Here is a 144,179-nt window from a genome sequence, read left to right on the forward strand (position 1 = left end):
TGGGTATGTTTAGATTGTTGTTGTGTCCCCTATGATACAAGCACAATATATAGTACATTATGGCCATTTATATTAAATAATAGTGAATCCCAGACAACCATTTATTTTCTTGTCTATCACATTCCCATTGCAGTAACGATTGTTGAACACATTAAAAAGAGGTTGGCTACATGGTTTAAAAATTTATACAGCAAAAAAACTATACTCATACCAATCCCTTGCTGCTGATATCCTGCAGTAGTCATGTGGTAACCCTCCAGAAGAGGAGAGAAGAGACCAGCGGGGGACACAAGCAGCAGTATGGAGGAAAGGCAGGGAAACTGGTTGTAGAGTATAATTTTTTTTTTTATTTCAAGATTATGCTGGGTTCAGTTTGGAAGAAAAAATGACTGAATAGGTGGATCAAAATAATCTGTTATGAAAGTGGCTAAACTACAATAGAGCAAACAAGTCTATTGAAGGCTAAATCCACAGGAGTTTGCTTCACTGTCCTGGCAGACATTTATTGCCTATCCTGGGTTTTGAATAAGGCAGAATTCACACAGGGTGACAAGTCCTAGTACTGTCTTTTTTTTCTCAGACAGCACATGAACACTGTTTAATTGATCTATGGATACATCAGTTCTAAATACGAATCAGAGTCTCTAGTCCACGAGACTCAGAGCAGGTCTTATTCGCATCCATTTTGTGGACCAAACTTCGCCATTAAAGTCTTTGGGGATCCATATACACCACTGAAGACAGACTTCAGAGTTCCACTTGTGTTTGATATGTTTTTAATTGCTAAAAAATATTTTGACAAAAAAATTTGGTCCATTTCAGATAGTAACACATGTGTGAATGCAGCCAGCCTCTTTAAAAGAGGACCTGCATACTTCTCCTGATGTGTCTGAAGTTTTCCCATATTCCCCCCCCCGAATTCTTGGCCATCCTTTACTGGAAGTATGTATTAGGGCTGTTTCAGATGTCTGTGATAACTGGTCCAATGTCAGATCACAATGAAGAGCTGGCCACACATCTGACCAAAACGTGATAGCTTCATATATTACTATGAAGCTGTCATGCTCGGGGGTCAGGAGATGTGTGGCCAGCCCGTGCATTGCGATCCGACATCGGACAGATTATTACGGACAGAATGGGGAGAATGGTAACGCCCAGCTGTAAATTTAGGCAATATCTCTCAAGTTAATAACAGAAGACGGACAACAACACAAAGATCTAAAAAGATTCTCCAGAATGATTATATTACAGTAGACACATCAGGGGAGCAGACAGATCCTTTTTGTTAAACACATTTCTAGGACATTTTGATCATATAGAATTAGCTTATTTCAGAGTACACATTCGTTTTGATGCATTATGGACAAGTAGTTTAGCATGATGACATAAATCACAGAACAGATTCCAGTAAAAAAAAAATAAAGTAAATGACAGGCACAAAACACATGAGCGACTCTCAATCCTCATAAAATATACATACTATCCCTTATCAACATCAAAAGATTATATAACCCATAGCAAAAAATATATGGAATCACCACACTTTAAAAGGATTTTCTCTGTGTCACGTGCCCGATGCTGGAGGACTCTCACAGCGCGCAGTAGAGCGACTGCAGACTTGTACCCTATGACCAGACAACCACTTTAATAAACTTTTCAACTTTGCCAATTAAAAGAAAACATGGCCTGCACCACAGAGTTGTCAGTTGAAACAATGGGAGAGATTATAAGAATGTTTCCATAGGATATATACAGTGGAGTTGTAGTACTGTAACAGCATTGTGAATAAGATTTCATGATATCTTATTCCTACGCTAAAGAAAAGCCTTGCAGCATAAAGCAACCTGCACTGCAAAAACAAAATACAAAAAGGTTACGCTTTCAGCACATCTTGCTGCTACAGGTTGTCCAGTATAAGTTTAAAATCTTCCATGAAGAAAATTCAATGCTGAATGTGGCACATTGATGCTGGTTGCTCTACGTCAGTTGTGTGGAAAATTTGGTTCTATAAAATACATAATACGAAGTAGTAGAGAGGAGTGAATTGATTGACAGGAGCCTGGTATAGTAACCACTCTGTAGTCCATGTCCGAGCAAACTACCTTTTACCTGAGCCTCTTATGATTAACTAGAGCACTGCGCCGTAGCGGTGACATTACGTTCGACTTACAAATCAGAAAAAGTGCTGCGGAGTCCAGGAGGTACGAGGCAATTCACAGGGCTCCCTCAGTGCACTCTGAACTAATTCACTCATCTCTAGTATTAAAACTTTAATTCAGGAAAGACATTAACTTATTGACGTGTCCATCAAATACCCTAGATCTCACTTAAAATGAAACATTTTGGTAAAAATTAAGTAAGTCTCATCAAAATTTTTATTTTGTAATCCGTCCTTATTATGTATGCAGGGGTGTGTAAGTATTAAAATACTTACTGACTGCCATCTTCTCCGGTGTCCAGTGCCGCTTCAATCCTCTTCTGAACCCCATGACTGCCCTTCAGTTTCGCCAGCTCACACAGCGTCTATTGTTTGGAGCGGCAGCTGTTTTTCCCATAAATGACTGAGAAATTTCTCATTATGACTAAGAAATCGACTTCCGGGCTAAACATAAACTGGCTAGTCAGATTTCACATGGGCCAGAAGAGAACTGAAGTGATGCTGGAAACTGGGAAGCTGGCAATTGGTAAGTATTTTAGTACACTTACACACCATTACATACACAACTAGGGCAGATTATGGATTAAAAATTGCTGAGATGATTTAAAAAATAAAATACAAAATTACAAAGCGCCATACTGCAAAGTTGATTGGTCACACAGCATGTGAGAAAGTCAAAGCAGCTTGATGTAGAATATTGTTTATCATTAGTGAGCTCTGTCTCAAAGAAGTCAGGCCACCCTAAAGACCTAAAGAGGAAAAAGTGTGATGTTTATATATTTATCATTTTTATTAGTTCTCTAATTTTTTTTTCTCTACTCCGTCTGGAAAATCAAATTCCATTATCTAAATTGTATAACTCATTTGTGTGAGAGGTGCATGCACAAGTAAAAATCCGATAAGTGTGGCAATCCTATATATTTTTTTCAACCCTGTATCACTGCCATATCCAGGTGTTGGCTCATCCCTGGGATTCACAGAAAACATTACATTCCCCTTCAAAGGATTCATGGTTATACCCCTTATGGCCTAATGAATGGTTTTACATCGGTTCTCAAACAGTTGATTTATGACTGTTGTGTCTGCAAGAGTTGAAGTGTCTCCCAATTCTCGATCATTTTTGGCAATTTTCCTTAACACCCGTCTCATTATTTTACCTGTAAAAAAAAAAAATGCAAAGATACATTATCACTATTTAGCAACAAAGTGCAGAGCATGCAAAGGGTTTACAGGCTTCAGCAAATAAAACTTTTGTGGGACAGTTTTCTAACTATGTTTTGTATCACTTTCTAAAAGATTTTCAACATGTGCTTGAAGTTACTAAATAAGAATCTTTACTTTGACCTCCAGTTATATTGGATGGGAGTCTTCATTGGGACTTTAGATGTTATTTGATAGGAAACTCCATTGGGACACCTCCTGTGAATTACCACCATGTCATAGAAACTTTGTAAGATTGTAATACCTTTTAAAGGGCTCCATAAACTTTATTTCAAAAGTGAAGACATATCTTAATATGCCATCACTGTATTAGATATGTATTACCAGATTTGTGGGATTAAAATATAACCTTTAATAAATTAATATAAAAATACAACATCCTTGCCAGAGACACAAAATCAGAGTGTGTTTATGTACAAAAAAACAACCCACTGTTTTTTTTAGCACCCCAAAAGTCATAGGACATGCATTGGCATTATTTCCTAGGCTGACAAAATAGGGGATATACTTTGTTCCTTTTATGTACACTCATTAATAAGATATTATTATTAGGTATCCTCTTCAACAATCTCACCAGAGTACATTCTGGTTTGTTCATTAGGGATCCCTCATGTACATCTGGAAAGGGGAGGTGGTGAATCCAATCCCAACCCAAAATTCCCTTTTAAACAGAGGGACAACTGCAGACTTCCAACGCGTTTCCTCACTATTGATTTATCAGGGGAATATTAATAGTACTGCTGGGTCCTCAGCTTGTACAGTATCCGCCCGTCACAGCAGCTAGTGAAAGTGCCTCTTCACTTAGCTGATTATATTTTAATCCCAAACTCTGCCAATGCACAATTGCATTTAACTAGTGGGCCTCCCTTTTAAATCAGATTTACTAGATTTGCCATTACTGTATTAGATGTGAAACCCCCTTCCTCACTGTGCCAGCTTTAGTTTTTGCACTTTTATTTTTTTCTGTCAACAAAGCCATATCAGGGTATGTTTGTTTGCAGGACGAGTTGTATTTTTGAATTAAACCCTCCACTTTACCTTATAATGTACTCAAACACGTGAAATACACTTAAGGGGGGGCGATATGGTGTAAAAAAAAAAAAAAAAAAATTCTGCCATTGTTTTTGCTCTTATGGTATTTATTATGCAGCAAAAATTTCCTGATAACTTGATTCTCTTGGTCAATATGATTACAGAGATATTAATTTTTTTTTCTTAAACATTACGACTTTTCAGCTAATTCAGAACTTTGGAGCACAAGATTATTTGTTACAATTTTCTAAGACACATAACTATGTTTTTGGGATGAGTCATTTTTTGTTGATACAACTATAGGATACACCTGGATTTTTGGTACTGTAGTGAGTGTATAGTATCAAACATTTACAGGTTAACCCCTGTGAGGGACGAAGTAAAAGTCTCTCCCCCTCCTGAAATGTGCCCCCACCCTTGGGATTCCACAGGATCATTGTTTTTTTTAATTAAAAGAGCTAGGAAGAAACTCTTTGAAGCTCTTAACACAAGGGTGCAAACTTTTTTTTGCAGATGTAGCCAGCTGGCTGTTTTGTCTGACTGAACCACATGGCGACCCCGTGGTATAAGTCACAGTAGGCTCTGAGGTATTGAATCTGGAAAATGACCTATAATAACTGAATGCAATATCTCTGAGACTAGCCAAGCACATAATCGGAATCTGCATTCCTTTCCCCACACCCCATATTATTTAGCCACCTCCAGGACCCTGCATTATGGAGTAATAAAGTATAGCTAAGGCTAGTTTCACATTAGCGTTTACGGCCGCGTCGGGCTGCGCACGGACGCCGCTAAGCCCTACCCCCTGCCGCCGGTAGCTCCGCCTACGGACGCATAATTCTGCATGCGTCCTGCGTCCCCTATCTTTAGCACTGGGGACGCAGGCCATGCGCAGTATGCGTTTGGCGGCGCATGCGTCCTTTTGACGCTGTGCCGACCAGCGCCAAACGCAACAGGTTGCAATTTCGTGCGCTCGGCGCAACGTCAAAAGGACGCATGCGCCACCAAACGCATACTGCGCATGGCCTGCGTTCCCAGTGCTAAAGATAGGGGACGCAGGACGCATGCAGCGCCATGCGTCCGTAGGCGGAGCTACCGGCGGCCGTAAACGCTAATGTGAAACTAGCTTAATACAGTAGGAATTACATATTTGGTCTCTATGCGCAGATAAAATCCAGAGGAACATAGTGACGGCACATCAAACCCATTCAGAGCTTTGGACGCAAAGTTATGGGCCATCCACGATTCCGGACAGAAAATCTTATTCTCAGACATGGGTGGAAGAAGGCAGCCCAGCACAGGGGTGGCAACAAAGTGTGGAAGGGAACAGCCTAGGAAATATAAGGCAGTCCCTCAATTTGGACTGTGTTTTCTAATGGCAGAAGGATATGTTAGCTGACGCAGCCAGGAAACCCTGTAACTAAGATTTGGACTTGTGATCCATCAGCGCCTCCCTGTGGTCACATGCTACAAAACATGGTATTTGCAACCTATCTATACCCTATCCTTGTACTACACTTGTGATTGTATACCTGTATATTGTTCTTGTAAATATATACCTGTATATTTCTAGTGCACCTTTTCGGCAATTAAATATAAAATTAATCTTGGGCTGCTCTTTTATCTCGATTCACGAATCCGCACACTCAGTTGGTCAATTCTACACTACCGGGTTGGTTTCTGACCTGATATAAGCCTGTTGTCGGGTGGGGCTTATGTCGAACGAGGAACTGGTGGCAGAATACCGTATTGTTTTAGTGAGGAACTCTGGCAGTGAAGGAAGGGAGGTTTAAATATATATCCTCAGCCTGGACTGGTGATATATATCCCCCCTCACTGGGAGCACCTCACTAACTCGTACCTATAAAGGAAGCCTTTCCGGCGACTATTTGCCCTTGGAGCAGTTCCCTGACTGACCTGGAGCAAGTGGTGGTGCCAGAGAGCCGATCCCTGCAGGTCCTTCTCTCCCCTCCGCTGAGGTGAGCTAAGTCGATGCGACCCCTTCCTCTGTGAGATCCCTCATAATCCCTTTCTGTTTTGAACAGCTGACATGTGCCTCTAACAGCTACGGGTGGAATTGTGATCCACCCGCAGCTGTTAACCCGTTAAATGCCGCTGTCAATCTCTGACAGCGGCATTTAACACGCGCTTCCAGCAAGCGTGCCACAAATCCCGCCGATCGGTCACCATTGAGTGGGCATGACAACCAGAGGACACCAGCAGACCTCTATGGTGGTCACTGCTGGATTGCTATGAGCGCTGCCCGGTGGTCAGCACTCATAGCAAGTGAGCAATTCTGCTAAATACAGGCGATCTGAAAAAAATAGGGATTTTTGTGTACTCACCGTAAAATCCTTTTCTCCGAGCCATTCATTGGGGGACACAGAGACCGTGGGTGTTATGCTGCTTGCCACTAGGAGGACACTAAGGAAACCAGAAAAAAAGTTAACTCCACCCCTGCAGTATACACCCTCTCACTGGATGAGACTTCTCCAGTTCAGTGAAAAAAGCAGTAGGCGCTTAAACAGTCAACAATAACGATAAATATGCCACAACCTAAGAATGCTACAATGAGCCTGTAGGCTAAACAGGGTGGGTGCTGTATCCCCCAATGAATGGCTCGGAGAAAAGGATTTTACGGTGAGTACACAAAAATCCCTATTTCTCCTACGCCTCATTGGGGGACACAGAGACCGTGGAACTTCATAAAGCAGTCCCTGGGTGGGGAGCATACATCTGCTAATACCCCATGTACCACTGAGTCAATGCTGAGGTACTGCCGATTGCAGGATGCGTCTGCCAAGTGCTGCATCTGCAGAGGCCTGAGAATGAATTTGGAAATGTTTGGTAAAAGTATGCAGACTGGACCAAGTCGCAGCCTTGCAGACCTGTTCTGCCGAGGCCTGGTGCCGAATGGCCCAAGAGGCGCCCACTGACCGGGGAGAGTGCGCCTTAATCCCTGCTGGGACAGGCGCATTCCTGACACGGTAGGATTCCTGAATTGCCAAGCGAATCCACCTGGCTAGCGTTGCTTTTGAAGCGGCCAGACCCTTCCTATGCCCCTCAGGAAGTATGAACAGGACATCTGACTTGCGGAAGGGAGCTGTCCGCGAGATGTACCATCTCAGAGCCCTAATCACATCCAGAGTGTGGAGGGGCTTTTCAATGCAATGGACTGGCGCCAGACAAAAGGAAGACAAAACGATTTCCTCGAAGAGATGGAAAGAGGAGACGACCTTGGGCAGGAAGGACGGGGACGTCCTGAGAACTGCCATGTCCTGATGAAAATTCAAGAACGGAGAACAGCAGGACAGGGCCGCCAATTCCGAAACTCATCTAATTGACGTAATTGCCACAAGAAAAGACCACCTTCCAGGAGAGGATAGTCAGTGACACGTCCTGCACCGGTTAGAAAGGAGCCTCTTGTAAGGCCCTGAGAATCAGATTAAGGTCCCATGATTCCAATGGCCTTCTATAAGGAGGCGCTACATGGGAGACTCCCTGAATGAACGTCTTGATCTGAAATTTGGTGGCAATTTTGTGTTGGAAAAGCACTGACAAGGCTGAAATTTAGCCCCTGAGCGAGCTAAGCGCGAGTCCTGACTTTAATCCGGATTGAAGGAATCCCAATATGGCCGGAATGGAGGACACCAGAGGGGATCGACCGCGATCCTTGCATCACGAAAAGAAGGCTTTCCAGGTGCGGTGATAGATGCGCATGGACACAGGTTTCCTAGTACTAATCATGTGGTGGAAATCACGTCGTGAGAGAACCCAGCCTGTGCTAAAATCCAGGATTCAACGGCCACGCCGTTAAAGACAGGGCCCCGGAGTTCTAGTGGTAAATCGGGCCCTGTGAGAATAGATCCATGAGATCTGGAAGTCGCCAGTGGACATAGGCAACTAGTTGTATTAGTTCTGCATACCATGCTCGGCGTGGCCAATCTGGTGCGACTAGGATCACTGGTACTCCCTCCGCTCTGATCTTCTTGATGACCCTCGGAAGCAAGGGAAGAGGGGGGGAGGAGATGTATGGGAGCCGGAACCGGAGCCATGGCAGAACTAGGGTGTCCGCTCCGATGGCGCATGGATCACGCGATCGGGCAATGAACTGAGGAACCTTGTTGTTTAGTCTTGAGGCCATGAGATCCACATCTGAAGTCCCCCAACGATGACAAATCTGTTGAAAGACTTCCGGATGAAGAGACCATTTCCCCAAGGCAATGCCTTGGCGACTGAAAATCTGCCGCCCAGGTTTCCACGCCGGGGATGTGAATTGCTGATATGGAGGAATGGTTGGTCTCGGCCCAATGGAGGCTGTGACTCACTTTGTGCATGACCATCCTGCTCCAGGTACCTCCCTGGCAGTTGATATACGCTACAGCCGTGGCGTTGTCGGATTGGAGCCTGATGGGGTGACCCGCGAGGAGATGGTGGAAACTCCGTAGAGCTAATTTGATTGCTCGTATCTCCAAAATGTTGATGGGGAGACGCGATTCTCGGGTTGACCAACGACCCTGTGCCGTGTGGTGACGAAAGACCGCACCCCAGCCGAGAAGGCTTGCGTTGGTGGTCACTATCAACCACCTTACCGGGAGAAAAGACCTCCCTTGATTCAGGGAGGACCTCAGTGTCCACCACCTGAGGGCTTGCCTGACCCGCAGGGACAGAAGGATCCGACGGTCCAGGGAGCGTGGGTTCTTGTCCCAAGCTAACAGCAACGCATGTTGTAAGGGACAGAGATGGAACTGTGCATATGGAACTGCTTCCACCGCAGCCACCATCTTTCCGAGAACTCTCATGCTGAAACAAATGGAGTGAGAAACTGGTCGGGAAAGAGACCGCGCTGCCTGTTGTAAGGCTTGGGTCTTTTCTGGAGGGAGAATGACCAACCCGCGGGAAGTGTCCAAGATCATTCCTAAAAAGGAAATCCGGTGAGCCGGTGTTGGGGAAGACTTTTCAAAGTTCATCTTCCACCCCAGGCGAGAAAGTGTATCTATTGTTATATCCACGGATTCCTCGCAGGCTGGAGGGACGGACCCTTGATGAGCAGGTAGTCCAGATACGAAAACACCACTACTCCCCGAGAGTGGAGAATGGCCATGACAGCCGCCATGACCTTGGTAAAGACCCTGGGGGCAGTGGCAAGTCCGAAGGGCGCAACGAACTGGAAGCGTTCCTTGTGAATTGCAAAACGGAGGACCTGCTGGTGAGAAGGGCAGATCGGAATGTGAAGGTAAGCATCCTTGATGCAGATGGATGCTAGGAACTCTCCTTTTTCCATGGAAGCGACAATTGATCGGAGAGATTCCATTCGGAATCGCCGTACCTTGACAAACTGATTTAACAGTTTGAGATCCAGAATGGGTCACATCGTCCCGTCCTTTTTTGGGACCACAAAAAGGTTGGAATAAAATCCCGTGAACTTTTCGTGATGAGGGACTGGAATGATGACTCCGTCTGTTAGCAGAGCCTGAACAGCCCGAAGGAAGGCTCTTGTCTTTCCCTTGGGGGAGAGGAAAGGAAAAAGTGAGTTGGAGGGTGAGAGGAAAACTCTATCTTGTATCTGGAGGACACCAGGCTCCCTGACCCACTTGTCGTGGGCGAACGCGAGCCAGGCGTGGCTGAAGGAAAGTAGGCGACCGCCTACTCTGTTGGCGTCCGCCGGATACCGCAACAAGTCATTGGGAAGATCTATGAGATCTGGCTCCCCTAGATCCAGAAGCCCTAGGCCTGGGTTTCCAAGAGCGGTTAGGTCTGTATGAGACCTGGGAGCCTTTGTCTCCGCGTGGGGACGGACCCGATCCGGAAGAGATGGTAGAGGAGGACCAACCGGAATTGTTGCGAAAAGATCGAAAGCGCGTCGGCTGTTGGTTGCGAAACGGCCGAACAGCCTTTTGTTGAGAAAGGAATTTACTTTTTCCCCCGGTAGCATCAGAAATGAGCTGATCCAGTTTCTCTCTAAAAAGACGACCCCCATTTGAAAGGGGAGAGAAGTCAACGATCTTTTAGATGTGGCATCCGCCCGTCAGTCGCGGAGTCATAGGGCTCTTCTAATGGAGATCGCATTAGCGGCAGTTTGAGCAGCGCAATTGGCGGCATCAAAAGAGGCGTCCATTACAAAGTCCGCTGCGTGAATTATCTGCCTGGCGAACGTGGTTGCCTCCGTAGGAAGATTGGTGCCCTGGAAGGAAGTAACCAAGACTTCTGCCCAAGCGGCCATTGCCTTAGTGACCCAAATTGCCGCGAAAGATGGAAAAAGTGCTGCTCCTGAAGCTTCAAAAACTGAATGGGCAAGGTAGTCAATCTGACGGTCGGAGGAGTTTCTGATTGAGGAACCCCCAGAAACGGATAAGAGCGTTTTCGAAGCCAGATGCGATACAGGAGGGTCCACCGGAGGGGACTGTAAATAATCCTTCATTAGGTCTGGATCCAAAGGGTATTTAGCCTGAGTAGACTTTTGCCCTGTGAACCGCTTATGCGGACGATCCCTATGTTTCTGGCCAATTTCCTTAAAGTACGGATAGCTGGTAAATAACCTGCGGACACGCTTGGTTTTCTTAAGTGAGATAGGATGTGCTGGAGCGGGAACATTATCCTCATCCAACTTCAGAATCCTGTTGACTGATTCTATAAGAGAATCAAGCGACTCTTGATCAGTTGGGGTATTCTGAGGGGCTGACGTGTCAGATTCGAATTCAGAGTCGTGCTCCCTGAGAACTCCAGGGGAGGGAGAGCGAGAGACAGGAGTCACAGATGCTGAGGCGCGACCGAGACTAGGGGACGCGTCATGGGTCCGCTTTCTAGAGACCTGACCATCCCTTGAACGAATATGGCCCCTGCTGGTGCACGGTTCCGGGCCGACGCCAGAGCCTTCCTCGGGGGGTAAGGAAGCTTTCTGGCTTAAAGAGTCCTCCCGGAGGGAGAATATAGCCTGGGTCAGAGACTCCATCGATCGGGACGCAGCCCACTCAGGGGTACTAAACCCAGGAGGCCCGTCAGCAGCTGCGGTGAGGGGCGATTGAGCGCAGGTCGGGTCGCAGTCCGGGTCGCAGTCCGTGCATAACAGATTAGTCTGTGCACTGGGTAAGGCAGCCTTGCAAGTGGTACACATGGTAAAAAACGCAGTGTGCTTTTTAGCAGCCCGTTTAGCCTCCTTAGATTGAAACATAGCGCTCCTGAAAGGGTTAATGGCAGAATCTGTCTGCAGCTGCAGGGAATGTGCCGGGAAGGGGTTAAGCTTTAATCTGAGGGCAGATGCAGCTTACCCGGTCCTATGCTGTGTCCCCCGGGAGGAATAGCGGTGGCCGTGCGGTGTCACCCGGAATCCGGCAGAATGCTCGCCTCACAGCTCATGTCCAGCGAAGGCTGAGGTAAAAAGACATGGCCCCCGAGATTAGAATTGCGTATCTTGTAAGCAATGAGAGGCGCCAAGACGAGGGGGCGGAGATAATAGCGCGGGCGGCGCTATTCAAATTGCGGCCTAGTAGGGGGCTAAATTTCTGGGCCTACCCGCGGTAGGTGTCGGGGGCTGGGCGGCGCTATTGAAATTGTGGCCTAGCAGGCCGGAAAAAGCCGGGGACTAAATTTTCTGGGCTACCCGCAGTAGCGCCGAGGGGGGGCCGGTGCACTGCCGCTGACGCTAAGTCAGCGCTTCTCCCGGGGGCCAGAACCTGACCCCATACTTCAACTCCAGTGCTCATCCATGCAGGCTCTCATCCTCCTGGGCCGATGTAGCAGAGCTGGAGAAGTTCTTAAAGGGGCATGCTCAATCGATCCTCCCTATGGTAGGGGGATGGAGAGCTATGGGGCTGATTCAGAGCCTTCGGAAGCGCTGTCCAGTCATCTGTATTTCGTGCGCCTGCCCTCATATCCGTGGATTACCGGAAACCGGTCGTAAGGATCATCGCCATTATTGACAGAGGAATCAGCTCCAAACGTCGCAGGAAAGTGTACGGGGAGGTATACTCCACGTGCTTGCCTGTTATTGGTTCGGGGGAGAGGGGCCGTAGAAAGGAACCGTTACCCCCTTCACTCCGTTAATTAAAAAATAAAAATTTACAGAAAATTCAAAATGGTGGAGTCTGAAGCCAGACCCAAGTGCCTCCTACAGACACTAAGCATGAACTGGAGAAGTGTCATCCAGCGAGAGGGTGTATACTAGGGTGACCACAAAAAATCGATGTCGGAATTTTGTCCGTCTGGACCCCACAAAACGATTCCCCTTTCCAGATATTGAGATAGCCAAAATTTGAGCTCGATCAAACGACGTTAACCCGGCGCTCGTCGCTCAAAGTTTGAAAAAATCCAAATTGAGGTTTTTTAAGATTTAGGTATTTTGCATAGTCTGTTAGACTATAAAGAATGTGACAACAACATTGCAGAAATAGCCCTGACCAAATTTTCGAACCATTTGTGGTATTTGAATGCAGAGTTGGTGGGATTATCGTTTTTTGATCCCACCATTACAGAAAATGAAAAGTTGTTAATGGCTAATAAATTGCGCAGTAGCACAGATGAACCATCAGAGCACGCTAACCTACATGAGTTGATAATTTTACATAGTTATCTAATCTATTCTAGAGCTTTTGTTAAAGTAGTTTTTGAAACGTCAGAATATAATGCTCGGCATTTGCTTACAACTTGCAGGACATATTGCTTTTGTTCTTCATCTTTTGTCAGAAGGTCGTTAAAGTCGGTTACTTCCTACCTCTTAATTTTTCTTTCCTAACTTTTGGCTTTACAACCCTAGCATGAACCATCAGAGCTACTGAGAATCTGTGCTACTAAGCAATTTATTAGCCATTAACAACTTTTCATTGTCTGTAATGGTGGGATCAAAAAACGATAATCCCACCAACTCTGCATTCAAATACCACAAATGGTTCGAAAATTTGGTCAGGGCTATTTCTGCAATGTTGTTGTCACATTCTTTATAGTCTAACAGTCTATGCAAAATACCTAAATCTTAAAAAACCTCAATTTGGATTTTTTCAAACTTTGAGCGACGAGCGGCACGGGTTAACGTCGTTTGATCGAGCTCAAATTTTGGCTATCTCAATATCTGGAAAGGGGAATCGTTTTGTGGGTTCCAGACGGACAAGATTCCAACATTTTTTTCCCCCCCATATGAGATCCGGTCACCCTAGTGTATACTGCAGGGGAGGAGTTAACTTTTTTTCTGGTTTACTTAGTGTCCTCCTAGTGGCAAGCAGCATAACACCCACGGTCTCTGTGTCCCCCAATGAGGCGTAGGAGAAAAAAGTTTTTAAAAATATTACAAATAAAGAAAAATATAAAAGTTCAAATCACCCACCTTTCACCCCATTCAAAATAAAACAAATAAATGCCATGATTAAGACCTATGTCGAAACGCGTTGGTAAACGCTATCTTTGTGTATTATGTTGTAATAGCTAGTATCTATATTTTTCTGTGGTGCACCATTTTTTCATATTTTTAATTGTGGAATAATAAATGTGTAATTTTTAAGAATTTTTGGTTTCCTGCTGGAATTCATCTGCTTCTTGAATAAAAAAAAAAAAAAAAAAAACACACATATTTGGTATTGCCGCATTCAGAATCGCCTGATCTATCAATATAAAAAAAGAACCCGATCGCTAAACGACGTAACAAGAAAAAAAGTCAAAATGACAGAATTAAGTTTCTTTGGTCGCCGCAACATGGTATCATTAAAAACGTCAGCTCGGCAAGCCAAAAATAAGCCTTCACCCAACCAAAGATCGGAAAATGGCGCATTTATCTTTTAACCCTTTAATGACCGGAACTTTTTTGGTTTTACGTTTTCGTTTTTCGCTCCCCTTCTTCCCAGAGCCATAACTTTTTTATTTTTCTGTCAATATGGCCATGTGAGGGCTTATTTTTTGCGGGAAGCGTTGTACTTTTGAACGACATCATTGGTTTTAGGATATTGCAAAAAAAAGTGCAATCCCACACTGCCATTATGCTTCTCCAGGTCATTAGGAGTTCATAGACACCAAACACGTCTAGGTTCTTTTTTGATCTAATTGGTGAAAAAAAATTTGCACCATATTCAGATATCCGTAGCGTCTCCATTTTTAGTGATCTGGGGTTGGGTGGGGGCTGATTTTTTGCTCGCCGAGCTGACGTTTTTAAGGATACCATTTATGTACAGATACAATCTTTTGACCGCCCGTTATTGCATTTTAATGCAATGTTGCGGCGACCAAAAAAAGGAATTCTGGCGTTTCGATTTTTTTCCTGCTACGCCGTTTAGCGATCAGGTTAATCTTTTTTTATTGATAGATTGGGCGATTCTGAAAGCGGCAATACCCAATATCTGTATGTGTGATTTTTTTTTTTTTTTTTTTATTTTGAATGGGGCGAAAGGGGGGTAATTTAAACTTTATTTTTTTCATATTTTTTAAAACTTTTTTTTTTTTATTTTGGCATGCTTCAATAGCCTCCATGGGAGGCTAGAAGCATCCACTACTTGATCGGCTCTGCTACATATAGGCCAGGGGTGCGGCCCGAGTCAGTACCGGTAGCTGGTTTTTCCAGAGCCCATGACGGCACACATGAGAGGGGATCCGCCCAGCCAGGACAGGCTCCCTCGCTTCAGTTGGTTTACAGAGCATGAGAGGCCCCCGGAGTTAGTACACATGGTAAAACTATCACCACATTATATTTAACTAAAAAAGCACCCAAACTATAGTGCATACCAAAGGAGTGATAAGGGTGTGCACTAGATATGCTTCAGGAACCCATCTGCTTTTTTTTATCAAGCGGGTCTTTCAGCACGCCAGAGTCCTCTAATGGTAAATATACCTTTTTAGAAGATTTAGCTGCGGCACCATCAATTTTTGGGACTTTTTCCCAGATTTCTGTCTTTTTGTTCAAATGGGTACCTCCTTTTCGATGTAGAAAGTAAGGCACCCGACCTCTCAGGTTTTTTCCATTCCCTGTCAATTAAGACCTTTACCTTATCATTTAAAGGGAAGGTGCGTTTTTTCCAGTCCTCCAAACATAACATCCACCAATGATTTAGGAGTCTTTTCCTCCTTAAGGCCCATTGTAGACCTGACAGCTTTGACCAGTTTTTCTATATCCTCTGTTGGGAAACACGGACGGCCCCCTATATCGCTGTTCGAGGAGGATTCTGAGGACTGAGTCGAGGAAGAGAAGGTGGAGGGGGACAGGGATCTTTCCCGACCTTTCTTCCCTAGCGAGGCCTCTGAATCAGAATTCCTTTTGCGGCTTCTTTTACCCGTCTTTTTAAGGGCTGTCTTTAGGGAGCCTTTCACCTCCTCTTGTATTACAGCCCTAAGGCTAGTCACCAAATCAGGAGTTTCCTCCCGTATGGTTTTATTTATACAGTCAGCGCAGAGGTCTTTCTGCCACTGATCTGCCAGCGGGTCTCTGCATAGGGCGCATTCTATTCTTTGTTTTGCCGCTACCATAAGGGTGACATTCACGTAGGTTACTCACCACCGCTGTCAATCAAGGGAACCGATCTCGGAGGCTCCTCAGATGCAATCGTGACGTTTTTTCTGGACGTCTCAGAGTCATGCCGGTCGCGTTTATGACTGCCGCTCCCACCACTCGAGCGGCTGCTCCTGATATGCTGGCGGCTCGGCACAGCATCTGGCGAGAGCTCTTGCTGCTGCTGCTGTCGCTGCTGCTCTTCTTGCCCCACTTCCATTGTGAAATTCTGGGCATGAGTGCGTCTTCTGTGGTCATCCCTCTTTATGAGAGGGATCCACTGCATTCTCCGCCTCCTCCGGTGCCCATTCACAGCCCCTCCCCCCCTGCCACGCCGCCGGGATGATCTTTTACCGGCCGGCGTTTTTTCATGGGCACCGCCATCTTGGATCCGACGCCGCCCCTGATGTCAGGCGGGCACACCCATTCCCAGCGTGCCTTGTGTGTGACGTGAGGGGCGCGACCCGCGGCAGCCACGGAAGAGCCCCTGGACCCCTGACCGTGCTGCCCTAACGCCCGCTCGGACGCGGAGCCCCGGGGGACCCGCGCTTCCACCCCCGACGCCCAGCTCTTCCATGCTGGCACGGGGGTGGGCAGGTATGCAATCTTTGGACCGCGTTCTTCAGCACACGGGTCCCTGTCAGGACAGGAAACCCAACAGAAGCGAGGGAGAGGTACCGCCCTTTTATCTTCAGTAGGGTTCCTGTCCTGGCTGGGCGGATCCCCTCTCTCATGTGTGCCGTCATGGGAGACAGGAAAATATACATTAGCAGAGGTTTTAAAAAAAAAAAAATGCTGAGTTTGGTATCACTAATTGCTCGGGACATCCACTAGGACATTGAAGCTGATGGGAGGGGGCTGGTACGCTATTTGAAGACCGGAGGCAAAGTCTTCTTCCAAGCACCGCACGCCCCAAAGTCTGGGAATAAAGAAATGAAGATGATTTCTGCACAAGACCACTAATATGAGGCGGCATTCAGGTATGACCATATTAAAAGGTTAGATATGTCCAAGGGGGTGACAGATTCCCTTTAAGAAAAATCAGTGGAGGTCTCAAGTCTAGGATTTACGGATATGTAATTATAATAACATTTTTTTTTTAATTCTTTACCCTTTAAACCCTTTATCCCCAAGGTTAGTTTGCATATTAATTGACGGGGCCAATTTTTATAATTCTGACCACTGTCCCTTTATGAGGTAATAACTCTGGAATGCTTCCATGGATCCCGGTAATTCTGACATTGTTTTCTCGTGACATATTGTACTTCATGATAGTGGTAAAATTTCTTTGATATGACTTGCGTTTATTTGTGAAAAAAAGTTGTAATGTTTTTTTCTTTTTTTAGAGACCACCGCATTTAAGTCACTTTGAGGAGTCAATATGACAGAAAATACCCAAAAGTGACACCATTCTAAAAACTGCACCCCCTCAAGGTGCTCAAAACCACATTCAAGAAGTATATTAACCCTTCAGGTGCTTCACAGGAATTTTTGGAATGTTTAAAAAAAAAAAAATGAACATTTAACTTTTTTTTCACAAAAAATTTACTTCAGATCCAATTTGTTTTATTTTACCAAGGGTAACAGGAGAAATTTGACCCCAAAGGTTATTGTACAATTTGTTCTGAGTACGCTGATACCCCATATATGCAGGTAAACCAATGTTTGGGTGCATGGCAGAGCTCGGAAGGGAAGGAGTACCGTTTGACTTTTCATCGCAAAATTGGCTGGGATTGAGATTGGACGCCTTGAAATGTTTGGAGAGCCCCTGATGTGCCTAAACAGTGGAAACCCCCCACAAGTGACACCATTTTGGAAAGAAGACCCCCCTAAGGAACTTATTTAGATGTGTGGTGAGCACTTTGAACCCTCAAGTGCTTCACAGAATTTTATACTGTAGAGCCGTAAAAATAAAAAATAAATTTTTTCACAAAAATGATCTTTTTGCGCCCAACTTTTTATTTACTCAAGGGTAACAGGTGAAATTGGACCCTAAAAGTTGTTGTGCAAATTGTCCAGAGTATGCCGATACCCCATATGTGGGGGTAAACCACTGTTTGGGCGCATGGTAGAGCTTGGGGGTGATAAAGGGGGGTTTGATTTACTATTTATAGCGGGTTTTTATGTTTGGCAGCTGTCACACACTAAAAGACGCATTTTATTGCAAAAAGAAGTTTTTGCATCACCGATTTTGAGAGCTATAATTTTTCCATATTTTGGCCCACAGAGTCATGTGAGGTCTTGTTTTTTGCGAGAGGAGTTGATGTTTTTATTGGTACCATTTTCGGGCACATGACATTTTTTGGTCGCTTTTTATTCCGATTTTTGTGAGACAGAACGAACAAAAACCAGCAATTCATTAATTTCTTTTTGGGTGGTGGGGCATTCATACAGTTCCACGTGTGGTAAAATTGATAAAGCAGTTTTATTCTTCAGGTCAGTACGATTGCAGCGATATCTCATTTATATCTTTTTTTATGTTTTGGCGTTTTTATACAATAAAAACTATTTTATATAAAAAATAATTTTAGCATTGCTTTATTTTGCGAACTATAACGTTTTTATTTTTCCACTGATGACACTGTATGGGGGCTTGTTTTTTTGCGGGACATGATGACGTTTTCAGCGGTACCACGTTTAAAAAAAAGACGGATAAAAAAGACGGATAAATATATCCGTCTTTTTGATCGCGTGTCATTCCACTTTTTGCTCGGCGGTATGATAATAAAGAATTTTTGTTTGCCTTTTTTTATGGTGTTCACTAAAGGGGTTAACTAGTGGGATAGTTTTATAGGGTGGGTCGGTACGGACACGGCGATACTAAATATGTGTACTTTTATTGTGTAGATTTTTTTAATTTATTGATTAAATATTGATTTTTTTTATTATTTTTTAAAAAATATTTTTACAATTATTTTAAAAAATTTTTTTTATCTAATTCTTACTTTTACACTGTGTCCCACTATGAGACACTCATTTTGTGCAGGCTGATCGCTTCTATAGCATGCAGATCTGCATGCTATAGAAGCTGTCAGCGCTGCACAAAGTTGCACACTGACCTGAGAAACTTCCTGGTCATCACTGTGCATGACAGGAAGTCTCTCAGCAGTGGAGACCCGGATGGCATCGTAATAACATCGGGTCTCCATGGCAGCAATCGGGACCCCGTGTCATGTCGTGGGGTCTCCGATCCAAAGGCAGAGGGGCTGTCACAGCTGACAGCCCTTCTGCCTGATCCCCGAATGCTGTGATCATGTTTGAGCGCAGTGTGCCGGGGGTTAAAGTGCCATCCGTGACCGCTCCTGGCACTTAGTGCCGGTTGTCAGCTGTGATAATGAGCTGACACCTGGCCGCGATCAGCTGCACTCTTCCCCCACGAGCGCGGCTGATCGCATATGACTTACTATTCCGTCCATGGGAATTAAGTCCCAGGGCACATGGACGGAATAGTACGTCATATGGCAGAAAGGGGTTAAGAGATTACATGACGGCTGCCTGTAGCTACAGGAGAGAGGGAATAATTTTTATTTATTATGTTCTTCTTTATTGGATTTTCTCTTCCCAGTTTTTCAGTACATTACATAAAGTATAGTAAAGTAAATTCCGTCATTCAAAACTACAACTAGTCTGGCAACAGAACAAGCCCTCATACAGCCATGTTAATGCAAAAATAAAAATAGTTATGGGTCTTGGAAGAAGGGAAGGAAAAAACAACAAAAATGGAAATGGTCATGTCGGGAAAGGGGTAAAGACACAGTATCGATCATATATTAAAAATCTAATGCAGCATTAGTTACCTGAGCGTGTTTTAGGCAGTCCAGGGGCATTCTGAATATAATCTGGAGTTGCAATTGGTCCAATCTTTTCTCTTACTATAAAAGAACAGCAAGTAAGCTTACAGACCACAAATCAATATTTGATCATGTAAATGGTATAAACACTGATACAATAAGGTACCAAATATGCCCATTATATAAAAATAACAGTCATTACCTAGTTTTTTGAGTTGATCAGTTAGCGAGCTAGTAAACTCATGTCCATCACGCAGTGTGACAAAGCAATACAGACATTCACCCTTCACTGGGTGTGGATGGCTTACGGCAGCAGCCTCGGCTACAGAAGAGTGTTCAACAAGTGCGGACTCCACCTCTGCTGTGCTAAGCAAGTGACCTGAGGGTGGAGTGAAAGCAGAGCATCCAACAGATTCAGCAACTAGTAGAGAACCATGATGATAGAAGCTAGTGAGTTTACATTCATGGTCAAAGTGCAGACCACACTGTGGTGTTACACTGTTGACGATCTTCTCAAATGGACATGGAACTCCATACTCTGACTGTGTATAGCAGATGAAATAACTCACCAGATACATTGAGCATGTCATCAATCCTGCCAGTAATCCAATAATAACCATCTTTGTCTCTTCTACAGCCTAAAAAAACACAAGTTATTTTAACGAGCAATCATTTTTACCAAGCCAATGTATTCAGGTTTTCAAACAAGCAACTGGACAATATCCTTGCTATATAAAGGGAACGTTTGATGGACAGTCTGGATTCCTTTATAAATTAGAAGTAATATGATTTGTGGCAACAATAAATATTACAAACAACATGGATCTTTATTCTGGACTCAACCCAGGTTTCAAAATGTGAAAGCTAGAAAAACAGGTTTGTTAAGTCATTTCCTGTTCCTTATGTTTCTCTAGACACTTATATAGGAACTGTACTTTCAACAATAGTACAGGAGACAAGAAACTTTGTAATACATATCAAAAATTTCTGCTTCTTCCCCTACACCCTGCCTTTTGAAGTCACCATCCACCGGGGGGAAAAAAAAACAAAAAAAACAGCTCAACCATCTTGTCAAGTTCTGTGTTAAAAGCCCAGTTGCTTGAAGGAAAAATTTGCATCTTTATTACCGGGAGCATTATATTGGAACGGAGGAACACAGAAGAAAAAGAAAACCAGTTCGGGAATCAGGAGGCACACTGTTTTAATAAAGAAAAAAAAAAAACAGTGAAAGATCCTCTTTCCAAAAATATTCCAGTTATTCTTTGCGTAAAGATTTTAAAGAATGTTCCAAATATACACTTTGTACCAACTTAGTTACCCATAATGTATGGAACAGATTAGCCGTTTATCCTTCATTCTAGGAGCGATTTTTATCAACTAGAAGGAAACAAAGTGACTGCAAACAGACATCTTATAGATGATGACTGGACTATACAGAATGTAAACTGAAAAATTGTATAGGTAAGAATATAACATACCATCTCCTGTCACATAATATCCAGGAAACTTCTTAAAATAGGTTGTCTCAAACCGTTCATGGTTTCCATAGACTGTGCGCATGACCGCAGGCCAGGGTTGTTTAAATACCTTATGAATAAAAGAGTCATCATGGGGTTAGGTGAAAATCATTCAATAATCATCTTCTACAGAAACAAAACCAGATTTACTGTAAATTTCTGTTGTATAAAGTAATTTTGTAGATTTTACAGTTCTCTAGTTTTAGGTTAAAGTAGATTCAACAGAAGAAAACATGTTAACCCCCACATTATCCCCCTTTATGTGTCCATTTTACTTGTAGTATTGTCAGTACACTACTTAAAGGGGTTAAACCACAAATAGGTTGTAGACATAAACATATGGCACTTAAATACAGGCTTAGGTGAACCAAATTTGGTGGTACCAAATAAGATTATGGACATTCTAATCGGTTTAGTACAGAACAATATAATCCGATAAGAAAAAAGTACTCAAAAACCAAATATGCACTTGAAGACATATAAACTTTATTAAAAACACACATGCCCCGGAAGAAGGCGTTTTTGCCGAAACGTGCGTTGGGGCTGACACCATCACCCACAGGAGGTAATACTTCTCTGCACTTGCTTTATTTATCTATGTACTTACGCTATGCTGTCAATGTGTGGATACCATGTTGTTATGGGGTATTAGACATTAGTATTGACAAGGCATTGCTGGATATCCATAGTGTGTGCAGCCTCCTTATGGTTTTTATGTGGGTAAATGGTGCCACTTTTGTAGTTTCCCACTTTTTAAGATTTTGTCTTTTTAACCTTATTCTATATGTGTTTTTAATAAAGTTTATATGTCTTCAAGTGCATATTTGGTTTTTGAGTACTTTTTTCTTATCGGATTATACTTAAAGGGGTTGTACGGCCTTAGGGTACAAGTCTGCAGTTATTATATGATTGCAGCCTTGTAAATCCTCACAGCGTACGTCACTGCTGGAAAGCATATATATAGTCACGTGACCGCAATTAGGTGATTTGCATACTTCCAGCCACATTATGACTAGATGTGTCCATCCTCTGCAAGTCTAGATGGCACGTGACTGCATGTATGCAAATTCTATACTTATGGCCACACGTCCGCTGTCAGAGAATCTTCACAGCACGCACAGTGAGGATTCACAAGTCTGCAATCATTTAGAGTGACTGCAAACTTGTACACTTAGGCCGGACAATCCTTTAAATATGGATATGCAAAAGAGGGATTTTTGGTAAAATCTTTCTTGGAGCCTTCATTGGGGGACACAGCACACACGGTTACCTGTGTCCCCCAATGAAGCGATAACAAAAGAGGGATTTTTGGTACTCACCGTAAAATCTCTTTCTTGGAGCCTTCATTGGGGACACAGGTAACCGTGTGTGCTGTGTCCCTCAATGAATAGTTAAAGAAAGATTTTTTCAGTTTTGTCCTTTTTGGAATGGCTTGGCAATATTAATTCACAAGTCAGAAAGCATACAATCAACCATATCCATACTCGTGTAACTAGCAGCAAGAAAAGTGAAGACTAAAGAGCGCAATCCATACAAATTTAATGTTGGTATGATAGTGTTAACTTTTGTGTGCTCCAATACGTGTGGTTTCACTAGTACAAAATAATTTACTGCTTGTAATAATTTTATATTTGGCTGTGTGTTATCAAGTAGAATGATAAGCTTTCAGAATACAGCTAATTGTGCAGGAAGTACACAGAAATCAATGCTTCCCATAACAAAACCTAGAATCGCCCCTCACTTCAGGACTAGAATATATAATGCTCTACTTTTTTCTTTTATTCACAAAATCACTTTAGGGGTATGTGCACACATTAAGTGTTTGCAGCAGACATTTCTGTATCAAAAACAAACATGTCTCGGCATGAAATATTCTGCATAAAAACACATGTTTTGGGGTGTGCTTTTTCCCAGTTATTAGAATGGGTGAAAAATACTGCAAAAATGCTGAAAGATTTGAAACAGCTTTAAATCTGTTAGAAAATAGGGATTTTTGCGTACTTACCATAAAATCCTTTTCTCCGAGAAGCTCATTAGGGGACACAGACCATGGGTGTCATGCTGCTGCCACTAGGAGGCTGCCACTAACTTGAGACAAGAAAGAGTTAGCTCCTGCTCCGCAGTATACACCCTCCTGCTGGCTCCAAGTGAACCAGTTTGGTGCAAAAGCAGTAGGAGATAATTAACATCATATCAGAGTATGATCATTCACATAGTATTAGCGAGCACCACATCGAGTGAGAGACAAGCAGAAGTCGATAGACCAACAGGGTGGGTGCTGTGTCCCCCAATGAGCGTCTCGGAGAAGAGGATTTTACGGTGAGTACACAAAAATCCCTATTTCTCCTTCGCCTCATTGAGGAACACAGACCATGGGACGTCCCAAAGCAGTCCATGGGTCAGAAACAATATAACAGATTGTGTAAAGATGTACTACCGTCTCTTGCTGAGTACATCTGAGAAGACCCGTGCTCGCGGAGTCAGAGTGTGACTATTGCTTTGAAGATGCGTACAGGCAGAACTAAATCACAGCCTTGCAGCCCTGCAAACATGTTCTGTCTGCATCCAAACCGGATGACTCAGAGGGCAGACATCAACTACGTAGAATATGCCCCATTCCCTGCTGGGATGGGCAAGCTTTTGATGTGGTATATCTTCAGAATAGCCTAGCAAATTTCCCTGGTTATTGTGGACCTGAAGTGGCCTTCAGGAGACAGTCGACCTTAGGACATACGTTCTGAGAGCCCTTAGTGCAGGCAGAGCGGGTCTCATAGACCATGCTCTGATATGCTGTAAACCCTACTGGGATGGACACGCTTCTTGCGAGAATTACTCCTGGTTAGCCGAGTGGATTTCCCTAGCTATTGTGGCCTACAGGAGAGAGCCGACTATAGGACATACGTCTTGAGAGCCCTTAGTGCATGCAGGGCGTGCAAAGGTTTATGCACCCAATGTACGAATGTCGAGCCCAAAAGAGGGAAAGAAAGATTCATCGTCAAAATAGGAGGATGAGACGGCGGTCTGGGGACCATCGTGTTCTGGCGGAAAGGCAGAAAAGGAACAGCCAAAAGATCTCACCATCATAGAGCTGTCAGCTCCAACAAGAATGGCGACCTTCTAAGACAGAACTCCCCAACTAGGCATCCTGTGATAGCTCGAAAGTCGTCTGTTAAAGCGCACCTAGGCTCGATTTCACATTCCGGGGCTTCTAACGGCCTTCTGTTGGGGGGGTACCCCTGCGAAGACCTATAAACTAGAGTCCTAACTTACATCTTAGGAGCAAGTTTTCGCTGGAATAGAGACAAATAGAGTCAAACTCTGTCCTTTGAAGGAGCTGAGCGCCAAAACTTAAATTCCAAAACAGTGTGGGGACAACTTAAAATGAGAAAAAAAAAAGTGACGGGAAAGACACAAAGAAGATGTCCACGGTCCCTGCACCGTGCGCAAGAAAGAGTTCAGGTGCGGTGATGGGTGCGACCTAAGGCCTCGGAGCACCATCATGGTGGAAGAGACACCGGAGAAGAGCGAAGATAGAGCTCAGGTTACCAGAGATGAACCAGATAAACTCCAGACCCTTGTGTTCCGGTGACAAATCGGAGAACAGTAACGCATATCTGACAGACGCCTGAAGATGGCGGCGATGACCAGTAGAAAACTTTGCAAAGAGGGAATGCTGTCCCGAGGTCTACAGGACAGAGACACAGAAACTCCATCTGACGATCCGATGGCTTTTAATCGAAGAGCCATCCGGCCAGGAAAAATGGATTCTAGATGCCAGTCGAAGTGCTGGCGGGCTACGACAGGAGGTTCAGCTCAAGGGGGAGGCCTCACTTTTAGAGGCTTTTTACTGTGAGTCATGTGACCCATCATTTCCTGAGCCATTTGACTATAACAAAAATCTCTGGATGAATGATAAACGCTCTTTCAGAGCATAATGTCCACTGTAGGACGCTGAGTGATCTGGTACAGGACCGGAATCCTTGTCAACCACCAGTCTCTGGTTGACTTCCTTAGGAAACAAATTTGGTATTTTCCGGACCTCTGATCCAGAGAAGCATCTGATTTATACCCAACATAAGCAGCAAACCTGTGGAGCGAGAGACTAAACTCACTGGAGCAAAAAAACACTTGAATGATCGGGTAACGTACAACGAATCCGATATCTAGCCGCCTGTACGTTTCTAGTTTGCTTGCGGCCCCTGCTAGCCGACAGCTCCTGTGTAGGAAAGAAGCCATCTTTGCCGGTCTTGCGAACGCTAGGATCCACAGAGGCGTCACAGGTGTGTTAAATCTCTTTGGCCAGAGAAGCCATGGATTGCGACAGTGACGAAGCCCACTTAGGGGGGCTAGGTATGCTGGGCTCAGTGGTGGCTGAATCACAGGGCTCATGTGAGACTTGAAGCAAGGGCTTTAACTGAAGTATTCTTTTCCATAAACCAATAGCTTAACCACTCAGCCAACAGCTCTACTGGCTAGTGGATAGCTGCATGCCATCTCTGTGCAGTGTATTATACCATTTTTAGTGTATGTGATGCCGAGGCAAGCACTCTATCCCTGAGGCCACTATCCATTTTGAATGCCTTAGGGATAGGCATGTATGGGCCAGTAGCGGCGGAGGATAGTATGTAGCAGAGCCTATGTAGGGAAGGAGTAATATATATTTATATATAAGGCGCCGTCCAGATCTTACCGCATTGCAGAAGCTCCGTGAAAGGTGTTCTCCGCCGAGTCAGTTTAGTGCGAAGGGCCCTGGACTGCGTTGGGGATTGTGCGGAATAATTCTGCGCACGATGGTAACACAGACTAGCCGGTCATATTAGCCTGCGATCTGGTGCGGCTCCACTCTGACTGGTCAGCGGAACAGTCACTGGATACGGGAAGGACAGGAAGGAAGTGTGGAAGGACAGCCATCCTTGCCATGGGAAAAAACAGATACTGCAGAGAAAAACTCCTTTACCCAAGTCCTCTGCGCTGAAATGGATCAGCTGTTGCAGTTTTATGACCGCAGCCGCGGCGGAGGGTGAGGACTGCAGTCAGGATGGCGGCAGCGGAGGCTGGAGACGGTCGCGGCCAGCAGTGAGCACGGTGGCAGCGGCTAGAGACAGCCGCGGCCAGGCTCAGAGGCGGGGGGAACTTCAGAGGTAGGTGCGCAGTAATGAAGCATTGCAGAGTGGGCCGGGTGCCTATCTCCCCGGGGCATGGTTTCCTGGCCAGAAGCTGCATCCGGAGTCCCCCAAGTCCAGAGGCGGCTAGAGTCTCCAGAAATATGGCCGCCAAGAGCTTGATGAGCACTTCTCGTTCCAAACTTCTCGTTCCAAATGAGAAGCGCTGTATACGAGGTGTGGACTGAAGACGCATGGGGGCGGATCCTGTGTGGATGCGGCCTATAGAAGAAAATGGCCGCCAAGAGCTTGCTGAGCGCTTCTTGTTCCAAACGAGAGGCACCTACGTGGACGGAGTCACAGGGGAGACAACGAAGGGGGGGACGGAGCTTTCCGGGATGCGGCCTCCGCAAGGTTGAAAAGCCGGGAGCTAAATTTTCAGCTTAGGCCGGCGCGCACCCGGGGAGGTCTGAGGAGAAAAATGCCGCGGAGCCTCTACAATCCTCTCCAGTCCCGCTGCTAGCGCAACTTTCTAGGCGCCGCTACCGGGCCCTCCTACCACAAAATAACCCCAGATTCTTACCGGATCCTTGCAGCTGTTACCGGATCCGGGGTACTGGGTCTATGGTATTCCAGAGCCCAGAACTGTCGGCGGAGGGGGGAGGTATGAGTTTTGGACTCATTACACAGTCGCCAGTTGCTTCTCTGTTGAGGTAAGCTGCGGCATTGCTTGGACGGTGGAGGGCACTCTCTATCCACGATCCCCTTGACAGGGAAGTGGAGAGAAACCGTCCGCCTCCTTGCATCATCCGCTTTAACAGTGGTGCTGCAGTGGGGGCTGCTCGGTCGCCATAGAGGGGGCCTCTGCATCCTATGGGTTCAGTCTTTTAGGAAGGGGACAGGCTGGTTGTCCGGCATAGGCCTGGCTGCGGCAGGGGATACATTAAGGCGACACTCCATGTGCTCGTCCGTATGTCGGTGCGGGGAGATCGGTGCCCTTTGAAGGACCCGTCACCCATAAGTCAGCTCAGGCATGGCATCCCACGTTGCAGGAGAGGATACGTGGAGGGACTCTTGCACGTGCTCGTCTGTTGTTGGTTTTGGGGAAATCGGAGCCTTGAAAGGTTCCGTTGCCCCTGTCATCCATGTGAAAAAATGAAAAATGAAAAAAATAAAATAATAAATGGTCTGAAGACCAGACCAGTGTGCCTCCTATGGACACTAAGAAAGAACTGGTTCACTTGGAGCCAGCAGGAGGGTGTATACTGTGGAGGAGCTAACTCTTTCTTGTCTCATCTTAGTGTCAGCCTCCTAGTGGCAGCAGCCCATGGTCTGTGTCCCCCAATGAGGCGAAGGAGAAAAATAAGCAACATGTGCGTGAGATTTCAGAAATCTCATTCACTTTACTGGCACTAGGAAATGCTTCAGTATTTGTGACACAACCGAGCTAAAAAAAAAATGAGACAAAAACACGTTAAATACTTAACGTGCACATATCCTAGAATTACATCTATATAGGTATTGGAGCTTTGTTTTTTGGTGTAAAAAAAAAATAAGGCTTTAGACATTTGATTTGTGAAAATCTTACCAGATAACCTTCAGCTTCTCCTTCAAGCTCCTCCCCAGACTCATTTAAGATGGCAGGAACTACTCCAAAAAATGGAAAGGTCTTAATAAGAAGGGAGAAAATTAAAATTAATATATAAAGTACACAACAGATTATCTCCTCATTTACTAATACTACAGTCACTCAATTAGTACATGGTAGCTATAGTGTTCAAGGATATATGCAAGATTGTAGTGTTTCCTTTTATTGATGGTAAATTATTTTACCCAAGATAATCACAAAAATAGGATTCTACATGAAAATATTCAAAAGAATGCTGGAAAAAAACAAAAGAAAAATCTATATTTTGCCTTCACTTACTGCTGAGCCAGGCTTGGTGGCTGTTGCCCCTGGAAGTGGAGTTAAGACATGACCCCCCTGCAAATAAAATAAGCATTTTACATTATATTGCCACAGTTCAAAATGGACTACCGTATATACTCGTGTATAAGCCGAGATTTTCAGCCCATTTTTTCGGGCTGAAAGTCCCCCTCTCGGCTTATGCATGAGTCATATACCAGGGGGTCGGCGTGGGAGGGGGAGTGGGGGGGTGTCAGATCATGCTCACCCACCCGGCTCGGTCTCTGCAGCTTCCCCCCCGCTTCTCCACGGTCTCCCTTCCCTTCCTTCAGCAGTCACGTGGTACCGCTCATTAAAGTCATGAATATGCGCATATTCATGAGTTTAATGAGCGGTACCACGTGACCGCTGAAGGAAGGAAGGGAGACCGTGGAGAAGCGGGGGGAGGCTGCAGAGACCGCGCCAGGAGGGGGTAAGTATATTCGATATTCACCTGTCCCCGGTCCATTGCTGCTTGCTGCTGCCTCCTGTCAGTGACATTTAGCCAGCAGAGGGCGCGGTGACGTGGTTAGTACGCGCCGTGCCCTCTGCTGTCTGAACGTCACTGACACAGGACGCAGCAGACAGCGGTGAGCAGCGATGGACCCAGGACAGGTGAATATTGCTGGTGCCGGGTCCTGAGCCAGCGGCAACACCAGCAACTGTCCCCCATAGTGCGCCGGTGTCCCCGCCTGCTCAGGACCCAGCACCTGGCCCCCAGGGACAAGAGGTGAGTATGTCTTTTTTTGTTTGCGGCAGCAGCAGCAATATATGGGGCATAATCTATGGAGCATCTTATGGGGCAGCATATGGGGGCATAATCTATGGAGCATCTTATGGGGGCAGCATATGGGGGCATAATCTATGGAGCTTCTTATGGCGGCAGCATATGGGGGGCATAATCTAGGGAGCATAATCTATGGAGCATCTTATGGGGGCATAATTTAGGGTGCAGCATTTTATGGGGGCATAATCTATGGTGCAGCATTTTATGGGGGCATAATCTATGGAGCATTTTATGGGGGCATAATCTATGGTGCAGCATTTTATGGGGACAGCATATGGGGGCATAATCTATGGAGCATTTTATGGGGGCATAATGTATGGAGCATCAAATGGGGGCATAATGTATGGAGCAGCATATGGGGCATAATCTATGGGGCATTTCATGGGGGCATAATCTATGGAGCATTTTAGGGGGGCATAATCTATGGAGCATTTTATGGTGGAATAATCTATGGAGCATCTTATGGGGGCATAATCTATGGAGCATTTTATGGGGGCATAATCTATGGAGCAGCATACGGGGGCATAATCTATGGAGCAGCATACGGGGGCATAATCTATGGAGCAGCATACGGGGGCATAATCTATGGAGCATTTTATGGGGGCATAATCTATGGAGCAGCATACGGGGGCATAATCTATGGAGCAGCATACGGGGGCATAATCTATGGAGCAGCATACGGGGGCATAATCTATGGAGCAGCATACGGGGGCATAATCTATGGAGCAGCATACGGGGGCATAATCTATGGAGCAGCATACGGGGGCATAATCTATGGAGCAGCATACGGGGGCATAATCTATGGAGCAGCATACGGGGGCATAATCTATGGAGCAGCATACGGGGGCATAATCTATGGAGCAGCATACGGGGGCATAATCTATGCAGCAGCATACGGGGGCATAATCTATGGAGCAGCATACGGGGGCATAATCTATGGAGCAGCATACGGGGGCATAATCTATGGAGCAGCATATGGGGGCATAATCTATGGAGCAGCATATGGGGGCATAATCTATGGAGCAGCATATGGGGGCATAATCTATGGAGCAGCATATGGGGGCATAACCTATAGGGCATTTTATGGGGGCATAATCTACGGAGCAGCATATGGGGGCATAATCTATGGAGCATCTTATGGGGGCATAGTCTATGGAGCATTTTATGGGGCAGCATATGGGGCATAATCTATGGAACATCTTATGGGGCCATAACCTTTATGGAGCAGCATAAGGGGCATATTATTCTATGGAGCATTTTATGGGGCATAATCTATGGAATATCTTATGGGGCCATAACCTTTATTGAGCAGCATATGGGGCATATTATTTTATGGAGCATCTTATGGGGCCATTATTAACCTTTGTGCAGCATTATATGGGGTGTAGTTTGTATGGAGCATCTTATGGGGCCATCATGAACTGTATGTAGCATTATATGGGGCTCCTGATTCAATATGGATATTCAAAAACATTTAACCTACTGATGTCTCAATTAATTTTACTTTTATTGGTATCTTTTTATTTTTGAAATTTACTAGTAGCTGCTGCATTTTCCACCCTAGGCTTATATGTGAGTCAATATGTTTTCCCAGCTTTTTGTGGCAAAATTACAGGGGTCGACTTATACATGAGTATATACGGTATATTTATGAGGTGTATTTATATAGAGACCCTTTTGTAAGACACTAAAGTTCTATTTCTCACCGTTTCTGTCTGCCAAAAAGTATCAACAATTGGACATCTCTTCTCTCCTACCACATTGTAATACCAAAGCCAAGCTTCGGGATTAATAGGTTCTCCAACTGTTCCCAAAATCTTCAGGGATTTCCTACTATACCTGCCGGGAAAGACGTATACCTGTTAAATGCCCACATTTATACGTATGAACTAGTAACACAGATCACACTACTGATAATGAGTGATGATCAAAGCTCACCATTTCCCCTTTCTTGCACAGATTACAAGGCATGCTTTGGAGTCAAGGAACATTTCTCGTCTCACCTGTTTCCTATGTCCATTTCATGTGTGACAGCAACAGAAAAACAACTCCAGCAAGAAATAGATACATACTATGATGGACAAAAAATACACCATAGGTATACCATTGAAGGGAATGTAGCAGTAGGATCAACCTTACCTAAGCCATCTAATATGGGCATGTAGGCCACAGGAAGCGGAATAAAATGATACCTTGACATCTGCGATCCAATGTCTTATTCCAGAGACATCCGCATTTTTTTTATATGTAAATGACCTCTTCCAGGCTCTGGGTGGATGGTGCCTGGTAGATAACTCTGCCTCCAAAGCTTATTTTACATGGACGGAGCATTACCAGTGTGAGGCAAGCATCCAACAAAGAACAGGAGAACAGAAATTGCTTTTCTTGCATACACATTTTTTGCTTCTCTCTAATCTCTTCTGTATTTCAACAATACTACAGCCCTGTCTGAAGTTGAGAGGAACCTGAAGATGTGTCCGGTATAATCACACACAGCTCTGCAGTGAGATCAGGAGAGCAGAGAGCGGCTATTACACATCATGCTGGTAACTTCCCCTTCGTGTAAAATATGCACTGGAGGCAGCATCCTCCCCAGAGCTAAAACCCTGCTGTGTGTAGCACAGGCAATCGTAATATCGTAGCTTCTAATCTCCCAATTTTTTTGGTCGCCACAACACTGCAATAAAATGTAATAACAGGCGATCAAAAGATCATATCTACCCCAAAATGATATTAATAAAAACATCAGCTCTCACTCAGCCCAATATCACGAAAAAAGGAGATTTTTGTGTACTCACCGTAAAATCTCTTTCTCTTAGCCTTTAATTGGGGGACACAGAACCTTGGGTGTTATGCTGCTGTCCACTAGGAGGCGACACTATGCATAATCTGAAAAAGATTAACTTTGGCTCCTCCTCTGCAGTATACACCCCTGGACGGCGTCAGCCTTCTCCAGTTTTGTGCCAAAGCATAAGGAGGAACGTAACCAAATAACATAACCATGCCTGTAAGAAGGCTACTATGTACGAGCTCAAGAACAATATGAGAACTCAACAGGAAACAACGGCCCGTAAGGGCAACAGGGTGGGAGCTGTTTCCCCCAATTAAAGGCTAAGAGAAAGATTTTACGGTGAGTACACAAAAATCTCCTTTACTCTGTCGCCTAATTGGGGGACACAGAACCTTGGGACGTCCCAAAGCAGTCCCTGGGTGGGAAGCAGTGGACGAATATTGTGCTGACAGTCCCCTAGACTTGGGGTACTGCCGCCTGCAGAACCAGTCTACCCAGGCTCGCATCCGCTGAGGACTGGGTATGAACACTGTAGTGTTTCGTAAACGTGTGTAGGCTAGTCCAAGTGGCCGCCTTGCACACTTGTTGTGCCGAAGCCTGATGCCGAATGGCCCAGGAGGCCCCTACTGCCCGTGTAGAGAGTGCCGTGATACCGGCCGGAAGAGGGGAACTGTTAAGTCGGTAGGCCTCATGTATGGTGGACTTGATCCACCTGGCAAGGGTAGCCTTGGAAGCCGGCAACCCCTTGCGACTACCTTCCGGAAGAATGAAGAGGGAATTGGATTTCCGGAAAGGTGCAGTCCTGGACACGTAAATCCGCAATGCTCTGACTAGGTCAAGCGTATGCAGAGCCTTCTCCACTCTATGGACCGGAACCGGGCAAAGGGAAGGCAGTGAAATCTCTTCGTTAAGGTGAAAGTTGGACACAACCTTTGGAAGGAAGGATGGTACCGTGCGGAGAACCACCTTGTCCTGGTGAAAGGCTAGGAAAGGTCGTCTGCAGGAAAGTGCTGACAATTCCGACACTCTGCGTAACGAGGTGATAGCCACTAGAAAAACCACTTTCTGAGACAGAATGGAGAGTGGAACTCCTCTAAGAGGTTCGAAGGGTGGAGCTTGCAATGCTGTCAGGACCAGATTGAGGTCCCACGTATCCATCGGACGTTTGTAGGGAGGAACCAAACGGGAAACTCCCTGGATGAAAGTCCTTACTTGCGGTTTAATAGCAATGCGCTTTTGAAAAAGGACTGAAAGCGCCGACACCTGACTCTTAAGCGAACTTAAGGATAGCTTGGCATCTAGGCCCGATTGAAGAAAACCTAGTACCTTCGGGAGGGAATAAGGGAGTGGGACTTGTCCATGAGATTCGCACCAAGAAAAGGAGGCTCTCCAGGTACGATAATAGAGCTTGGCGGAGGCAGGCTTCCTTGCCCTGATCATAGTTGCAATGACTGCCGGTGAAAAACCTGCCTGGGTTAGAATCCAGGTTTCAAGGGCCATGCCGTCAAATTGAGGGCCCCTGAATTCTGGTGGAAGAACGGACCTTGAGACAGAAGGTCGTGGCAGTCGGGTAGACGCCAGGGGGCGTCTGCCGTAAGTTGGACGATGTCGGCGTACCAAGTACGTCTGGGCCAGTCTGGCGCGATGAGGATGGTCGGAACTCCCTCTTGCTTGATCTTCCTCACGACCCTGGCGATTAGGGGGAGGGGTGGAAAAATGTACAGGAGTCGGAACTGGGACCAGTCCTGGACCAGGGCATCCGCTCCGAGCGACCGCGGGTCGTGTGTCCTGGCCATGAAATTGGGAACCTTGGTATTGAGATGGGATGCCATTAGGTCCACATCCGGGGTTCCCCAGAGTTGACAGATCTGGTAAAAAATCTCGGGATGGAGAGACCACTCCCCCGAGTCCATTCCTTGCCTGCTGAGGAAGTCGGCTTCCCAGTTTTCTACACCCGGAATGTGTACCGCAGAAAGTACCGACCTTGTGTCTTCCGCCCGGCGGAGGATATGAGCCACTTCTCTCATCGCCTGGGCGCTGCGGGTCCCGCCTTGGTGATTCACGTATGCCACAGCCGTGGCATTGTCCGACTGTATCCGTATGTGCGAGGCTGCAAGCAAGTGATGAAAGGCTCTCAGTGCCAAGAGAATGGCCCTGATTTCCAGAACATTGATGGGCAATGTCACTTCCCTCGGTGACCACTTGCCCTGTGCCCTGTGATGTAGGTGCACCGCCCCCCAGCCTGTCAGGCTTGCATCGGTAGTCAGGATCTTCCATTGTCCTGAGAGGAATGGCTTCCCTCATGTAAGCGAGGTTGGTTTGAGCCACCAATGCAGGGACCTCCTGGTTGATGACGTCAACCTGAACTCCCTGTCGAGGGACAAAGGGTTCCTGTCCCAAGATCTGAGTATGGCTAGTTGAAGGACCCTGAGGTGAAACTGGGCAAATGGCACTGCCTCTATTGCTGCTGCCATCCTGCCGAGGATTCTCATGGCAAACCGGAGATCGAGGAGGACTGCGAAGGAGTGTGCGAACTCCCAGACGGATGGCCAGTGTCTTGTCCTTGGGAAGGAGCACCAGGCCCCTGGTGGTGTCGAATACCATTCCCAGGAATGTTAGCGTCCGAGTTGGGATGGTCGACGATTTCTGTAGGTTGACTAGCCATCCCAGGCGACTCAGAGTGTCTAGAGTGATTGAGACACTGACCTCGCAGTCTTTGAAAGTGGGAGACTTGACGAGGAGGTCGTCCAGGTACGGGACGACTAGAATGCCTCTTGAGTGCAGGACGTCCATGGTGGCCGCCATGACTTTGGTGAACGTTCTTGGAGCCGTGGCGAGTCCGAACGGAAGGGCGACAAACTGGTAGTGGTTTTGGTTGACCGTGAACCTGAGAAACCTTTGGTGGGCGGGAGCAATTGGTATGTGGAGATACGCATCCTGTATGTCTATGGAGGCGAGGTATTCTCCCTGTTCCATGGATGCAATGATGGACCGGAGGGACTCCATGCGGAAATGACGGACCCGTACGTAATTGTTGAGCTGTTTTAGGTCCAGTATGGGTCGGACGCCGCCTCCTTTCTTGGGGACTACAAACAAATTTGAGTAGAATCCTCGGAATCTCTCGTTCGCGGGAACCGGCACCACAACTCCTGATTGAAGGAGAGAGGAAACCGCTTGGTGGAAAACACGAGCCTTTTCTGGTGGTGTTGGAGGAACAGAAAGGAAGAACCGGTTCGGTGGAACGGAAGTGAACTCTATCTTGTATCCGGAAGACACTATTTCCCTGACCCACCTGTCTTCTGTAATAGGCAGCCAGACTTGCTGAAAGAGTAAAAGTCGGCCGCCTACTGGTGGGGTGTCTTCCGGAGGTCTCGAGTCATGATGAAGTGAAGTTCTGAGGTTTTCCTCCCTTGGGTTTCGCTTGGCCTGCTTTCGACTGCCAAGCCCTGTCCGGTCGCTGCTGCGTCCGTGGGTTGTCTCTGCGTGGAGAACGGTTGCGGTTTTGCACTGGGCGCGAAACGGACCAGCCCGAGGAATTCCGAAAGGATCGGAATCGCGTCTGGTTTCTTCGTTTAAACGTGCGTTTCGGTTTTTGTTGAGGGAGAGAGGTACTCTTACCCCCGGTGGCATTGGCTATCATGGTGTCCAACTTTTCGCCGAAAAGTCTACCAGTAGAATACGGAAGTCGCGTGAGGGACTTCTTTGAGGCCGCATCCGCTTTCCATTCTTGCAGCCAGAGGATGCGTCGGATCGTGATGGCGTTTGATGCTATTCCCGCTACACCTCTGGCGGAATCCAGGGCTGCATGAATCATGTAGTCTGCTACCACTGCCATCTGGACCGCTTGGTCCGAGAGTTCAGGATTGGAAGCCTGAAGACCCTCCTGTAGTCTTTTGGCCCAAGCTAGGATGGCCTTAGCTGCCCAAACTGAAGCAAACGCAGGGCCCAGAGAGGCGCCTGCCGCTTCGAAAATAGAACGAGCCATGCGTTCTACTTGCCGGTCTGCTGTGTCCCTGAGGGTTGAGCTATCCGGCAGAGAGAGTAAAGTCTGCGCTGCTAGCCTAGAAACCGGAGGGTCCACTTCAGGTGGATCTGCCCATTGTTTGGTGTCTTCCTGTGGGAAGGGGTACTTCGCTTCCAGATATTTGCAATTAGCGAATTTTTTGTCAGGCTGCGCAAACTGTTTGGTAAGTATTTTCTCAAACTCATCGTGATTAGGGAAGACCTTAGGTGGTTTTTGAACACTTTCGAAGCAAATCCTATGTTTTGGGACTTCCGGGGGCGACTCTGGAATTTTTAGCACCCGATGAATAGAAGAAATTATGTCCTCAACTAGCGCTGTATTGCTAGGGGGAGAAGGTACCACGGACCTGACCGTTTCATTATCTGAGTCGGAGTCACAGATGCCCTCCGAATCCTGTGCCTCGCTAAGGTGATCCCTGGAGGGCGACCTGGGGCGGGGGTCTTCTGTGGTGGGGGATCCCTGTGGTAAATTGCACTGTCTGTCTGTGGCAGGGGACTGCCCAGGAGACCTGGAATGACGCTGTCTCTCCCTAGAGGGGGACAACCTTGTGCTATAGTGCGACTCAGGTGATCGAGACCTGTGAGTCCGCTTACGTCTGTGAGAGTCGGAAGCAGCATGTTCCTGAGACAAGCTGTCCGTTTGCTGTGTACCGTCCATAGCCGGGGCCCGACTCTGCAGAGCTTGCAGCAATGTAGCAGTTAGGTTGTCTATGGACTGTGACATAGACTGAGACATCTGAGTTGCCCATTCCGGCGTGGCCTGTGACACTGAAGCGTCAGTAGGGACTCCCTGTGGTTCTGACCCAGAGTTCTGGATGCAGTCCCCGCAGTGCGGATACGTGCTGCCACTAGGGAGCGTGGCTTTGCAGGCTGTACAGAATGCATAGAAACATTCCTGCCTGGTTCTTTTCCTTGAGCCCGGCATAGTGCACAGAGGCTGGCTATAAGGGATTGTACAGGGGTGGCTACGCAGAGGGAACCCACAGAAAGCCTTATAGGAAGTATAGATTCACAGCTGAGTAATGAGCACCCAGCTGTGAGCTTACCCCACCGGTGTGCCCCTAGGTCCAGCGCCGACAGATCCAAGTTCTGTGTCCCCCGGAGACCGCTGTGATGCTTCTCTCCTGGATCTCATCCAGAAAAAATGGCCACCGGGGCTCTGAGGAGAGGGAGGAGGGGGCGGAGAGCTGAAAAGGGCGCGCTGGGCTGTGTAAAAATGCCCCCTTTCTGCCTCAATCCGCCCCTTCTATGACACTCCAGTGTGTCATTTTGGTCATCCGGGGGGCGGGGAAAAGGCGGCGGCTTCAGCTAGGCCGAAGCCGCGGTCTAAATTTAAAGCCTGATGCCCAGGAGGGCTCCAGAGCGGCGCGGTAGTCCGGGGGGGGGGCGGATTTGTACCAGACCCCCCCAGAACGGTCGACTGGATAGCGGTGGGGGTAGCAGGGGTAGCGGTTTTTGTATGGGGGGCCCCTGAGGGGCTATGGAGCCGCTGCTGCTGCAGAGACAGGGACGCAGCAAAAGCCCTGTTTCTGCTGTGCCATCCAGTCCGCACCCTCCCCCGGCCCCCACAGGATCCCTCAGCCGGCCTGGGGTCCCTGGAAGCTGCGGAATGCTGCCTGATCTCCGACCCTACCTGAGGCGTCTCAACCTAATACCCCCTGTGGGGGGATTAGGGAGGGTGCGTCTGTCACCGTCAGGGGGTTTTCATCCTCACCTCAACCTCAACCCAGACCCCTTAAAGGGGTTGGGGAAGGAGGGGGGTCTCGACCTCGAACCAGGACCCGAGGGACTGGGGAGGGAGCGACATGGGGAAAAAAACCACCTCGACCTCAACCGGGTACCCCTAATAGGGGACCGAGGAGGGAGCCATGCCGGGAGTCTCGCTGGAGACCCACTTTTCTTCATCTGTATTTCCGTGAAAAAAAGGAAAAAAACGGAAGAAAAAAGGTGTGCCTCCTTGCGACACTAAGCAAAAACTGGAGAAGGCTGACGCCGTCCAGGGGTGTATACTGCAGAGGAGGAGCCAAAGTTAATCTTTTTCAGATTATGCATAGTGTCGCCTCCTAGTGGACAGCAGCATAACACCCAAGGTTCTGTGTCCCCCAATTAGGCGACAGAGTAACGGAGATGCTACGGGCCTCAGTATTTCCTTTTTTTGCAAACGTCTGATTTTTTTTCATTACTTAAATAAAAAAAGAATCTTTACATGTTTGGTATCTGCATCCTCATAAGGACCCAGAGAATCATAATGGTTGGTCAGTTTTAGGATTTAGTGAACATGATAAAATCACAAAAACAAAAAACAATTGTGGAATTGCACTTTTTTGCAATTTCACGAACTTTGAATTTTTTCCCCTCGCTTTCCAGTACACCATATGGTAAAATCAATGGTGGCGTTCAAAAGTACAACTCGTCCTGCAAAAAACAAGCCATCACATGGTCATATTAACCGAAAAATAATAAATTAAAAAAAAAAAAAAAGTTATGGCTCTGGGAAGAAGGGGAGCAAAAAACGGAAACGCAAAACTGAAAATCCCAAGGTAGTGAAGGAGTTAACTATAATAGAGTTTATCTGATTTCCATGAGGGTGCACATCATTTAGAGAATGTGGTGTTTTTTTCTGGTTATACAGACAGAACTTGTGGAAACCAACGGAAGATTTAATGGACGTGCGAAACTACCCACAGCAAAAATTATTTGTAGTTATCTGGTTCCACAGTGCTGTGATTTTACTAGTTGACCTTAAATGAACACACACTAATCTGTGCATAATGATTATATTAACTAATGTGGGTTATCTAAAAGGCAAAAATTCCAATTTAGGAAAGGCTGATGTGGTACCTTTTCACTGGCTCCTCTCCATACTTCATCAGCAGGCGAATTGCTGTTGGGGCCGTGTAGAATTTGCTTACACTGTACTTATCAATAATCTGCCACATGCGGCTAATATCTGGGTATATGGGTAGTCCTTCAAACTGAAAACAGAATTATACTTAATAAATAATGGTAAAAGGAAATCAACAGACACTAAAAGGCTTGAATACATTTGCAATTTTCAAAAGGGGTTACATCTTGTCTGAAGAATTTACTTACCAACACACTGCTTGCCCCATTAGCTAAAGGCCCATAGGCGAGGTAGGAGTGCCCAGTAATCCAACCGATGTCAGCAGTGCACCAGTATATATCATCATGATGGTAATCGAACACATACTTGAATGTGGTGGCAGTGAAGATCATGTAACCTCCTACAGTATGAACAACTCCCTGTAGAGTAGAAAAATCACTAAATAACTGATTCTTTTACTACGGTCCGTTTTTGACCATGAGTGTATGCATTTACTTTGGGCTTGCCGGTAGACCCACTGGTGTAAAGAATAAATAGCTCATCTTCAGCATCACACCACTCTGGCTCACACTCCGTGCTGGCATTCTTCACAAGTTCATGCCACCACAAGTCGACAGATGGATTCCATGTGGTCTGAAATTAAAAAGCCATATTTATTGTAAAGTATCTGAGTAAATAACAGATAAACGACTATTGCGACTACAACAGTTCAACTTAGATTATTGACACTGCTCATGGGGAGAGGAAAATTTTAATGCACTGAGGCTGTGTGCCCACGATGCGTTTTTTACGCGTTTCCACGGCGTTTTCTAACGCGCGATTCTGCCGCGGAAACGCTTAAAAAATGCATCCAATGCATTTGTAATACAAAACGCACATGTTGTGCCAATGGTGCGTTTTTTACCGCTGCGGAAACGCTTAGCGGTAAAAAACGCAGCATGTTCATTAATTTTGCGGAATCGCCCGCGATTCCGCATACCATCCATTCTGTGGGCAAAAACGCATGGAAAAACGCTTGACAATCGCGTCAAAAACGCGTGTCAAAAATCGCATGCGTTTTTCATTTCAAGGGCATGCGTTTCTGCTCAGGAAAAAAACGCTGCAAAAACGCAACGTGGGCACATAGCCTGAAGGTGGCAATTAATGTGCTGAGACTATGAAGTGGTTGCAAGGTAAGGTGTTCATAAGGGGTCCCCCCCCCTTCAAGAATCTTTCCAAAGAGGTCAATAATTAAAAGGGGCATGAAAATATGTTGCAACCCCCTTTTGACCTAAATATTGTGGAAGAAAAAAATAAACGTGTTATGAGAAGGCGAGATTGTGCCTTACAGCAAATATCTTTAACCCCTTCATGAACCAGCCTATTTTGACCTTAATGACCTGGCCATTTTTTGCAATTCTGACCAGTGTCCCCCTTTATGAGGTAATAACTCAGGAACGCTTCAACGCATCCTAGCGATTCTGAGACTGTTCTTTCGTGATATATTGGGCTTCATGTTAGTGGTAAATTTAGGTCGATAATTTTTGCATTTATTTGTAAAAAAAAAACCCGGAAATTTGGCGAAAATTTTGAAAATTTTGCAATTTTAAAATTTTGAATTTTTATTCTGTTAAATAAACCAGAGAGAAGATATGTGACACAAAATAGTTGTTAAATAACATTTCCCACATGTCTACTTTACATCAGCACAATTTTGGAAACATTTTTTTTTGTTAGGAAGTTATAAGGGTTAAAATTTGACCAGCGATTTCTCATTTTTACAACAAAATATACAAAACTTTTTTTTTTTTTTTTTTAGGGACCACCTCACATTTGAAGTCACTTTGAGGGGTCTATATGGCAGAAAATACCGAAAAGTGACACCATTCTAAAAACTGCACCCCTCAAGCTACTCAAAACTACATTCAAGAAGATTATTAACCCTTCAGGTGCTTCACAGGAACTAAAGCAACGTGGAAGGAAAAAATGGACATTTTAATTTTTCCAACAAAAATTTTCTTTTAGCATTAATCTTTTCATTTTCACATGGGTAACAGGATAAAACGGATCCTAAAATTTGTTGGGCAATTTCTCCTGAGTACACCGATACCTCATATGTGGTCATAAACCACTGTTTGGGCGCACGGCAGGGCTCAGAAGAGAAGGAGCGCCAATTAACTTTTTGAATGGAAAATACGCTGGAATATTTAGCGGTTACCATGTCGCGTTTGGAGAGTCCCTGTGTGCCTAAACATTGGAGCTCCCCCACAAGTGACCCCATTTTGGAAACTAGATCCTCCAAGGAACTTATCTAGATGCATAGTGAGCACTTTGAACCCCCAGGTGCTTCACAAATTGATCCGTAAAAAAAAAAAAAAAAAAGGACTTTTTTTTTTTCACAAACAGCCTCAGTTTTTTTCATTTTCACATGGGCAACAGGATAAAATAGATTATAAAATTTGTTGGGCAATTTCTCCTGACTACACCGATATCTCATATGTGGTCATAAACCACTGTTTGGGCGCACGGCAGGGCCCGGAAGGGAAGGAGCACCATTTGACTTTTTGAATGGAAAATTAGCTCGAATCGTTAGCGGACACCATGTCGCGTTTGGAGAGCCCCTGTGTACCTAAACATTGGACCTCCCCCACAAGTGAGCCCATTTTGGAATCTAGACCCCCCAAGGAACTTATCTAGATGTGTGGTGAGCACTTTGAATCCCCAAGTGCTTCACAGAAGTTTATAACGCAGAGCAGTAAAAATAAAAAATCATTTTTTTTCCCTCAAAAATAATTTTTTAGCCGGCTATTTTTTATTTTCACAAGGATAACAGGAGAAATTGGACCACAAAAGTTGTTGTGCAATTTGTCCTAAGTACACTGATACCCCATATGTGGTGGGGGACCACTGTCTGGGCGCATGGGAGAGCTCAGAAGGGAAGGAGCGCTATTTTGGAATGCAGACTTTGATAGAATGTTCTGCGGGCATCATGTTGCGTTTGCAGAGCCCCTGATGTGCCTGAACAGTAGAAACCCCCCACAAGTGACCCCATTTTGGAAACTAGACCCCCCAAGGAGCTTATCTAGATGTGTAGTGAGTACTTTGAACCCCCAAGTGCTTCACAGAAGTTTACAAACGCAGAGCCATGAAAATAAAAAAAAAATCATTTCCCTCAAAAATGATTTTTTAGCCCGCTATTTTTTATTTTCCCAAGGTTAACAGAATAATTTGGTTCCCTAAAGTTGTTGTCCAGTTTGTCCTGAGTACGTTGCAACCCCATATGTGGGGGGAACCACTGTTTGGGCACACGGCAGTGCTCAGAAGGGAAGGAGCGCCATTTGACTTTTTGAATGGAAAATTAGCTCCAATCGTTAGCAGCATGAGCCCCCCTGGTAGCAGCACAGACCCCTGGTAGCAGCACGAGCCCCCCTGGCAGCGCGATGCACATCGGGGCACCCTCTCATCCCTTCCTGCGGCCTGCAGTATCACCCCACTCCTGCCTCCTCCAGCAGCGACCCTGGGACCCCGCTTCACCGCAGCCACCACCCCCGGTAAGCAATAAGACGCCTGGATTATAAGAGGCACCACCATTTTATTAAAAAAAGTTTTTCCTATTTTTCTCCTCAAAATTTGGGGTGCGTCTTATAATCCGGAGTGTCTTATAAAGCGAAAAATACGGTAAGTACATCAGGGGTCCCCAACCACGGGTCCGCGGCCCAGCACCGGGCCGTTGCAGTGCTCTTGCCGGTCCGCGGACAGAAGGGGAGCCGGCGGCTGTGTAGCAGCTGATACCCTGCATAGAGGTACCTGTCGGCGCGGCGGCTTCATCCAGAGCTGAGCGGTCAAGTGTACCGCTCATTTAAGGTCATGAATAGGGACGCCACTCCTCTCCCATAGGTGTGGCGTCCATATTCATGGACCTTAATGAGCGGTAGCACGTGACCGATCCGCACAGGAAGAAGCTGAAGCGCCGCGAGATGCAGGGAGGGAAGATCAGCGAGGGGAGGGAAGTTCAGTGGCGTGAGGGTGAGTATGATGGGGGAGCCCAGCCATACATACACGGGTGGAAGTGGAGTCATATATACAAGGGAGGGAGAGTGTGCGGAGCCATATATACAAGGAAGGGAGAGGGAGCTGAGCCATATGTACAAAGGAGGGAGGGTGGAAGCAGAGCCATATATATAAGGGAGGGAGAGTGGGAGCGGAGCCATATATACAAGGGAGGGAGGGTTGGAGCGGAGCCATGCATACAGGATAGGACAGGGGAGCCATGTATACAGGATGGGAGAGTGGGAGCAGAGCAATGTATACAGGATGGGAGAGTGGGAGCAGAGCCATGTATACAGGATGAGAGAGTGGGAAAAGAGCCATGTATACAGGATGGGAGGGTGGGAGCGGAGCCATCTATGCAGGATGGGAGAGTGGGAGCAGAGCCATATATACAGGATGGGAGAGTGGGAAAAGAGCCATATATACAGGATGGGAGGGTGGGAGAGGAGCCATGTATACAGGATGGGAGAGTGGGAGCGGAGCCATGTATACAGGATGGGAGGGTGGGAGCGGAGCCATGCGTACAAGGATGGGAGCATGTGAGCAGAGCCATGTATACAAGGATGGGACAGGGGAGCCATGCATACAACAGGGGGTGCCACACAGAGCTGGACAGGACGGGGGGGAGCCACACATACACTTTCTGATGATTAGAAAATAATCAGCATGTACAGTAGTCCAGTATAATTTTTTCTAAGTGCTCAATGCTCCATTTCCTTGTAGGTTCCAATCATCATTAGCAGTGACATTCATCAGTAGAAGTAGCCCAGTGCTCCCACTGAAACAGAGAAACAAGCCAGGTGCTCCCACTCATTCAAAACCTATGGTGAGTTGAGTCACATTATAAATGTTATAATTAAGTGATAAGTATGCACTGCTAAACTACAACCGTGTCCATAGCCCCACCCCCTTATGACCAAAGCCCTGCCCCTGCCACACCACCATCCCCGCCCTGCCGGGCCATGGAAGAATGGTCTTGCTTGAAACCGGTCCCTGGTGCAAAAAAGGTTGGGGACCACTGAAGTACATTACTGCGGCGCTCCGGAGGGTGCTGTGGGTGGCCAATGCTGTCTTGGGGGCCCGCCGGCCCGGTGTGTGTAGTGTAGGGGATCCGGGGCCCTGGCGGGAAAAAATGTACACTATGATTTCGCAGCACTGGATTATCAATGCTTAACTAATTTGATTGTATTGACTGAGTTACAGGATTAGGAATAATTGTGTTACATTATTTCTAATTCTGTTACTTAATGTGACTCTAGAATGCATTATCGGTAAGAGGGTGCGTCTTGAAGGGGGTGCGTCTTGAAGGGGGTGTGTCTTTGAAGGGGCCCCGTTTAAAAGTTTGCTATGGGGCCCAATCAGTTCTATTTACACCCCTGACGTGTGGTGAGCACTTTGAACCCCCAAGTGCTTCACAGAAGTTTAAAACGCAGAGCTGTGAAAATAAAAAATCATTTTTTTTCTCAAAAAATGATTTTTAGCCCACAATTTTTTTATTTTCACAAGGGTAACAGGATAAATTAGACCCCAAAAGTTGTCTTCCAGTTTGTCCTGAGTACGCTGGTACCCCATATGTGGGGGTACCCCACTGTTTGGGCATACGTCGGGGCTCGGAATGGAGGGAGCACTGTGACTTTTTGAACGCTAAATTGGCTGGAATAAATGGTGGCGCCATGTCGCGTTTGGAGACCCTGTGATGTGCCTAAACAGTGGAAACCCCTCAATTCTATCTCTAACTAACCCCAACACACCCCTAACCCTAATCCCAACCCTAATCATAACTCTAACCACAACCCTAAGCCCAACACACCCCTAACCCTAATCCCAACTGTAACCCTAACCACAAGCCTAATCCTAATCCCAACCCCAACCCACCCCTAATCTTAACCCTAATTACAACCCTAACCCTAATTCCACCCCTAACCCTATCTCTAATTCCAACCCTAATGGAAAAATAAATTTTTTTTTTTATTTTATTACTTGTACCTACCTATGGGATTGATAAAGGGGGGTGTATTTACTTTTTTTTTTATTTTCATCACTGAGTTTATCACAGTGATCAAAATGAAAAAATTAATCTGCAGCCAACCATTTTCCAAGATGATGGCACCTATCATCCAGGACGGCGGGACACCAGGACGGCCAAAGGGACTTTGTAGGTACCGTGGGGGATGATGGGGGGGAATCGGAAGGTGGGGGGGCGGAGGGAAGGGAGAGGGGAGCTGAAATTAATGGTGGCGGCAGATAGCCGATGTCCGTCGGTGGTGGGGGCCGATCGCCCCCGCCAGTCAGTGTGGGGGGGGGGGTCGGGTCTCGGTCTCCAGCCATGGCAGATGCTATTGTAGCATCGGCCATGGCTGGATTGTAATATTTCACCAAATTTCATTGGTGAAATATTACAAATCGCTCTGATAAAAGTGAAACAGCCTAACAGCCAATCAGAGCGATCGTAGGCACATGGGGGCTAAGCCACGCCCCCTGGTGTTAACTATAAAGGGTCCTCTGTGTGCGGGTCGGGTGACCTTTCAGAGACCCCGGTCACCCGACCTGCAGTGGGGCAATCAATTCGTGACGCCACATAGGCGTCATGGGTCGTATTGGCAGGACTTTTCATGACGCTTATGTGGCGTCAAAGGTCGAGAAGGGGTTAGTGCCTCATTCAGACATCCATGATTTTTCCTATACATAAAAACAGACTGTTATTCAGTGCATAGGATCAGATTTTCTTAAGCATTTGGTCAGTATTTCAGTTTTTATCAATATTTCATCAGTAATTTTCACTGATGAAAAAATAGGGATTTTTGTGTACACACCGTAAAATCCTTTTCTCCGAGCCATTCATTGGGGGACACAGAGACAGTGGGTGTTATGCTGCTGCCACTAGGATGACACTAAGCAATTAGAAAGAAAAAAAGTTAACTCCTCCCCTGCAGTATACACCCCGCAGCTGGATGAGCTCCAGTTCAGTGAAAAAAGCAGTAGGAGCTTAAACAGTCAACAGTAACGAACTATGTCAAAACCTAAGAATGCAACAAATGAGCCAGTAGGCTAAACAGGGCGGGTGCTGTGTCCTCCAATGAATGGCTCGGAGAAAAGGATTTTACGGTGAGTACACAAAAATCCCTATTTCTCCTACGCCTCATTGGAGGACACAGACAGTGGGACGTCCTAAAGCAGTCCCTGGGTGGGGAGCTTACATCTGCTAATACCCCATCATGTACCTCTGAGTTAAGACTGAGTTAGTGCCGATTGCAGGATGCGTCTGCCGAGAGCTGCATCTGCAGAGGCCTGAGAATGAATTTGGTAATGTTTTGAAAAGGTATGCAGACTGGACCAAGTCGCAGCCTTGCAGACCTGTTCTGTCGTGGCCTGGTGCCGAATGGCCCACGAGGCGCCCACTGACTGGGTAGAGTGCGCCTTAATCCCCACAGGGACGGGCGCGTTCCTGACACAGTATGATTCCTGAATCGCAGAGCGAATCCACCTGGCTAGCGTTGCTTTGGACGCGGCTAGGCCTTTCCTATGTCCCTGAGTAAGTATGAACAGGGCATCTGACCTGCGGAAGGGAGCCGTCGGCGAGATGTACCGTCTCAGCGCCCTAACCACATCCAGGGTGTGGAGGGCCTTCTCAATGCGATGGACTGGTGCCGGACAAAAGGAAGGCAAAACAATTTCCTCGTTGAGATGGAAAGAGGAAACGACCTTGAGCATGAAGGACGGGGACGTTCTGAGAACCACCTTGTCCTGATGAAAATTTAGGAACGGAGAACGGCAGGACAGAGCTACCAATTCCGAAACTCGTCTGATTGACGTGATGGCTACTAGAAAGACCACTTTCCAAGAGAGGATGGTCAATGACACGTCCTGCAGCGGTTCAAAAGGATCCTCTTGTAAGGCCCCGAGAACCAGGTTAAGGTCCCATGGTTCTAATGGATTCCTATAAAGAGGCGCTACATGGGAGACTCCTTGAATAAACGTCCTGACCTGAGGTTTGGTGGCAATTCTTTGTTGGAAAAGCACTGACAAGGTCGAAATTTGGCCCTTGAGCGAGCTAAGCGCGAGACCTGATCTTAGTCCGGATAGAAGAAACTCCAATATTCTTGGAATGGAGAATACCAAAGGGGAACGACCATGATCTTTGCACCATGAAAAGAATATTTTCCAGGTGCGGTGATAGATACGTCTGGATACGGGCTTCCTAGCACTAATCATGGTGGAGATGACGTCGGGAGAGAATCCAGCCTGTGCTAAAATCCAGGATTCAACAGCCATGCCGTCAAAGACAGGACCCTGGAGTTCTGGTGGTAAATTGGGCCCTGAGAAAGCAGATCCGAGCGATCTGGAAGTCGCCAGGGAACATCGGCGACTAGCTGTATTAGTTCTGTATACCATGCTCGGCGCGGTCAAACTGGCGCGACTAGGATCACAGGCACTCCCTCTGCTCTGATCTTCTTGACGACCCTCGGAAGCAAGGGAAAAGGGGCAAAGATGTACGGAAGTATGGATCGCGCGATCGGGCAATGAACCGAGACACCTTGTTTAGCCTGGAGGCCATGAGGTCCACATCCGGAGTCCCCCAACGAAGACAGATCTGGTGAAAGACTTCTGGATGAAGAGACCACTCTCCTGAGGCAATGCCTTGGCGACTGAGAAAATCTGCCACCCAATTTTCCACGCCGGGGATGTGAATTGCTGAGATGGAGGAATGGTTGGTCTCTGCCCAATGGAGGATGTGACTCACTTCGTGCATGGCCATCTTGCTCCGGGTACCTCCCTGGCGGTTGATATACGCTACAGCCATGGCATTGTCTGATTGGATCCTGATGGGGTGACCTGCGAGATGGTGGAAACTCCGTGGAGCCAATCTGATCGCTCGAACCTCTAAGATGTTGATGGGGAGACGTGATTCTTGGGTTGACCAACGACCCTATGCAGTGTGGTGACGAAAGACCGCACCCCAGCCGAGAAGACTTGCGTCTTACTGGGAGAAAAGACCTTCCTTGATTCAGGGAGGACTTCAGAGTCCACCACTTGAGGGCTTGCTTGACCCGCAGGGACAGAAGAATCCGACGGTCCAGGGAGAACGGGTTCTTGTCTCAAGCTGACAGCAACTGGTGTTGTAAGGGACGCAGATGGAACTGTGCAAACGGAACTGCTTCCATGGCAGCTACCATTTTTCCAAGAACTCTCATGCTGAAACGAATGGAGTGAGAAGCTGGACGGGAAAGAGTTCGCACTGCCTGTTGTAAAGCTTGCGTCTTTTCTGGAGGGAGAATGAACAACCTACGGGAAGTGTCCAAGATCATTCCTAAAAAGGAGATTTGCTGAGCCGGTTTCGGGGAAGACTTTTCAAAGTTTATCTTCCACCCCAGGCGTGAAAGTGTATTTACTGTTATCTCCACAGATTCTTCGCAGGCTGAAAGGGACGGACCCTTGATGAGCAGGTCGTCGAGATACGGTAACACTACTACTCCGAGAGTGGAGAATGGCCATGACAGCCACCATGACCTTGGTAAAGACCCTGGGGGCAGTGGCGAGTCCGAAGGGCAAGGCCACAATCTGGAAGTGTTCCTCGTGAATTGCAAAGCGCAGGGACTGCTGGTGAGACGGGTAGATCGGGATGTGAAGCTAAGCGTCCTTGATGTCGATGGATGCTAGGAACTTTCCTTTCTCCATGGAAGCGACCACTGACCGGAGAGATTCCATTCGGAATCGCCGAACCGTGACAATCTTTCTTTGGAACCACAAAAAGGTTTGAATAAAATCCTCTGAACTTCTGGCGATGAGGGACCGGAATGATGACGCCGTCCCATAAGAGAGCTTGAACAGCCCGAGGAAGGCTGTTGTCTTTCCTTTGGTTGGAGAGGAAAGGAAAAAACGAGTTGGAGGGGGAGAGGAAAACTCTATCTTGTATCCAGAGGACACTAGCTCCCTGACCCACTTGTCATGGACGACCGCGAGCCAGGTGTGGCTGAAGGAAAGTAGAAGGCCGCCTACTTCATCGGTGTTCGCCGGATACCTTAACAAGTCATTGGGTTTATCTCTGAGACCTGGCTCCTTTGGAACCAGAAGCCCTAGGTCTGGGTTTCCAAGGACGGTTAGGTCTGTACGAGACCTGGGAGCCTCTGTCCCCACGCGAAGATGGACCTGATCCGGAAGAAAAGGTAGAGGAAGACCAACCGGAGTTGTTGCGACAGGAACGAAAGCGCGCCAGCTGTTGGTTGCGAAACGGCCGAGCAGCTTTCTGTTGAGGGAGAAATTTACTCTTCCCCCGGTAGCATCAGAAATGAGTTGATCTAGTTTCTCTCCAAAAAGGCGACCTGTTTGAAATGGGAAAGTAGTCAAGGATCTTTTGGATGCGGCATCCGCCCACCAGTCACGGAGCCATAGTGCTCTTCTAATGGATACCGCATTAACGGCAGTTTGAGCTGCGCAGTTGGCGGCGTCAAAAGAGGCGTCCTCCACGAAGTCCGCTGCGTGAATTATCTGCCTGGCGACCGCGGTTGCTTCCGGAGGAAGACTGGAGTCCTGGAAGGAGGTATTCAAGACCTCTGCCCAAGTGGCCATTGCTTTTGTGACCCAAATTGCCGCGAAAGATGGAAAATGCGCTGCTCCTGAAGCTTCAAAAACTGAACGGGCAAGGTAGTCAATCTGACGATCGGAGGGGTTTTCGATCGAGGACCCCTCGGACACAGACAGAAGTGTCTTTGAAGCCAGGCTCGATACAGGCGGGTCCACCAGAGGGGACTGTAACCAATCTTTCATTAGATCTGGGTCAAAGGGGTATTTAGCCTGAATAGACTTGTGCCCTGTGAATCGCTTATGCGGACAATCCCTATGTTGCTGAACCACTTCCTTAGGCTATGTGCATACGTTGCGGATTCTGCTGCGTTTCCGCAGCGGTTTTGGCCCTGCGGAAACGCAGCAGTTCTGCTGACCATGTACAGTACAATGAAACCCTATGGGGTTTCAAAAACGCTGTGCTGACGGTGCAGATTTTTCCGCGCGGTTTTGCTGCGGTTTACAAACCGCAGCATGTCAATTGTTTGTGCGGATTCCGCAGCGGTTTCATACCTTTACCATAATAGAGGTGTGAAACCGCAGGGCAAAAACGCAGACCAAACCGCAGGTCACTTTACCTGCGGTTTTACCTGCGCTTCCGCGTGGAAAAACCCGCAGCGGAATCCGCAACATGTGCACATAGCCTTAAAATCCGAATGGCTGGTAAATAACCTACGCATGCGCTTGGTTTTCTTAAGAGAAATAGGATGTGTTGGAGCGGGAACATTATCCTCATCCAACTTCAGGATCTTGTTAACTGATTCTATAGGAGAATCAAGTGACTCTTGATCAGATGGAGGATTCTGAGGGGCAGACGTGTCAGAATCAAAAAAGCTTGTGTCCAGCTGAGGAAAAAGGATATGGCCCCCGAGATTAGGAGCGCGCTTCTCGTGCAGGCTGAGAGGCACCAAAGCGAGGGGGTGGCGCCAATAGCGCAGGTGGCGCTATTCAAATTGCGGCCTAGTAAGCCGGAAAAGCCGGGGCCTGGATTTTGAGCCTACCCGAGGAAGGCGCCGGTGGGCGGGCCAGGGCGGCGCCATTTAAATTGCGGCCTAGCAGACCAGGAAGCTGGGGACTAAATTTTTCGCGCTACCCGCGGTAGCGCCGAGGGGGGCGCGACGGTGAGGGCCAAGATGGGCGCTGAGAAGGTGCACCGTTGCGAGCATATATCATGATCTACTACACTCCTATCTGGGGGATAATCACCTCACTGCAAAGAGTAAATGGGAGAGGGAGGTGGGTACCCTCACAACAGAACAATGGGAGGCTATTCTTGAATATGTCCCGAAGATCTCTCTAAGCTAGCAGGCACGGCTCTCCCAATTATATGTAATACATAGAACATACAAAACACCGCTGGTCCTATTCAAGGTGGGCTTGAGGGGAGACTCTAGCTGCCCTAGATGTGGCACAGACCAGGCCGGACTGTTACACATGCTATGGTCGTGTCCGCGGCTGGTGGCATACTGGCTGGTCGTTATCAACAAAATTGAGAGAGCTTATGCATGTACACTCGACAGGAATCCAGTGCTGTGTGTTTTGGGGGAGGTGGATGGGATACCTGTCTCAGAACATTACAAAGTGGCAATAGCGAGGTTGCTGTATGTGGCACGCAAACTAATAGCACGAAAATGGAAGGATTCGGAACCCCCCACTAGTAGGGAATTTATTGCTCAGACACGTATGGTAATGCATTTAGAGGAAAGCATTTACAGGCGAAGGCATGGTGAAAGAACTTTCGAAAAAATATGGTCCGCCTGGATGGCGGTGATATGATTGCTAAGACTCTCAAGTATACCCGGCATAAGGAGTATTGGGGGAGGGGGGAGGTGGGGATGGCTTTGATTGTATTACTACAAGATATGTGAATTGTTACATGTATAGTGATATCCACTGTTTATTGTTTAAAATCTTTTGAAACCTAAATAAAAATAACTGGTTTAAAAAAAAAAAGAGAAGGTGCACCGTCGCTGACTACATCAGCGCTACCCCCGGGGGACAGGACCCGACCCCATACCTCCACTCCATCGTTCAGCGCGGTTCGTTCCTCTATGCAGGCTCTCATCCTCCAGGATGAAGCAGAGCTGGAGGAGTTCTTAAAGGGGCCACGCTCAATCGACCCTCCCTATGATAAGGGGATGGAGAGCTATGGGGCTGATTCAGGGCGTATGTAAGCGCTGTCCTGCCCCGGACGGGAACTTCCATCATCGCCAAAGGTAGAGGAATCAGCCCCAAAAACGTTGCAGGAAAGGTGCTTGAAGGGTTACTCCACGTGCTTGCCTGTTGTTGGTTTGGGGGAGAGCGGGCCGTAGAAAGGAACTGTCGCCCCCTTCACTCCGTTAATTAAAAAATAAAAATTTACAGAAAAATTCAAAATTAAAATAAAAACGGTGGGGTCTGAAACCAGACCCAAGTGCCTCCTACGGACACTAAGCAAGAACTGGAGATATCTCATCCAGCTGCGGGGTGTATACTGCAGGGGAGGAGTTAACTTTTTCTTTCTGATTGCTTAGTGTCCTCCTAGTGGCAGCAGCATAACACCCACTGTCTCACTGTCTCTGTGTCCCCCAATGAGGCGTAGGACAAAATAAAATATCTGCAAGCTTCTCATAGCCATTACATTGATAACCACAGACAGCACATGGAAGCCAACAGCATGCTTGTATGGACAATTTGATCCATGACTCAGATGAAAAGCAGACATGTCCCAGAGAGTTTTTTCAGACTTCTTGGTCTGCAAAAAGTACACGGATGTGTGAACAGTTCTATAAACTAACAGCATTCATGAGCGTCTGAATAAGGCTAAAGTAGCAGAGCTTCAATTTAAAAAGAGAAACACGTGGGAAAAATGAGATCAAAGTGGAATAAACAGTAAAATGAGAATTAGGGGCAAACAGACCAAATATGACCATTACACAAATACGAGCTCAGAATTTAATAAAAAGCCATGAGCTAATATTATCTTGCTCTTATACTCTAGGCAAATTGGTCCATGCATCAAACTGTTTATTACCTTAGATCACATCACAAGGCCCATACACAAAGACTGGGCTATGAAGAACAAAGCAAAAAATCAGTCATGCAAACCAGACATGTGACAGGAGCAGTCAGTGCTCGATGGCTTTGCTAGAAAAACGCATCAGTAATTGACAACCTTACAGAAAAATGGATTGTTCTAAGAAAATCAAGTAGATTTACATTTTATTTTAACCAGCTACTCAACTTATCGTAACAAAATATTATGAACAAAAAAGAAACAACTAAACTTTAAAGTTTATATTAAAAGGCAAAAACAACAAGTAGATTATTGAATTAAAGGGAATTTGTAAACAGGATTTACCCCTATAATTAACCCCATAGCGACCGCCGATACGCCTTTTAACGGTGGTCACTAAGGGTACTTAAACCACAGCGCCTTTAATTAAAGGCTCTGTGGAGAAAGGAAACAGCGCCCCCCACAGTCGGATTTTCTCCACTCTCCTGGCCCCCCTCCTTCCTCCTTCTTCCTCAGCAGAAAGAAAATGGCGGGCGCATGCGCAGGGCGCCCGCCAAGATCTGCCTGCCAACACCCAGTGAGAATTTTCTCATTGGTTGCTGGGTTTTGATCACTGTGATAGACCCTATCACAGTGATCAAACCACCCAATATTAGTAAATATGGCAGCACTTGGGCTGTGCTGTCTCTCTTCTCTCCTTGTAGTTGTTCTGGGAGAGGAGATAAACTACAGCTCAAGTGCTGCCCTGTCAGCAAAGTGAAATCTGATTTTGCTGCGTCCTCAGCGTCATAAAAATCAGATTACCCCTCCAAATCCCCATCCCCATTGTCAGGGGATGATAAAAAAATATATATATTTTTTTTTTTTTAATTTTTTTAGGGCTAGGGTTATATGTGCTAGGGTTAGGGTTATACGTGCTAGAGTTATACGTGCTACCAGGGTTAGGGTTATACGTGCTACTAGGGTTAGGGTATACGTGCTACTAGGGTTAGGGTATACGTGCTACTAGGGTTAGGGTAACACATATTAGGGTTAGGAGGGAAAAAAAGGGTTAGATTAGGGTTAGTATTCATTAGGCAGGGAAATAAAATGGCGCTGAAAACGTACAGCGCGGAGCTAGCTTACAGCCTGCTTTGCTCCGGCAGCGAAACAGAATCTGCCTCTGAAGTACGACGGGATCCCTCAGTCCGATGGTAGCGGAGTCGGTCGTCACTGCTGAAGCTTCAGAGGCAGGGCCAAGTACCACAGTCTCCCCATCGCTGTGGTATGACGACACCTCATTTTCCCCTCAAATTCCCCCTTTTTCTGATGTCCCTGGAATAAGAGTAGATGTCACTAATTTAACCCAATTGATTATTTCCAAATTTTCATTAGCCCCCGAAGTCCTAGAATTGATTGTCCACCAGACAAACCTATATGCCTGACAATATATTTCCCAAAAACCCACTGCCTTTCATTCCCGTTCCTGGATGCCCACCAATATCCCTGAAATAAAAAATTTTTTAGGCCTTACCCTGAATATGGGTTTAGTAAAAAAAAAAACCCCACACTCGGCTCTTACTGGGCAACAAAAGCGGTCCACAGCACCCCTATATTTGCAGCCATCATGTCCCGAGTCCGTTATGAAGCCCTGATGAGATTCCTCCACTTCAGTGACAATTCCCAAGCCCCCCCAAGAACTGACCCCAATTATGATCGGCTAAATAAATTGAGACCCCTAATTTACCTCCTGCAAAATTCATTTCTAAATTCCTATACCCCGGAGAAAAATGTGGCAGTCGACGAGTCCTTGATGAGCTACAAGGGCCGTCTGTCATTCCGCCAATTTATCCCCTCCAAGCATGCCAAATACGGCATAAAATTATACAAAACTTGTGAGAGCTCATCAGGGTACACTTCCACCTTCCTAATTTATGAAGGTAAGGACTGCAAAATTGTCTGGGAGCTAATGACACCCTTTCTTCATCAAGGGTACCATGTGTATATGGACAATTATTATACAAGCGTCCCCCTATATGAATCCCTCCACGCTGCAAATACAGGGGCCTGTGGGACAATCAGAAAAAATAGAGTGGGGTTTCCGTCACAGTTGGTGTCCAGACGTTTGGAGCAGGGGGCGTCTTTCTCACTTGCCAATGACCAACTCCTTGCAGTGAAGTGGAAGGACAGGAAGGACGTTTACATGCTAACCACACTGCATGAGGACACGACTGTAACGGTCAGAGAGAGGGGTGCCACCAGGGACAAGGAAAAACCAGTCTGCGTCACAGAATATAATAAGTTTATGGGTGACGTTGACTTATCAGACAAGGTTCTGCAACCATAACTGCTCAAGCGGAAGACCAGGGCCCGGTACAAAAAGGTGGCCATCTAAATTTTTCAAACTGCCACATACAACAGTTTCGTACTATATAAAAAATCCCAAGGACCCCTTACATTTCTCCAGTTTCAGGAAAAAATTGAGGGCCTCCTGTTTCAGTCAATGGCACCGGGGGAAGCCTTTGAGTCTGAGGATTCTCGGAGACTTGCAGAGCGCTATTTTCCTCACTCTGTCCCTGTCACTCCCACCCAAAGGTATCCTCAAAAACGATGCCGGGTTTGCAGGAAGCATGGCAAACGGAGTGATTCCCGGTACTATTGCCCCACATGCCCATCCCAACCAGGCCTTTGTATCTACCCCTGCTTTGAGACCTCCCACACCACCTACAATTAGTTTTTTTTATATAAGTTTTATTTTCTGCTTATTGGCCCCAGTAGAGTAATTTGGAATAAGTAACAGAGAAATTTTCATTAGTAGATCCCATTTTACCCCATTCCACAATTCCAACACTTGAACTGAGATTCTAGGGCTTGATAAATCCCATACCAAACTACTATTCCAACAAATTCTCATCCACGTACCCACGTCTGTACAACCCAGAGTGTGGACCCCACAAATGTTCTTGAAAAGTCAGGTCATCTGAAAATTCTAGGGCTTGATCAATCCCATACCAAACTACTATTCCAACAAATTCTCGTCCATGTACCCATGTCTGTACGCTCGAGTGTGGACCCCACAAATGTTCCTGAAAAGTCAAGTCATTTGAAAATTCTAGGACCTGATTAATCACAAACATTTGTTACCATTTACCTAACTGACTGTTTTTATGACTGTCTTGCTACACAAAACTTTAGCTTCCATTTAAATTACTTACATTTATGTTGGTGATATGGGCATAATCATTTTATTGGAGGATTTCTAAAAATGAGGAAGTTCCGTACTTATACACTATGGACTTTACCGTAAGGTTCTTGCCGAACCTCTGGTACCAGACAATACAGATTCTGTAGGGGATTGGTTGTTTTGTGCATATAGCGGTTCTAACCTTGGCGGGTGGGAGCTTGCTATGGTGCACCACGTCTATTGGCACATTCGTCTCTCATATAGGGATTGATGGAGCTAAAAGGACGCTGTACGACCGGTCCCTGAAAGTCTGTGCAATTCTAGTTCAGCTGGTGTTCTTTCATCTTTGGAACAAACTCAGCTTTGCCACATAGTTGGCTGCAATTTTCTCCACATTTTGCCCTTCATTCCATACAGTTTATTCTTCCTGCTACAATAAACGCAAATGTGGGACAATTGTTTTGTTAGCAAGACCAAGTTTTATAATCAGCCAATGTATTTTTAGGAGCATGCCTCCCTCTGTGAGTAATAATTCCTGAAAGGATTTTCAAATAAAGTCACATTGTGCCCCTTCCTGTCCGAGCCCTGCAGTTTTTTTGACTACATATGGGATATCACCACGCTCATAAGAAAGTGGGTAACAAATTGTGGGGTCCACTTTTTGGTGTAATCTCTGACAAAAGTGATACAGGAAAGATGTATATCTTTGTACCGTGTTAGCCAGTAGATAGAAAAATATTCAGAATTGAGAGTCCTCAGTGGTTGATACCTTTTAATGGCTAACTGAAAAGATGGTGACACATTGCAAGCTTTCGAGACTACTCAGGTCTCTTCATCAGGCATGAGCTCACCCAGAAGTCTTGTGTTTATTTTTTTCTCGTTATGGCGTACAGTATACCCATCCAGTTTGATTACATATTTTAATAGATTAGATTTTTACAAACATGGTAATACAAAATATCCATCTATTTTCCCTATTCTTAAACTGTGGAAAAGTGTATTTTTTTACATTGTTTGTAGATTTTTAATTTTCGTGCATTGTTTTTTAGACTCTTTATTGGACTTAAAACTGCAATCATTTGTTTGCTCATACAGGTGCTTCTCAAAAATTAGAATATCATCAAAAAGTTAATTTATTTCAGTTCTTCAATACAAAAAGTGAAACTCATATGGAGTCATTACACACAGTGATCTATTTCAAGTGTTTATTTCTGTTAATGTTGATGATTATGACTTACAGCCAATGAAAACCCAAAAGTCATTATCTCAGTAAATTAGAACATATGGAAAGAAGACAGAGCGCAAAGTATAGTGCACACAAGGCAAATAATGAATAAATAAAGGCTTTATTGGACACAAAAGGCCAGACAGACAATGTACTTTATTAAAAACAGTTAAAATCGTGATGGAGCAACATGCAAAATAATGAGAAAGGCAGGCGAGTGAAAAAACTATGTACCAAATACAAAAAAAGCAGTAAAATAAAATTACAGACAATTCCAATAATAAATGAATAAATGATGAATGGAATAACAAAAGAGAGCAATATTAAACATGTGATAACACATAATGGAGGGCTCACAAGAAAATGTGCCAAAAAAATCATGCTAATAATGAATAATCTCCCTAGTCACTAATATAGGTGCCAGAAAAATATTAAAAATATATTTTGAACAAAAGGTGGAAGCAAAACACCAGTAGCCAGAACAAGTATGCAAATAAATAAATTATACCAAAGATATAGAGCAATAAATGTCCAATAAAAGTTTGCACACATGAATACTTTATAACACCAGCTTAAAGAAATGATTTTAAAATCCGAAATGTTGGCCTACTGAAATGTATGTTCAGTAAATGCACTCAATACTTGGTCGGGGCTCCTTTTGCATCCATAACTGCATCAATGCAGCGTGGCATGGAGGCGATCAGCCTGTGGCACTGCTGAGGTGTTATGGAAGCCCAGGTTGCTTTGATAGCAGCTTTCAGCTTATCTGCATTGTTGGGTCTGGTGTCTCAGAAGGGTTAAGGTCAGGTGAGTTTGCGGGCCAATCAAGCACAGTGATACTGTTGTTTTTAAACCAGGTATTGCTTTTGGCAGTGTGGACAGGTGCAAAGTCCTGCTGGAGAATGAAATTTCCATTTCCTAAAAGCTTGTCGGCAGAGCGAAGCAAGAAGTGCTCTAAAATTTCCTGGTAGACGGCTGCACTGACTTTGGTCTTGATAAAACACAGTGGATCTACAGCAGCAGATGACATGCTCCCCAAACCATCACTGATTGTGGAAACTTCATACTAGACCTTGGAAATCAAGGTCCCAGAGTCTAGATGAAGAGTGGAGAGGCACACAGTCCAAGCTTGCTTGAGGTCTAGTGTGAAATTTCCACAATCAATGATGTTTTTGGGAGCAAAACACCTCAGCAGTGACATAGACTGATCGACTCCATGCCACATCACATGGATGCAGAAATTGATGCCAAAGGAGCCCCGACCAAGTACTGAGTGCATTTACTGAACATACATTTCAGTAGGAGAACATTTCAGATTTTAAAATCATTTTTTCAAGCTTGTGTTATAAAGTACTCTAATTTACTGAGAGAATGACTTTTGAGTTTTCATTGGCTGTAAGCCATAATCAACATTAACAGAATTAAACACTTGAAATACATCACTGTGTTTGTAATGACTCTATATAATATATGAATTTCACTTTTTGTATTGAACTGAAATAAATTAACTTTCTGATTATATTCTAATTTTGTGAGATGCATTTGTACTATATACTGCAATACCACAGTAGCAGGTGGGCTGATGGGAGCCAGTGTATGCAGGCACCAGCAATTGTTCAACTTACATGCCAGTGTCAGAGTTACACACTGGCATTTAAATGGTTTAATAACTGCAGCAGTAACAGGAGGACACTCGAGCATGCTCAGGAAAACTCGAGCAACAAGTATACTCGCTCATCACTTTCCAGGATATCTCTGTACTTGGCCGTATTCATGTTTTCTTCAATGGCAACCAGTCGTCCTGTCCCTGCAGCTGAAAAACACCCCCATAGCATGATGCTGCCATCACCATGTTTCACTGTTGGGATTGTATTGGACAGGTGATGAGCAGTGCCTGGTTTTCTCCACACATACCGCTTAGAATTATCACCAAAAAGTTCTAACTTCGTCTCATCAGACCAGAGAATCTTATTTCTCATAGTCTGGGAGTCCTTCATGCGTTTTTTTAGCAAACTCTATGCTGGCTTTCATATGTCACTTAGGAGAAGCTTCCGTCGGGCAACTCTGCCATAAAAGCCTAACTGGTGGAGGGCTGCAGTGATAGTTGACTTTGTGGAACTTTCTCCCATCTCCCTACTGCATCTGTGGAGCTCAGCCACAGTGATCTTGGGGTTCTTTTTTATCTCTCTCACCAAGGCTCCTCTCCCACGATTGCTCAGTTTGGCTGGACGGCCAGGTCTAGGAAGACTTCTGTTGGTCCCAAATTTCTTCCATTTAAGGATTATGGAGACCATTGTGCTCTTATGAACCTTGCGAACTGCAGAAATTCTTTTGTAACCTTGGCCAGATCTGTTCTTTGTCACAAATCTGTTTCTGAGCTCCTTGGCCAGTTCCTTTGACCTCATGATTCTCATTTGGTCTGACATGCACTGTCAGCTGTGAGGTCTTATATAGACAGGTGTGTGCCTTTACAAATCAAGTCCTATCAGTTTAATTAAACACAGCTGGACTCCAATGAAGGAGAAGAACCATCTCAAGGAGGATCACAAGGAAATGCACAGCATGTAACTTGAATATGAGTGTCTGAGCAAAGGGTCTGAATACTTATGACCATGTGATATTTCAGTTTTTCTTTTTAAATACATTTGCAAAAATTTCTACATTTCTGTTTTTTCTTTCAGTCAAGACTGGGTGCAGAGTACATTAATGAGAAAAAAAAAAACTTTTATGAATTTACCACATGGCTGCAATAAAACAGAGTGAAAAACTTAAAGGGGTCTGAATACTTTCCGTACCCACTGTAAGCTTCTGCACGATTTCTAGCTGGTTTAATAACATGTGAATGAGATTAGAGGAAGCCTGACATCAGAATGTAACCCAGAAGCTATTTATTGGCAACCTAAAACCAAATTTAAAGGGAGTTTATTGTCAGAAAATGCTAAATAAACTAATAAACTACTTACATGGTTACATAGGAGACTTGGCCCCTAAAAAAATTATGCCAGCAATATAAATTTTAAAGTTTTAGTGTCCAAGGACTGCATTTATAGCCCCCAATATGCATTTTTCAGCATCTTGACTGACAAGTGAATAACACTTGAACTCAATCTACAACCCTGTGCATTGACGGAATATTTGTAGCTCTCATCCTATGGCACTGTTAGTGGGGGTGGAAGTAGAGCAGAGCTGACAGCACTGAGAGAGGAGAGCTGCATGTGTGTTTGTTATGACACACATCTCACCCCTACTCTTCTCCCTTGCTTGTAATCACAGTAGATGCCAGCAGTGACAGCAGTCAGGAGAGCAGGGCTGTGTGTCATTACATGTCTCACATGAAAAAAGCTGGATCTGAAATTCTATTGGAGCGTATTTTTTTTTTTCCCCCGGCATGATGCCTCCTGCCTAGGGAAGCCAATTCCACGAAAAAAGAATATCTGTCAACACCCCCTTAATCTTTGCTTGTAAAGTATTGATTCTAATTTTCAGCAATAACTCAGCAACGGAGATGAGACATTAAAAAATAAAACATTGTTTTATTCAGCTCTGCAGACATTACTCCATGATGTGACAAGTTTAACATGGAATGTCTTGCGACCTGCTGGACCCTGCAGAAGTGTCCAGGGGCAACTTATCAAGAATGGCCACTAGGGACTGAGACACTCTGGTGAGGTCTGCCACAGATTGTGAAAGAGATGAGGCCCAGACAGGGATGGGGGGGTTCGCTTTCACGTGGCACAATAGATGGCTCCTGAACGGGGTCATGCTGAATGGGATTGCTGCAGTCCAGGCAGAGGGGAGTAGGCTGACCTGAGGGAAGTTTGCGATTGCAAGAGGAGCATGCAAAGAACTGGACAAGAGTGCCCATGGGGGCCGGCGTACGGCTACGCTCAGACTTAGACATAAAGAAGAAGGAACAGAAGGACCCTGAAGAAAAGCCGGAAGGTTGGGGGACAGAAAGGCAGAGGAGGGCGTCAGTCTGCAGTTGCAGAACTACTCACGGTCCGGTGTCCCCCAAAGCGATGTACCAGGCTCGTGAAAATTGCAGGGCCCCAGCAGGGGATAGCTGACATCCGTCTATCGTCTCCGGCTGACAGGCTGCAAAGATGGCGGCAGCCTGAGGTGGAGGAAAAAACGCGGTTCAGGAGGGACAAGAAGAAGGGCGGAGTTAGCCGCCTGAAGAAAAGGAAACTGCCCCCCCTACCCAGCCACAGGCCAAGAGAGGTGGTGGGAAGGCCTAGGAACAGGCGGGAGCGCAGCCGGCCTATGAGAGTGAGCGGGGGCATGGCCGCGACGGGCACAAAGGCCTAAAATGAAGCCGGGGACTAAATTTGAGACGGTGGCCGCCTGTCAGCACTGCCGCGGCCACCCAGAAGGAAGACGCCGCCAGAACCGCGCTGTAAGATGAAGCCCCCCGATGAATACAGGTGGGGGGGGAAACAAGGCCCGCACCGCAGTCAGGGCCTAGATGAAATGCGGCGACCGTCGGAAGGCGCGGGCCGCGTATAATAGCCTGCTGCGCTGCCTTGGCGCCGCTCCAAGGTATCTTTGCGATGATTTGCTCCGTGTGCCGCTCCTCTGCTCCAATACAGGTGCCTTCTTTATCCAACGCTGTCTGTTAATATTTCCCGTGTCCGCCTCTTCCTACCGACAGGCTCTGGTGGGCGGCGTTTGTCAAGGACCATCCATCGCTGGCACGCACCTGTGCTGAGCTTCTGGTCCGCACGGAGAGCTATGAGGATACGGAGTGGCAGTACACGCCATACTCAGTCTCTTTGTGGGAGTACAGTTGTGACTCTTCACACTGTATCCCTCCGGAAACCTGAAAAGAAACGACGCACATCGAGGTAGATATGGGTCTAATGAAAGACCCGTGTCCACCTCCTACTGACACTAAGCTAAACTGAGGAATTTCCTGCTGGTCGGTGGGGTGTACACTGCGGAGGAGGAGCTAACTTTTTTTGTGCATAGTGTCAGCCTCCTAGTGGCAGCAGCATACACCCATGGTCTCTGTGTCCCCCAATGAAGCGATAGAGAAATGAACATTAACACGATTGTGTGGTGTTATCGGCAGCACATTTCTTGTTTACACAGGATGATGTGCCGTCAAGAACGATACTTTTAATATTGAACAATTCAATAACCATATGAACAAGCATTTTGCGTGCTTGCAGGGTGATTGCTAGCATATTTAGGCTGTGTTTATAGTCTGTCTTTTTGTAGCAAAAACACAGCTTTTGAGCCAATTTTGAAAAACTATTGCAAAAATGTTGCTGTTTCAACAGGATCAAGGCATACTCGCAACATGTGAACACAACCATAAACTGATAATTGACGAACAAGTGTTCTAATGAAAGGTTGTTCCAGATTATAAACTCCTCTACATTGGCCTTTACTCATGAGAAACTCAGGCTATGTGCCCACGTTGCGTGTTAAAACGCACACTAAAAACCGGACTCCTTCCCAGAAATCGTGCGTTTTTTTCGCGCGATTTCACCGCGATTCTGTTCGCGATTTTGCCGTGATTTTCTCAAGCACTTTCCAAGCGATTTGAAGCATCGCTTGGAAAGTGATTGACAGGTTGGTCACACTCGTCAAACATAGTGTTTGACAAGTGTGAGCAGCTTTTTACTTTTGAGGCCGCCTATGCGGCCTCAATAGTAAAAGATAAAATGTTAAAAATGATAAAAAATTAAAAAATCGGGGTATATTTACCTTCCGACGTCCCACGCTGCCATCCCGGGCCACAGCGTTCTCAGCGATGCCTTGCGAGACCTGTGATGACGTTGGTCTCGCGTTACTATAGCGATCTCGCGAGACCACTAGAGTCACGCGAGACTATGTCATCACAGGACCTTGCCGCAAGGCATTACTGGGAACGCTTAGGCCGGGAATGCAGCGCGGGACGTCGGAAGGTAAATATACCCCGATTTTTTATTTTTTTATTCTTTTTTTCACAGGGGTATGGTACCCAGGGCCTGGAGGACAGGCTACTCTCCTCCACACCGTGGGTACCAACCGCACATGAGACGCTTAACTTCCCGCATGGTGGGCATAGCCACATGCGGGAAGTAAGCGATTCTCATGCATTCCTATGGGTGCAGAATCGCGGCAATTCTTTGCGATTCTGCACAAAAGAATGACCATGCTGCGATTTTTTCCGCGATGCGATTCCGCCGCGGAAAAAAGCGCAGCATTAGCACAGCATGTGCGGAATGCCATAGGAATGCATGGGGTGCGTTCTGTACGCGATTTTTAAACGTTTTCGCAGCGCTTTCGCGCCGAAAATCGCGGCAAAAACGCTTAAAAATCGCATCGTGGGCACACAGCCTCAAGGCTACTTTTCTCTTGTAATTTACTCTGCACCAGTTTACTTAACTGCACACAGTTTATCGGTATATCCTGTTGATATTTAATCCTTTACTAAACAATGTTCAGAAAATGTAGCCCTTGTCCAAGTTAAACAAAGTGTTGGAGAAGACTATACTTAAGACAGTGCATGTTAATGAGACACCCTGGGACAGACATATGCAAAGACAGAAAGCCACAGAGCCGTTAGTGACACACTAGAAATGATTAACACACAGCTGCCTGTGGACACAGGTGAAATACCTGGGGTACAGCTCGCTTTGCTTTGTCCTGCTTGTTTCCCTGTCAAAAACCCAGACATACAAGTATATTCAGTAGCCTTAAAACCAAGAGCAGCAAACACTGACAAGGTGGGAAAAAATAAGGTTTATACTTGCATTCCTGCAAACAAGCATACACACATTCACTCAATTATATTTTCCTCCTCAGTCCAATCCTATTGCAACCTTTTTTTATTACTAAAAACTGTCACTGGGAAACCTGTGCGATAATTAATGTAGCCAATATTACATAGTGTTTAATCCATACAGAAATCGTAATGGCAGCAATATTAGTGGACATCTAGCTTTCTCAGAACCACACAAAATATAAATGAGAAGATTTTTCATTAATTGGAGAAGGTCAATTTAATTCCAAGGCAGTAAGCAAAAGCAATGGCATGGAAACACCAAGGTTACTTACCGGTAGCCGGTTTTTCCGGAGCCCATGACGGCACACATGAGAGAGGGGATCCGCCCAGTCAGGACAGGAACCCTACTGAAGATAAAAGGGCGGTACCTCTCCCTCGCTTCAGTTGGTTTACAGAGCATGAGAGGCCCCCCGGGGTTAGTACACATGGTAAAACTATCACCACATTATGTCTAACTAAAAAACACCCAAACTAAAGTGCACACCAAAGGAGTGAAAGGGGGGGGAATATACAGGTGCCGTCATGGGCTCCGGAAAAAACGGCTACCGGTAAGTAACCTTGGTGTTTTCCCGTCTCCCATGACGGCACACATGAGAGACTTTTGTAGAATAAGACACCTTAGGGAGGGACCACCGCTTGCAGCACCCTTCTACCAAAGGTTAGGTCAGTAGAGGAAGACAGATCAAGTCGGTAGTGTTTAAAAAAGGTGGAAGGTGAGGACCAAGTAGCGGCTTTACAAATTTGCTCAAATCGATACCTCAGCCTTCTCTGCCCAGGAGGTAGCCACAGCTCTGGTGGAGTGAGCCTTGATGCCTTCTGGAACCGAAGCGCCACTTGCGGAGTAGGATAACATAATGGCCTCCCTGATCCATCTGGCAATGGTACTTTTAGCTACCCCGTGCCCCTTTCTACTCCCCTGAAAGGCTACAAAAAGGGACTGATCTTTCCTCCACTGACTAGTTATTGACATATATTGTATTATGGCTCTTCTTACATCTAACGTATGGAACTTTTGCTCCCCCGGGTTTCTGGGATTGTTACAGAACGACGGCAAGGAGATCTCCTGAGTCCTATGAAACTTTTGGACTACCTTGGGGAGATAGGCCGGGTCTGGTCTTAGAACCACTCGGTCATCCAAGATCTGTGTATAAGGAGGACATATAGACAGAGCTTGTAGGTCGCTGACTCTTCGGGCTGACGTTAAGGCTACCAGTAAGACCGTTTTAAGTGTAAGTAGCTTTGGTGACAGCTCTAGTAGTGGTTCGAAGGGATCTTTGGTTAAAGCCTCCAAAACTAGGTTCAGGTCCCAGGGTGGTATCTTTGGGATAATGACCGGCCTTGACCTGCCACAGGACTTAATGAACCGGGACACCCACCTATTGGCTGCTAAATTGCAGTTATATAGGGCCCCCAAAGCTGAGACTTGAACTTTGAGTGTGTTAGTGGCTAACCCTAGTTGCAGCCCCGACTGTAAGAACTCTAGGATAGGTCCCACTGGAGCTACATCCCCTAAAGGTTCCCCCAGGAAGTCTAGGAACTTTTTCCACGTTCTACCGTAGATTTGGGATGTTATTGGTTTCCTACTTTTCAACAGGGTGGAGACTAACCCTGGAGAGAAACCCTGGCGACTCAGTAGCGCCCTCTCAAATTCCAGGCTGCTAGATGGAAGCCCTTCACCTGAGAGTGGACCACTGGTCCCTGGGAAAGCAGGTCTGGAATCTCTGGTAGTATCCATGGATCTGTCACTGACATGAGCCTGAGAAGGGAGAACCAAGGCCTTCTCGGCCAAAAAGGAGCTATAAGAATTATTCTTGCCCGATCCTCCCCGATTTTCCTGACTACTACTGGGATCATTGTTATCGGGGGGAATGCATAGGCCAGGATGAACTTCCAGGGTATTTGCAGGGCATCTACTGCGAAGGGGTTTTCCCTTGGATTTAGCGAGCAGAACTTCCTGACCTTCCGGTTGTGTGCGGTAGCGAACAGGTCTATTTCTGGTCTGCCCCAGGCCTGAACTATTTTGTTGGAAGACTCGGGAGTTTAGGGACCATTCCCCTTGTCTTAGATGCCTGCGGCTCAGGAAGTCTGCTTGTATATTTTCTGCCCCCTTTATGTGCAATGCTGTGATGGATAACAGATGTTGTTCTGCTAGCTGGAAGAGTAGATCTGATATTTGCATGAGGCCCCGAGATCTCGTTCCCCCCTGATGATTGATGTAGGCTACTACTGCCTGATTGTCCATCATGACCCGGGTGTGGCGGCCCTGAAGTGAGGGAAGGAAATGTTTCACAAATTTTTCCACTGCCCATAGTTCTTTTACATTTGAATTCTGATCGCTTTCTAGTGAGGACCAGGTCCCCTGTATTGTATGGGATCTCAGGTGTGCTCCCCACCCTGTGGCACTCGCGTCTGTCGTAATGATGTCCTCGACTGGTTTTTGCCACGGGACACCAGCTGTTAGATTCTTTTCTACAGTCCACCAGAGCAGGGAATCTCTTACAGCCACTGAGAGACATAGTTTGCCTTCTAAATGCCCTTTTAATTGTTTCTGCGCTGACAGGACTTCCCACTGTAGTTGTCTTAAGTGGTACTGCGCCCATGTTACTGCGGGTATACATGATGTCAGTGAGCCTAAAAGGGACATTGCGTTCCTCAGTGTCATATTTGGCCTTTGTATTGCTGTGCGAGCTAGGCCTCTTATCTTGGTCACTTTCCTCTCTGGTAGGAGGCAGCGTTGTTGCTCTGAGTTCAATATCAACCCTAGGAAGGATTGCTCTTTTACTGGGGTTATCCTTGACTTGGGGATGTTTACTATCCATCCTAGTCCTACTAGAGTTGCTATTACTTCCTTCACTTGAAGTGTGCAGTGGGATTCCGACCTCCCTATTACCAGAAAGTCGTCTAAGTATGGGACGATCACTATGTCCCTGGATCGCAGAAAAGACATTACTTCGGCCATCACTTTGGTGAATACCCTGGGGGCTGTAGACAGGCCAAACGGAAGGGCTGCGTATTGGTAGTGTCTCACCTGCCCCTGGATATAGAGCGCTACTCTCAAATATCTCTGATACTCCCGATGGATTGGGATGTGATAGTAGGCATCTTTTAAGTCTATCACTGCCATGAGGCAATGCTGGAACAGGATCTTTGTGGCCGTGTTGATTGACTCCATTTTGAAGGAGCAATTGTCTACCCACTGATTGAGTGTCCTCAGGTTGACAATGGTTCTCCAAGAGCCGTCTGGTTTTTGTATTAAGAAGAGGGGGGAGTAGAACCCCCTTCCTTCTTCTTGCGCTGGGACTTCCTGTAGGACTTGTTTTTTCACTAGTCCCAAGACTTCCGTCTCCAGGGCCAGCTGTTGCTCTTGGGCTTTCCTTCTGGGTGTTATTATGAAGGTATGCCTGGGCGGACGGATGAATTTTATTTTTAAGCCGTCCTTGATTATATTTAGGACCCATGTACTGGGGGAAATATTTGCCCAGGAGGAAAGGAAGAGAGAAAGCCTTCCCCCTACCTCCGGCCCAATGTCATTGGGGAGATTTTTTGGAGGAAGTGGAGGGCCCTTTAAACATATAGCCCGATCCTCTTTTTTCTTTAAAGTCCCAGCTTTTTCTATCTCCCGGGGGGACGACCCCTGTTAAATCTCCTCCTCCGAAAGGGCTGCTTCTTAGGTTCTCCCGGAAATCGGGGAAAGCTTTTCTTCCTATCCCCTGCATGCTCCAAAATCTCTTCTAGTTTTTTCCCGAAGAGGAATTGGCCATCGCATGGAATGGAACATAACTTGTGCTTAGAGGGTAAATCTCCGGGACACCCTTTAAGCCACAGGGCTCGTCTTGCCGCATTTGACAGGCTTGCTGCTCTAGCTGTCATTCTTGCGGAGTCTGCAGAGGAATCGGCCAGGAAAGCCGCTGCTCCGTGTACCAATGTTAGATTAGCTACAATTTCGTCTCTAGGAACTCTATCCTTGATCTGGTCCTCTATTTGTTGCAGCCAGACCATGAGGGCACGAGCGGTACAGGTACCGGCTATTGCTGGCTTCAATCCCCCTGCTGAAGCTTCCCAGATGTGCTTCAGAAACCCATCTGCTTTCTTATCAAGCGGGTCTTTCAACACGCCAGAATCTTCTAATGGTAGGGATACCTTTTTTGAGGATCTGGCTACAGCCCCATCAATTTTTGGGACTTTTTCCCAGGTTTCTGAGTCCTTCTGGTCAAAGGGGTACCTCCTCTTTGATGTGGAAGGTAAGCCCCCTGACCGCTCTGTCTTTTTCCATTCCCTGTCAATTAGCGCTTTTATTTTATCATTTACAGGGAAGGTACGCTTTCGCTTTTCCTCCAGTCCTCCAAACATTACATCCTCTAATGATTTGGGAGTTTTTTCTTCAAGGCCCATTGTAGCTCTAATGGCCTTGACCAGTTTTTCTACGTCCTCCGTTGGGAAACATGGACGGCCGCCTATATCGCTGTCCGAGGAGGATTCTGAGGACTGCGTAGAGGAAGAGGAGGTGGAGGGGGACAAAGATCTATCCCGCCCCTTCTGCTTTGGCGAGGCCTCTGAATCGGAGCTCCTTCTACGGTTTTTTTTCTTTTTAAGGGCTGCCTTTAGGGAACCTTTCACCTCCTGATGTATTAACTCCTTCAGACTAGTCACCAAATCAGGGGTCTCCTCCTGTATAGTCCTGTTAATACAGTCAGCGCAGAGATCTTTCTGCCACTGATCTGCCAGCGGGTTTTTACATAGGGCGCATTCTCTATTTTTGGTTTTGCTGCTGGCCTTCCTCGCCCCCTAGTGATCAAACAGAGAAAATGGAACCCCATTACCATAAGGGTGACATTCACGTAGATCACTCACCACCGCTGTCAATCAGGGGTACCGATCTCGGAGGCTCCTCAGATGCACTCGTGACGTTTCTCCTGGACGTCCCATAGTCATGCCAATTGCGCTTATGACTGCCGCTCCTACCACTTGAGCGACTGCTCCTGGTATGTTGGTGGCTCGGCCTGGCATCTGGCGAGAAGTCTTGCTGCTGACGCTGCTGCTGACGCTGCTCGTCTTGACCCACTTCCATTCTGAAGCCTTGGGCATGAGTGCGTCTTCTGTGGTCATCCCCCTTATGTAAGGGGGATCCACTGCACTCTCCGCCTCCTCCGGTTAACCCCACAGCCCCTCCCCCCCTGCCATACCGCCGGGATCTCTCTCCACCGATCGGCATTCTTCACCATGGGCGCCGCCATCTTGAATTGTCGGCGCCGCCTCCGACATCACGCGGGCACGCCCCTTTCCCAGCGTGCCCTGCGCGTGACGTCAGAGGAGCGCGACCCGGAAGCGGCCGCTCCCTCAACGCTCCAGAGTAGGGAATCACCGGCAGAGGGGGAGAGGGCGGCGCGGCAGCCACGGCAGAGCCCCAGGACCCCCGCCGTGCTGTTCCTGCGCCCGCTCGGACGCTGAGCCCCGGAGGACCCGCGGACGGCGCTTCCTCCATCCCGACGCCCAGCGCTCAGGAGCCCAGCCTGATCTTCTACGCCGGCACGGGAGAGGGGCAGGTAAGTGTGACCTGCGGTCTTCAGCACGGGTCCCTGTCAGGACAGGAAACCCAACTGAAGCGAGGGAGAGGTACCGCCCTTTTATCTTCAGTAGGGTTCCTGTCCTGACTGGGCGGATCCCCTCTCTCATGTGTGCCGTCATGGGAGACGGGAAAAGTGGGTTACTGAAAGCAGAATCTCCTGTTAACAACAAGGTAAAAATTGGGTCAAGAAAATAGTGTCACAAGCTATTAGTACCCCTGGAGAAAACAAACTGGATTATTCAGTAAGTGCGGCCCAGTATAACTAATGTGATCATTGACCCACTAGAGCCTCACCACAGGGAACTTTCTCCTCTGGGCAATACTTGCATTGATCCTTGCATTGTGTGCTGCTCTGATCATTTACCGTATATACTTGTGTATAAGCCGAGTTTTTCAGCACATTTTTTTGTGCGGAAAACGTTCCCCTCGGCTTATACACGAGTCCCAGTCAGCTGGCAAGGGAGGGGGAGCAGCGGGTAAGAGACAGGAGCTGACATGGGAGTGGGAGCAGCAGAGCTGCGGGTCACAGAGCCAGGAGCCGGTGGCTGTGGCTAAAGGCTGTGCAGCTGCGGTAATAGTGTACAGTGCCAGCCGCAGCCGTCTGCTTCCACCACACATACTTACCTGCCTGCGCGCCCTCGGTGAGTCGGTGACACTGCATCTCGTTACGGGCGCCGACAGCTCTCTTCCAGCCGATCGGTCACGTGGTACCGCTCATTAAGGTAATGAATATGCACGTCTCTCCATTTCCATAGGTGTGGAGCTCCTATTCATTACCTTAATGAGCGGTACCACGTGACCGCTCGGCTGGAAGAGAGCTGCTGGAAGCCGGGAACAAGATGCAGTGCCTCCGAGGTCAGCGCAAAATGTTTTGTTTTTTTTTTAACCGGAATCATACATCGGGATAAGGGGATAAAGAGCCATGCATACCAGGAGAGGGACCGGGGGAGCCATGCATACAGGATAGGGACCGGGGGAGCCATGCATACAGGATAGGGACCGGGGGAGCCATGCATACAGGATAGGGACCGGGGGAGCCATGCATACAGGATAGGGACCGGGGGAGCCATGCATACAGGATAGGGACCGGGGGAGCCATGCATACAGGATAGGGACCGGGGGAGCCATGCATACAGGATAGGGACCGGGGGAGCCATGCATACAGGATAGGGACCGGGGGAGCCATGCATACAGGATAGGGACCGGGGGAGCCATGCATACAGGATAGGGACCGGGGGAGCCATGCATACAGGATAGGGACCGGGGGAGCCATGCATACAGGATAGGGACCGGGGGAGCCATGCATACAGGATAGGGACCGGGGGAGCCATGCATACAGGATAGGGACTGGAGAGCCATGCATACCAGGAGAGGGACTGGAGAGCCATGCATCCATACACACAGTGACAGGGACAGGGGAGCCATGCATACAATGACAGGGGAGCCATGCATACCACTTAGGGATGAGGGGACAATGCATACCCGGCTTATACTCGAGTCAATAAGCGGACCCAGTTTTTCGTGGCAAAAGTAGGTGCCTCGGCTTATATTTGGGTCGGCTTATACTGGAGTATATACGGTACAATAAGTTGGGATTTGTATATCGTATAACTAATTTTTAACACTATTGGGGCGGCAAGGTGGCTCAGTGGTTAGCACTGCAGCCTTGCAGCGCTGGGGTCCTGAGTTACAATCCCACCAAGGACAACATCTGCAAGGAGTTTGTATGTTCTCCCCATGTATAGGGAATTTAGATTGTGAGCCCCATCGGGGACAATGCCAATAATGTCTGGAAAGCGCTGTGGAATTAATGGCGCTATGTAAATGAGTCAAATAAATAAAATATAAAACAAAATATTATTCTGAATGCATTTAGGACTGAACAATGTAATAGACTTGCTCTGCATTCATTCTCTTAATTTCTTAAGTGACGACTATGAATAAATCATTACATTTTAATTATCTTTACATAAAGAAGGGCTGCAAACTGAAGGTATCCCACGGTCTTAACTAGTTGTGGTATAGCTAGTATCACTTAGGGCCCCCTTGAATTAGCCAGCCACTAATAAAGAACCACCTCTGGTGGGCATGGACAAGTCATGTATTTACTGGAAGCAATTAACTGGAATGGCAGTATGTAATATTACATTTTAAAAAGGGGTTATCCGGGATTTTTAAAGTGATGTTTCAACCTCAAAAGACCAAGAAAGCAGAGCTCTACTGCAGTGGGCAGACCTGTACAAATTCTCCAAATTTAGTAAGTCAATTTACCCAGCAGGGAAATAAATATAAAACATAACTTTTAATCATAAGCATAAGGTAAAATTCATACACATATGGACCATTAGAATAAACATACTGTATAAACTGCAAGTGCTCAAAACAACCAGTGCTCATATGATTCAGGTTAATCATGCAATTCTGGTGAGACGTAACCTTTTTTATGAGCACTGGTTGATTTGAGCACTTGCACTTTATATGTTTATTCTGGTGGTCCATATGTATACGAATTTTACCTAGACATTTTAAACTTATGATTTAAAGTTATGTTGTATATATTTCTCTCCCTGCTGGTTAAATGAAATAAAAAAAAAAAATCATCCTCAAAAGGTATCATACGGATAGGAATCTTGACTTTATGTACAGCCATCGATGAACTGTTTGAACAAGCAAGTGCTGGTGCCAATATTCTACTGCTTTTTGTAACGTCTGAGCTCAATATGGTCTCATTTACCTTTATGAAATGATGCGACACTATGAAGCAGTAAGTAACTGTGCAGTAAGGTCCAATGAAAACTATAAAGGGAAAATAGCACCCCCAAACCACTACTACCCTAAAATCAGCTGAGCAGCAAGTCTGAAGCCATTGATGTCATATTGATAGTCTACCTGAAGGAGAGGCCTTCGCATTTATAACAAAATCAGCATTCTAAAGTTCCAATTTCTGGGACGGCTGAAATGTGAAGATGATTTTTATTCATGAGAGATCTTCTCTAAGGGCCCCATCACACACAGCGAGATCACTGATTTTGTGACGCACCAGCGATCTCTCCAGCGAAATCGCTGTGTGTGACGGGGATTAGCAACCGGCCCCCGTGCCGAGTATCGCTGATTGTGCAGGATCGTCCTGGGCCATTTTTTGATAGTTGGTATCCCGCTGGCCTGCACGCATCGCTGCATGTGGCAGCGAGAGACCAGAGATCAGCAACGCTGGGCGCTGGTTTCCAACGTAAACATCGGGTAACTAAGAGCCGCGCGGCTCTTGGATACCCGCTGTTTACCTAGATACCAGCGCACGCTGGTATCTAGGGTAAACAGTGGGTATCCAAGAGTCGCGCGGCTCTTAGTTATCTGATTTTTACGCTGGTATCTAGGGTAAACAGGGGGTATCCAAGAGCTGTTTACATTGGAAACCAGCTTGCTCGCTGGTCCTGATCGATGGAGGGGCTATGTGACAGCTCACTAGTGATCAGCCTAAAGATGTTCCAGCGATCTCATCCATGTCGGATCGTTGGTGGGATCGCTGGGACATCGTTATGTGTAACGAGGCCTTAAGATTCTACTACAGGATTGCCTCATTCTGGTCACGCTTATTATCTCAAGTGATTTGGTTTAATTCCTGCATAAGCCAGTTATCTTAAAAGGAACGCTGTCAACACTGGGTGACTGTTCAAACTAACTACAAGCACTTGGTATATTATGGCATGTATTTATTCCCAACATCTCCACATCACCACCCTCTTCTTTGATTGACAACTCTGGCTTGCTAGGGCCAGAGAAGGGATGAAATAGATGGTAACCAAGCAAGTGGGTAGGCCACTAAATGATGCACAGAGTATCCGTACTTGGTTTGAACAGTCATTCTGTGATGTCCCTTTAAAGACAATCGCCATGGCACATGCTTTACACAGAGCCGATCAAAATGCATACTTGGATATTGTCTACATGGGTTTACCTGTACATTTTGGCATGGTCTTTTGCATGGAGGAGAGGATGTGCTTGTTCCATCACAGATAACATCATCTCTCCCTAAGTGTTTCAGTACGATGCACTTTCTCAGAGGGTAGTTCCTGCAAAAAAGAACTAGTTATACATAAGTATTTGGGATGACAGTAATGTTATTTTATCCAAAACTGTACTTTTGCCTATTAGCACGGTAAGGTTTAAAGTTGAAAGAATCTTTTAATCTACTGAATTCCAGCATATACACATTCACATGCCCTAAAAACATTTACAAAAGCAATTTTTTGTAAGACAATCCCTTTAAACGATATTTAAATGGCAAAGAGAATTTGATTTATTTCTTTTCAATCGAAAGGCAGGTAGTCATCCATATCTGCTTGCCTAATTTTGTTCTGCTTACTTCTCTGCACACTTCTTTAGCGCCTCATCTGCAATCTGCTTCAAGTTAATCAACTTATCCCCACGAAAAAAGCCATCTGAAAAAAAGCCCGAATATGTGAAGAAATTCAAAAATCTTTTATAAAATCATTTCCCAATGCAAGCACCAACAATTAAAGAACCATGTCTACCTGCAGTGATAAGAAGGGAACAGTGAGAGTCCAAGATCCGCTCACACAAAGACTCGGCCGAAAATCCTGCAAACTAGACACAAAAAAAGGTCAAACATTTACTAACAAATATAATTCCTTACCTATTAAAGAGCAAGTTAGAAGTTTCTGTACAAGACGTTTTTCTTTTTGTCATGCTCATCTGATGACAATTTGAGGTGTACAGGTGATGCCAAAACCTACCAATTGTTCATTCTTGTGCAGAAATTAAGAACCAGCCAGATTGTGCTTTTTTTTTTAAACTAATCTCCATATTTGTATCTCAGATGAGCAAAGTTGGAAGTCTGTAGCAGTTTACTTTAAAGCACCACTTCAGCAGTTTGTTTACTTTTCAGTGCTGGAGTGGCCCTTTAAATGTAAGCTCCATGCCTTTGTTCTTACACTTACCTTCCGGTGGCTTCACCTTTTACCGATACCGCTCTGGTCCCATGGCACTATCATGTGCCCGTCACGTCTGATTGGCCGGAAATCAGAAATAACATCACGAGTGCTCAATTCAAGTCTATGAGAGCCAGAAGAAGGCTCCAAGAGATTTATTGAATAGAAAATCAATTGAGCTGCCGGCAGGTTACTTTTCGCCAGAGACAGACGCTGGAAAAGGATGGAGGCGGACGAATTGTCGAGATATCACAGCATGTCTCTTAATCTGTGTGGTTCACTATTGTAAAATAAATCCATTCAGTTCACTATAAAACTAGTGCAAAAAGTATAATTTAAACCTGCTGTATATCTCGTGCCAATTATGAAATTAGATAATATGATCTTCATAAAAATATATTTTCCAAACAAAAAAACTCACCACTATGGAGTGAATGGCTCCAATTCGAGCACATGCCAGCATTGCCACAACAAGCTCTATCACCATGGGCATATATATGGACACACGGTCTCCTTTTCTAACATCTGCGGAAACAAATGTTTGTTTTAATGTTTTATGGATACATAAAAAATGACCATGGTAAGAGTCCATATTTTATTACAGTAGCAAATACTAGCATTACACAGGCATGGCTAAATGACAAGTATACCTTGACTACGTAGAACATTGGCAAACTGGCACACCTTCTTCAGGAGCTCTGCGTAAGTGATGGAGGTAGCATCTCCTGGTTCATTCCCTTCCCTTAAAAAAATAAATACATAAATCAAAAGACGAAAGACAGAAATGTTCAATTTAAAGTAACAGTAATGGACCAAACCCCAAAAGATAAAAAAGAAAGAACAAATACAAAAAAAAAAAAAAATCAACCAATACATTAGGCCCATAACAACTCAATCATAATATTTAACATAGGCTTTAGTCAGTTCACCTAGTACTGCTATAATACACACATGAAATTGCACTAAAAATTAAGTTATTGAGTGCTCCGGTCCCAAGTGTTGGCGGCAGTGCCGGGTATTGAGATGCGAGACTCGTGCGAGTTTCTCCCTAGTGTGACCCCGGCTATAGCAGCGTCTCCATCCTGGTCACCTTCATGTAGCAATGTCCCCATCCTGGTCACTTTCATGTAGCAAATATCCCCATCCTGGTCACCTTCATGTAGCAAATGTCCCCATCCTGGTCACTTTGTTGTATCAAATGTCTCCAATGCTACCACGCTTCGTACACACACAAAAAAAAAAAAACCCTTCTCACTGGACCACTTCTTCCAGCACAGCCGAGGCACAGAATGGCAATAACTTGGCTGGTGGCTGGTATTGGTATTGCGGTGCAGAGAGATGCGCAGAAATTAATTTCAATTGAAAGCCCAAAATATCCCCCCTACCTTGCCTTTTGACATCAGCACCGTTCTTATCAGAGGGATTCAAAAAGTGCATTTCTTAAAGGCAACTTTTTAGGGTGTGTATAATGCATATAAAAAAGAAATTGTGACTGGATATAAAAAAAAAAATAACACTATTCTACATGTTTCTTGGGTTCCATTTTCACGACAATATACCGTAAGTGAAATGTTAAACAGGTTGTCTTGTCAGATTATTTTCATTACCAACCTAAGGGCTTATTTACATGTCGGTATTTTGTCAGTATTAAGCATCAGGTTTTGTATGCCAAAACTTGGAGTGGAACTTACAGAGTAAAACTATAATTGAAAGATTGACACCTGTTCTGTGTTTTGGGTACCCTCCTGATACTGGTGAAATTTTGATCAAGAATACTAATGTGTGAATAAAGTCTAAGGTAGGTCATCATTAACAGATTATTGGTGTGGTCCACATCCAGTTTTGGAATAGAAGGGGTTATGCAGCACCAGACATTGTCAATTTCACATTTAATATAGTTTCATAGTGTAGCTCTGTACAAAGGATTTACATCTGGGTAGCACGGTGGCTCAGTGGTTAGCGCTGTAACATTGCAGAGCAGGAATCCTGGCAAGGAGTTTGTATTTTCTCCCCATGCTTACGTGGGTTTCCTCCCACACTCTAAAGACATACTGATAGGAAATTTAGATTGAGAGACCCAATGGGGACAGAGATGATTGTGCTAGATAAGTAAGCTTAATAAATGTGACCACTGCCACAGCTTGTAGGAGCCGATTGGTAGGAGGTGCCAGTTTTCTACCAGTTAAATATTGATAACTGAACATAAGTATATTCTGCAGTTAAGGCGATACAAAAGGTTTGCATTTGTTCTCCCAAGATGGGCTTTAGATTTATTGGTAGTGATTAGTGTTGAGCTTTCCGATACCGCAAGTATCGGGTATCAGCCGATATTTGCCGTATCGGAATTCCGATACTGATTCCGATATTTTTTTTATATCAGATACCGGAATCGGAAGTCCCAAATTGAACAGAGCCACTTTTGTGGCTCTGATTGGCTGCCGAAATGACGTCATCATGATGCGCGGTTTGTGCGCATCATGATGCGCCGTCACTTCGGGCCTTCCGGGTGGTCTGTACCGGCCTGCCGGGGGGCTGTGCAGGCTCCGGGGGGTCGGTGCCGGCATCGTCCGATGGGACTACAAGTCCCATCGGGCGATGCCTGCTACCATGACGGTGATTGACACATTTGCCAATGATGGGACAGTAGTAGTCCCATCATCCGGCTAATGTGTTGAATGTAAAAAAAAAAATTACATACATACATGCTACATACATGCTACATACTACATACATGCTACATACATACTACATGCATGCAACATACATATGTACTACATACAATACATTCATACAATACATACATATAGACATACAGTACATATAACAGAGTACATACTTACCATCACTTGTCACATTGTTCCCCGAAGCCATTGTCGTCTGAGGATTAAAAATTAAAATAACAAACCACAAATATACTCACCCTTGATCCGCAGAATTCCACGTATGTCCCACGACGATTTTGTGTGGAGAACAGCAGCATCAGCTGATGCTACCGTTCTCTACGAGCGCCAGGAATCCAATGACGGAAGGTAGATATCCTTCCGCACTGTATTCCTCCGCCACTGTAAAAAAAAAGTCCCTAGTCTCACTTTATGGCACTTTGCCATAAAGTGAGACTCGGGCCTTTTTTTACAGTGGATTCCTGGCGCTCGTAGAGAACGGCAGCATCAGCTGATGCTGCTGTTCTCCACACAAAATCGTCGTGGGACATACGTGGAATTCTGCGGATCAAGGGTGAGTATATTTGTGGTTTGTTATTTTAATTTTTAATCCTCAGAAGACAATGGCTTCGGGGAACAATGTGACAAGTGATGGTATGTATTCTATGTTATATGTACTGTATGTCTATATGTATGTATTGTATGAATGTATTGTATGAATGTATTGTATGTAGTATGTATGTAGCATGTATGTAGCATGTAGCATGTATGTAGCATGTAGCATGTATGTAGCATGTAGCATGTATGTAGCATGTAGCATGTATGTAGCATGTATGTAGCATGTATGTAGCATGTATGTAGCATGTATGTAGCATGTATGTAGCATGTATGTAGCATGTATGTAGCATGTATGTAGCATGTATGTAGCAGGTATGTAGCATGTATGTAGCAGGTATGTAGCATGTAGCAGGTATGTAGCATGTAGCATGTATGTAGCATGTATGTATGTAGCATGTAGCATGTATGTAGCATGTATGTAGCATGTATGTAGCATGTATGTAGCATGTATGTAGCATGTATGTAGCATGTATGTAGCATGTATGTAGCATGTATGTAGCATGTATGTAGCATGTATGTAATTTTTTTTTTTTTTACATTCAACACATTAGCCGGATGATGGGACTACTACTGTCCCATCATTGGCAAATGTGTCAATCACCGTCATGGTAGCAGGCATCGCCCGATGGGACTTGTAGTCCCATCGGATGATGCCTGCACAGACCCCCGGAGCCTGCACAGCCCCCCGGCAGGCCGGCACCGACCCCCGGAGCCTGCACAGACCCCCGGGGAGTCGGCACAGCCCCCCGGCAGGCCGGCACCGACCCCCGGCAGGCCGGCACAGCCCCTCGAGAGGCTGTACGTGGGAAAAAAAGGGTATTTCTAATTCCGATACCGGAAGTCCCATAGACTTGAATGGGACTTCCGGTATCGGAATCGGCGATACCGATACTTTTTTTTTAGATCGGCCGATCCATTCCGATCCGATATTTTCAAGTATCAGCTGGTATCGCTCAACTCTAGTAGTGATAAGAAAACAGCTCAATAATAAAACACCAAGAAGGAAAAGTTGTGAAATTATGTAAATCACAGGATAGATAGAAATGTTTAATGGTATGCAAATTCTAAAAAAATGGAACAGAAATTTTCAAAACATCTCAGCGCCATATGCTGACAATGAGACTATTAAATATTGGGCACACAAATCTTCAAGATCCGCTGATGCACCTCTCCCTTTTTTATTGTTAACCAATGCTGTTCCAGATGTGCTTGATAGGAGACAAGTCCGTACACGATGCAGGCTTCTCACAGTAGAATAAGCAGCAAGGAATACTAGACCGAAGACTAGAATGGCCCAGATATTGCATGTTATACCAACCTGCGTCATAATCATGGGAATAGAACAGGTGTGGAATTCGTTCTAGACAGCCTCTTCATAATGTTTTCCACATGATCTGAGTGCAGACCAATCTCTGGTTATAATTGTGTCCCAAACAAAAACAGGCCTCATGTCTGAAGAGGCTAGACCTTCATACTAGCCTATATTGCAGTCTTCCTCAGCACCAAGATAGGTGTTAAAAGCGGTGTTGTAAGGTCAAAGGAACACCTGTAGCTGGATGTGTAGCTCACAGCCCAATTTCGTACAAACACCTTCTGATGGACACTAACACCTTAGGCTTAGGATGCAACGTCCAATTTAATTTGCAGTACTGAATTAATGACCTTGCTCCATTGTTTTAATCGGATTACCTGTTGATGTATAGGTTTGCTTCTGTGCACCGCTTGCTATTATTCCAGCATGTCATTCTCCCAATCACAGGACATGCAACGTTGAACTGTGAGCCAACACCAACAAGCATTGTGATTTGCTGGAGTGATAGACTGTGATAAGTGATAACTAGCACATTATCAGAAGGCATTGCACAGTCTTCCCACCAAAGTTGATTTGATTTTTGAGGTTTAATGTGGCTTAAAAAAAAATGCTTTCAATCTGGCTTTTATTCTCCTCCCACATCCCAGAGATTGAGGCAAAGTGCTTGAAAAGTTGATCTGCAGCTCTTAGCGAAAACTACTACTTCCTTGATTAGCATAACCTTACAACTTGTCCTTCTTGTGGTTAAAATTTCTAAATCGAGGTGCGTATTTTGCTATGCATAAGAATTTTTGATCACAATCAAGTTACATTTTTGAAAGCATGGTGACAAAGACCCAAACATTCTGGAAAGTTTTTTTCCAATGACATTTTCTTTTAAATTAATCATTGTATCGTGGTAAAATATTTTGTATGTTTTTTTTTTTTTTCATTTTAACCATTTTTTAACTTTTTTTCAGGTTTTTATTTTTTTGTCCCATGAGGGTAGCGGTTCCCAACCTTTCTTACCCCTAGAGATCCACATTCAGCTTTGATATATGGTCACGTGTGACCATCAATGTGTATACATTATAGAGGCCATATTGCAACCAAAAACAAATACGGTAACTAGTTGTTCAAGAATTATCCTGCTTCCAATGACTTCTGTATTGGTAGACAAGCAGTGTCTATGACTTTACATCTACAGCTACCTCCAGGAAAATGTGCATGCTCAATATTGCAGGTATTGTGATAATGTCATTCTACGTATAATGAGTAGGAGAGGACCATGATGCCTACTGAGGGGCGAGTTTCTAGACGTGACATCACCAATACCTCTTACCTCCAATATGGGCATGAGAAGAGCAGGATAATTCTTTAAGGCTGTTGAAATGCCACAGAACTTACAAGAAAGGCAGAGTAACATTTAAAAGATTATTCTGGCTCCTCTAACTTACATATCGAGAGGTGAGCAGCACGAGTTACTTTGCATCGACAGATACCAGTCATGACAAATACACCATCAAGAAGTGTTGCTCACCTGCCCTAATAAATAGGACAGGTGCACAATACCTGCCAATCACATGCGTCCCAGCAGATATTTGTAGATGTAAAGCACCATTAACCTTCCGGTACGAAAACTAGGGAATCCAGAATATGTGTAACATTGAACCATTGTTACGTGAAATGCCCATTCTTAGGAAGTGGCTTCCTCATACTAAATGAAAAAGGGCAGTTTTGGGGAGCAATGGGAAGAAAAGTGTGTGCACTATGGATACTCATACATAACAGTAGTAACAAAGGCAACCATGAAGTGGGCATTGGCCTAGCTGTCTTGATAAAGATGAAGCAGGAACAAGCCAAAAGGAGGAAGCACAGAGAAAGCTACACACAGCGGGGGAAAGGATGACGCTATCAACAATGAGAAGGAGTAGGCAGTTGCCTAGCCGATATTCTGCAGGGGTGGGCAATTCATTTTCAAGAGGGGCCACATGAGAAACCATGACTGTTGTGGAGGGCCAAACCAATAGCTTGAAATTAATTCTACTCAATATTAATTTATTAATACTAATTGTATCACTTAATGATGAGCAGAATTAAGTATGCCGACACCCCCCCTATATATCTTTAAACCCCCACACAGCCTCCCTATATATGGCATGAGCCCCAGTTTCCCCATATACTGCATTAGGCCCCACACAGCCTTCTTATATACTGCATGAGCCCTACAGCCTCTCATATACTGCATGACCGTATATAGCCTCTCCATGTGCTGTACGTCACCCCCATAGAATCCCCATGTTCACCCCCACATTCATACACATGAAAGAAAAAATCCACACCACACCACATACACACCTCGGTCCCGTTCCCAGGCGCACTGCTTCTGCCTCCAGAGTGCTGACGCGATGAAATGTCAGCTGTTTCACATGCTGATTGGTGGAAGTAGTGGCCCCTCTACCAATGCCGACTGCGGGAGACAGAGAGCAGGTGGGCACGGTGCGGCCCACAGACCTCAGGTTTCCAACCCCACTGCTGTCTCGGTCCGCGGGTCGGACTGAGACACAGTCAGAGGGTCGGATATGGCCCGCGGGCCGCACTTTGCCCGGGTCTGTTCTAGAGCGTTTTCATGGCTAGTTCTCCACCATGATTGTTACACAGCGCTATTGCCTCGAGACAGCAGCAGCCAAAAGACATGTAGCATAAGCTTGCAAGTTGGGGACCTTTGCACTAGGATACAGGTCACAAGATATTTAACTGTTCATATATTATCAATGTATTACAGTTTAATCTAACTGTACATTAATTATAAAGCTGAAAGAAATCCTATCAAGCACTGATAAGTCTAGAAAGATGGCACAATTGAAGGCCTTACAAGGAATCTGTCACCAGGTTTTCACCTGCGAGCAGCATGAGGCAGTGGCAAGAAACCCTCAACTTCAGGGATGTATCAATTAATGGGCTACTTGTTTTGATTAAAAAGTCACTTTTATGTGCTGCAGACCTATCAGTTCTCATAATACTGAACTTTTTATAACATCGCCCACACCACTAATTGACAGCTTTCTGCCACGCACAGTGTATGTACCTGTCAGTGTTGGGGGCGGGGTTATGCAAAAATCATGAATGTGGAGAACTACCTGACAGCAGGTGTCCTAATTCTCTTATAAACCCAAGTTTAGGTTTTTGTCCTGATGAAGGTCGTGTAGGACCTTGAAACGCGTTGACCTGTAAGCCTATAAAATTTTCTTTGAATTTATCCTGCCATCGAGCTCTCATCAGCAGAGCATTGAATGACACCTCCTTCCTGCTCTTTATCTCTGTCTCTACATCATGCATCTTTTAGATTAGGTGGAAAAAAGCCAGTGACAGACTCCCTTTAAATTAGGTCTTCTGCTGACATGACAACCCATCAACACCATGAAGGGGCAAGGTGACTGGGTGACAAAAGAAGCCCTCACGTTTCACATCTAATCATTTAAGGTACTGTCACACTTAGCGATGTACCAGCGATCCCGACCAGCGATATGACGCGGTCAGGATCGCTGGTACATTGCTAAGTGGTCGCTAGTGATCTGCCACACAGGCAGATCTCACCAGCGACATCGCTGGGGACGGGGGTCGCTACTTACCTGTCACACTAGGTGATCCTGCGTCCTCCCGCCCAGCTCCACGCTCGTCTCTCCACAGGAAGCGCCGCAGGAAGCTGACGACGAGAAACAGTCCTGGACGTTCTCGCGCGATCAGCGATAACCAGCGGGGGAGCGGGTCGTAGGTAAGTATCACACACAGCGATATCGCTAGCAATATCGTTATAACGTCACAAGTTATAACGACATTGCTAGCGATATCGCTTAGTGTGACAGTACCTTTACATGTAGCAATCACTATAGACCATGTCATTTAAGTAAATAAACAGCAAAAATTGGGAGTTCACACTAAAGTGCCAGGGGATCAGTTACTGTGCCCTTTTGAGTACATGTGCATATGGCAAGTACACCCCGCAGCTGACCTATATATCAATTTGAGTTCAGAATGATGTGATCAGCTCACATAGGGCTCACAGGCATGGGAAGATAAGGTAATCAGGCTGAGGGAGCGATTATCAGTTGAGTCATATTTGAGGTGCTGGGCATTATGCTAGTTGAGCCCAGTTTAAACAAATCTCTGCTTAGACTGAACTTTCTGGTGTATAATGCTGCGGTGGGCCTTTGAACTCCAGGTCACCCCCGTCACACTAAAGGCCCCTGTACATTTAGCGATACACCAGCGATCCCGACCACAATATGACCCGGTCAGGATTGCTGGTGCATCGCTAAATGGTCGCTAGTGAGCTGCCAAACAGGCAGATCTCACTAGCGATGCAGCTGCGGTCGGCGGTTGTACTCACCTTTCAGACGCGGTGAGTGTGTTCATCTTCCGCCTGCGTCCATGGCTTGCTCGTCGGCACCAGCAGGAAGCAGAAGACGAGAAATGGACCAGGCTGATCTCGCGCGATCAGCGATAGCCAGCGGGGGACCAGTCGGAGGTAAGTATCACATGTAGCGATATCGCTAGCAATATCGCTGCTGCGTCACAAAATTGGTGACGCTTTAGCGACATTGCTATGTGTAAAGCCCCCTTAAGCGAGATCGCTGCTGAGTCACAAGTTTTGTGACGCAACAGCGATCTCTGTGTGTGACATGTATCAGCGACAGGCCCCCCCACCGGGTATCGCTGATCGTGCTCTAATGTCCTGGACATTTTTTTGATCGTTGGTCTCCCGCTGGCCAGCACGCATCGCGTGCTCGCACTGGGAGCTGGTATCCATGGTGCACAGCGGGTAACTAAGCGACGCGCGTGCTTATTACCCGCGTAGTGGCTGGTCCTGATCGCTGGTGAGATCCGCCTGTTTGACAGCTCACCAGCGATCATGTAGCGACACACCAGCGATCCTGACCAGGACATATCGTTGTCGGGATCGCTGGTGCGTCGCTTAGTGTGACGGGGGCACTAATCTCTTAAAATACTACTACAGGTTCAGAAACAAGAAACAGTCAGAAACAAGTTTAACAATCCAGTGTTCTGTATATTATATCTTTTTACAGTATGACACTGTAATGTGCATATAGCACACCTTTATACTACAGTGACATAAAACAATAGCTGCTAATGCACTAAAACAAACCACAAGGCACATTAAAAAAATAAAAATATTTTTGCGGTGATGCCATTTCATAACCTTACTCTTCTGGCATTTAAGGAAACTGGATGGCAAATCCTTGTGGGAGCTTTAATGGCAGACATATCAACAAGCCGATAAAAGATTTAAAGGTGTATTCCTTCCACAGCATAAGTATTTTCACAAAGCAGATTTTTTTGCAGAAATTTGTGTAACCATCGGATTCATCTGAAAAACGTTTGCAGAAATCCAGTAACAAATCAGCAACAAATTTTGTGCGTAGAAAAGATAAAGTCCCCAAAAATAAGCTAATCATGTCCTAGCAATCTAAAATAAAATGCTACAACTAGGAAACACAACAAACTAAATTCACAACACTGTTAGGGTGCTTCAACATAGCATTTTTGACTGCATCTGAGTGGCTGCCTCCAGTAGGCGTTTACGCCTAAAAATGATGCACTTCAATGCACTCTCTTGAATATTAGATAAAGACTTACTTCACATACTTAAAATGGTCACGGTTAGTTCAAAAACATTTTGGACATGACAATTTCAGATAAGTGGGACCCCATCGATCACTAGTTTCATGGGCAAAGAGGTGACCAGAGCTGTGAATGTTCGAAAAAGACTGCTTATTAGTATCTTTGCTTCTTCCATGGTTAGCAGGAAAAAATTATCAGATCTGAAAGCCAAAAAGTCCCCTTCATTGCATAAAATTGGTGGGGGTCTTAACTCATATGTCTATCAAAATCAACGTCTATCCTGTGACACGTCACAAATTTTAAAATATCAGTAACACATGAAGCCCTGGGCTACATGTCTGAATGCTGTACCACAATACTATACCATGAGCAAAACAAAAAATTAAATATCATTTTACTGTAAGCTGCCTTATTACAGTTCCCTATACTTCAAAATCAGTGTTTTGTACTTTCCTACCACCATCCCATAATGTATAGTACACGATGTTCCACAAAACCATGGTATCCAAAATCACAGAATTCCAATACCATGTGACTGTAGAAACTTCTCTTTGCAAGCAGTGATGTAAGCACAAGAATTCCACCTCATTAGCTTGGTCTGTTACATCCAAGAAAACATCTTTACTACATCTGATAAACAGAAGTTAGGAAGAAATTAACTCAATTAGTCATTTATAATACCTATAATCGAATCTGCCTTTTAAAACAGAGACCAATATTGGATACCCACGTTCATTCAATCTATCCTAATATACCATCTACAATGACATATGGAGAACATGCATGTTCAAAGAGCCATTACATTTAGGTGCTTGTAGACCGTACTGATTAAATCAGCTCAGTGTCAGAGTCTAATGGAATTTGATAAAATGATAGATTGGCAAAACAGAAGATCCTATTAGGATGACTGATGTACAGTACCTGATAATCAAATTCAATCCAGGAGCTAGAGGGCCTATAAAAAAAGGATGCAGCTGCTTAGATTTATTTTCCATGATTTATTGTGTAAAACTAAATAACAGGATTTAAATCTGTCTTTTCTGACAATGCAAAGGATAGCATTAGTGAAGGAAGGCAGTGAGACCAATATCAAGGACTTACAAGCTTTTATATGTAAGGATATGTGTACGTCAAAGGATTCTGCCTGAAACAGCACCACAAAAATTGACACATGTAAATGACATTGCTGTACAGATGTTCCATCTTATGTTACTTCATTTAACAACTTCAGGGTTTGGAAACTATAAAGTGGTTAACCCCTTCGCTCTCCAGCCTAAATTTTACAATGCTGACTAATGTAACTTTAAGGCTGTGTGCACACATTGCGTTTTTGGTGCGTTTTCACAGCAGTTTTTCGTCACAGAAATGGGCTAAAAACGCTAAGGAATCCTGAAGTACTGTGCACATGATCAGTAATTTTCCTTTGAGTATTTGCAGTGTATTTTTTTTCCTCCAGCACGTCAATTCTTTGTGTGGATTTTTGACGTTTTTCACTCATTGACTTCAACGGACTCAGTCAAATCCACAGCAAAAAAGCAGGTATAGAAATGTTTGCGGATTTGCTGCTTACTTTTTTTTTTTTACGGACATCCTATGGAGTTTCCCAAGCTGTCATCTGTGTGACAGCGTGGGAATAGGCGCTGCGGTTCTGATTGGTGGGAACGTTACCGTCGGTCAGAGCGCTGCCCCCAGCACTGTGACTCACAGTAAAAAGCTTACCGCATGTCACCAGGGTCAGCCGATGGAAGACTACTACTCCCATCAGGCTACATCTGCTGTCCCTGATAACAGTGATAGCAGGTGCCGCTGATGGTAGAAGTTGTGTCTCGTTAGCGCCTGTGCTCAAACTTAAAAAAAAATAAAAAAATATAAAAATTTAAAATAATTAAATACATATTTAAATAAAAAAAAACTCTCATGCAGCGGTGGTGTCGTAAGCGAGATCACCAGGGCTCATCAGCTGATGAACTCCGTTGAACTTTATCACCGCAGCTCAACGCTACACACTGCAGGAGCGATTACCTCCAGTGTCAGTGTATAGCCTGCTGTCCTTGACAGCAGTCACGTTAGTGACTGCTCTCAAAGTCATCAGGATCGTCATGAGACATTACGGATCATCATCTCTGCGCTGGGTTTTTCCTGAAGCAGTTTCACCTAGAAAAACCTCAGCAAGAAGACACCATGTGTACATCCCCTAAAACAGAAAATAATTTATAAGTGCAGCAAATTTTTCAGACCATGAGTCATGTACATATGAATGAAGTCTTATAATAAGGCAAGTACTTAAGTGCCAATAACATGACCCTGGCAGAATTTTATCTCCTATAAGTAAATAAAAAAAGTGTTTGTAAATATTGATAAAACTGGAATGCCCATAAAATGCAAGTTGATAAAATGTTAAAATTTCTGAAACACTTAAGTCTAACATTAGTTTGGTTCTTAATCTAATATGGTACGAGTAAACAACACAAGCAGCAGTTGTTTCAGTGTGCATGTCTAAAATCGCTGCTGCACTATATTAAAGCAGTTAGAGATCTATTTTGAATAGCAAGGTCTCTATTGCGCATGTTAACAGGTAGTCGCATTTGCGTTCCGGATCCCGGAAGTATGAGGAAGATCTTTCAGTGCGCATGTCTGAGATTGCGCCTGCACTCGAAATACGTGGGTTTATCATCAGTGCTGGGATCTTTAGTGCGCATGACATTAGCGTTGAACCCGCATCAGCGTCACTGATCCCGGAAATGGGATGAAACCTTAGGTGTGGCTGATGTATCTGAATAAACTCGAGGCATGGGACTGAGGCCTGGCGTGCGTTCCACAGAGCGGAACCTAAACCGTATTCTTCCTAATATAGGAGCCTTCATGCATTTATTTCAATTATGACGGTCTAACTGGGCTTAAAGGTGCTACTATAATCATTATGGCAGTCTTCCTATAAAGAGTCGTTCTATTTGGCTTTTTACACCCATACTTAAAGGGAATCTGTCACCCCTTTTTTGAGATATCATATAATATCATTCAATTGTGTGTTACATAAGGATTCTCATAGTACTTTTGCTTCCCCCTGACCCCGCACCTTTCATGCATAAATACCATTTTTATATCGGTTCAGATTTATGTAAACTGCCACGGTCCGGTGGGCGGGGCTTATTCACCTGCTCCCCCCTCCCTGTCTTGCTATACGCAAGAAGAAATGCATAGAGCAAGACAGGGAGGGGGAGGGAGCAGGTGAGTAAGCCCCGCCTATCGGACTGGACAGCGGCAGTTTACATACATCTGAACCGATATAAAAAAGGTATTTATGCATGAAAGGTGCGGGGTCAGGGGGAAGCAAAAGTACTAAGAGAATCCTTATGTGACACACAATTGAATGATATCATTATATGACATCTCAAAAAAGGGGTGACAGATTCACTTTAACAACCATGCCATTATGGATTGCTCCTATTCTATGGTCCCCTGATGAGCCCTTACATTAGGAGGGGGCGAAACACGTAGGGACGATGTTACTGGGACAAGATTCAGCAACTTAGTATACCCATCTGTTAGTTAATAATTTAGGTGTTCTAATAGGTTGCATGTTGGTCAGTGAGAACTTCCTTGTACTTAGCAATCTGCTTTGTTCTTGAACATGGAGGAGTCAGTAACAAGACAGGATCTTTTTGCCAGACTTACAAGTGCTTCTCACTAAATTAGAGTATGATCAAAAAGTTAATTTCAGTTCTTCAATACAAAAAGTGAAACTCATTATACAGTCATTACAGAGTGATCTATTTCAAGTGTTTATTTATATTAATGTTGATGATTATGGCTTACAGTCAATGAAAACCCAAAAGTCATTATCTCAGGAAATTAGAATACTTTATAACACAAGCTTGAAAAATAGAAATTAGACCTACCGGTAATTGTATTTCTTGGGAGTTCATCATGACAGCACGACAGGAGGTAGTCCTATTTAGCCCCCCCCCTTCCGCCTCACCCCCCGTGTCTTTTACCAATCAGTACACCAGGATGGATGCATCTCTATTATATTGAATTCTTTCATACAAATGTTAATGTCACATACGTTTCAGAATTCAGGGGAAGGAATGTAATGGTGCTATCATGATGGACTTCTGGAAATACAATTACTGGTAGGTCTAATTTCTATTTTCCACAGGACATGCCTCATCACAGCACGACAGGAGAAATACCAAATAAATGGCATTCTAGGGTGGGACCACTGCTTGAAAAACCTTTCAACCTTAAGCCAATTGCTGACCCGACATCACATCTAACTTGTAGTGTTTACAAAAGGTCATTATAGTAGAAAAAGTTGCAGAACTGCAAATCTGGTATACTGAAGCCCCCCGTTCTTTTGGCCCAGGATACAGAAATCACCCTTGAGGAGTGGGATTTAATTTTAAGCTCTGGGATCTTTTTTCTCCGACTCGTATGCTGCTAGTGCTATGGTTCACGTAATCCACCTAGACAAAAGTTAATTTGGAGGCTTTTTTTTAACCCTTATTCTTTCCTGCATATTGTATGAATAGATTTTAGTCCTGCCTCCAAGTAGCTGTGACCTCTACATAGCGCATCACTGCCCGTCTCATGTCTATTGTGTGAAACGGGCTCTCTCATTTTTGGGGAGATGACAAAAAGATGGAAGAACGATCTCTTGGTTCAAATTTGTTTCTGACACTACCTTAAACAATGTTTTTATGAAAGGTTTTTTAGTAACAAACATACATATGTATCCATACATGTGGGAGACATTGCCATATGTCTCCATGAATAATGCATGTCAAGGACTATATTCACATCTGTCACAACATGTGGTGTGTGATATAGGTAAGGGAACGGTAATAAAAGAACAACAGTGTATCATGTAAATAGTACAGGTATACCATAAAGAAGTACATATGAATCATGAGAAATAGTGAGGAAAAATTATAAGATGCTTAAGTTATAAATATATGCAAAAAGGACAGGTCAAGCCTCTTCCATATCTTGGAATAGATCGCTGACGTCACTGGATTCCTACTTGTCTGCATGGTAGTTATCACCTTGTCTGATAACCCCCTGGAGCTTAGGATTTTCCGCTCAGGATCCAGGCCATCCAGTGCAGAAAATGAGGGTCTTGGTGCCAGAGGGGACCCCGGGACAGCAGGTCGCATCTGTGTGGAAGGGGAACCGGATCTTCCAAAGCCAAGTGGTATAATACTGGAAACTAACTCCTCTCAGGCCAGAAGGGGGCTGCCAATGTCACTGTGGCCTGTTCTTCTCCGATTTTCCTCAGGACCCTCGGTATGAAGGGAAAGGGGGGGGGAATGCATACTGAAGACTTTATTCCCAACTCTGAGATAGGGCATCTATGCCCCCTAGGTTGTCCCCTGGATTCACGTAGAGGAATCTTACCACCATTGCGTTCTTCTGGGTCCCAAACAGGTCTATACGTGGTGTTCCCCATCTCCGTATATCTAATGGAGATCGTCTTCTTCCAATGCCTGGATACAGATTCTCATTTCTTCCCATTTTACGCGGGGCAGGGAAGACATCCTGCCATGGGAATTGAGGAGGACTCCTAAAAACACCTTCTGGGTACCTGGATGTAGGTCGGATTTCTCCCAGTTCACTTGCCAATCCAGATCCTCTAGAATGTTGATAGTCTGGAACAGTGGCTGATCGAGGCGGATAGCAGAGTCTCCTACCAGCAGGAGGTCGTCCAGGTAGGGGACCACGATGATCCCTAGCCCTCCTCAAAAAAGATGCCACCGCCACGTCATTATCTTGATAAGGATGCGAGGGGCTGAGGTTAGGCCAAATGGAAGGCACAAACTGGAGATGGTGGCCAGAACACTGATGGTGTAAAGCAAACCTCAGATATTGGTGGTGGTCTGGGTGAATTGGCATGTGATAGTATGCTTCCCTCAAATCTAAATTGCACATGACGTTGTCTCTGCCTATTAGTTGGATGCTTGATTTTATCGCCTCCACTTTGCATCTCCTGTACCTGACCCACTGATTCAGGGGCTTTAGATTTAGGATGGACCGATATTTGCCTGAAGGTTTTTTTTATGAAGAACAGGAAGTAGTGACCCTGACCTCTGTCTAAACCAGGTACCGGCTCGTCTGCCCCCAACTCTAAGAGGCTCATGACATCTGTCCAGAACCTGTTTTGTGTGGAGAGGGACTGGGGTTTAGTGACGCAAAACCGTTGAAGTGTGAGATGGGAGAAGTCTATCCTGTAACCTTCCCCTATGGTCCGCAGGATCCACTGGTTGTCTGTTAAGGTTCCCCATTCTCCCAGGAAAAACTGCAGTCTGCCCCCTACCTTCCTGATGTCGAGACCTTCTATGTGAGCTGGAGGAGAACTGGGTTGATCTACCCTTACATCCCTTAGGGTAACTCCACATGCCTGATTTTCCCTTCCCATTATTGTCCTGCCTAGGGCACTGACGGGGCCTACGAAAAGAACAGAATCTCCTGGCTTTTTCCTCCGGGAACCCCTTCATGTCAGCGGCCCTCTCTAAAATGTTGCCTAGTACTGGACCGAAGACGTGTACCTGAGAAAGGGATGGAGCAGAGCTGGATTTTAGACTGGCTGTCCCCTGACCATGTTTTAAGCCAGATGGCCTGCCACACCGAGTTAGAGACCACATTACTCCTAGCGCAAACCTTACAGACTCCGCTGAAGCATCCGCCATAAACTGCGTCGCCATTTTTAACATGGTGGGGGGGGGGGACTGATATAACCTCTCTAAGGATGTTAGGTTTTATCTATGTTGACAGCTCATCAATCCAGATACACATGGACTTAGCTACAGAGGTGGTTGATGTATTGGTATTAATAACTATCGAAGACTCCCAACTCCTCTTCAACATCCCTTGTTCTTTCCTATCCATGGCGTCCTGCAGGCAGGAAGAGTCCTCAAATGGTATAGAGTTTTCTTTGCTACTTTGTGTCATGATCTGAGTTTAATCTGACAGATTTAATGTACCGGTATATAGTGAACTTTTTTCCCTTTGGCTTGGTGCCAAAGTGGGTTGATTGCCCCCGGTGGCCATTAGGGTCATTACACGTGGTGTCGCTTGGTCTAAGTTACCCTGGTGGTGGTTAGTGGTATTACACTTTAGTTAAAGTGCACATTTATCATGCAGGTGTGATTGCTGGCTTTGCTATAAAAGAGTCACAGGTGTTGCAATCAGAGTTGGTGATAGTTGTTCATTTGCAACCAACCTTGGTGGAGGAAGGAGCTGGAGAGAGCTCCTTGCAGCACGGTCTGAGCCCTGCTGTGGAAGTAGAGGGGATTTCCTTGCAGCTCTGACAGAGCTTGGTAGCAGCATTTCAGGAGGAGAGCTGCATTCTGGTGGTGGACTCTGTGCTGGAGCATTAGCACAGAGAGAGTTAAGTGTTTCTTTATCCGTTTGTGACTTTCCTTATGTGTGTTCTAGTACAGTGGTGGGATTAATTTCCGCACCGACCAATTCCCTATTGAGGGACTAGGTGCAGGGTGAGTCAGGATTTCTAGGTTCCCGATCGGCGCCCGATGCGGAACCGGCATAGGGACTGTTGAGGAGTGCAGGGTCACTGGCTCAGGGGAGTGCAGGAGGTCTCCACGGCCCCATTCCCTAGTGCAGGGCCCACCACTGTAACTGTTCCCTGTGTTTACCCTTATTATTTAAATTCGCCTAGCTGGAGGCGGTGTATCCAGAGTCATGTGTACCATAAATTCGCCCTGCTGGAGGTGCTGTGTCCAGTCACACGTTGATCGTTACACTTTGGCAATAGAAATGTCCACTTTGGATTTCCTCCACTCCTTGATCTCCAATGGGTCAAAGGGAAGACGGGCCTTAACCCCTTTACCCCCCAAGGGTGGTTTGTATGTTAATGATGGGCCAATTTTTACAATTCTGACCACTGTCCCTTTATGAGGTAATAACTCTGGAACGCTTCCATAGATCCCAGTGATTCTGACTTTGTTTTCTCGTGACATATTGTACTTCATGTTAGTGGTAAAATTTCATTGAAATAACTTGCGTTTATTTGTGGCAAAAAATGGAAATTTGGCGAAAATTTTTAAAATTTCGCAATTTTCCTGCCCTTAAATCACAGAGATATGGCACACAATACTTAAGTAACATTTCCCACATGTCTACTTTACATCAGCACAATTTTGGACTCAAAATTTTTTCTGTTAGGAAGTTATAAGGGTTAAAAGTTAAACAGCGATTTCTCATTTTTACAACACTTTTTTTTTTTTTTTTTTAGGGACCACATTACATTTGAAGTCACTTTGAGGGGTCTACATGATAGAAAATACCCAAAAGTGACACCATTCTAAAAACTGCACCCCTCAAGGTGCTCAAAACCACGTCCAAGAAGTTTATTAACTCTTCAGGTGCTTCACAGGGATTTTTTGAATGTTTAAAAAAAAAGGTGAACATTTAACTTTTTTCACAAAAAATTACTTCAGGTCCAATTTTTTTTATTTTACCAAGGGTAACAGGAGAAATAGGGCCCCAAAAGTTGTTGTTCAACTTGTCCTGAGTACGCTGATACCCCATATGTGGGGGGGAACCACTGTTTCGGCGCATGGCAGAGCACAGAAGGGAAGGAGCTCCATTTGACTTTTTGAATGCAAAATTGGCTTGAATTGACATCTGACGCCATGACGCGCCTAAACAGTGGAAACCCCCCCCACAAGTGACCCCATTTTGGAAACTAGACCCCCCAAGGAACTTATCAAGATGTGTGGTGAGAACTTTTGAACCCCCTTCAAAATTTTCCACAAAAATGATCTTTTCACCCCGAATTTTTATTTTTCCTAGGGAAACAGGACTCCAAAAGTTATTGTGCAATTTGTCCTGAGTACGCCGATAATCCATATGTGGGGGGAACCACTTTTTGGGCACATGGGAGAGTTCGGAAGGGAATGAGCACCTAAACAGTGGAAACCCCCCAAAACTGACCCCATTTTGGAAACTAGACCCCCCCAAAAGAACTTATCTAGATGTGGGGTGAGCACTTTGGACCCTCAAGTGCTTCACAGAAGTTTATTACGCCTGGGCGTGAAAATAAAAACAAATCATATTTTTTCCACAAACATGATCTTTTAGTCCTATTTTTTTTTATTTTCCCAAGGGTAACAGGAGAAATTGGACCCCAAAAGTTGTTGTGCAATTTGTCCTGAATAGGCTGATACCCCATATATGGGGGTAAACCACTGTTTGGGCGCATGACAGAGCTTGGAAGGGAAGGAGCACCATTTGACTATTTCAACGCAGAATTGGCTGGAATTGAGATCAGACGCCATGCCGCGTTTGGAGAGCCCCTGATGTGCCTGAACAGTGGAAACCCCCCCAATTCTAACTGCAACACACCCCTAGCCCTAACCGGAAAACGGGAATACTTTTTTTTTTCCCCTTAACTAAAGGGGTGATACAGGGGGTTTGATTTACTATTTATACCGCGTTTTTATGTTTGGCAGCTGTCACACGCTAAAAGACGCTTTTTAGTGCAAAAAATAGTTTTTGCATCACCACGTTTTAAGAGCTATAGTTTTTCCATATTTTGGCCCACAGAGTCATGTGAGGTCTTATTTCTTGCGGGACGAGTTGACGTTTATTGGTACCATTTTCGGGCACATTGACTGCTTTTTATTCAGATTTTTGGGACGCAGAATGAACAAAAACCAGCAATTCATGATTTTTTTTTGGGGGGGATGGGGCGTTTACACCGTTCCGCGTGTGGTAAAATTGACGAAGCGGTTTTATTCTTCTGGTCAGTACGATTACAGCAATACCTCATTTATAATTTTTTTATGTTTTGGCGCTTTTATACAATAAAAACAATTTTATATAAAAAATAATTTTTTTGCATTGCTTTATTCTGCGAGCTATAAATTTTTTACTTTTTCCCTGATTATGCTGTATGGCGGCTCGTTTTTTGCGGGACAAGATGACGTTTTCAGCGGCATCATGTTTATTTATATCCGTCTTTTTGATCGCGTGTTATTCCACTTTTTATTTGGCAGTATGATAAAGCATTATTTTTTGCCTTTTTTTGAAGGGGTTAACTAGTGGGACAGTTTTATAGGGCGGGTTGTTACGGGCACGGCGATACCAAATATGTGTACTTATTGTTTTTTTATTTACGGTACATAAAGAAATGAATTTATTGGGGATTTTTTTTTCTTTATTTAGGAATTTTTAAAAAAATGTTCACACTTTCTCTTTTTTTTTTTTTTTTTTACACTTTTTTTTACATTGTCCCAGGGTGGGACATTACTATGCAAACTCAGATCGCTGATCTGACACTTTGCACAGCACTGTATCAGATCAGCGATCTGACAGGCAATGCAGGAGGCTTCTCAGCAGGCACTGAGAAGCCACCTCCCTGCAGGACCCGGAAGAACCCCGTGGCTATCTTCGATCCGGGGGCCTGCAGGGAGGAGGTCCTCAGAACGACGCAAGCACATCGCGCTGTTCTGAGGGTCTCGGAAGCACACAGGGAGCCCCCTCCCTGCGCGATGCTTCCCTATGCCCCCGGAACACTGCGATCACGTTTGATCGCAGTGTACCGGGGGTTAATGTGTCGGGAGCGGTCTGTGACCTCTCCTGGCACATTGACACCCGGCCGAGATCAGCTGCGCTCCCCCTGTGAGCGCAGCTGATCGCTATGACGCACTATCCCATCCATGGGCATTAAGGCTCAGGGCACATGGACGGGATAGTACATCATACAGTATGTCAGAAAGGGGTTAAAGTCCCGAGGGATAACCAGGTGCTTTTCTTCCCATTCTTCCAGGATCATAGCTCCAATGTGCTCGCTGACCGGTGACACTATTCCATTGAGTTCAGTCCCCCAAATATTTCATCCTATATTGTGTGAGGGACCTCTGTCTCTTCAATTTTTATATTCACTCTTACAGCCTTCAATAGGTCATCCATATTTTCGGAGAAAAACAAGACTTCTTCCTTTCCTCTGACGTCCTTGGGGAAAAATTTACTTCTCCATGCTCAGCATCTTCTTCTGAGTAGTACGAGTATGGGTACTATTTCTCCAAGGACTCCTCCATCTCCCATCTGGCACTCTTGTGATGGGAGGTGCTTGGATCTGGCTGCAGCGGCACGAGACTTGCAACGGTGCTCACCTTTATCACTAGCCAAGGACTACTCAGCTGGTGCTTATGAGCGGGGAGGATGGTTCAGACTGTGCACACCACCGATTCTGTGAGTACCCTTTTAAAGGGTCTTACCTTGTCCAGGTGGCCTTCAGATTACCCCATAGCCCTTTCAAGCGTTCCTAGTTGGAACGCACACTGCGCCACCCCGATTGAAAGTGCCCCTTTAAACCGGAAGCGTGCATCCTCAAAATGCGTCCAGCTGAAAATGCATACCATGCTGGAACACATGCTCACTTGTGCGACCGGAAGTCAGCAGCCGGCGAAGGCGGAGTCGAGAGCCCTCCGTAGAGGGAAGCAGCAACGTTTGGAGCTCCCCTGCTCCACTGACAAGCTGAGGGACCCCCACCCAGTGAGGCATCAGCGACAGAGCCTCTTTACAGCAGGATGGGAAGAGATCCAGTCCCCTCCGATCCTGCTGAGCCCCGGTAAGTATCGCGCTCCTGCACTCCTCTTGCGTGCCCTGCCCTGCTAGGGACAGGGAAAACACTGGAGGTGAGGGGGAAGGAGGGGCTTTTAACCTCTTGTGTGTTTCCTGTCCCTAGAGGATAAATAGGACTACCTCCTTTCATGCTGTCATGAGGTACATCCTGGGGAAAATGATTTTAAAATCAGAAATGTTGGCCTACTGCAATGTCCAGTAAATGTACTCAAAACTTGGTTGGGGCTCCTTTTGCATCATTTACTGCATCAATGCGACGTGGCATGGAGGCGATCAGCCTGTGGTACTGCTGGAAGCCCAGGTTGCTTTGATAGTAGCCTTCAGCTCGTCTGCATTGTTGGGTCTGGTGTCATCTTCCTCTTGACAATACCCCATAGATTCTATGGGGTTAAGGTCAGGCGAGTCTGCTGGCCAACCAAGCACAGTGACACTGTTTTAAACTAGGTATTGGTACTTTTGGCAGTGTGGACAGGTGCCAAGTCCTGCTGGAGAAATAAATTTCCATCTCCAAAAAGCTTGTTGGCAGAGGGAAGCATGAAGTACTCTAAAATTTCCTGGGAGACGGCTGTGCTTACTTTGATCTTGAACACACACAGTGAACCTACACCAGCAGATAACATGGTTCCCCAAACCATCACCGATTGTGGATACTTCACACTAGACCTCAAGCAGCTTGGACTGTGTGCATCTCCACTCTTCCTTCAGAATCTGGGACCTTGATTTCCAAATGAAATGCAAAATTTACTTTCATTTGAAAACAACACCTTGGACCACTGAGCAACAGTCCGGTTCTTTTTCTCCTTGGCACAGGTAAGACCCTTTAGGCATTCTGGTCACGAGTGGTTTGACACAAGGAATGCGACACTTGTAGCCCATGTCCTGGATGCGTCTGTGAAATGGCTCTTGAAGCAATGACTCCAGCAGCAGTCCACACCTTGTGAATCTACCAATTTTTGAATGGCCTTTTCTTAATCTTTTCAAGGCTGCTGTTATTCCGGTTGCTTGTGTCCCTTTTTCTACCACACTTTTCCCTTCCACTCAACTTTCCATTCATATGCTTGGATACAGCACTCTGAACAGCCAGCTTCTTTAGCAATGACCTTTTGCGGCTTACCCTCCTTGTGGAGTGTGTCACTGACTGCCTTCTGGATATCTGTAAAGTCAGCAGTCTTCCCCATGATTGTGGAGCCTACTGAAAGACTAAGGGACCTTTTTAAATGCTTAGGAAGACTTTGCAGGTGTTTTTGTAAATTATTCTAATTTACTGAGAAAATGTCTTTTGGGTCTTCATTGGCTATAAGCCATAATCATCAACATTAACAGAAATAAACACTTGACATAGATCACTCTGTTTGTAATGGCTCTATATATGAGTTTCACTTTTTGTATTGAAGAACTGAAATAAATTAATTTTTTGAGGATATTCTTATTTTGTGAGAAGCACTTGTAGATGTTTCATATTGCTTATGACTAATCATAAGAAGACAGTGTCATACAGGGGAGAACAGAACACACTCTCCTCTTCAATAAACTCTGCAGCTACTGTGAATATACAACACAGCAGAGTTATGCATCATCAGTGGCATAACTTGAATCAAATGCCCCCCTCCCCCTGCATGTTGGTCAGATGTATGGGTCCTTGTAGCATTCTAAATCCTATAAAGAAATGTGTTGTATACCACGATGGGGAACATTACTACATAACGGGTGAGGGGTAGACAAGTCTATTCTGGGCCCATCCTGGTAGATATGTCCCCCATCTGAGCTCATCCTGGTGTATATGCCCCCCGTTCTGCCGCTGTTTTCAATGCATTAACAAAATGTTCTACTCACCTCCTCTCCGCTCCCCCAAAGTGCAGTGTGTCCTCTTCTGAATTCAGCAGCTGACTTCAGCATGCAAGCAAAGAGCAGCGTCACTGCCATGCGTAGCCTGTGACTGGTTCGCCGTCAGTTGCCAGTGTCTGATTGGCCAGCGAAAATGTGTTGCAGCGCAGGGACCCAGCGGGTCTCTGCATCGCAATACACTTCAGCTGAATGTGGGTCCTCTTACGCACATCCAGCTGGAGCATGTGCTGGCAGGTCTCCCTCCTGCACAGGCTCAGTTGCAGTCTTTGAGATCACTAGGCCCGTGTATTATTACAAACACTTACAGATCTCATCTCATGGCAGTCAGTGTGATGGAAAGGCGGAACCTGACCGCACTCAAATGAGATGAAAGAGTTTGTAATAATGAAGCTGCTGTATATAGAAAAAAAAACCTCAGCTGTATCTCTACACAGTAGCTGCAGAGATTAGGGAGGAGAGGAGGAAGTGTCCTATTCTCCCCTGCAATCTCTGATTGATCAACCTTACGGAGGGGTGAGGGTGTTGGAGTATTATACACCACCATAGACTAATCTCTGGTAATGCTCAGATTGAACTACAACCCCTGGCAAAAATTATGGAATCACCGGCCTTGGAGGATTTTCATTCAGTTGTTTAATTTTATAGAAAAAAAAAGCAGATCACAGACATGGCACAAAACTAAAGTCAACTCAAATGGCAACTTTCTGGCTTTAAGAAACACTAAAAGAAATCAAGAACCAAAAATGTGGTAATCAGTAATGGTTACTTTTTTAAACCAAGCATAGGGAAAAAAATTATGGAATAACTCAATTCTGAGGAAAAAAAATATGGAATCATGAAAAACAAACCAACAAAAAACACTCCAACACATCACTAGTATTTTGTTGCACCACCTCTGGCTTTTATAACAGCTTGCCGTCTCTGAGGCATGGACTTAATGAGTGTCAAACAGTACTCTTCATCAATCTGGCTCCAATTTTCTCTGATTGCTCTAGCCAGATCAGTTTTGCAGGTTGGAGCCTTGCCATGGACCATTTTCTTCAACTTCCACCAAAGATTTTCAATTGGATTGAGATCCCGACTATCTGCAGGCCATGACCTTGACCTTATGTGTCTTTTTTCAAGGAATGATTTCACAGTTTTTGCTCTATGGCAGGATGCATTATCATCTTGAAAAATGATATTATCATTCCCAAACATCCTTTCAATTGGTGGGATAAGAAAAGTGTCCAAAATATCAACATAAACTTGTGCATTTATTGAAGATGTAATGACAGCCATCTCCCTAGTGCCTTTACCTGACATGCAGCCCCATATCATCACTGACTGTGGAAATTTGCATGTTCTCTTCAGGCTGTCATCTTTATAAATCTCATTGGAATGGCACCAAACAAAAGTTCAGGCATCATCACCTTACACAATGCAGATTCGCGATTCATCACTGAATATGACTTTCATTCAGTCATCCACAGTCCACAACTGCTTTTCCTTAGCCCATTGTAACCTTGTTTTTTCTGTTTAGGTGTTAATGATGGCTTTCGTTTTGCTTTTCTGTATATAAATCCCATTTCCTTTAGGCGGTTTCTTACAGTTCAGTCACAGACGTTGACTCCAGTTGCCTCCCAATCGTTCTTCATTTGTTTTGTTGTGCATTTCCTGTTTTGGAGACATATTGCTTGAAGCTTCCGGTTTTGACGCTTTGATGTCATCCTTGGTCAATCAGTATGTTTGCCTTTAACAACCTTCCCATGTTGTTTGTATTTGGTCTATATTTTAGACACAGCTGGCTGTGAACAACCAACATCTTTTGCAACATTGCATGATGATTTACCCTCTTTTTAGAGTTTGATAATCCTCTCCTTTGTTTCAATTGACTTCTCTCGTGTTGGAGCCATGATTCATATCAGTCCACTTCGTGCAACAGCTCTCCAAGGTGTGCTCACTCCCTTTTAGATGCAGACTAACGAGCAGATCTAATTTGATGCAGGTGTTAGTTTTAGATATTAAAATTTACAAGGTGATTACATAATTTTTTCCTCAGAATTGAGTGATTCCAGAATTTTTTCCCTATGCTTGGTTTAAAAAAGTAACCATTCTTGACTGCCACATTTTTTGTTCTTGATTTCTTTATGTGTTTCTTAAAGCCAGAAAGTTGCCATTTGAAATAATTTTAGTTTTGTGGCATGTCTGTGATCTGTTTTTTTCTACAAAATTAAACTGAATGAACATCCTCCAAGGCCAGTGAGTCCATAATTTTTGCCAGGTGTTGTATAACAAAATAACTACATCTAAATGCTCTGCAATGCAAAGAATCTGCAGCAGGTTGCGTTTGGCGCTGGTCGGCGCACCGTGAAAAGGACGCATGCGACGCCAAACGCATACTGCGCACGGCCTGCGCCCCCAGTGATAAAGATAGGGGACGCAGGACGCATGCAGCGTCATGCGCAGGTAGGCGGAGCTACCGGCGGAGGCGCGGCAGGGGCGAGGCTTAGCGGCGGCCGTGCACAGGCCGTCGCTGCGCTCAAAAGCGCAAATGTGAAACTAGCCTAACACACTCAAATCGATGAAAAGGAACTCATTAAAAGTAAATTTTTGTAATGACAGATACACTCTACAGGGGATGACTTATGAATAAAGAGGGGGTAGACCATACATTACAAATAAAATGGCCAACTAAGTCTTAGATGGGCAGTCAGTTCCACCATAGTCTCCCTCTATGACATACCGTATTTTTTGGATTGCAAGACATGCCCCCCTTCTCCCAAATTCAGGGGTGTGGGGGAATGGAGGTGTGTCTTCTAATCAGAATGTAGCTTACCGAGGGTCCTGCAGCATCGCCCCACACCTGTCTCCTCTAGCTTCCTGAAGCACAGACCCTACCTCCTGAGACCCTGCTCCACCGCAGCCACCCGCCAGCCTGGTAAGCTACCGTAAAAACAGACTGAGATACACCACCATTTTATTAAAACATTTTTTCTCCATTTTCGTCCCCAAAATTTTGGGTGTGTCCTATAGTCCGCAAGTAAGGTAAGATGCACAGGGGGTGCCTTACTGAAAAAATTCACTAACAGCATCTAAAAAGTTATTAACATTTGTAATGGCCAAAGATCTTTAAGTTACATCTGCCACTAAAAATATAACTTACCAATAAAACGCCACTTTATCACCCAACTTCTTGTTGTGGACATTTCTGTCAAGGACGTTGTAACATATATTGGTGACAGCTCCCTTCATCCATTCAATGTAGATCTTCCCTTTAGTAACGTCAAAGTTGTATTTAAAAAACGGCTGAGCAGGAGGAACCCGCCAGTAGAAATCATTAGCAATTTCTCCCCAAAACTCTGCAAAAGTACAAAAAATTAAAAGGTTAAAGAACAGACGTGTGCGATGAAAGATTGAACGCTACCATTTCTACATAGGACATGTACACTTAAGCAACTAAGTATTTTCTATTGTTGCAGTGCGAAATCAAAGTGCCCCCGCTGGTTATCGCTGATCGCGCGAGAACGTCCAGGACTGTTTCTCGTCGTCGGCTTCCTGTGGAGAGACGAGCGTGGAGCCGGGCGGGAGGACGCAGGATGACCTAGTGTGACAGGTAAGTAGCGACCCCCGTCCCTAGCGATGTCGCTGGTGAGATCTGCCTATGTGGCAGCTCACTAGCGACCACTTAGCGATGTACCAGCGATCCTGACCACATCATATCGCTGGTCGGGATCGCTGGTACATCGCTAAGTGTGACAGTACCCTTATCCTGGACTTTTGCAACATACTGATAAGATATGCCATAAATGTCCAAAAGATAGGGGGTCCCATCACTATCTAAAGAACAAGGCCCTGGTACTCACTGTAAGAAATGAAGAGGTGGCCACACACATATAAAGTGCGACCTGCAGTCTTTGGACATTTATGGCACATATAAATATGCCATAAATGTCCTAAATGAAAATGCCCCTTTAATAAGCTTTACAATTTAAAATATTTTATTAATCCAGCCTCTCTCCATTTATTAATAGAGCTCAGCTACAGAACTGTGAGTTTCCAATGCTACAGACTACAAATTGTGTAGCCTGATCTTGCAGTTATGGATCAGCCTAGGTTGATAGTAGTAGTAGATTGATAGTCTAAAAGCCCCTTTACATTTAGCGATGCACCAGCAATCCCGACCACGATATGACCCGGTCAGGATCGCTGGTGCATCGCTAAATGGTCGTAGTGAGCTGCCAAACAGGCAGATCTCACTAGCGATGCAGCAGCGCTCGGTGGTCGCTCTTACCTTTTAGACGCGGCGAGGGTGTCTGTCTTCCACCTGCATCCATGGCTCGCTCGTCGGCGCCAGCAGGAAGCCGCGAGGAGAAATGGACGAGGCTGATCTCGCGCGATCAGCGATAGCCAGTCGGAGGTAAGTATCACATGTAGCAATATCGCTGCTGCGTCACAAAATCGGTGACACTTTAGCGATATCGCTATGTGTAAAGCCCCCTTAAGTCCAACTCTAATTTTCTTAAACCACACATCTAAAGTGGTGCTTTAAAGTTTGTGAACCATATTAGAATTTTTAACATTTCTGCATAAAATTAACCAAAAACCACACCATAGGAGACATCAAGGAAAAAGCCACTGTTCTTCAAAAAGAGCTATAATGACCATATCCAGTTTGCTACGAATCACCTGAAAAAGCCTAAAGCCTATTGGAACAATGGTCCCAAGTCATCAAGAGGGCATGCTAGAGTCAGAGGCACACAGCTCTTAGGCTGGGTTCACATTGCATTGGGGGCATCCGTTTAATGGATCCGTTAAATGGATGTGCCTACGCATGTCATTTTTGACATCTTTTGTGGCCTAGCACTAACGTATGCGCCAACACATGGTAGCTTTTCGTTACCATGCGTTATCATGTGTTAGTCCATACAGGCCTATGCACAGCGAACACGTCCGTTTGCTGTGTACTAGACCCTACGCACCCTCGGATGCTGCAGACCGCGTTTAAGGGTGCATCATCAAGTAACGCATCATCGCTAATGCATGCTGATTACTAATAATAATTACTATTATTGCGGGCAATGGCGGCGTTAACGCTTCTGTTACATAGTGTTAGTGACGCTATGTAATGGACGCCGTCAGCACATTGCCTGAAACGCAATGTGAACCCAGCCTTAATGAATCAGGTGCATTTGAAAGGTTGCATATGTCTCGCTACAAATCTTACTCCAGTCAAGTTTTGCAGTTAGTTTTGAGGCTAGTCATAAATTAGAGCGTGCGTCGCCATGCCTCACCATGCCAGTGGTCATCCAATTTTGGTGGAGCTGAACAAATCTGGCGTGAAAAAGCCAAAAATTGCAACAGTTTTGCAACATTTTAATGCGTTTTATGTCTGTTTTCTGGCATAAACGGTTTCATGAATCACCCCTAATGTTTTATGGACAGATTATTTTTGTCTAAAGTTCTTTGGTTTAAATGAGTAGCGTTAATACTTGAAGAAAGAAAACCATTGCTTTACAGCATGAAAATCTCAATCTGGGATACATAGTGGTAATATTATAGTTTGGGCTTGTTTTGCTGCACCTGGGCCAGAACATCTTGCCATCATTGATGGAACAATGAATTCTGATTTATACCAGCAAAGTCTAAAGATAAATGTTGATCTGTCCATGAGCCAAAACCTAAATAAGAGACTGTGGAGCAAGAGAACGACGCTGTCACGGGGGCTTAGTTCAACTAAGGCTGAAATACCCGGGGCCCCTGTGGTGTCCCTTTACTAGGGGAAACCCTGTCTGACCCTCAACCCAGGGTTTTTGCTGAAGGTGCAAATGCCTGAGCCTCCGACCTTTCCTTATCTCCTGCTCAGCCCTGCACTTAACCCTCCACCCTCCACCCAGTGAGAAGTCACCACCAAAGCTCCCACACAAATAATGACAGACAGGGAGAACTTAAACTGCACTGCGCCGCACACACACAGGAATAAACAGTAATGTGAACAGGGCACAACTAAACACAAATATGGGAAGGAGAAAGGATAACGACGGATCATACGACACCAGATATGAATCTCTCTCTCTTGAACACCTCCACTCCAGACCGGAACCACTTGGTATGAAACACAAGCTATAATCGGCGACGCCCATAGGCCAGCATGACTATTTAAAGACCGTGGGCGTGACTAACCATCCAACCTGGTCTCCAGCAGGATTAACCCCCGAGAGCCTGAAGATCAGGCCGGCGCCACTGAGGCTATAGTGGCTGGAGGTGGAACTACCTCTGCCTGCCGGATGCTGTGGTGTGAACAGCGTCCGACATGACAGTACCCCGTCTTCTACGAGGGACCCCAGGGCCCTCAAGACTCATAGGACCCGGCTTGTCCGGATGACGACGGTGAAAAGAACTGACCAGCCGATCCGCATGTATGTTTGAGGCTGGAACCCAAGACCTCTCCTCTGGACCATACCCCCGCCAGTGCACCAAATACTGAAGAGTACGGCGTACTACTCGAGAGTCCACTACCTTGGCGACCTCGAACTCTAACTCGCCATCCACCATGACTGGAGGTGGCATCGGCGTCGTGTCCACCAAGCCTACCACCTTTTTCAATAAAGCCCTGTGAAACACGTTGTGTATCTTGTACACCGCGGGAAGTTCCAACCGATAAGCTACTGGGTTAATGATGGCAGAAATCCTAAAAGGCCCAATAAACCTTGGACCCAGTTTTAAAGAAGGGATTTTGAGTTTTATGTTCTTCGTAGCTAACCACACCCATTCACCCACACACAGGTCCGGACCTGGCACGCGTCTACTGTCAGCCACCCGTTTGTACCTGGCACTCATGCTCAACAAACGCTGTTTCACCCGCCTCCAGACTGATGACAATTGGGCTCCTAGCTGATCCTCCTCCGGGACACCCCCAGAGTCACCCTGACGTAAGGTACAAAACTGAGGATGTTGACCGTACACACAAAAGAATGGAGACTCTCCTGATGACTCTTGGCGGTGATTATTTAATGCGAATTCGGCCAGAGGAAGGAAAGTAGACCACTCCTCCTGGTTGTCGGACACAAAGCATCATAAATACTGTTCTAGATTTTGGTTCATGCGCTCAGTTTGTCCATTAGACTGTGGATGAAACGCCGATGAATGTGACAACTTGATCCCCAACCTTGAGCAAAAAGCTTTCCAAAACCTCGCCACAAATTGCGTACCCCTATCAGATACTATGTCAGACGGTACTCCGTGGAGTCTGACCACCTCCTTCACAAATACCTGAGCCAACGTCTTAGCATTGGGCAAAGAGGACAACGCCACAAAATGCGCCATCTTTGAAAAACGGTCAACCACCACCAGGATGACCGTGTTCCCTGCCGAGGCTGGCAAGTCAGTGATAAAATCCATGGAGATTTCTGTCCATGGCCTATTGGGTACCCCCAGAGGCTGTAGCGTGCCAGCAGGACGGGTTCGGGGTGACTTAGCCCTAGCGCACGTGATGCAAGCTGCCACGTACGAGACCACGTCCTGCCGGATTTTGGGCCACCAGAAACGACGCGATACCAGCTCTAAGGTGCCCTTCACCCCTGGGTGACCAGCCAGTACCGAATCGTGGTGTTCCTTCAACACCTTAGGCCGAAGATGCAGGGGTACAAATGATTTGTTGGCGGGAAGTCCTGGTGGTACCTCCTCTTGGGCCTCGGCAATCTCCGCCTCTACCTCAGTCGTGAGAGCCGAGACCACTACCCCTTTCTGGAGGATGGGTACCGGCTCTTCCTGAGGTTCTCCCCCCGGAAAACACCTAGACAAAGCATCCGCCTTGGTGTTTTTAGCCCCGGGACGGTACGTCACAAGAAAATTGAAACGAGTAAAAAACAATGCCCAGCGAGCCTGCCTAGGAGACAGACGCTTGGCCGACTCCAGGTAGAGCAGATTCTTATGGTCGGTGATAACTGTGACCTGGTGAGCCGCCCCCTCCAAGAAGTGTCGCCATTCCTCAAAAGCCAGTTTGATGGCCAACAACTCCCTGTTGCCGATATCATAATTCCGTTCGGCCGGCGACAACTTCTTGGAGAAGTAGGCGCATGGATGCATCTCGCTCAAGGACGAGCCTTGAGACAGTACTGCTCCCACTCCCACCTCCGACGCATCAACCTCTACCACAAAAGGTTTAGACACGTCTGGTTGCACCAGAATGGGGGCTGAAGCAAAACTATTCTTCAGACGCTCAAATGCACGTATAGCCACCTCAGGCCAGTTCGCCAGATCGGCACCCTTTTTTGTCATGTCCGTGAGCGGTTTGGCGACAGTCGAAAAGTGTTTTATAAATTTCCTATAATAATTCGCAAACCCAAGGAACCGCTGGAGTGCTTTCAGACTCTCCGGCCTCTCCCATTGCAACACCGCTTGCACCTTAGCGGTGTCCATTTTAAAACCAGCTGCGGACACAATATATCCCAAAAAGGGCAACTCCTGGACAAAAAATAAACATTTTTCCAGCTTAGCATAGAGCTGGTTCTCCCGGAGCAACTGTAACACCTGCCTAACATGCTGCAAATGAGTGTCCCGATCGCTAGAATAAATGAGGATATCATCCAGGTATACAATCACAAATCTCCCCAGGACATAAGCAAAGACATCATTAATAAAATGTTGGAAAACGGCAGGCGCGGTGGTCAACCCAAACGGCATAACCAGACTCTCAAAATGACCCTCAGGAGTGTTAAACGCCGTCTTCCACTCATCCCCCTGACGGACCCTTATGAGGTTATACGCCCCCCTGAGGTGCAGCTTGGAAAACCATTTTGCCCCCGCTACCTGGTTGAACAAATCCGGGATCAACGGCATTGGGTAGGGATCACGGATAGTAATCTGGTTTAACTCTCGGAAATCCAGACACGGGCGTAACCCCCCATCTTTCTTCTTAATGAAGAAAAACCCCGCGGCTACAGGCGAGGACGAAGGCCGGATGTGACCTTTGCTCAGACTCTCCGCGATGTAGTCTTTCAGAGCTTGTCTCTCAGGACCAGAAATATTAAACATCCTGGCCTTAGGTAATTTGGCCCCGGGTTTTAACCTAATAGCACAGTCATAGGCTCTATGTGGAGGCAGTTCTGAGCAACCCTTCTCAGAGAAAACATCCGCGAAATCCTGCAAAGCCTCCGGCAGGCTGGGCGTCACGGCGGACACACATGTGGCCAAGCAATTGTCTTGGCAGAAACCACTCCATTGTACTATGTCCTGAGTTTTCCAATCAATTACCGGGTTGTGCCTGGACAGCCATGGAAAACCCAGGACCATTTGAGCTGGGAGATTACGGAGGACCCTACATGTAACCGACTCAGAATGTAGGACCCCAATGTGGAGTTTCACCTCTGCCACAAACTCAGTAATCTCCCCTTGAGGGAGGGGAACAGCATTAATGGTCACCACCTGTATGGGGTGAGGAAGTTTTTCAATCTTAAACCCGGCGGTGTGTGCAAACTCCTCATCTATGAGATTGGTGGCGGAACCGCTATCCACAAAAACTGATATAGGTAGCTCTCTGCCGGCGACAATAACCTTGGCAGGGAGCATACATTGAGATACCATCATGGAGGATATGCATACGCTCAGTTGGGTCTCCTCCATACCCTCTGAGCTTATCAGTTTTCCGCCGGTGTGACCCTCTTAGGTAGTACCGGGCAAACGTTAACATAATGACCTCCTTTACCACAGTAGAAACATGCTCCGGACTTCCGGAGCGCGAGGCTGAACCTGTGCCACGCCAGCAATCTGCATAGGTTCAGGGGACTCATCTACTTCAACCACACCTGCACCTCTGTTTTCCCCCAGAGGTAGCGTCTCCTGTGCCCCCTGACGAAAACGGCGATCAATACGTATCACCAAACTCATGGCAGACTCCAATGATGCCGGAGTCTCATACATCAGGAGGGCTTGTTTCACCCTCCCTGATACCCCATGAATAAACTGGCTCCGCAGTGCTGGGTCATTCCACTGTGTGTCTACAGCCCAGCGGCGAAATTCCGAACAATAGTCTTCTGCCAAGCGCTCCCCCTGGCGGAGGGCGCGGATTTTAGATTCCGCTAGAGCCTGTCGGTCAGGGTCATCGTAAATGAGCCCGAGGGCAGAAAAAACATTATCGACCGAATGAAATGTAGCAGAGTCAGGTGGTAAGGAAAATGCCCATGCTTGGGGGTCACCACTCAGTAATGACAACACCAGCCCTACTCGCTGGGCCTCATTACCTGAGGATATTGGCCGCATGCGGAAGTATAATTTGCAGGCCTCCCGAAATACGACAAATTTGCTGCGATCGCCTGAAAATCGTTCTGGCAGCGGAAACTTCGGCTCTGCACCGATACCTGCAGATGCCGTTTGCACCTTTGCTACTACCAGGCCCTGCTGCTGAACTGCCCCATTCAACTCGGAGACCTGTATGGACAGCGCCGCCAACTGGCGGGTTATGGAATCTAATGGATCCATGGACTCCTGAAAAAATGTGGGCCGATTATAATGTCACGGGGGCTTAGTTCAACTAAGGCTGAAATACCCGGGGCCCCTGTGGTGTCCCTTTACTAGGGGAAACCCTGTCTGACCCTCAACCCAGGGTTTTTGCTGAAGGTGCAAATGCCTGAGCCTCCGACCTTTCCTTATCTCCTGCTCAGCCCTGCACTTAACCCTCCACCCTCCACCCAGTGAGAAGTCACCACCAAAGCTCCCACACAAATAATGACAGACAGGGAGAACTTAAACTGCACTGCGCCGCACACACACAGGAATAAACAGTAATGTGAACAGGGCACAACTAAACACAAATATGGGAAGGAGAAAGGATAACGACGGATCATACGACACCAGATATGAATCTCTCTCTCTTGAACACCTCCACTCCAGACCGGAACCACTTGGTATGAAACACAAGCTATAATCGGCGACGCCCATAGGCCAGCATGACTATTTAAAGACCGTGGGCGTGACTAACCATCCAACCTGGTCTCCAGCAGGATTAACCCCCGAGAGCCTGAAGATCAGGCCGGCGCCACTGAGGCTATAGTGGCTGGAGGTGGAACTACCTCTGCCTGCCGGATGCTGTGGTGTGAACAGCGTCCGACATGACAGACGCATAGCAGAAATCGTTGTAAATAATATTGGCTAAAAAAGATAAAGGTTAAACTTTTGGAATAGCCAAGCAAAGTCCTGACGATAATCCAATAGAAATGTTGGTGAAAAGACTTGAAACAAGCACTCATGGGAGAAAACACACCAACATAACAGTGCTTGAATTGTTATTAATTTATATTAATAAACTTTTGTATTTTTTGGCATATTTTGAACTCAGTTTTCTTCTTGCTTTGTATAAGAGTTTAAGCTGTATTTCAGGAGGAATGGGATAATAATTCTCCCAATTGATGTGCAGACCTAATGAAAAGTTACTAGAAACATTTGCATGCAGTTAACACTGCACAGGGGAGGGGGTGGCACGAGACTGAAGGCAAAGTTCACATATTTTGGGCATTCACTGACATGTGACATTGCATTCATTTTTATCAAGAAAAACATTTTTTACTCATTTTCTTTATTTGGTTCTCTATTTACTTTTAGGACTTGTGATGTACGGTAGTTTTATTCATGTATGGCAAAATATAAAGGGTTCACAAACTTTCAAGTACTACTGTATATACGTATTTAAGAGAAAATAAATCTGTGTGGCTCCATGCAAAAATAGGGGAACATGCAAGTACAGTATAACAGTCAATAAAAGGCTATGGATAAAATATTCCACATCTGTTCTAACATTTCATATCCTTAATTGACCACTTGAAAAAGACTCAAGTATTTAACCTTTTCACAAAGTGCAGTAGTCAACTTTTTCAATAATAAAAAAAAATAAATTTGATTAGGAAAGGATCTTAAGATTTTCATGTATAATGGATGCAAAAAGTTTTATAGTCTCTTTCGCTCTGTAATAAACAGTCATTCATTTAGTCACCCGTGATTCTTTCCAATACCAAAAATTGGTTAAAACAAAGAAATTGACTGTTGGAGATGGCTGATGCCAATAATCCTGTGATTGATGGCTCTGATTTGTTTTGATGGAAAATAAAACAAATCTACAGCTCAGCTGCTAGTGACAATCACTGATCTTCAAGGCCCTGTGAAACTGTATTGGATGACTCTAATGTGTTTTTACTTATTGGAGTATTCCAGCCTAAATATATTATTACCTATTTGCCAACAGCCAGAAAAAAGGACGTGTCCCTCGTTCTCTGTGCCTGAAAGACCATAGACAAGAGGAGTTAAAGAGGTGGTCTGCAACTAACATTTATTGAACTATTAAATGTCTGTGTTTAATGTAATAACTGTCACGATCCATTTTTGGATCTGTGTCAGAGTCTGGATTCTCTTATATAAACCTTTTTCCTTTGACGCCCCCGGTGGCCGCTGGTGTTACTAGAAGTTTAGTTAGTCTGCTGGTGGGTTTTTGCCCCCAGTAGCCGCTGGTGTAATTGCATGGCTGGTCTGAGGCAGGTGGCAACCACCCCCACCTTCCTACATAAGCTCACCAGCTAACTGTTGGTGATATTGTTCCTCTTTAGAGACCAACCAAGCTGGAGTTCAGGAGCTGACAGAGTTCTGTGGTGCTTCAGTTGTATGCTGTTTTCAAGTGGCTAACTCTGCTGTTCTGGAGCATTGCAGCAGAGCAAGCCAAGTCTTGTATTTTAGTTCATTTAACCCCGAGGTGTCTGTATTATCTTTTCATTGGTTTTTGGTGCAGTTTACTTTATTCCCTGTCTCACCTCCTGGGGAGTGGATTGGGGGTTTAGCTCAGGGATAAACAGGAGGTAGGGACAGGTCGGGGACTTGGGCCTCACTACCATCAAGTGTACCCCCAAGTTAAGGAAAGTCAGGGCACCCCATTAGACTGAGGGGCTGTGCAGGGGCCCTGGTTCCACGTCTCCTGTTTTCCCACTTCTGCCCCGTGACATTAACATATTATGAAAGAATAGATTAATTAAAATTTCCCTATTGTTCCCTCATTATGCTACCTGCTTTTTTTTTTTTTAACTCCTTCCTTTTTGATGATACTTCGTTGGAGAACTCCCTCTGCATCATGGGATTCTCAAACGAGTCGATAATAAGAAGGCAGAGGCTGCAGTCACTACTGCCCCAGCCTAAAACGAAGCGTCATCAGTGACATTCATTTGAGGGGCTGGTGTAGTCCCTGCTGTCATTTCTGACATATGATTAGTAGAATTTTGTCACTATGCAATATTTTTCTTAATGCACATCAACAGTGCGCTCCCTCACCCACTCCGAGAAGTGACGAAAGTGCATCGTCAGTGCACATTGTAGGAGAAAACCCGGCGAGCATTACAATGTGCATCGACTAATAAATGTCTGATAAGGAACACCCCCTCTAACTTCTCTTGGCTATGGACTTTCAGGCATGGATAATGGGGGACAAATCCTTTCTTCTGGTTATTGCTGAATAAGTAATTTATGGCTGTCATTCAGAGCCAGGGGCCCAGATACAGCCTCTGCTCTCTTCACGCCGAGAGGTGACAAAAATAATGTGTCGCAGTCGCTATTAACCTGGAGACTAACCACTTTAAGGGGTCAGACAGCACAGAATTACTTCAAATCAAGTACAAGCATTCAGTGCACCCTTGAGGTTGGTAAACATTTAAGTGCACTTTATGACCTACTAGTTTTCCCGATATCTCAACCCTTCTCTGGCCTTATAAAGTCAGAGCTGTCAATCTAAAGCCCCCTTCACACATAGCGAGATCGCTAGCGATATCGCTAAAGCGTCACCGATCTAGTGACGCAACAGCAATATCGCTAGCAATCTCGCTACATGTGACACTAGCCTCCGACCGGACCCCCCCCCCCCCCCCGCTATCGTTGATCGTGTGAGATCGTCCTGTCCATTTCTCGTCGTCGGCTTCCTGCTGGCGCCGACGAGCAACTCCATGGACGCGGGAGGAAGTAGTCAGCAGAGCTGCCGTCTGACAGGCAAGTAACGACTGCTGACCTCTGCTGCATCGCTGGTGAGATCTGCCTGTTTGGCAGCTCACTAGCGACCATTTATCGATGCACCAGCGATCCTGACTGGGTCGTATCGTTGTCGGGATCGCTGGTGCATCGCTAAATGTAACGGGACCTTAAGAAGAGGGTGAAAATAAAGGTAATACAAGGAGCTGGGAAGGTGTATTTAAATGTTTGGTCCCACTGTGATGTGCTATCTGTACTTTATTTGAACAGTCAATCTATGCTAATAGACTCCCTTGAGAATATTTAAAGCGGTTGCATGAGATTAGAGAAGCAGACTTTTTTTTTTTACTTTACACTAAATCACTCTTGTCCATGGGCTGTGCTTGGTATTTCTGTTAAAGAGAGAACAGAGCCAACCTACAATATCAGTAAGGCCTCTTTCACACATCCTGATATTTCCAGTACCGGAAAACATCGGTACCGGAGATATCCGTGTCAGTGTGTAGTACGTGTGGCACACGTGTGGCAACCATGTGCCGCATCAGTACCACACGGACAGCCGCCGGGGAAGAAGCTCTACAGTAAGCGCTGTTCCCCGGCGGTAGGTGCTGAAGACGGTGCTAATCATTCTCCCCTGTTCTGCCGGCGATCAGCGCGAGCAGGGGAGAATGATGAGAATTATATTAACCCCTTTCTGACATCAGACGTACTATCCCGTCCATGGGACCCGGGCCCCTATGCCCATGGACGGGATAGTACGTCTAGCGCGATCAGCAGCGCCCACGTGGTGAGCGCCGCTGATCGCGGCCGGGTGTCAGCTGATTATCACAGCTGACACCCGGCACAATGTGTCAGGGGCGGTCACGGGCAGCCCCCGACACGTTAACCCCTTGCACACTGCGATCAAACACGATCGCGGTGTACCGGGGGTTAAAGGGAAGCATCGGCAGGGAGGGGGCTCCTTGCGTGCTTCCCTGAGACCCCCACAGCAGCGTAATGTGCAGCGCTGCTGCGGGGGGCTCTTTCCCTGCAGGTCCCTGGATTCAAGATGGCGACTGGGACCTTCAGGGGCCTGCAGGGAACTGGCTTCCTCAGTGCCTGCAAAGCGCAGGCAAGGAGGAAACCTGCACACTGCCTGTGACAGATTGCTGATCTGTCACAGTGATCTGTGATGTGACAGATCAGCGATCTGTCACAGGACAGTGATGTCCCCCCCGGGACAAACTAATAAAGTTAAAAAAAAAAAAAAAATGTATAAATAAATTTTTTTATAAAAATCGCTAAATAAATTAAAAAAAAAAAAAAAAAAAAAAAAATATTCCCTAATAAATTCATTTTTTGGAAAAAAAAACAAAAACAATAGAAGTACACATATTTGGTATCGCCACGTCCGTACCGACCTGCCCTATAAAACTGTCCCATTAGTTAACCCCTTTAGCGAACCCCTTACAAAATAAAAATAAAAAACGAAGCAAAAAATAATCATTTATCATACCGCCGAACAAAAAGTGCAATAACGCGCAATCAAAAAGACACATATAAATATCCATGGTCCCGCAAAAAACGAGCTGCCACACAGCATCATCAGAGAAAAAAAATAAAAAAGTTATAGCTCACAGAATAAAGAGATGCAAAAATAATTATTTTTTATATAAAATTGTTTTTATTGCATAAAAGCGCCAAAACATAAAAAAATGACAAATGAGGTATCGCTATAACCGTACTGATCCGAAGAATAAAACCGCTTTATCAATTTTACCGCACGTGGAACGGTGTAAACGCACCCCCCAAAAGAAATTCATGAAACGCAGGTTTTTGTTCATTCGGTGTCCCAAAAATCGGAATAAAAAGCGATCAAAAAATGTCACGTGCCCGAAAATGGTACCTATTAAAACGTCAACTCGTCCCACAAAAAATAAGACCTCACATGACTCGGTGGGTCAAAATACGGAAAAATTATAGCTCTCAATATGTGGTGATGCAAAAACTATTTTTACAATAAAAAGCGTCTTTTAGCGTGTGACAGCCGCCAAGTATAAAAACCGCCATAAATAGGAAATCAAAACCCCCCGCTATCACCCCCTTAGTTAGGGAAAAATAATAAAATATAAAAAAATGTATTTATTTCCATTTTCCCTTTAGGGTTAGGGCTGAGATTAGGGTTAGGGGTGTGTTGGGGTTAGGGTTGGAGTTAGAACTGGGGGTTTCCACTGTTTGGGCACATCAGGTGCTCTCTAAACGCAACATGGCGTCTGATCTCAATTCCAGCCAATTCTGCGTTGAAAAGGTCAAATGGTGCTCCTTCCCTTCCAAGCTCTGCCATGCGCCCAAACAGTGTTTTACCCCCACATATGGGGTATCAGCCTACTCAGGACAAATTGCAAAACAACTTTTGGGGTCCTATTTCTCCTGTTGCCCTTAGGAAAATAAAAAATTGTGGGCAAAAATATCATTTTTGTGGGAAAAAAAAAATGTTTTTATTTTCACGCCCGGGCGTGATAAACTTCTGTGAAGCCCTTTGGGGTTCAAAGTGCTCACCACACACATAGATAAGTTCCTTAGGGGGTCTAGTTTCCAAAATGGTGTCATTTGTGGGGGGTTTCCACTGTTTAGGTACATCAGGGGCTCTCCAAAGGCAGCATGACACCCGCAGACCATTCCATCAAAGTCAGCATTCCAAAACGTCACTACTTCCCTTCCGAGTCCCAACGTGTGCTCATACAGTAGTTTTCTCCCACATATGGGGTATCAGGGTACTCAGGACAAATTGGACAACTTTTGGGTCCATTTTCTCCTGGTACCCGTGGGAAAATAAAAAATGGGGACTAAATGATCATGTTTGTGGAAAAAATACGATTTTTTTATTTTCACGCCCGGGCGTTATAAACTTCTGTGAAGCACTGGGGGAGTTCAAAGTGCTCACCACACATCTAGATAAGTTCCTTGGGGGGGGGGGGTCTAGTTTCCAAAATGGTGTCATTTGTGGGGGGTTTCCACTGTTTTGGTACATCAGGGGCTTTCCAAACGCAACATGATGTCCGATCTCAATTCCAGCCAAAAAGTCAAATGGCGCCGCTTCCCTTCCGAGCTCTGCCATGAGCCCAAATAGTCGTTTACACCCACATATGGGGTATCAGCATACTCAGGACAAATTGCACAATAACTTTTAAGGTCCTGTTACCCTTGGGAAAGTAAGAATTGAGGGTGAAAAGATCATTTTTGTGGAAAAAATATGATTTTATAATTGTACGGCTGTACGTTATAAACTTCTGGGAAACCCTTGGGGGTTCTAAGTTCTCACCAAACATCTAGATAAGTTCCTTGGGGGGGGGGGTCTAGTTTCCAAAATGGGATCACTTGTGGGGGGTTTCCACTGTTTAGGTACATCAGGGGCTCTCCAAACGTGACATGGCGTCCGAACAGAACTCCAGCCAATTTTGCATTGAAAAAAGTCATATGGCGCTCCTTCTCTTTTGAGCTCTGCCATGCACCGAAACAGTGGTTCCCCCCCCATGTATCAGGTATCAGCGTACTCAGGACAAATTGCACAATAACTTTTCCAGTCCAATTTCTCCTTTTACCCTTGGTAAAATAAAAAAAATTGAATCTGATATTTTTTTTGTGAAAAAAAAGTTAAAATGTTTATTTTTTTTTTTTAAATATTCAAAAAAATTCCTGTGAAGCACCTGAAGGGTTAATAAACTTCTTGAATGTGGTTTTGAGAACCTTGAGGGGTGCAGTGTTTAGAATGGTGTCTCTTTTGGGTATTTTCTATCATATAGACTCCTCAAAGTGGCTTCAAATGTGATGTGGTCCCTAAAAATAAAATGGTGTTGTCAAAATGAGAAATCGCTGGTCAACTTTTAACCCTTATAACTTCCTAACAAAAAAAAATTGGTTCCAAAATTGTGCTGATGTCAAGTAAACATGTGGGAAGTGTTACTTAAGTGTTTTGTGTGCCGTATCTGTGATTTAAGGGCATAAAAATTCAAAGTTGGAAAATTGCGAAATTTTCAACATTTTCGCCAAATTTCCGTTTTTTTCACAAACAAACGTAAGTTATATGAATGAAATTTTACCACTAACATGAAGTACAATATGTCACTAGAAAACAATGTCAGAATCACCGGGATCCATGGAAGCGTTTCAGAGTTATTACCTCAAAGGGACAGTGGTCAGAATTGTAAAAATTGGCCCGGTCATGAACGTGCAAACCACCCTTGGGGGTGTAGGGGTTAAAGTCCAAAAGTGGACAGCAGGTAGGGGCCTTTGGGACAATTACTCCCATCATACGACACTTGCTGCCGCTAATAACAGTGACAGGAGGAGCGGTTGATCGGGGTTTTCCCTCAGCCGCCACCTGTGAGCTAATGAAATAAATGAATGAGAAACTCGATGTGCATTCCCCTTATTTTCTTCAACCAAAGAGGCAAAACTCACAGCTGGGGACTGTAACCCTCAGCTGTCAGCTTCAGCAAGGTTGGTTATCAAGAATAGAGGGGTCCCCACGCTGTATTTTTTAAAATTATTTAAATAAATAACTTGAAAAACCGACGTGGGGTCCCCACATCGGGTTTTTCATTCATTTATTTCATTAGACATTGCTGTTATTAGCGGCAGCAATTGTCAGATGGTGGAAGTAATTTTCCCAAAAGCCCCCACCTACTGTCATCTTTCAAACTTTAATATAACTCATCATTCTCCCCTGATCGCCGGCAGAGCAGGGGAGAATGATGAGCAGTCTTCAGCACCTGCTGCAGGGGAACAGCACTTACTGTAGCGCTTCTTTCCCGGCGCTGATGCGTGTCACACGGAGGACATTTTGCCATCCGTGCTGACGGTAAAAAGCGGACATGTCAGTGAGTTTTGTCCACGGACACACGGTCCGTGGAAAGACACTGACATGTGCATAAACCCATTCATTTCTTAGAGTAACAAAGCGGACCACTTATATCCAATTCCATACAACCTCTTATTTTGGCATTGTGAGGTTCCACACACAAAGATACACATTTCTATGACACTTGTTTTCATTGTGATGCCCTTGAATCTGACACATTTGTTTCAACCTGAGCTAGAGAAACGATTATGAATGGTCTGGTCTGTTAGCTACAATTGTTTGGACATAAATAACCAGAGTACTGAATGAATACATATGTTGCAATACTTACCACACCCAACTAGAAAAAAGGTGAAGGAGCTTCCAATATTTACAATCAAAATAACTGTATGTCGATAAATATGGTCTCCTGAGTTCTAATTAGCAATGACTGCTAACATTTTGTCTCATTTATGAATGGGGGGTGGCTGTGCCAGTGATGGAAAAATCATGAGTGATCTAGCTAGCATTGTACGATGCAATGTTGGCCTTTCCACTCCCATGTACAGCACCAGTTACTAATGTTATTACCAAAGTAAATCACAAGGAGGAGTAAAAATATATATATTTATTTACAGGGACTAAAGACTCAACAACAAAACTTGCAAAAAAAGATGGATAAAGCGGTCTAATCCATATTGCTCGCACAATACCTATCCTTTGTTGGGCTTCATTCAGACATCCTTTTCCACAGATAGAGAGTGTAATCATTATAGTCTATGGGACTTTTGCCGAGCATGGAAAAAAAAAAAAAAATAGCATGTCATTTTTTATTCGAATCATGGATTAAATTCCTCATTATAAATCAAACGGTTCTGTGAAAACCTCGGGCTGCACAATGTTTTTCGTTTTTTTTTTTTTTTTATTATGCACACAAGTAAAACTGATGGAACACTGATCGGAAAGTCTGAGCACACACTGATCCAACCAAAAATGATAACTGGCCTTTTTTTTTCTTCCACATACAAGAAAAATAAATGGTTAACTAAAGGAGGCCTTAGGTAAGCTTATGTTTATCCTATTGAAAAAGTGAATATTTTATGGGGAAACTCTGACCAGGTGTAAGGAAACCCAGATAGAAACATTGAATAAAGAAGCATCAATTTTAAACACTGAAAGAAAATGCAGACTGGAAACCATAAAGGGTCCCAGAATGTCAATGCCGCAGAAATCAACAAAATGTGTGTATATAAATAATATAATACACAACTAAAAGCTAGAAAAAAAAAAACATTTTGAAAGCAGAATAGCATCTATTTGCTATGTACAGATGGGTGTGGTAAGTACAATGAAGCTGGTCACATATTAGGGGTCTCGTTAAATGTATCTGTATATATTGGAATATATGCAATTACATACGATGCCACCACACACAGATTGAACCTTTTTTTCCTCTAGCTGCATTAATAGATGTCAAAAATTGTGAATATATTTACTCATTGTTATAGTAACATTGCACTACTTATGCTATGACAAAATTACTATAATGACATTTCATGTTAGGTTCTCACGTGTATGTCTGCAGACAACCGACCTATGAAAGTGTGCGCCATACATTTGCCTGAATTTTGATGTATAGGTCCATATTTATATATTTTGTAAAAAGCAAAAGTATCCATTTTTGTTCTTTTCCCAACTAGCTTTGAATGGCATACACAGGACAACATTTACCGTATGTTTTAAATGTAATGAAACATACGTTTAAATAGGTCTCCCCTTTAGAATAATGAGAAAAAAAAAATACATATATGTCTTTCTTTCATCCATTCTTTTGGGACCAAAAACAAAAAATAATTTTTTGCACATCCAAATAAGTGTAATATGACTTAAACCTGACAAAAGGTAGTCAAACGTTATTTTGACCACATTTTGCCCTTTTCAGTCTATGAATCTGCTGCCAAATACATTGGGATAGTTTTAAGCAATTCTAACTTATATGTCCAGAAGAATTCCCCATATTAAGCCTCATTCAGACATCCGTTGTTTTTCTGTGTACCAAAAAGTGATCCAAGTTCCATCAGTTTTACTATCAGCGATTTTCACGCATGAAAAAAAAAAAAAAAAAAAAAAAAAAAAAAAAGAAGTGTTTCAAAGCTTCTCCTATCCGTGACAATGGTAATCATTGACAACACATTGATGCCATCTGCGTGATGTTGGCGATTTTCATGGACCCACAGACGTGTATGGGTAATTTTGATCCGTTATTCCAATAAAAAACGAATGTCTCTGATTTTTTTTTATGTAGTCACACAGTTTGCAAAAAAAAAAAGCAACATGAACAATGTTCTATCTGTAAAGATCAGACAGAACACGTACACGATTCATGGACATCTAAATGAGGCCTTAATATCCCATCAGAATCCCCCAGATGACCATCCTTACTAATGTGACTGACATGGATCACGAGACCCCAATGTACAGTAACATAAGACACCACTCACCGCTGGGTTCTCGCACCGATCTCCCATACATTTCTTGATATTTCTGAAACGACGGGACGTGTGCGGCGGCGGCGACCTCTGGCGCAGGAGGGAACACATCTGGAGTAGACATGACAGCTAGATTGCAAATACTAAGCTGAGCTCTGCTGAATGGGACCAAAAAAAGGGAAAAGTGTCTCTTATATCAAATGTTAATATCCTAAAATATTGAGTTTATCATATGCATAAAAAAAAAATAAAAATCTCAAAAAGTCTTAATATGAGCCAGGAAGAGCCCGCAGTGCCAGCAGGAGCATGCAATGCCCTCTACAAGTGCGGACGGTCCCGGCACCACCGTCCCATAAGGCACAGCCGTCACTAAAAACACACAAGTCTAAAATGTCCTAAAATATCAATATTTGCAAATTGGAGCTCAATGGAAAAGCCTGGCAGAGTCACAGCCCGCGGAAAGTAGTGACACAAGGGAAGTTTCATTCAGTCCCCTCAGCCACAGAAAGGTGACAGACACTTGGCGAGTGCACTATGCAAAGAGACAGCTGAGGAAAAGGGAGCCGCAAGAAGGAGCCTCCGCGGGGTGACCGTGTCCTCTGAGGGAGAGAGCGAAGTGTCAGTGTGCGGGCTGCACCGTGCACAGGAGGCGTGCGGAGTCCTTCCTCATGTCCAGGCTTGACCCTACAGAGGAGGAGGCTTCAAGACACACAAAGAAGCGGCGCCTGAGTGCTGAACTGCTCTATGGCGACGCCTGCTGTCCGGAGGAGCGCACAGCCGCTCTTCTCACAGGCCATGGCGCTCACTGCTCGGTCACACATGGGTGTGGTTGTAGATAAATAGAGGCGTTGTGAGTGCAGAAAGTATGGAGAGCAGGAACCACAAACACCACACACAGCGCTCGTCCTATGTCACTGCTGCGGCCTGTTCTGTCATGAAGAATTCTAGTCAGATGTTATATCTCTGATTACTAACTAATCCGTCACCTCAGCTCCCAGCTCATGGGGTACTCAGGATCAAAACTGGGGGGGTTCAGGTTGTAACATTTTAGAACGAAAATGAACAAATGACCGCCATACACAACACAATCTCCCATACCAAGAACAATAAGGACACAAAACCGGACTCCTTCCCAGAAAACGCGTGTTTTTATCTGCGTTTTCCGCACGTTTTTGCTAAAAAAAACGCGCGTTTTTGATGCGTTTGTTTCTACGCATCTTCTGGACCATAGGAAATAGCTAAAAACGCGGACTAAGCCGCAAAATTAATGAACATGCTGCGTTTTTAGCCGCTAAGCATTTCGTTAGCGGTAAAAAAACGCATCCATTGGCACAAAAAGGCCAAAAGTCATTAACATTAATGGGAAGCTTATTTTAAGCGTTTTTGAAGCGGTTTGACCCCTAAAAACACTTCAAAAACGCTACTGTGGGCACACAGCCTAAGGCTGTGTTCACACACAGCGTTTTTTTCCCGCGGTTTCCCGCGGATTTACCAAAAAAACGCTTAAAAGAAGCTTCCCATTCATTTTAATGCACTTTGCACTTTTTGTGCATATTGATGTGCTTTTTTTCCACGAAAAAAAAGGCTTTGCGGTAAAAAAAACGCAGCATGCTCATTAATTTCGTGGAAAATTCCGCATTTCTAGCTATTTAGAAAATGTGTCTGGGGAAGCGTGGAAAAAAATCGCAGAAAAAACGCGAGTTTTCTGGGAAGGAGTCCGGTTTTTATGCAGAAATGTTCTGCATACGTGTGCACATAGCCTAATACCAGATACAGGGAAGAAATGGCACCACACCATAACTAGACTACATATTCCACCTCATAGTGACCAAAAAATACCACATACTATGGGTAAATACCACCACACAGTGATTTAATACTACCATACTGATCATGAATACAAACCACAATTAGTACCAACACAGTTATTACCACGAGTGCCATTATACACAGAAGCTCTGTATATAGGGTATAGGTAATACTGTGAGCACCAGTGACTAGTGATGGGCGAGCAGTAAAATGCTTGGGTCGAGCACATTGGTATACTCGGGTACTCGGACAGAACAACGAGCCCAATGTGTCTATGGGAAACCCGAGCATTTTTACCGCGATCCCCCTGGAGGTCCTTTCAAGGTGTAAAAACATGTGAAAATTATTGAAACACTGCTCAGATGACACAGGGACATCATGTGGATCGCCCCTGGAAGCATTCCTGGCTCCTAGTTCACAGCTTTAAACAATGTTTTTCAGAGTTTCACACCTTTTTTACAGGCGCACCAAAAAAACACACCAAAACGAAACCAAAACGGATTTTGGTTTCGTCTTGCGGGGGTCTGTGCGGGGGGGGGGGGGGTCAGTGCAGGGGTTTGCGGTGCTGTCCATACTCACCATATACAGCTAATCCCCGAAGCCATCGATCACCTGTAAAAAATGTTAAAATAATAAAGCAACCTATACTCACCTTTCCGCCGTAATCCATTAATAACGAGGGTCCCACGTCAATATCCCGTGGAGAGCTGACGCATCAGCTGATGTGACCGCTCTCCAGGGGCTCTAGTGAATTCGTTGTATTAAATTGCGGGGACACCCGCTGACGTCACTGAGGCTGCAGGGAGCCCCGCAATTTAATACAACAAATTAACCCCCTTAAATGAACCCCTACAACTCCAAAATTTTACCCACAAGCCCTCATAAAATTAATAGTCATAGACATAAAAAAAAACATGAAATGAAATGGTTAACTATATGTAAACCATGTGTCATTTCATGTCGGGCAGGAGAATGTTATACAAAAGCCAGCTAATGTTTCAGCGGCTATTCTGCAATTAAGAACTGTATGAATTAGAAATATATATATAAATTTGTCTCTATGACATGTATAAAATATATATATATTTATTTAATGTGTCTAGATCTATTAATTTGTTTCTTTATTTAACCGGACACTGTGATTTTACTGTATTTTGGAAAAAAATGCCGGCTTTTGGTGCGATTTAATCGCAACTCACAAATCAGGTCCGTTTGCAATCCAATTTTTTCACGCCCCCATAGACTTGCATTGTCGAATCCGATCCGAAAATCGGTGACAATCGCAGCATGCTGCGATTGTCTTGGTCCGAGGATCGGTTCCGATCAAAAATCGCATGATGTGAGCTGCCCCATAGAATAACATTGGGATGAATGCAATGCGATTTTTTATCGCATTGCATTCATCCGTTTTAATCGCCAGTGTGACCCCGGCCTAATAACGATTGTCCCACAACGATCTCCCCTATAGAGAGGTCACATCAGCAGATGTGACCTCTCTATAGGTGTCAGGAACACCGCACTGCACCTGCTCACTGAGCTAGTACGCGTGTCCTGAGTACAAAAGCTGTGCACAAAGATACCTGTGGAAAGGGGCAGCAGTGGTGACGATGCATGCTCCAGGCTCACAGGACCTGAAGCATGTGACTGCTGAGGGCGTGGTCTAAACTCCAGAGAGCTAGGAGCTGAGGAAAACTCCTAGAAAGGTAACTACAGGACAGTGTTACTAAGGGGCATAGACAGAGACAGAAACCAGATCAAGCCAGGGTCAAAGAACAAGATAGCACGACAGTACCAAAGGGTTATTGCGGGTAGATAGCCACACCTTCTCCCCTACTGCAAATGCTGGACCGGGCCCCCTCCTCCTGTCAGCAAACCGCTTATAGTTTTCCTGGGCCTTGGAAATATTCCTCTGAACCTCCCTCCAAAGAATTCTAAGACGTGTCGTATCCTCAGCACCAGGACAACCTGAATCCCTGCGGGAAAACTCTCCAAAATGTGGGTTAAACCCATAGTTGATCTGAAAGGGAGATTTCCCAGTGGATTGGCTCACACGAACGTTGAACGCAAACTCTGCCATGGGCAATACCTCAAACCAGTCCTCCTCCCTGGAGGCCAAGCATCTCAGAATCTGCTTCAATGATTGGTTCGTGCGCTCAGTCTGTCCATTAGACTCTGGGTGATAGGCAGAGGAGAAGGACAACGAAATCCCCAGCTTTTTGCAAAAAGCCCTCCAGAACCTGGCCACAAACTGTACCCCTCTGTCTGACACCACATTCATAGGCACTCCATGCAACCGAATTATATGCTGAATAAATAACGGGCCAGGGTTTCAGCAGATGGTAACGCGGGGAGAGGTACAAAGTGGGCTTGTTTTGAAAACCTATCCACCACCACCCATATCACTGAGTTGCCCCTGGAAGGAGGAAGATTTGTGATAAAATCGATGGACAAATGTGTCCATGGTCTATCCGGAATTGGCAAAGGCACCAACTCCCCGGCCAGCCGGACCTGAGAACTTTTAGAACGAGCGCACACCCCACATGCTGTCACAAACTTTTTAATATCTGTTGCCATAGAGGGCCACCAGAAACCCCTCACAATTGCCCCCCAGGTAGCTGCAATCCCAGGATGACACTCAATATAGAATCGTGAAATTCCTGCATAAGTCCGAGATGAAAACGTTCCGGTACAAACAATTTACCAGGGGGTTTACCACCCGGAGCCCGAGCCTGGGCTTCCAAAATCACTCTCTGTAGCTCAGATGAAATTTCGGCCACCACTACTCCTGGCTGAAGAATGGAGGAGGGAGGTTCTGGAGGGGACACCGAATCAAAGCTTCAGAATAAGGCATCAGCCTTGATGCTTTTAGATCCCGGGCGGAATGTGATGGTAAACTGAAATCGAGAAAAAAAAGCGCCCACCGAGCCTGTCTGGGGGTCAATCTCTTGGCAGACTCGATATAAGGCAAATTTTAGTGATCAGTGATGACTGTAATGGGATGAACGGCCCCCTCCAGGAAATGCCTCCATTCTTCAAAAGCCAACTTTACCGCCAATAACTCTCTATTGCCGACATCGTAATTTCTCTCGGCAGAGGAAAATTTTTTAGAGAAGAAGGCGCAAGGTCTCAGATTAGTAAGGGTAGGAGGGCCCTGAGACAATACTGCCCCCACCCCTACTTCCGAAGGCCTCATCCTCCATGACAAAAGGTCTTTACGGGTCGGGTTGTACCAATACAGGGGCTGAAGAAAAGCATTTTTTTAATGTCATGAAAGAATTTTTTGCAGCTACAGACCAATTTTTTACATCTGCTCCCTTGAGAGTGAGGTCCGTTAGAGGCTTTACCACCTGCGAGAAGCCCTTAATAAATTTCCTATAGAAGTTGGCAAAGCCCAAAAATCGCTGCAACCCTTTCAAGTCATGAGGCTGCACCCAATCCGTAACAGCCTGGACCTTCTTAGGATCCATGCGGAACCTCTCCCCTGACACAATCAAACCCAGAAAGGATAATTCTTGCATGAAAAATGAACATTTTTCCAACTTGGCATACAAATTATTCTCCCTTAGTCTCATGAGAACCATCCGCCAATGGTGCAAGTGAGTGACTGTCCACCGAGTACACCAAAATGTCATCCAAATAGATAACCACAAAATGACCAATCAAATCAGAGAAAATTACATTAATAAAATTCTGAAAAACAGCAGGAGCATTGGTGAGACCAAAGGGCATAACCAAGTTTTCGAACAGCCCTTCAGTAGTCAGGAATGCTGTTTTCCATTCATCCCCTTCCTGGACTCTTATAAGGTTATATGCCCCACGTAAATCCAGTTTAGAGAACCACTAGGCCCCGTTGAGTTGGTTACATAGATCAGGAATTAGGGGGCGAGGGTATGTATTTTTCACAGTATTTTTGTTTAATTCCCGAAAGTCAAGGCACAGCCTCAAACCACCATCTTTTTTCTTAACAAAAAAGAAGCTCGCCGCCACATGTGAAACAGAAGGCCTAATATGCCCTTTGCGGAGACTCTCGGTAATGTACTCCTTCATGGCTAGACGTTCGGGCCCGGACAAATTGAACAGGCGAGCCTTGGGTAACTTGGCTCCAGGGACTAGATTAATGGCACAATCAAAGGGTCTTTGTGGTGGTAGCGCCTCAGCCTCACTTTCACAAAATACGTCTTCAAAATCTTTCAGGTACTCCGGAATACCTTCCAGACCGACATACGACACTGACACAGATTTTACTGGGGTGACAAGAGTTGTCAAGTTACAACATATACCGTTAGCCATACAACCCCACTGAATGACCTCCCCCGTGACCCAGTCAATAGTAGGATTGTGGCGTTGAAGCCAAGGCATACCCAGTACCAGTCCAGCCGGCAGATAATTTAGAACAAAACACCTTAATTTTTCCACGTGAGTGGAACCCACTTTCAGAGAAATGGTATCAGTCATGAAACAAATTCCCTCCCGGGTGATAGGAGAAGAATCAATTGCCACAATTTTAGCAGGATCTTTTAACCTGACTGTCCCTATCTTATGAAAAGTCACAACTTTGGCATCGATCAGATTAATAGAAGAACCACAGTCAACAAAGGTGGTAGTCACAACCGGACCGCCTGCAAGTTCTAGTTCCACCGGAAGCAGAATTTTAGTAAGTGAGGAAAAAGGTACTTGGGAGTCTGGGCAACCTCCTCGATTGTTACCCAGACTCAGTCGTTTTCCTGACGGCTTCACTGAAGAAGGGCAAGAAGGACAGTTCCTTCTCCAATGTCCAGAGGATGCACAGTAAAAGTACATTTGTTTGTCTCTTTAGCGTCTCCTCTCTTTTTCCTTCAAGAACGTGGCACCAACCACCATGGGCTCGGGACTAGATGCAGAGTCTCTCAGGTTGGAGAATAAAGGGGTCTCCTGCAGCATGACCCCTCTCGCCCGCAGCCTACGGTCCATGCGGACAGCCTGGGTCATAGCGTCCTCCAAAGAATCCGGTGGAGGATGAAGGGCCAGGGCATCTTTCAAACGTTCGGACAGGCCTCTACAGAACAAACCCCGGAGGGCAGCATCATCCCAGGAGATCTCCGCTGCCCATCGTCTGAACTCAGAGCAGAACCACTCGGCCGAGTGTTTCCCCTGGCACACACTCATCACCATATCCTCGGCTAGCCTCACACGATTGGGTTCATCGTAGATGTGCCTGAGTGCCTCGAAGAATGCATTCACTGACATTCTCTCAGGGGAGATAGGGGGAAGGAAAAAAGCCCAAGCCTGAGGGGAACCCCTTAACAAAGACATAATGACCCCAATTCTCTGACTCTCATCCCCAGAGGAGCGTGGCCTTAGCGAGAAGAAGAGTTTGCACCCTGCCTTAAAAACCTTGAATGTTTTTTTATCCCCAGAGAAAAAGTCAGGCAATTTAACAGGTGATTCAGGGGAAGTTAAGGACACATCTGTGGTACCCTCACCCCGGGCCCCAGAAGGAAAAGAACCCTGCATGGCATCAGCAACCTCCCTCTGAACCTGTTGCTGCAACTGAGCCAGGGTTCGCTGCTCCACAGACAGGTTTTGCATAATTTGAGTGAGGCTATTCACTTGCTCAGAGAGAGCATGCAGTGGATCCATGATTCAAGAAAAAAAAAATGTTTAGGTCAGCTATAATGTCAGGAACACCGCACTGCACCTGCTGACTGAGCCAGTACGCGTGTCCTGAGTACAAAAACTGTGCACAAAGATACCTGTGGAATGGGGCAGCAGTGGTGATGATGCATGCTCCAGGCACACAGGACCTGAAGCATGTGACTGCTGAGGGTGTGGTCTAAACTCCAGAGAGCTAATAGCTGAGGAAAACTCCTAGAAAGGTAACTACAGGACAATGTTGCCAAGGGGCATAGACAGAGACAGAAACCAGATCAAGCCAGGATCAAAGCACAAGATAGCACGACAGTACCAAAGGGTTAGGCAGAATGGATAGTCAGGACGTAGCAATAGATCAGAAAACCAGAACGGGCAATAGTCGGTACAATAGGGACAAACTGTAACGGAGTAACGATAGCCAAGCCAGGAGGTCAGAACCAGAAAAGACAATAATACCAAAACGAGAGACGGAGTACAGAGTGAGGGGACAGACCAGGTCATACACGGGAAGCAAACAAGCAATGCAGTGCACACGCACACCAGGGGGGTCAGACACACAATCAGAACAACAGTATAGCTGACAGAGAACCCTGGTAAAGAGTGAGTATAAATACCCCTCCCAGATCCAGAAAGAGGCTACGAACACTTAACCCTGTGAGTGCAGGGCAAGGACACTGTCCAAACCATGACAATAGGCCTCCGATGACACACTGACCGGAGATATCCTCCAGCAGTGTGTCATCGGAGATAAGACTCTCACTTTACAGCACTACAGCGTGAGAAAATTCTCACGCTGTAGTGCCGTAAAGTGACACGATGAACTCCGGTGACCTGTCGGTGGCAGAGTGATGCAATACGGAGGATTATCTCCGTCACTGTATCACTAGAGCCCCTGGAGAGCGGTCGCATCAGCTCTCCACGGGAGATCGACGTGGGACCTTTGTTATTAATGGATTTCGGAGGAAAGGTGAGTGTTATGAATGAGTCACTGAGGAGGAAAAACAAAAACAAGCTAAGCCACAGAAAACCAGAGAGGTTGGTAACTAAGCAGATTGCAGACCCCTGATCCTATCCACACAACTAGCAATAGCCGTGGAGCGTACTTACGATGATCCTAGACGCCTTGTCACAGCCGGAGAACTAAATAAGCCTAAAGCAAGAAAAGCCCCAGAGTAGACCCCAAAGCAATAGACAGCCCCCAAACATGTATTGTCGAAGAGACAAGATGAAAACACAAACACAGATAGAAAAATAGGCTGAGCAAACGATGGGGCCCACACTAACTAGAAAGGACAGGAAAGGAAAGATGCTGTCTGCAATCACGCACAAAACCCTGCCAAAAAAATGTCCAACACTTTCTGATAACAAAAACCCTGAAGTCGCTAGACTTCAATTCCCTATATCAGCACTCTGGTATATTGTGAAGACAGAGCAAAAAGAGATCAAACTGATCAGGGACAAAAAGCAAACTGGCATAAACAGAGACATAAGAATGGAAATTCAGCACAGCCCCAGCAGGGGCTGGCTGACCACAAAAACTGAGTAAACCAGACCAAATCTCATGTGAAAAAATAGCAGAGCAAACTTAGCTTGAGAAGGCAGGAACAGAACTGGAAACCAGAACCTCAGGTCAGGAAAAAATCACCAGCACAAAATTATGGAGTCGGCTGTCTTAAATCCAGTCAGAGACTCCTGATGTCCACTCACAGTCCTCCTCCTCAGGTGGCAGGTCTCTGCCATTTAGATCAGCTTCATTACCTACTGTCACCACTAGAGGGAGCCTGGATGGAGAACTCACGACTCCTCTGTCAACAGAGCCATCTCCACCACCCTCACCAGAAGCCAGAGGTAAACCAGAAAATAAGTTCACAACAGTACCCCCCCTTGAGGAGGGGTCACCGAACCCTCATCCACGCCACCAGGCCGATCAGGATGGGCCCGTGAAAAGCACGAACCAATCTATCGGCATGAATGTCAGAGGCAGAGCCCCAAGAATTGTCCTCCTGGCCATAACCCTTCCACTTGACCAAATACTGGAGTCTCCGTCTAGCCAGACGAGAATCAAGTATTTTCTCTACCTCATATTCCACATTACCTTCAACCAACACAGGGTCAGGAGGTGCCGCCATAGGAACCACTGGCTCAACAAACCTCTTCAACAGAGACTTATGAAACACGTTATGGATCTTAAACGTAACTGGAAGAGCTAATCGAAAAGATACCGGGTTAAGAATCTCCAAAATCCTTTAAGGTCCAATAAATCTTGGCTTGAACTTTGGAGATGCAACCTTCATAGAGATATTTTTTGACGACAACCAAACCATATCACCCACTTTAAACCGGGGACCAATGGTCCTATGCCGGTTGGAAAACCGCTGGACCTTTTCTTGAGAGAGGGACAACTTATCCACCACTTGGTCCCAAATCTGCTGCATTCTCTCTACCACAATGTCAACACCTGGGCAGGCTGAAGATTCCACTTGCCCTGAAGAAAATCGAGGATGAAACCCAATGTTACAGAAAAAGGGCGACATCAATGTGGCAGAACGAGCTCTTTTATTTAGGGCGAATTCGGCCAAGAGCAAAAATGAGACCCAATCATCCTGATCAACTGATATAAAACATCTCAAATAGGACTCCAAAGTCTGGTTTGTTCTCTCAGTCTGCCCATTGGTCTGTGGGTGAAACGCAGAGGAGAAGGATAACTGAATTCCCAGCTTGGAACAAAAAGCTTTCCAAAATCTGGAGACAAACTGGACTCCTCTGTCCAACACAATGTTCTCAGGAATCCCATGCAACCGAACCACATGTGGTAAAAACAAGGGCACCAACTCTGAGGAAGATAGCAGCTTTGGGAGTGGTACAAGATGGACCATCTTAGAAAATCTATCACAAATCACCCAGATAACAGTCATTCTCTGAGAGACAGGAAGATCAGAAATAAAATCCATTGAGATATGGGTCCATGACCTCTTGGGCACCGGCAAGGGCATCAACAACCCATTAGAACAAGAACAGGGTTTAGACCGGGAACAAGTCCCACAAGACTGCACAAAATTCCAGACATCACGAGATAAGGCGGGCCACCAAAAAGACCGACTCACCAAATCTCTGGTACCAAAAATACCTGGATGACCAGCCAACGCGGAGCAATGAACTTCAGACATCACCCTTCCTCCACTGGTCAGGAACATACAATTTTCCTATGGGACAACGCTCAGGTTTGTCCTCCTGAAATTCTTCCAGGGCACGTCTCAAATCAGGCGAGATGGCAGAAAGAACTACCCCCTCACCTAGGATGGTAGTAAGTTTGGTCACAATAGGAGAATCAGCAAAGAAACTCCTAGAAAGGGCGTCTGCCTTAACATTCTTAGTGCCTGGAAGAAAGGAGACCACAAAATCAAAACGCGTGAAAAACAAGACCCACCTAGCCTGTCTAGGATTCAAGCGTTTGGCCGACTCCAGGTAAATCAAATTCTTGTGGTCAGTGAGGACCACAACTTGATGTCTAGCTCCCTCCAACCAATGTCTCCACTCCTCGAATGCCCACTTCATGGCCAACAATTCCCGATTCCTCACATCATAGTTGCGTTCAGATGGGGAGAACTTTCGGAAAAAGAAGGCACAAGGATTCATTTTAGAAGTCACCGGATCTTTTTGGGACAAAACAGCTCCTGCACCAATCTCAGAAGCATCTACCTCTACCTGAAATGGAAGTGAGACATCAGGTTGCCGTAAAACCGGAGCAGAAGTGAACCTCCGCTTCAGCTCCTGAACTGCCAAAACAGCTTCTGGAGACCAATTCAGCATATAGCGCCCTTCTTGGTCAGATCAGTCAGTGGTTTGGCAATACCAGAAAAATTAGCTATAAATTTACGATAAAAATTAGCAAAACCCAAAAACTTCTGGAGAGCCTTCAAAGAAGTGGGCTGAACCCAATCATAAATGGCCTGTACCTCGGCCGGGTCCATTTCAATAGTTGACGGAGACAAAATAAATCCCAAAAATGAAATCCTCTGTACACCAAAAAGGCATTTTGATCCCTTAACATACAGGGAATTCTCCCTCAAAATCCGGAACACAGTCCGAACATGTTCCTCATGAGAATCCCAATCACTGGAAAAGATCAGAATATCATCCAGATAGATAATCAAAAACTTATCCACAAAGTCCCGGAAAATATCATTCATGAAGGATTGGAAGACAGAAGGGGCATTAGTGAGCCCAAAAGGCATCACCAGGTACTCAAAATGTCCCTCCGGAGTATTAAACGCCGTCTTCCATTCATCCCCATGCTTGATGCGAATAAGATTGTACGCCCCCTGAGGTCAAGCTTAGTAAACCAGCAGGCACCTTTAACTCTGGAAAATAAATCAGAAATCAGGGGTAACGGATACTGATATTTAACCGTAATCTTGTAAAGGGAACGATAGTCAATACAAGGCCTTAATGAACCATCTTTCTTAGCCACGAAAAAAAAAAACAGCACCCAAGGGTGAAGAGGATGGTCTAATATGACCCTTCTCCAACGACTCCTTAATATAAGATCGCATAGCCTCGTGTTCAGGTACAGATAAGTTGAAAAGCTGACCCTTGGGAAATTTACACCCAGACCTCAACTCAATTGCACAGTCATAACTCCTATGAGGAGGCAGGGACGCAGACTTACTCTCACTAAATACATCATAAAAATCAGCCAAATAGTCAGGAACATCATGAGACTGGGGAGAGGTGGAGAAAACAGGAGTGTCACCAAGCGCACACTGACAGCCCCAACTCACCACAGACACAGATTTCCAATCCAAAACTGGATTATGGATTTGCAACCAGGGAAAACCCAGAACAATAGTATCATGCAAATTATGCAGTACCAAAAATCTACAATTTTCTTGGTGGTCTGGGGCGACCCACATTGTCACCTGGGTCCAAAACTGAGGTTTATTCTCCGCCAAAGGAGTAGCATCAATACCCCTCAAAGGAATAGGCGTCCGCAGAGGTATCATGGGAAAACCACAACGTTTAGCAAAATCCAGGATTCAAAGCCGCTCCTGAATCCACAAAAGCCTTGGCGGAAAATGTGGATAAGGAGCAGATCAGAGTAAATGCCAAAAGAAACTTAGGTTGTACGCCACCCACAGCAAATGTGTGTGCAAAACGTTTCTCTCATTTACGGCAGACAGAAATAATATGAGAGGCATCTCCACAGAAAAAACACAGCTTATTGCGCCTTCTATACTCCTGATGTTGCACCCTAGACAAAACTCTATCACATTGCATAGGTTCAGACATTTGGTGAAAAGGTGGCAACACCTCTCGTGTAATTTTACGTTCACATAAACGCCGATCAACTTGAATAGCTAATGACATAGAATCGTCAAGACCAGAGGGAACAGGAAATCCCACCATAATATCTTTTACGGTTTCTGATAAACCCTTGCGAAAGAGAGCTGCCAAGGCACCATCATTCCATGTAGTGAGGACCGCCCACTTTCGGAATTTTTGACAGTATAACTCTGCAGAATCCTGACCCTGGTTCAATGCCAATAGGGCTTTCTCAGCTTGATCAATAGCATTAGGTTCATCATACAACCCCAAGGCTTGAAAAAATGCATCCACATTAGTCAGAATAAGGTTTTCAGGTGTCAAAGAAAACGCCCAATCCTGGGGATCGCCGCGCAGCAAGGAGATGACAATTGTAACCTGCTGCGCTGAGCTCCCGATGAGTTAGGCTTCAAGGCAAGAAATAATGTACAATTATTCTTAAAATTCAAAAATTTAGACCGACCCCAGAAAACACATCAGGAGTAGGGATTTTTGGTTCAACAGCATGTGATTGAGCGAGATAGGCGGAAATTCCCCGCACTTCAGCAGCTCCACACGATCAGACAATTGCTTAATCTCCATTATGGAAAAAATCCTCCTATGGCCCCAGAGAAAAAGAGGAAAAAAATACATATATAAAAAAAACTATATATATTCTGACACTTTTTTTTTACAATTTTTTTTTCCCCTGCTTTTGAGTACCCTAGAATCTGCGGTATGGCTGGTGATTCTGTTATGAATGAGTCACCGAGGAGGAAAAACAAAAACAAGCTAAGCCACAGAAAACCAGAGAGGTTGGTAACTAAGCGGATTGCAGACCCCTGATCCTATCCACACAACTAGCAGTAGCCGTGGAGCGTACCTATGATGATCCTAGGTGCCTTGTCACAGCCGGAGAACTAAATAAGCCTAAAGCAAGAAAAGGGGAAATCTAAACTGCCCCAGAGCAGACCCCAAAGCAATAGACAGCCCCCAAATATGTATTGTTGGTGAGACAAGATGAAAACACAAACACAGATAGAAAAATAGGCTGAGCAAACGATTGGGCCCACACTAACTAGAAAGGACAGGAAAAGGAAAGATGCTGTCTGCAATCATGCACAAAACCCCGCCAAAAAAATGTCCAACACTTTCTGATAACAAAAACCCTGAAGTCGCTAGACTTCAATTCCCTATATCAGCACTCTGGTATATTGTGAAGACAGAGCAAAAAGAGATCAAACTGATCAGGGACAAAAAGCAAACTGGCATAAACAGAGACATAAGAATGGAAATTCAGCACAGCCCCAGCAGGGGTTGGCTGACCACAAAAACTGAATAAACCAGACCAAATCTCATGTGAAAAAATAGCAGAGCAAACTTAGCTTGAGAAGGCAGGAACAGAACTGGAAACCAGAACTTCAGGGCAGGAAAAAATCACCAGCACAAAATTATGGAGTCGGCTGTCTTAAATCCAGTCAGAGACTCCTGATGTCCACTCACAGTCCTCCTCCTCAGGTGGCAGGTCTCTGCCATTTAGATCAGCTTCATTACCTACTGTCACCACTAGAGGGAGCCCTGATGGAGAACTCACGACTCCTCTGTCAACAGAGCCAGCTCCACCACCCTCCCCAGAAGCAAGAGGTAAACCAGAAAATAAGTTCACAACAGGTGAGTATAGGTTGCTTTATTATTTTAATATTTTTTACAGGTGATCGATGGCTTCGAGGATTAACTGTATATGGTGAGTATGAACTATATATGTGTGTATGTTTATTTATTTTTTACATTCAACACATTAACCGGATGATGGGACTACTACTGTCCCATCATTAGCTAATGTGTCAATCACTGTCAGTATAGCAGCCATCGCCCGATGGGACTTGTAGTCCCATCGGACGATGCCTGCATTCTCAAACACACACACGCATACCCCCTGCACGGCCCCGCACAGCCCCGCACAGCCCTCTGCTCAGCCCCGCACAGATCCTCACACAGCTCCTCATACCCCCGCACAGCCCCGCACACCCCCCCACAGACCCCCGCATACGCCCGCATGACATTATACACAGGAACTCTGTATGTAGTGTAAGTGTAAAGGTAATACAGGGATCACCAGTGACATTGTACACAGGAGCTCTGTATATAGTGTATAGTGTGCGTGTACATGTAATACACTGAACTCACCAGTGACGTCTATAGTTGAAGTCCTTCGTCTTCGCTTTTCTTCATCCAGCACAGACCATCACATCTTGCAGCCAGGGCTCGTCTCTGCAAAATATAACACAGTCGTCAATAGCTGATCACTTCCAGAGCACTTTCCCCACTTTTTTCCCCGACTTCAACACTATGTCAGATGAAAAAGAAAGCAACATAGTGCCACACTGTATATTAACATTACCCCCATTTTGCTCCTTCCATGGAAAACAATTTCCTTAAAAGTAAATTATTTGACAGAAGTAGTAATATCCCTAATTGGATCCTAAATAAATTATGTTCCCCACTTGTCACCATAAACTAATACAGCATGTTCCTCATTCTGGCCCCCAAAAAGTAATTAAGTCCCTCTTTATTTAATAATCTCTCCCAGCCTGGCACCCTTTATTTTATAATATGCCCCATCCTGGTCCCCCATGTCCCTTGTCTAACCTGGCCTCAATATCTGCATCCTGGGCCCCAGATGTCCATCCTGCCCCCAGCTATCCATACAGGCCCCCATATATGTCCATTGTCGTCCTCCTCCCCCCATATATCCTTCCCTTGTGCTGCCCCCCCATATATCAATCATGGGCCCATATGCTGCTCCCCTTATATATCCATCCTGGTCCTTTGTGGTGCTCCCCCCGTGTAGCAATCATGGGCCCATGTGCTGTTCCCCCCCATATATCCATCCTAGTCTTTTGTGCTGCCACCCCCCACATATCCATCCTGGTCCCTTGTGCTGTTCCACCCCATATATCTATCATGTGCCCATGTGCTGCTCCTCCCCATATATCCATCCTGGTCCTTTGTGCTGCCATCCCCCAATATATCCATCCTGGTCCCTTGTGCTGCTCCCCCATATATCATCCTGGCCCCTTGTGCTGCTCCCCTCCATATATCCATCCTGGTTCCTTGTGCTGCCACCCTCCCATATAGATCCATCTTGGTCCCTTATGCTGCCACCCCCATATATCCATCCTGGCCTTTTGTGCTGCCATCCCCATATATCCATCCCAGTCCCATGTGCTGCTCCCCATATATCCATCCTGGTCCCTTGTTCTGCTCCCCTCCATATATCCATCCTGATCCCTTTTGCTACCACCCCCCAAATATCCATCCTGGTCCCTTGTGCTGCCCACCCCATCTATCCATCCTGGTGTCATATGTTGCTCCCCCCTCCATAAATATATTATATATCCTGGCTCCCCCATACATGCATCTTGGCCCCCATATATCCATCCTGGTCCCTTGTCCTGCCCCCCATATGTATCCATACTGGCCCCTCATATGTATGAATCCTGGCACCTTGTCCTGCTGCCCCCATGTGTCTCCAGCCTGGTCCGCACCATATGTCTCCAGCCTCGTCCCCCATGTGTCTCCAGCCTGGTCCCCCCCCAATGTGTCTCCAGCCTGGTTCCCCCCAATGTGTCTCCAGCCTGGTCCCCCCCAATGTGTCTCCAGCCTGTTCCCCCCCAATGTGTCTCCAGCCTGGTCCCCCCCTAATGTGTCTCCAGCCTCGTCCCCCCCAATGTGTCTCCAGCCTGGTCCCCCATGCACACATGCATGCACACGCGCAAACACACGCACACACTGACACACACAAAAAAATTTCTCTTACCTTCCTGCGCTCCAGCGCCTCCCCCTCCCTGCAGGTCCGGCGCGCACAAGGTAAAATGACCGCCGGCATAGCAGAAGCCTATGGTGAATGTGTCGGCCGGTCGCATGACACTGACATCATACGCCAGGTGCACACTTGCCAGTATACATCAGGACGCGCGACGCAGCGGTTCAGGTAATGAACGCTGTATGCGGGCGCCCCTGCACATACGCGGCCTGCACTTTTAAAGAGCCCGCGCCCCTCAAAACCGCGGCCAGGAGGTATTCTTTCATTGTGCGCCCCTGCTTCTAGGGGGGGCAGCTGTCCCCCCTGCCCCACAGTGGGTACGCCCATGTCCCAGATAATAAATGACTAGTCTGCTCTGGACCACCACTGTCTACCTTTGACAACCCCTGTTCACCCCAGACAACCCCTGTCCACACAGGCTACATGCAAATAATAAGACGATAGAGTGAGGCTGTAAAATGGCTTCTGCACAGTGACATAACTAGAGTCCAGTGGGCCTTGGTGCAAAACTTGCACCTGGGCCCTTCTCACAAGTTGGTCAGATGTATGGGCCTTTGTAGCATTCTAAATCCTTTAAGGATAGGTTGCACCCCTTCCCCTATTATGTAGTAATGTCCCCCATCCTGGACCCATCCAATAGATATGACCCCCCCTCCCCATCTTGGTATGTATATCCTCTATCTTGGGGTATACAGTACATATATGTCCTCCATCCTTGTATATATATGCCCCAAACTGGTATATATATATATATATATATATATATATATATATATATATATATCACCCATCCTGGTATATATATCCCCCATCCTGGTATTTATGTTCCCCCATCTTGGTATATATGTTCTCCATCCTCGGATATATATATATATATATATATATAGATATGTAGATATATATATATATATACGCATCCTGGTATACATGTCCCATATCCTGGGCCGCATCTTGGTATATATACACTCACTGGCCACTTTATTAGGTACACCATGCTAGTAACGGGTTGGACCCCCTTTTGCCTTCAGAACTGCCTCAATTCTTCGTGGCAGAGATTCAACAAGGTGCTGGAAGCATTCCTCAGAGATTTTGGACCATATTGACATGATGGCATCACACAGTTGGCGCAGATTTGTCGGCTGCACATCCCTGATGCGAATCTCCCGTTCCACCACATCCCAAAGATGCTCTATTGGATTGAGATCTGGTGACTGAGGAGGCCATTTGAGTACAGTGAACTCATTGTCATGTTCAAGAAACCAATCTGAGATGATTCGAGCTTTATGACATGGCGCATTATCCTGCTGAAAGTAGCCATCAGATGTTGGGTACATTGTGGTCATAAAGGGATGGACATGGTCAGCAACAATACTCAGGTAGGCTTTTGCGTTGCAACGATGCTCAATTGGTACCAAGGGGCCCAAAGAGTGCCAAGAAAAAATTCCCCACACCATGACACCACCACCACCAGCCTGAACCGTTGATACAAGGCTGGATGGATCCATGCTTTCATGTTGTTTACGCCAAATTCAGACCCTACCATCCGAATGTCGCAGCAGAAATCGAGACTCATCAGACCAGGCAACGTTTTTCCAATCTTCTACTGTCCAATTTCGATGAGCTTGTGCAAATTGTAGCCTCAGTTTCCTGTTCTTAGCTGAGAGGAGTGGTACCCAGTGTGGTCTTCTGCTGCTGTAGCCCATCTGCCTCAAAGTTCGACGCACTGTGCGTTCAGAGATGCTCTTCTGCCTACCTTGGTTGTAACGGGTGGCAATTTGAGTCACTGTTGCCTTTCTATCAGCTCGAACCAGTATGCCCATTCTCCTCTGACCTCTGGCATCAACAAGGCATTTCCGGCCACAGAACTGCCGCTCACTGGATTTTTTTTCTTTTTCGGACCATTCTCTGTAAACCCTAGAGATGGTTGTGCGTGAAAATCCCAGGAGATCAGCAGTTTCTGAAATACTCAGACCAGCCCTTCTGGCACCAACAATCATGCCACGTTCAAAGGCACTCAAATCACCTTTCTTCCCCATACTGATGCTCGGTTTGAACTGCAGGAGATTGTCTTGACCATGTCTACATGCCTAAATGCACTGAGTTGCCGCCATGTGATTGGCTGATTAGAAATTAAGTCTTAACACACAGTTGGACAGGTGTACCTAATAAAGTGGCCAGTGAGTGTATATATCTCTTATTCTGGGCTCCTTCCGGGTATAAATATCCTTTATCTTGGTATATGTTGCCCATTCTGCCGTTTCTCTTTAATGCATAGAAAGAAAAAAAAACACCCATTGCTGTTAATATGTTACATGCCGCTGTCAATCTCTGACAGCGGCATTTAACATGATCACACCGGAAGCACGTCACTAGCTTCATCCATTGGCATTCCTGTCACATGACCGCAGGGTGCCGTTGGATTGGCATTAAAAACCGGGGTCTGCAGAAGACCCCTGTGGTTGTCATTGCGGATCTGCTATGAGCGCCCAATGGCCGGCGTTCATAGCAGATTATTAATTCTGTTACACATTGCAGGGCTGCAGCCCTGCTATGTGTAGCACAAGCGATCAGAAGATCGTAGCTTCCAGTCTCCTAAAGAGACAATAAAGTAAGTAAAAATGGTAAAAAAAACAAAATGTTTTTTAACCCCTTAGTGACAGAGCCAATTTGATACTTAATGACCAAGCCAATTTTTACAAGTCTGACCACAGTCAATTTATGAGGTTACAGCTCTGGAACGCTTCAACGTATCCCACTGATTCTGAGATTTTTTTTCGTGACATATTGTGCTTCATGTTAGTGGGAAAATTTCTTTGATATGACTTGCATTTATGAAACAAATTGAAATTTGGAGAAAAATTTTGAAAATGTACCAATTTTCAAACATAATTTTTGTGCCCTTAAATCAGAGAGTCATATCGCACAAAATAGTTAATAAATAACATTTCCCACATGTCAACTTTACATCAGCACAATTTTGGAAACATAAGTTTTTTTTGTTAGGACGTTATAAGGGTTAACATTTCACCAGCGATTTCTCATTTTTTCATCAAAATTTACAAAACCATTTTTTTAGGGCCCACCTCACATTTGAAGTGAGTTTGTCGGGTCTATATAACAGAAAATACCCAAAAGTGACACCATTCAAAAAACTGCACCTCTCAAGGTGCGCAAAACCACTGTCTGGTTGACACACTTAGGCCTGTTTCACACCTCAGTTTTTTCTGTCAGTCCAAATCCGCCAAAATAGCGGAAAACGGATCCGCAGGCGGACTGACAGAAACGTGTGGCAGAGGATCGGCGGATGTACGGATCCGCCGATGGTGAAAATTTAAAGGAACCGCGCCTGGGAAAAAATATACCGGTGATGTAGTGTTCTCCGGGAGCGGCTGTAATCTCGAGGGAGCCTCGGGGCCGTGATCTTGTGGGAGCCGGCTATGTCGGGCCGCCGGTCGGGGCCGTGAGATGAATAGCTGCGATGAGAGAGAATTTTTTTCATCCAGCAGCCAGACAGAATTGCGGGTTAAAACACAGAATAGCGGATCCGGAGGGAGAAAAAACGTTACATGCTCCGTTCGGTCAGGTCAGCGGACGGATACGCAAAAATGCGGATGCTACGGACGGCCATCAGTCAAAATCCGCCGATAATGAAAGTCAATGGGGGAAAAAACAGATCCGTAAAGAAAAATGGCGGATCTGTTTTTTTTCCAAAACGGCGGATTTTGACTGATGGTGAAAAACTGATGTGTGAAACAGGCCTTAGCTGTTTCTTCAGGTAGACACAGGAACACTTGGATAGTGAAATACCTGCTGGTTTATTGAAGTTAGCATAGACCAAGGCAGGGTCCAAGAAAACAAAAGCAGAGCCTTTCTGGATTAACGGAAAAACAAAGCAAACAAAGTGCAACAGAGTCCTTGCTCTGCAAGTGGAACCTGCACACCCCTAGCAATGTCCTCCACTCCTCCTGGAGCCACGTGGGAGTGTTCCATCTCCCAACACACACGCAGTCTCTCATATCCATGTATTTAACCAGGACCATATGATGATCACATGATTGTGACATCACCGCAGGTCCTGCTAGTACACATGCCGGTGTCAGCTTTGCAAGACAGGATACGGCGGGCACTCTCCCTCCCATGCTATAGGTGCTCACATAAAACCGGCCTATTGTAACTTTAAGATTAACCCTTTCAGGACTTAGCGTGTTGGAGGCAAAAATCTGGTTCTACATCACTGACTGTAGTGTACACAGTGACACGTATCTCCCTTCATACACTGTGCCCGTGACCCTGTCACACCACATTCAAGAAGTTTATTAACCCTTCAGATGCTTCACACGATCTAAAGCAATGTCCAATGAAAAAATGAACATTTTACATTTCTCACAAAAAGTTTACTTTGGATCCAAATTTTTTTATTTTCACAAGGGTAGCAGGAGAAAATGGACCACAAAATTTGTTGTGCAATTTCTCTTGAGTACACCAATACTCCATATATGGTGGAAAGCCACTGTTTGGGAGCATGGCAGGGCTCAGAAGGGGGGAGCACCTTTTGACTTTTTGAGCGCAAAATTGGCTGAAATCAATGGTGGCACCATGTCACATTTGGAGACCTCCTGATGTACCCAAATGTACACTAATACCAACCCTAACCATAACCCAAAACACAACTCTAACCCTAACACACCCCTAACCCTTAGCCTAACCCTAACTTTAGCCCAACCCTAACCCTAGCCCAACCGTGACTTTAGCCCAACTCTAACTTTAGCCCAACCCTAGCTTTAGGCCAACCCTTACCCTAGCCCAACCCTAACTTTAGCCCAACCTTAACTTTAGCCCAACCCTAACCCTAATGAGAAAATGGAAATAAATACTTTTTTTTATTTTATTATTCTTATCTAACTAAGGGGGTGATAAAGTGGGATTTGATTTACTATTTCTTTTTATTTTGATCACTTTGATAGACCCTATCATAGTGATCAAAATGAACCAATAGGAAAAATTTCCTATTGTTGCCGGGTGCCATCCGGCAGATCTCGGTGGGCGCATTGTGCATACGCCCGTCATTTTTTTCCCGGAAGAAGACGCCGGCATCTGAGGGACAGGGATGCAGAAGGGTCCAGAGACACCGTAGGTACCTGGGGGAATCAGGGGACCCCATTTCTCTCTCTTCTGATATGCGATCACATGAGAGGAGAGAGAAATTAAATGGGAAATCTGACTTTTTTTGTGGACGCCGTTATTCCGTTAATAACAGCGATCGCAACACTGGGGTCGGTATTATGTTCTCTAGGGTCTCGGCTATTCCAACCAAGAAATTCCAACTCTGGGGGGTGCGTTACAATTATCCCTCAGCGCTGTTAAAACTTGGCGCTGAGGAATAAATACCCTTAAGTGCCACCGTTAAAAGGTAATCAAGATAAATTTGATCCAAAATAACTATTGTGCTATATAGTCCAATTATAATCCCATCTGTCACTCAGTTCTCTACACTCAAGAGAGAAGTGAAGAGAGAAGCACAAGAACAACAAAATTATTTTTTTAATGTATGCAATTTTTATTAAATATACAATTGATTGAAAACATAAAACTATTAAATTTAGAAAACATAAAAGGAATAGTCTCCAATGTGAGGAAAGCTCATGACTGAAGACACCATAAAATACACAATGTACAGATCATGCAGAATTGATACAAACTCTGATTACTGCAATACATACGGACCACATGTCGAGTCACTTCATATAGAATGCCTCAAGGAATTTACTGTGCAAAAATTGCAAAGATAGTGCCAGTGCTAAATAAAGCTCAATATATTCCCATATTTACTGTGCTAAATTATACCAACATCACGTATTGGGTATTGGAAACCTTAGTTATCCAACCATTAACCCCTTCACCCCCAAGGGTGGTTTGCACGTTCATGACCGGGCCAATTTTTACAATTCTGACCACTGTACCTTTATGAGGTCATAACTCTGGAACGCTTCCATGGATCCTGGTGATTCTGACATTGTTTTCTCGTGACATATTGTACTTCATGTTAGTGGTAAAATTTCATTCAAATAACTTGCGTTTATTTGTGAGAAAAACGGAAATTTGGCGAAAATTTTGAAAATTTCGCAATTTTCCAACTTTGAATTTTTATGCCCTTAAATCACAGAGATACGGCACACAAAAAACTTGATAACTAACATTTCCCACATGTTTACTTTACATCAGCACAATTTTGGAACCAAAATTTTTTTTTGTTAGGAAGTTATAAGGGTTAAAAGTTGACCAGCGATTTCTCATTTTTACAACACCATTTTATTTTTAGGACCACATCACATTTGAGGTCACTTTGAGGGGTCTATACGATAGAAAATACCTAAAAGTGACACCATTCTAAAAACTGCACCCCTTAAGGTGCTCAAAACCACATTCAAGAAGTTTATTAACCCTTTAGGTGCGTCACAGGAATTTTTTTGAATATTTAAAAAAAATAAATAATACTTCAGGTTCAATTTTTTTATTTTACCAAGGGTAACAGGAGAAATTGGACTGCAAATGTTATTGTGCAATTTGTCCTGAGTATGCTGATACCTGATATGTGGGGGGAAAAGACTGTTTCGGCGCATGGCAGAGCTCAGAATGGAAGGAGCGCCGTTTGACTTTTTCAATGCAAAATTGGCTGGAATTCAGACCGGATGCCATGTCACGTTTGGAGAGTCCCTGATGTACCTAAACATTGGAAACCCCCTACAAGTGACCCCATTTTGGAAACTAGACCCCCCAAGGAACTTATCTAGATATGTGGTGAGAACTTTGAACCCACAAGGGCTTTACAGAAGTTTATAACGTACAGCGGTACAATTAAAAAAATCATATTTTTTCCACAAAAATGATCTTTTCACCCCAATTTTTATTTTCCCAAGGGTAACAGGACCCTAAAAGTTATTGTGCAATTGTCCTGAGTACGCTGATACCCCACATGTGGGGGTAAACCACTATTTGGGCGCATGGCAGAGCTCGGAAGGGAAGCAGCGCCATTTGACGTTTTTGGCTGGAATTGAGATCGGACACCATGTCGCGATTGGAAAACCCCTGATGTACCAAAACAGTGGAAACCCCCCACAAATGACACCATTTTGGAAACTAGACCCCCTAAGGAACTTATCTAGATGTGTGGTGAGAACTTTGAACCCCCAAGGGCTTCACAGAAGTTTATAACATAAAGCCGTACAATTAAAAAATCATATTTTTTCCATGAAAATGATCTTTTCACCCTCAATTCTTATTTTTCCAAGGGTAACAGGACCCTAAAAGTTATTGTGCAATTTGTCCTGAGTACGCTGATACCCCACATGTGGTGGTAAACCACTATTTGGGCGCATGGCAGAGCTCGGAAGGGAAGCAGCGCCATTTGACGTTTTTGGCTGGAATTGAGATCGGACACCATGTCGCGATTGGAAAACTCCTGATGTACCTAAACAGTGAAAACCCCCCACAAATGACACCATTTTGTAAACTAGACCCCCCAAGGAACTTATCTAGATGTGTGGTGAGCGCTTTGAACCCCCCAGTGCTTCACAGAAGTTTATAACACACGGGCGTGAAAATAAAAAATTCGTATTTTTTCCACAAACATGATCTTTTAGTCACCATTTTTTTATTTTCCCAAGGGTACCAGGAGAAATTGGACCCCAAAAGTTGTTGTCCAATTTGTCCTGAGTATGCTGATACCCCATATGTGGGAGAAAACTACTGTATGGGCACACGTCGGGGCTCGGAAGGGAAGTAGTGACGTTTTGGAATGCAGACTTTGATGGAATGGTCTGCGGGTGTCATGTTGCCTTTGGAGAGCCCCTAATGTACCTAACCAGTGGAAACCCCCCACAAATGACCCCATTTTGAAAACTAGACCCCCTAAGGAACTTATCTAGATGTGTGGTGAGCACTTTGAACCCCCAAGGGCTTCACAGAAGTTTATAATGCCCGGGCATGAAAATAAAAAAATCGTATTTTTTCCACAAACATGATCAATTAGTCCCCAATTTTTTCATTTTCCCAAGGGTAACAGGAGAAATTGGACCCCAAAAGTTGTTGTCCAATTTGTCATGAGTACGCTGACACCCCATATGTGGGAGAAAACTACTGTATGGACACACGTCAGGGCTCGGAAGGGAAGTAGTGACGTTTTGGAATGCAGACTTCGATGGAATGGTCTGCGGGTGTCATGTTGCCTTTGGAGAGCCCCTAATGTACCTAAACAGTGGAAACCCCCACAAATGACCCCACTTTGGAAACGAGACCCCCTAAGGAACTTATCTAGATGTGTGGTGAGCACTTTGAACCCCCAAGTGCTTCACAGAAGTTTATAACGCTCGGGCGTGAAAATAAAAAAATCATTTTTTTCCACAAAAATGATATTTTTGCCCCCAATTTTTTATTTTCCTAAGGGTAACAGGAGAAATTGGACCCCAAAAATTGTTTTGCAATTTGACCTGAGTAGGCTGATACCCTACATGTGGGGGTAAAACACTGTTTGGGCGCATGGAAGAGCTTGGAAGGGAAGGAGCACCATTTGACTTTTTCAACTCAGAATTGGCTGGAATTGAGATCAGATGCCATGTTGCATTTGGAGAGCACCTGATGTGCCCAAACAGTGGAAACCCCCAATTCTAACTCCAACCCGAACCCCAACACACCCCTAACCCTAGCCCTAACCCTAACCCTAGCCCTAGCCCTAAC

The 144,179-nt window shown here is 45.4% G+C and overlaps 1 protein-coding gene across 3 annotated transcripts; it reads right to left on the minus strand.

Annotated features, from left to right (window-relative positions):
* Positions 1-753: 753 nt before the first annotated feature.
* Positions 754-119,697, minus strand: ACSS2 (acyl-CoA synthetase short chain family member 2). 3 transcript variants are annotated; one of them, XM_073559433.1, is made up of 20 exons: positions 118,892-119,697; positions 117,104-117,175; positions 100,746-100,941; positions 74,587-74,678; positions 74,358-74,461; positions 73,520-73,592; positions 73,351-73,426; positions 72,943-73,057; positions 63,256-63,294; positions 39,169-39,306; positions 38,922-39,092; positions 38,670-38,803; positions 30,721-30,853; positions 28,210-28,266; positions 27,871-27,951; positions 21,142-21,250; positions 20,233-20,301; positions 19,866-20,042; positions 19,670-19,744; positions 754-3,315 (listed from the first exon to the last, which is right to left on the minus strand). In XM_073559433.1, the coding sequence occupies exons 2-20, from the start codon at positions 117,159-117,161 to the stop codon at positions 3,188-3,190; spliced, it is 2,025 nt and encodes a 674-aa protein (XP_073415534.1). In that variant the 5' UTR covers positions 117,162-117,175; positions 118,892-119,697; the 3' UTR covers positions 754-3,187. The 3 variants fall into 3 exon arrangements, with proteins under 3 accessions (XP_073415534.1, XP_073415531.1, XP_073415532.1); XM_073559430.1 differs by lacking the exon at positions 117,104-117,175; XM_073559431.1 differs by lacking the exons at positions 63,256-63,294; positions 117,104-117,175 and having other exon boundaries at positions 118,892-119,695.
* Positions 119,698-144,179: the final 24,482 nt, after the last annotated feature.

The sequence above is a fragment of the Dendrobates tinctorius genome, unplaced genomic scaffold (genome assembly GCF_039654945.1).
Source record: "Dendrobates tinctorius isolate UK_male_01 unplaced genomic scaffold, ASM3965494v1 ptg000270l, whole genome shotgun sequence".
Classification (NCBI taxonomy): Eukaryota; Metazoa; Chordata; class Amphibia; order Anura; family Dendrobatidae; genus Dendrobates; species Dendrobates tinctorius.

Bases quoted from the DNA above. Each gene is read 5' to 3' on its own strand.
- ACSS2 (XM_073559430.1), bottom strand. From the start codon at position 119,003: ATGTCTACTCCAGATGTGTTCCCTCCTGCGCCAGAGGTCGCCGCCGCC. The intron at 28,267-30,720 runs GTGAGAAATAGA...TTTTATTTGCAG, and splicing joins CTTTTTGGCAGACAGAAACG to GGGGGTCATGTCTTAACTCC. The intron at 3,316-19,669 runs GTAACTAATGCT...TTTTTTTTACAG, and splicing joins ACTGCCTAAAACACGCTCAG to GTAAAATAATGAGACGGGTG.